The sequence below is a fragment of the Eutrigla gurnardus genome (genome assembly GCF_963514095.1).
Source record: "Eutrigla gurnardus genome assembly, chromosome: 24".
Classification (NCBI taxonomy): Eukaryota; Metazoa; Chordata; class Actinopteri; order Perciformes; family Triglidae; genus Eutrigla; species Eutrigla gurnardus.
In genome coordinates this window covers 7344056-7488234 of record NC_139935.1, presented here as the reverse complement: position 1 = coordinate 7488234, position 144179 = coordinate 7344056, and the positions used below count along the sequence as shown (strand labels likewise).

Genomic DNA, 144179 nt, shown 5'->3' with positions numbered 1-144179 from the left:
TTTGTCTGTAAGCTCCTGGCTGAATATTGTTTATGATGCTCGTCCATCATTTGCGATGAGATTGATTCCCGAGCCGTTATTGCCGCATCGACGGCAACAAATTTGCAGACATGAATACGTTATGTGTCGTTACAGCAACAGTGGTGGATTTCTGTCAACCAGCAGCTGTGGCGACGATGCCAGCTCGGCATAAATAAGCCCTGTGCGGCGTGACTATCGTCCTGGCAACTCTCTTTACAGCCATCCTCTCCGTCTGCAGTCTCTAGCTGGGGTGATGTTGCCCACTTACGCCACACAACACACCAGCAGATCCACCGGTTAAATGATGCAACCAGCTGTTTTGATGAGTCATGCAACGCCGTTTCTTCTGCACATCAACAGCTGTGATTCCCCCGTTGTCGAGGTCTGGTTACCACGTGGATAACAATGCTTTCATTGCGATCCCCCGATTTGTCGCATATTTTGAATATCCTCGATCATGATCTGCGAGAGAATGGACGAGTGTTTTATGTAAAATGTAACTATAAAATATAGTAGTTGTTTTCCACCTTAATGGTGTTCATCAGGGCTTTTGACTGTACAACGTTGGGATGAGCCTTTCACCAGTTAGTTTGTTTCAGAGGAGCCGCGTAGTTGGCGGACGTTGGACGCTTGGCCAGTGGGCGTTTGAGGTGCGGGACTTAGCAAAGGGTCTATTGGAGAATTGGGTTGATTATTCTCCCTTGAGAGTTTGTCACTACTAGCAACTAAGCCTTTGCTGCTATTAGCTCTAATTAGTTGTAGCGAGAAACCCTGAAGGTGTGTTTCCTCATTTGAGTTTGACTTTCCTCATGACTTTGCAATCAGAAATCAGAAAGAAACTTTGCTCATCAACAATTGCCCCCTCAATCGAGGGAGTCACCCTCAACAACCGCGGTCAAGAGACACACAGGCGTGCGAAGCCTGAAAAGTGATGATTGTGAGCTTTAAAAGCATACATGCTCTGCTCACTTCCCGGGGAGGGTGCTGTGTGAGGTGCGAGCTCTCCCAGGTGTTGCTTGCTGACACCAATAAGGCAGACCGTTGCTCCGTAATGAGCTGAGAAACCGCATCCCACTCTCCGGTCCTCTGGCGGCTGGCAGGCCTGGTGCTATTTGCGACGACACCCCCAACATGTCGGTTGTGTTCGGGCAGGAGGGAGCGGGACGGTGTTGTCTTCCCTATGAACATTGTATTTATTTCCACGTCGATGTTCCAGGCAGAACACATCCAGTCGCCCGCTGTTTCCCGTCTTGTACGTTGAATCACTCATTATTGTTTTGCCGCGTTAAGCAATTATCTTCAAGTGGACTTGACAGCTCGCCTTAATCCTTATAATATCTAAATATACATGCGATAGCACGAAGAGGGGTTATTCATCTAACAGCTGCATGTCCATGTAAAACTCACACCCTGGTAACCCGGTACGTTTCCGTCTTTTCCCCTCCACATCCGCTCATCTCCACGTCGCCACTCGCGATGCTTTCAGGGCAAAGCAGGAGTTGTAGCGCCGCCTTTCGATGAGCGATGAGTGCAATCTGCCTTCTCAGTCTCGCCGGCTGGCTACAGATCAGCAGCTCGTGGCAGCTAGTGGGATCTGGTGGGCGAACGCAACGCAACAGCTGATGTTTTTCATGATGCAATCCCGCCATAAAGTGGGTAAGCACATCATCAGCAGCAGCTCGACAGTCTCTTTTATTTAGTTATTTACTCAGCAGTTTCAGCCCGTGGGCACGACTCCACAGCAGAGACGGGGAGTGCTGCAGAAACACGTTGTGCACATATTTGGTATATTTCAAGTTAATATACGGATTGTCCTTTGTCTGTTTACTTGTATTTGGTGGCGTCAGTCGCTGTGAATTTCCTTCAGTGCAAAACAAATCACTTATATGGAGGATTCTGGGCGACGGCCAGACTTTTTAACACCCTCTTAATGCTTTATTGGCCTGGGTGCAGACAACTGTTGGCCAATATTGTTTTCTGTATCAGAAGGTACAAAAAGGCCCTCAATGGTGCAGTTCCCCTCAGCTTTATGGAGGGTTTAGTGTTTTTCAGCTCTTTGTTTTGCTTTTTCAGCCTGCAACCTTTTTGTTTTGGATAATGGTCTGATAAATTCACTGTATACTACCTGCCCAGCAAACACAGACATAGTTAGCTGGTGAGCATTGTGCAGCACCCTTGAGAGATGGATTGCTCGGTGTCGAACAAAACCGAGCAAAAAGAAGGTCATCGTGTACAACGACGTCCGTCTCGAGTATGTTTTTCCCTCGAAACGGATGAGCACATGTTTTCCGGCCCTTAGAGTGGAGCGGCGTCCTTGTTCTAATATTCCAGGGCCGTCCTGCAAAAATACCAAAACAAGCTTCAGCAACATTTCACCGGAAACTCGAATAATTGGCATTTGCTTTTCCCCAAGCACCAAAGCAGCGTGTGACAGAAACATGGAGCGCACCCAGTCATCGCAGCGCATTCCAAAGGTTTCCAAATGACATTTTGATATGCGATGTTTGCCTCCTGCCAATACGAGCGAGCAATTAAAGCATGTCGCACTCGAGGAAGGCGTCGCCAAAAAAAACACACACTGTGGCTGAAAAAAAATGAGCAATTAACACCTGCTCTCCTCCCCTCGCTCACCCCTCCAGGCTCCCAATAATTATGTTCAGAAATGTCACTATGCCATTAAAATCCAAAATTACAAGCACGTATATGTGCATGTATGACTGTCTCTTTGACTCGCTTGTTTAGTTTGTTTTGGCGGTAGAAGTTGGGCAAAGAAGTTGACAGATGTTTTTGTCGGAGTGCATGTATTGTAATGAAGTTTGCTCTTTGGAATGCACTATTTATACTGTTAACAACCAAGTGAGTGAACTCATTAGCTCAGAGTGGTATCGTTGTTGTTGTCAAAGAGAAAGCAAGAATTCCTTTTACGTTCCCCTGGTTCTCACATTCTTGCAGCCTCAGCAGATTCACACCAGTGTTCTGTGGTTTACCGCGCCGCATCATCCTTTAACACAGTACACTTAAGTGTCGGGTCCGGAAGTTTGAAGAGGAACACGAAAACTGTCCTCTTTGGCCTCGACTATTCTTATATAATATCCTATAGTTGCCTGTGACTTCAGTAAACTGCCCAATTTGCTTTGTCTGTGGTGTTTTGTGCAGCTTGTTTGCTGGTGCTCGATAGAAAGATTCCCTGGAATAAGAGGACAGGGGAAAGCAAGGGGAGGGTTAACGGTTTGGCATTTAACAGCAATGATGATTTGATGTGGGTACAGAGAGGATAAGAGAGTCCTTTCTGTCCAGTTGGAGCTTGGGTGATAGAGGCGAGCCTTTCAGAGGGGGCATCATTTATTTAAAGCAGTTTACATTAGGGAGCAACATCACGCAGTTCACCACTCTTGTAATTCCACCCTTAAAAAAAAAAGCGGGGATTCCTCCTACAGAAACCTAGCTCTAAATATAGACATACAAGCCCTACTTTTTTGTATTTGTGCTGCTGCTGCTGCTGCTGCTGCCGGGGCATCATTCTGCTCCCCAGAATATTAGTTCTGTTTCAGTTCTCATGCACGATTGAATAAAACGTGCCTACCAGGGAGAAGACAGTCAAAACAAACAGGGAGGAATACGTGCAGAAAAACAGAAATGTATCTGATAGTTGTGAAAGCAAGTTAAGTCTGGAGGTGACTGAGAATGTAGAAATATCCTGTGTTTTTCCTTGCAAATGGGAAAAAAACATGCTCAGTAGCAGATGCCAGCCTTGGACTTGGCAAACGTACATCCATCTGCTGGTGAAGTTTACTTCTTGGCATTCAGATTGCACTCCAGTGTCCATTTTTGTAGATATAAGAAGAAAAACAAGTGTGGCACAGTTGACTTGTGCTTGTTGTGTCTTCTGTGGCCGTGAATGAGCTTTCTGAGAAATAACCCAGAGGAAGTGCAGGAAACTTTGGACCCTAGAGGTGGAAAGATGAGGCTGCTTATTATTATGATTGGTAGGTTCCTAGTGTTGCTCATATGTCACCAACTTGGACCCTTAGTTTGCATTATTGGGACTAGTTCCACATCATGGCGGTAAGAAATGAATGAAATAAAGCAACCGCAATGTAGAAAAGGCTGAGTTTTTGATATTAAGTGATGTTTTAAATGTTCTTCAATCAGTGTGCCGCATCAACATTTACTGTAATTATGACAAGACGTGAAAAATGTAACCTCAAACAGTATCATAATCAGCATCAATATCATAAACACAGTTGCGAATCATGCTAAAATGTCGATAATTATGCGTTAAATGTGGCACTTAAACACCCCTTTACATTTGTGGAGAAATATTGTGTTAAATTAATTTAGTCCAAACTATTGGCCGTTGTTGTATGGCCTTGTTCTCCTGCTCCACGTCGGGGTCCAGGTGATTCCCACAGCTAAAAACACCCGCAGTGAAACTGTCAGCTTTGCCTGTCAGTCCTCACAAGTGCCAATCTCTCTGCTGTCAGCTTCAATTGACCAGAATGCACTGCACTGAGCTGCACAGCCACAAGAAGTGGTGGTTTCCATGGAGTCTCCACGACAGAAGCTGTCCGGACAATTCTTTTTCATGTCAGAAACACTTGCAAAGAATAATAATAATAAGAAGAATAAAAAGAGTCTTTCCCTGTAATGATGCTCTTTTTGTGTATCAGTGCCACTTACCAGCTCACCCTGATTGCACCTCTGCATGATAAACGCTCCTCTTAACTCTATCCTCTATGAACTGGCTCCCAACAAAGAGTAATTTCTCCTCAAATGGCACATTCAGGTTGCTCAAAAACCAAAGATTAAGGCTTTTGAACAGGATCCTCCAGAACCTTTTATGTTACTCATAATATCTGATTTTAAGAAAAGAACCATAGAGCGTTGCTGGTTAGCAGTCGATCAATCAGCCTTTCACCAGGAAACAGTAGAAAGTCTCAGCTCCAGACACAGCAACGGTCCACCTCGTCATGTCCCGCAGGCAATGAGTGAAATTGAATTTAAAAAAGCAATTATAAAACATCTAGAGGGAAAGCACCTCTTTACCTTCGGAGCCACCCGGCCGTCCGCGGTTATTTATTCCCTATTGTTGTTCCTGGAACTTTACCGCTAACTTTTGCACCTCAGCCAAGCATGAAATTCATTTATGGTCACCAATAGGCAAATTTGGGGGATGTTTATGTCTATACGTGGAAGTGAGGTATATGGGGTCGAGCACTAGGACCCAGCCAGAGGACCAGAGTCCATAAAAGGGCGTGGAAAACTCACCTGGGCCTTTAAATTAGCACCGATTCACCTGCGAGTGAGTGCAGCTGAGATCACCCTTTGTTTGCTCGATTTGGTACGTTCCTTTTGAAATATATGTCTAAAAGCACGATTGTAATTATAAAAATGTACCACAATGAAGTAGTATTCAAATTAATAATTAAAAGTATTGGTTTGTTTTGATTCTGCATGTTTTTGAGGGATTGTAATTGCTTGAAGCAAGGTTCTTTCGTTCTTTTACCCAATAATAATATGACTTTTCTATAGATTCCACTCACCTGCAACAAGCAAGGACTTTTAGAGGAGCCAACCACTGTTTGTCCCATTAGGTTTAAATGTTCCTCCTAATTGTAGTATTTACTGGGCCTTTTGGTGATGGTCTTTGTGGGGTTATCTGCCATGTCAAGGAGGGGGAAGCAAAGTAGAGTAGATGTCTGGTATGTGTGTTGTTGTAGTGTGGTTTGAGCTTGCTGGGAATAGGTACATGTGAGTGTTGGAGAACCAGTTTGATGTGGTTTTATTTTGTACTTTTGTAGGCTATGTTTGGTGACAACTTCCTGTGTGAAGCATGACTCAAAACTCACTTCCCTTGGTGTGCTGTTTCACCCCCATTGGGTGATTTTCTTGATTAGTTGTCATTTTAGCAGTTACTCAACCCATCCTTGGATGGTGGCCTACGGCATCTTCAACAGGGGGTCCCCAAAACGATTTCATCCCAAACTGTTTGTCCTCCAAAAGTTAGAATATGTCCAGAAATCCACCTTAACATGAATACAACCTATCACAAGCAAATAAACATCCTCCTGGGTGTTTAATATGTAGTGAAATAGTGATGTAGAAATGGCAAAATGGAATTAAAATATGAAGCTGTCAACAATTATTCTTATAATGGCTTAGCATTGTATACAAACATTCCAAAGTCCTTTTATACACACCTCTATAGGCTGTGCTTCACATTGTTATTGGCCCTGTTTAAGAAGCAACCCGTTTTGATCACTGTGGCCTGGAAACGTTGAAGACAGGTGGTCTTTTCACTGGAGGCGTATTCACGTCCAAATTCCCAAGGAGCGTGGTGAAACCTGTGACAGAAACCTTCTGGAGGCTGTAGGTAATGTGGATATAATGTGTCTGCGTGTTTGATAAAGCAGCTGACAGGGAATAACATTATTATATCGTCTGGTATCGTGTGGCTCTGAGAAGGCATTAGTTGTTTGCTGTGGAATCTGTTGCCCATTGTGTTTTTTGGGGTGAAAGAATTCCCCCAAGCAGGGGGAGCTGCTGTGTTTAGACATGTTCCCCAAGCAATCCACATCAGCAGGCTGCCCCTGTGTACTGGCAGGCCTTATCAGTCTTTGCCCCCCCATCTCTGTCCCTTATCTCCCACTAAGACTCCTCTCGCTGCCATCAACCTCGCTACTCCCTTCTGCTCAATTTGGATTCTTCCTCTCGTCTAGATCCCTCCTGTTTACCCCTTCTCACTTCCCCACTCTCTCTCTCTGTCTGTCTGTCTGTCTATCTCTCTCTCTCCATTGTGTCATCTGCCAGTCATTTGTCTCACAGCAGGATATGTTTGATCTTTGCTATTCGAGCCCAAACTGAATCTGACAATCAACTTGGACGTAACGATCGGTTAGGAATCCTCCAGTTCTCCATAAAGAGCCAAATGATTTGTGGGCAAATGAGTCTGTACTCTAAGTAGACTGACACATCATGCTGTTTCTGTCAATCAAGGGGAAAATGAGTGTAATTGTGTTTTAGGAGTTTGAATTTCAAGGGCAGGAATCTCTCATTCGGAGGTTTGTAGCTGAAAGGTGTATTGATGAAAAACAAACAGAGGGTAAATAATAGCTTAGTCATCGGGCTGCCTGTCAAAACTGGGTTTCATGTGAAATGAATGCATTTCTTTATGAAGACATGGTGACCTTGTGATATTTGAAACAACTCATTTCACGACACAGGCCTGCAGGGAGCAGTGGTGTTTGAACTTGTAGGATACGGGATCTCTGTTCCAAATATCTAGAGAGCTGCTTGTCTGCCCTAAATCAGACTAAATAACACGTAATCTTGTTTATTGTGTTGTTTAAACAAAGATTCAACAAGTGAACAGAAGCAAATTGGCTTCTTCCAAAATGTGGAGTGATTCCTTGACACAAAAGAAGAAAAAGGGGTAATTGTCGGGAATGTTAATGTTGTTATCCATCCTTGTTGTGTAGAATGGAATCCATGGAGCTCTTTGTTGGCGGTAGAGCCTCATTACATCACCCGATATTAGCATATGGCCAGTGTATGTGGCGATAGATACCATGAATTAGTAAAGAATGTTGGCCAGCAGAGAGAAAATAATAGCACGGTGACTGATGAAATACTTGAACTTAGGGCTTTAAATAATAAGAAATATTCAAATAGCATGTGTGTGTGTGTGTATCTAGCTATCTAGCTATAAGGAAAAATATCCACATTATTGTTTATCATTTTTGTAATTCCTCGAATTCACCCTAATGTGTTGTGAGTTTGAATGTAGTGTTTGGTCCCGAGCAGTCCCACTTTCAAGCCGGGTGAAACACTGGCCACAGTTTGTTGTCGAGCAGCTCGATTGCTTTGTTGCGGGCGTTTCTTTGCCGAAGGACAGAAGAATGCTTCTCCTTCATCTTCCATTCTCTATTTTCTGGGCCCTTCCAGGCACAAGGCTGCTTCTGTAAGCTGGAGGCTACTACTGGCCCGTTTTCGAGCGGTGGTTGACAAGGCAACGAGGACTGGCTCCGCTGGAGATGAATAGATCCAAACTGCATTGTGGCAAACCATATGATTCAATAACGGGTTGTAATAGTGGGGCTTTCATTGGATTAACTCTTTCACCTCCACCTTGAGATGGTTGTTAACAACAAAAAGGGCATTAGAAATAAAAGAATAGCCATTTGTCTCGTAAATATGTCAGATAGAAGCAACATTTGTTCACGTTGTAATTGTTATTGTTGTTAAGAATGGATAGCAGTACGTAGTAAAACATCTCCAGCGGTCGCTCCGTGTGCAATTGTTTGTGAAAGATGAGCGAATCAACCAAGATGTGTTCAAAGTAAAAACACATCCTCACCTGTGTCATCAGGCCGTCCGTTATCCTGTCATATTCATTATTGAAAGGATGTGAATGTCATTGGACGTCCTCTGGTGGGAAATGTAATTATGAAATCTGTCAGACCCCCGAACCTGACATTACAAAGTCCCCCAGACGAGTCCACGTACTGTACCAGTATTCAGAGTCCAACCAGGCAGACAGCAGATGATCTGAATTATGGATTCAGGTGGAAACAAGGGAGCATGTTGTTTGTTTGGCAAAGGTCAGGAGGCGACCTCACAGTAGGAGTCCTGGCGACACCGCAGAAGAGGATGGCTCTTGAATGGGCTTTACATTGTGTAGGGTGCCTTTTCTCTGGACTTGCCACCAGGGGGCGACTCCACCGGTTGAAGTCTGATTGTATGGAAGTCTATGAGGTCTCTGGGTTAGTAGTTTCTGAAACTTCAAAGGAGAATTTTGCAGTCAATTGGGGTGAAACTATCGCAGGGTAACCTTGATAATTGACTGAGATGAGCTCAAGTTGGCAGAAAGTCTGGACTTTTGCCGTACGTCATCTTTGTCCCATTTTGTTGTTTGCGGTCTGAAATGCAACAGAAATGGTCCTCTTAACTCTGTGTGTGTCGGCAGACGACAACGGGGTTTCCACGTCCTGCGTCGTCGCCGCAGGGGCCATCCGCATTATGCCAAACTCCCAAATCAGCGCTTGATTGATGTGCGGTGTGGCCGGGAACGGAACAAAAGCGCCTGATTGATGTCGCCTGACAAATAGGAAATAGCGGGGTGTTGATGAGGTGTGTCTACAACACTGGATTCTGTTGTCATAAAATAGAAAGGGTAGCTCTGTACCTCAGGAGTGAGACGCCATCTTTTGGGCCCTCAACTCTGAAGCACGCCTCCTTTTTGAAAGAACACGCCGTCTCCACATCCCTGTAATTATTTACATGTAATGACGGGGCCATTAGCGGCCAGTGACGACAGCGGTCAATCTGGAAGCTGGCAAAGGCCACCGAGCTCCCTTCCCTCTTTTTTTTCCACCTGCTACAAAAAGGTTGAGCGGGGACGCAGAACATGTGCAGAACATGTGCAGATGTTTGTTGCACACGTGACCAGCACCTGCTGATCAGAAGTGGTCGCGATGGGTTTTTGCTGTAGTAGTGCGGTAGTAGTACTATTTCCAGAAGCACTCGGGTGTCTTTTCACACATCCCTGGCATACATCCTCCCACTTCTATAGATGACAGAAAGCGAGACACGGCCGCATCACCAGCCAATTATCCCGAACACATAAGCACCAACCAGCAGCTCCAGGGACACGACTTGCGATTTCTGGCGAGGCTTCACCAAAGATCTGATTCCAACCGCGCCGATCAGACACACAAACTCCACTCGGCTCGACGTCACAAAATAAATAGCAACAAGGCAGCGTAGCTCACTTGGAAATGACATGCAACTAACAACCCCCCCCTTTCAAAGTCTGCCATCTGGAGGTGCCGATCTCGAGTCGACTGTGTGATTCTTGGCTGAAAGAGGTGCAGGAAGGCGTGTGTGTGTGTGTACATGTGTGTGTGCAAATAGCCTTTTCTAGCGCGTTCTTTCACGTGTTTGTAGGTAACCAAATGAGAAGTTCAATTTTGGTTTTGGGCAATAACGTCTTTGGATTGGATTTTCTTTAGAGGACTGCCACCTGCTCCCACACACAGGACAGGCTGGGGCTGGATGTGTGGATTTAGCGACGCCGGTACGGGAGCAAGGGCAGAAACAGTGGAGGGAGAGGAAGAAAAGGCTGAATACCCATCTGATTGGGTTCTAAATACTCTCAATGGGGTCTCTGCCTCTTAAAAAGAGTGCGCGTAGCACACCGAGCACAGAGGCAAAGGGTGTATGTTTGACAGCGGCGGGGAGAGAAAGCGCGCGCATTCAGGAACATTCCATCCGGAGTGTCTGGAGCTGGCAGGGACCAAGCGTGAATATTTGATTTGACTGGAGCAAGCGAACAGCAACTCACTCCAGCGTCTAAACAAGCTTGTGTGTCTAAAGGGTCTCCTCTTCACACGATTGCACCCTCCACACGTCTTATATACTGTATATATATATGGCTTTAGTGGAAGGCGTGGAATGAGGTCATCCGTGTGTCGATGATAGGCCGGGTCACTTCCAGGCATGACCTCCTGCCAATGTATTTGTGCAGAATTCTTTCAGTGAATATTGGAACAACAGTAAGTAGTTTTCTGATGCATCTCTCCATGTTTTGTACTATAGAGCGATGCAGGGATGAGTCCCATATTCCTGGTTAGCTGCTTGTAGATCTGACGGTGCCGTACCCGTCCGTGTGTGAAATGGAACATTTTCCTGCATTTGAATTCAGTCAAATCCAAACCTTTTTAAGGCAAGATTAAGTAACGCGTGCAGAAAATGTCAGAAAAGCATGTTGATATGCAGTGAAAAGGGGGAGAATGTGGGTGCTGGTGGAAACTCTGGAAGTTAGCAGCTGCTAGAAGAGAAAGATTGTCTGTGTGTTGTTAATTGTAGCTCTGTGAAGGGAATAGCTTAACGTTTAACGTGTTATTATCCAACAAGTTCCTGCTCAACTTGCTGCTGGTGTCGATGGAGTGGACTGGAACAAATATCTAAATGGGGCCAGCAATGTGATGCCATCAGATAGTGATGGGGGGAGCCTTTAATGCAGTGGGGGGGGGGGGGGGGACATTGTGATATGAAAGCTGAGTCCCTCTCTGTCTTCCGCTGCGTTGGCATCATTTCAACGTCTAGTCGAGCCAACAAACAGATTTCCCTGGAGTTTGCCTTAATGAAAGCCCTCAGATGCGTCTGAGATATGTGTGCACACGATTTGTTTTCCTTTTGGAGGCTCTTCTGAATATCAGACGGCTTTATTCACACGTGCGGTTCGATCCCACGATCCTCGTCCGGGACCTGCAGCTGGAGGTTAACAGCCTCGTCTTTCCACTTTGACTCTCGCGTTGACCCTCTACGAAGCGCTCGATAGTCTGTGAAGTGACAATTATGCCCGCAGCCTTCAGGCTGTGATTGTTGTGTTTTGTTGGAGCACCAGGCAGCGTAGACGATTGTCAATAAGTAGGCCGGGTACTCGGTTTAATAACTGACGGCATTCCCGTCGCCTGACACGTTTGAACCCTACTCAGCCGTGTTGTGCTTCAAGTGTTTGAAAAGAGCGAAATTAATTTCAGAAAAGCTATTTGACAAATGTCGGGGCCTCGTAGAGTATCCGAATTGCCGTGAAGTGTCCATTAATGCTGGCAGACACAACAGCGACAAGCATTCATGCAGCAAACAAGTTTGAATTTGTGGCAGCAGCGATATAGAGAAGGATATGGAAGAGCAGACGTCTTTCCTCATTTGTGATGGAGTGATTTATTTAGGAAGTGAAAGATCTTAGCATTTAGCTAGGATGTGTGAAATACTGAGTGTTTATGCTATGCTAGACTATGAGTGTCCTGGGTATTTAAGTAGGCTTTTAACAGTATTCATACCCCTTGAACAGTTTGACATTGTGTCACGTTGCAAGCACAAATGTCAAGCTCTTAAAATGGGATGTCATGTGATAGACCAACACAAAGTGGTGCATAATAGTGAAGTGGAAATAAAAGAACATTTGTGGTTGTAATGTGACAAAAGGTGGAAGTATGTGGTCTGAATACTTGAGTGAGTCACTGTATAACCATATCTGATAAGGTCCCTAGTGAGCTAATGGCTAAGGGTGTCTAAAAACACAATAAGAGTTGATTAGAAGTGGGATATTACCGGTCCACAATACAGATCACACATTCTGTGTCACGTTTTGTTCTCCTGCAGTGGGAATCCCACTGAGCAGTTGTTATTGCAGGCAAATGTGTTGTTAAAATCACAGGATCCCGTTAGCAATTAGCACTCGATGACGAATCAGCGTTGCACGACTGTAACAATGTCGTCCTTGTGACCCAGCAGGTCGCTCACAGAGATTTGATATGCACTCCCTTTTGATCAGAAACGATGTGGATCTGGGAAGGGATGTGGGGGATTTACGGTAATGGAAATGAGACTCATGGCAACGTCCCAAAATCCCTAGTTAGTATTCTCTCTGTTACTTTAGGGAAGGTACAAGCAGACGGTTAAGCATCGCATCACCTCGTTAGGAATTCCAAGGGAGATTTGTCACCATGTCGCCCTCAGATTCCAATTTGTGTTATGTCCTTATGAGAATGATTGTTATTATGGTAAAAGACTGAAAAGTCACTCTTTCTTTTGTGCATGACAAGCGACGATGACATGGCTCCAAATTCAGTTCCGTTCCAGAAAAGGTTTGGATGTACAAAGAGTTACCCTGAAGACACTTGCATGGAGGAAATGTATTGTCATTAGCCCTGTATGTTTACATGTAATTGATTGTCATAATAGTGGTAGTAGAACAAAGTCCAGTTGTGTAAACCTTTGACTGTGTTGCGTTTCCATCATTTGTGTGCGTTCCTGTCTTGTCTTTGACTAGTTCCTGCATCTTTGTATGGGACTATTAACTGCAAGATGTAGATGAAGTTGTTTGGTTGAACCCCAAAAGAAGGAAGAGTTGCTCTCCCTTCCCTTTCACCAACCAGATATTCCATCAGGAGGTCTTTGACTTTGAACACACAAAATCGTCCTGACAATCTGTAATCTATTGGGGAACGTGATCAGCTCCTCCCAACTCTGAGGAACACCTCTGCGGTTATACCGGCAACGGAGCGCTCTGTATCCGAGCTGCAGGGTTCCTGCTGTAAACACTTGTGCTCTCCGTTGTCGGTAAACAAAATAAAGTTGAGTCTATTTGTACTGACAGATGAAAAAGAAAAAAGATGCATCAAAGACAAGACAGTCTTGGCCTTTTTGGGATGAATGTAGGTTGATTGTTGTCAACAGGAATGGCAGTTTTTGTGGAGATCACACTTGTGGTAGATTTCACACACAGACACACTTTGACTCCTTGTTTGTGTGTCGCTCTCGCTAGCACTCTGTTGACGTCGCTGGCTTGGAAGTAGGTCAATGAATCGGGGGAAGGATCGGCGGCTGGATGTTTGCCGCGTCATTGTTAGGAGGTGGGTGGAGGCCGACGACGGGTGTAAGTCATTCTGTTAAATAAGGAGATGCTTCATTTGTCAACATGAGAACATGGAATGAAAGATGGTTGTGGGGCTGAACGAAATGTATGACGGTGTATTAGGCTTACTGTAGGGAGAAAACCAACAATGGCCAAATAACCCTGGAACGAGTGATTGTATCAAATTGCAAATGTGTGATATCTGAAGTAGCGAATTAGCAGCGTTATATATTTCTCAGAGAACTGATCCCCCTCAAGTGCCGAAGCAAGTCTACCATCTGTATAACTTAATGTGAGCAGTAGTTTTGACTTGTTGTCATAGCAATGGCAAACATGATGTCCCAAGAGAACCAAGCAACTTTTGTGTCAGGGCTATATGTCCGTGTGTGACATTAGAGATCCTTTAGTCGTTGGCCGACATGAAAAGAAAACAAGTGTTATTGCATCTGCCTGTATGTCAAGGTATATGGCAAAGAAAACCGAGGTGGGAGAGGGGGGGCAATAGTCTGAGAAAAGAAAAAACGTGCTACTTGTGTCTGAGAGGAAATAGGGTGCCGTGGTCCACGTGGACCCTTGTGGGTCAGTGTCACCGGTCAGTAATTGTGGTCCACTTGCATAGCACAACGAAACGGGTGTCATTTGATGTCAAACAGGTCAAGTAGGAGGCAACGCGGTGGCACGGAGGGTGAGTAAATCAATGATATTTCCCAAAATGATGAAGTGTTGGAATGAATAATGGCTGAACTGTTAGTGTTGGAGCTATTTATTGATTGTGAGTATTTCGTGCTGTTTAGTTTTCTGTTTAGTGTAGTGGAGAGAAATCTGAAGAAATGTCTCTGATTTCATTCTGATTGGATTTCTATTAGTATTGTATTTGCTGTTGTGTGTATTGTAGGTGTTTCTTGTTTACTATTTGTGTTTTGTTTCATGTGGGCATGTTGGGGGGGCATCAGAAATTATAGGCTGTCGGTAAGGGACCAGCATGCACCTGGGTGTGCAAATGATTTGGAGTGGGAGAGGCACAGGAATGTTCTGTGTTTGCTTGCTTTTTGGTGAAATAAACCATGTTTTTGGCTCCTACAGTTAGGAAGGAATATGTATCTCAAAGCATAAAGCAAAGACTTGTAAACGCGTTAATCTGTGGTTTAACACCTGTTGAAAAGTCTGCCTTGCTTTCCATAGAGTCGCTGTCAGTCCTCGGGGTGAGAAGGCGGCACGAGCACCACGTCTGTTTTGAAGGGCCATCATCTCCGACGCCACGTGAAGCGAAAAGGTTGCATCCCTTATGTTTAAGCTCTCTGTGGACGATCCAGGACTGAATAAAGACATATCTCTGAAGGGAGTATGGAGGAGGACTGTGAATAGGAGACACGTGTGTGAGGTTCAGAAGTGTTTGAGACATTTTGAGACCCAGAGGTGAGCGTTGGACCCGTTTACATCCTCACTGGTTTGGAGGTGTTATTTTTTGGAGCTGGTTCTGCGAACTTTGATCTGGGAAGCGTCGCTTCATCGTTGTAAATAGTGTCATGTGTTTTGTGTGCATGTTCTGCCCCTACAGTCATGGTGAGGTGAGCAATGATGTTAATGGATGAAAGAAATATGCATTGAAATTAACATGTGTATGGTCTGCTAAAATAATCTGTTAATGTAGCAATGAAAATGACGTGAAGCCTGTTGTCACTTTGAATGTAACATTTGACATTAGCATGTTTAGCGTTAGTCGAAATAGTGAATTTTGAATATTGATTAGTTTACAAAAACAACATGTGTTTGTTTCCAAGCAAATTTAATGTAGCTGCATTTAATGTGCATCATGTGTTTCCACAAAGGTTCTTACTGTGATTTGCATTGCAAAAGAGTTCCTGTTTGAAAAGAAATAAGTTCCCCAAAATGCATCCAGACCGAACCAGCAGGTGCATCATCCGAACTTGACCTGCTCTGAACAATATGTGAATCAACATGGAGAAACCAAAGGCATTGTATGTCATTGTTTAGTACGCATCTTTTGTGTGAGTGTGTTTGGAGTGTACATGTCTGACTTTGTGGAAATGTAGTTGGAACTGTTGATTGGCTCCATGAGGAGGTGTTGTTTTCTCCCAGCTGGTCAGGTTGAAGAAAAGAGGCGGAGACAAGTCAAATGACGGTGTGCACACCTGGCAGACAATTAAGCCATCAGGGCGCGCACAGCTGGAGTCCACTTGTGTGCAGTTGGCTTCTGTTGAGCTGCAGGTCTGAGGTGTTGGACGTCAGCATAGAGTTTGTCTTTGTTTCGTCCCCAATAGCACGAGATGAGAAGACTCCAAACGTGAGACGCTTTGACTAAACGCGCATGTTAAACAGGTTCGTGTGTTTGATTTCATCGTGCTGGTAATGTGAGGTGATATTGACCAAAATGTTTGTTTCAGGTGCCTCTGGTGTGCGCACCGGCTTGACTCCGGATCCATGCGGGTGAAATGTTTGGCGGTAAGGTGAACCTTTTGTGTTGGCAGCGTTTCATAGTCATGTTAGCATTAGCCCTTTAGCATCTGCTGAGCAACTGTGTTTGATTGAGGACGAGCTCGAGTTTCTGAACGTGTGTTATGTTAGGACCATGCGGAAGCTTCCGGCCAATCAGGAGAGAGGGTGTAAAAGGCAGCAGGTGTGCGTGCGGCCTTGACTTCAGCTCAATGTGGGTGAAATGTTTGAGTGGTAAGATGAACGGTTTGGTTTGGTAGCATTGTTGGATATGAATGTTAACGTTTGAGAGGGTGTGTAGTATGAATCCAGGGTTAATCCAAGTTAATGTGGACCTCTGTATCTTTCAGCCTCCCCCCCATTGGTGAAATAGTTGGACTGATCCATTGCTGCGTCGAGATGGCGGAAGACGCTGCCGCATTCAAGTGTGAAGTGTTTGAAGGTCCTCATTTATTCGACAACCGACTAAAGTCTGGAAAGTAGTTGTACTTTGGTAGCATGTAGTTTTCTGTTGAGGTGGAAGGCTTTTGTTGAAGTGTGTTGCAATGTAACGTGTAATTATGTTGGCATTTCAATAAGAGCAAAAATGGGTTCCCATGTTGTCTGTGTGGCTTTGTGCAACCAAGCGATTGATCGGTGTAGGTTAGTGGTGTAAAAGTGTCAAAGCATGGTGAGGGAAACGGAGCTGAATGTCTGTCACTAGAGGGCGCAGTGAACAGTTTCCACGGATGCGACGGGCGCCATATTTGGAAATTCCACCAATGGCAGAATAGTTTGTTTACGATGTTTAACATTGGACAGGAAGAACCAAAATGTGGAGATGTAGTCTTTTAGCGATGTGTACTCTGAGGCTGTGAGTGTTTGAAATGTGGATCAGTGAGTCCGACAATGTGCACCTGGTCACATGTTATGTTTTATGAGTGATAAAGTGCAATAAGGTCAAAGGGGAAATGTAGCTCAAGGTAGCCTAACTTGTCCCATGCAGATGTTTGTCACCCTCGCGTTTTTGCTGTACGATGGCTAATTTCTAAGTGAGGTGTTGTGGGTGAAATGGTTTAGTGGTTGTAGCTGTTAAATTTGATGGCTGGATTTGTTCCGGTCCCTTATTGTGGCATTCTGACGGGATGTGACGTAACCACGCTCCTGAAGCGCCAGTTCTACCTCTCCAGGCGGGAGCAAATGTAAAAAGGAGAATAAATCTGCCAGCAGGCTAAAGACGTTACGGCGACTACCTCTTGTTTTTTTGACAGCATCTCTGAGTGACGTGGACTGGTTTAAACGGGGCTCGGACCAGAGGGGTCCAACAAGAGCCACGGCGAGGAAGGGTCCGATGAAAGATGGACGGAACCTGCAGGAGCACTTGAAGTGAGACTCCTCCGAGTGTAGTATGAGGATGGAAAAGGAGGGGGCGACGTCTCCACCGGGAGGGAGCAGCCGTGTCCGGCGGTGGAGGCCTCAATCTCCCAGACATGAGCAACAGGTGTGAACGGAGTGCTGACGGAAGGAGCAGGATCTGTGAGGTGGGTGAAAACAGGGCTTGTATGTGAAGTATTTGTAGTCGGGGAAGGAAATGGGAATTGTTTCGGAAAATTTGAAACGGTCACGATCTGGAAATCCAAACAGGAGACGGATGGAATAAGTGAAAGCTGTAAATTGTGATTGTTCTTCCTGTATGTGTTGTCATAGGAATGGAACGCATCCACAGCAGGTGTTGGACACTGGAGCACGTCTGGATTGGTGGGAATCTGCAGAGTGAGTGTTGTTTCTTCATGATGTGTTTGTCGATGTAGGATGTGGAAATCGCACTGGATGAGCACAGTAGAAATGTTAGGGTTTCAGTCCGAGTACACATGGAAGTCACGAATGGGTGTGAATTTGGGAGTGGAATTAGCAAGGGATGGGAACGGTGCAGTCAAAGTGTTGGATTTGTGTGGAGGACATGTTTGCCCTACGTTTGGAGTCAAAGTATATTCGAAGCCAGAATGAGCAATGTTTAGTAAATGAATGTTTTGGAGGTCGCTTTGTGGGTTGTGACTGCTTTGGAACAACAGACAACTCTGGACCTGCAATCTGGACTCTTTGGCATCGGACACCGGAGGAGCCGTGTGAAAAGAGTGTATGACAGAAACTGCAATAAAAGCTTGTGATGGGAATGCATAGTGTTTGATGGTGGCGCTTCGTCCAAAGGGCAAGAGGGTTTCTGTTGTTGTTTGCGCATGCCATCCAAAAAACAAACAACAAATGTCCAGGGGATCAAGCAGGCCGACACGGCCAAGTGTCACCTCCACGTGTTTGGGGATGCTGTCCAATGAAATGACGAGTGTGGGGACTGGGAAGAATGGGACGAAGTAGAATGGAAATGCTGGTGTACTTTTGTGAATCTCCATTGACATCTCTACTTTATGGACTCAATTGGGTCCTTATCGTTGGGTGTAAGGCATGTTGTTTCTCCCCCCTGGGATGCCCCAATGGTGCCTTTGTTCCTCACCCTACATCAACACCAGTGGCGAGGGAGGCCGAAAACACTTTATATATATATATATATATATATAAATGGGGGGGGGGCAGGGAGGAGAAGGAGTTCTGAGTTCAACTAACCCCCTAAGTGTTTTGCACAGCCACACAAGAAAACGAGGGAAGCACAGGTTCAGGTTTCAACATCTGTTTATTCACCAACACAGCAAATCACAGGCAAAACACAACCCCCACACTTTGACTTTTGGGACTTTAGAGATTTGGACATCGATGTTTTCTCCCCACACTGACTTTTTTGGCCTTGCCCAGCACAACAAGCAAGGCCAAAAAAGTCAGTGTGGGGAGAAAACATCGATGTCCAAATCTCAGAGTTATTTGACTTGAAGTGCTAAAGTCAATCACTTTATTGACTTTGTTTTGTTTGGACTTTGACTACGACTTTAGCACTGTCAAAAATCCAACAAAGTCGACATTTAACTAAGTTACACTAAAGTCAACATCAAAGAAAGTCCTATTGGAACTAAAGTAAACTTCCAATTAAGTCAGAGCTAAACTCAAGTCACACTCAAACACAATCAAATCAAGTCAACATCAAACTAAAGTCAGAATAAAGTCTCAAAGACAGTCATAGTTCTACGAAAATCTAACTGAAGTCCAAATCAAACAGTCTTAATCAAACTAAATTCAACGTCAAATACAGTCAAACCAAAGTCGACGTCTAAACAAGTCAAAGTCAAACTCAAGTTCAACTTCAGTCACACTGCAGTCAAAGTCTAAACAAGTCAGAGTCCTAAAGTCTAACTAAAGTCCACGTCACAACAAATCAAAGGAAAGTCTAACTCAAGTCACAACCTCAACTAGTCAGAGTCCAACTAAAGTCAAACTACAGTCAAAGTCAAAATCACTCACCGTCCAAAAGTCACTCGAGTCACCATCGCAGAAGTCAAAGTCCAACAAAGTCACAGTCCAAAGTCCAAGTCGATCTAATGCAAGTCCAACAGGTCCAACACAACCACATAAACAACATCCACAAAGTCCAACTCAATCAAGTCTTAAGTCCTACATCGTCAAAAGTCAGAGTCAGTCACATCAAAGTCTCCAAAATCAGAGTCGACTAAGTCACGGTCAAAGTCGACACAATGTCAAAGTCCAAAACAGTAAAGTCACATCAGTCTGCATCCACACCTGTCAAAGTCACCCAAATACAAGGCTAAGTGAAAACATCAAAGTCCAAACTCCAAGTCCACACCTGTCAAAGTCGAAAAGTCAACACTCAAAGTCAAACACCACAACGTCTACATCCAAACTACTCTGGACTGTGTTGAGGTTGGAGTGTTTTGGACAAAGTCACTAAAGACTACCATCCATTTTCTACCGCTTATCCTTAAACTCTAACATCTAGGTTGAAGATGTCCAAGTCCAAACTGCTAACATCAAAATGTCACCAGTCAAACACAAGTCTACATCAAACAAGTCCAAAACAAACAGTCCAAAGTCACATGGCACAAATAGCCCCCATCTAAAAGTCTGAGTCCACAATCAAGACCAGGCAAAGTCCAAGTAACTCAAAGTCTAACTCCAAAGTCTGAGTCACAAAGTACAAAGTCTATAAAGTCCACATCTAAAGTCCTAACAAGTCAAAGTCAACCTCACCTGGAGTCCAAGTCAAAGGATTTTAACCTCTACATCTACCCAGTCAAAAAGGTCACCCGTCTCAACAACCAAGTCCCAGGCCAAGTCCGACCAGTCCGAGGTCACTAAAAGTCAAAGGTCGACCTGTTCTAACCAGGCCAGTTGGTAACTTGGCCTGATCAAACAGGAATCAATAAAAGTCAGAGGGCAGGAGATTCAAGTCTATTCAGCTTTATTGACACTTTACACATTGAGCACCCATGACTCTTCACAGTCAAGACATTTACAAAGATCACCAGCCACCCGAACCCCCAACTGCTTCTCATCTGTGAAGACACAAACAAAGAAAAAACACAGTTGTGCATTAGTTTACATTTCACTCCCTTGAAATCAGCTTGCAAATAAGAAGCTTTCCATCAACTCCGTTCCATGCAATTCACTACATCCAATCATAATCTGCACTCTCATCACACCACACTGGACCGGTCAAAGCACACACCCAGGATAGCTTTCATGTAGAGAACATGACAACCTCCAGTCAACCAGAGGGGAGGGGGTGAGGGAGGGAGATGTGAGGAGGTGAGGTGAGGGAGGGGTGAGCATGCAGGAGGGGAGAGGGAGTAGGGATTCTGGTTTTGGAGGCGTCACTGTTCAACACAAAGGGCTACCGCAACAGGGATAGTGTTTTCAACCGGAACCAATATAGTACAACTCAAATGCAGCTTCAGTGGATCAGAATGAAGTTTATTACATGAAACTGAGGACATGGAGAGACTGCAGCATGTTTGGCATCCATAGCAATTGGAGGACTTATCTTTGTCATTGATCCCGTTAGAGATCCAACAGCCTCCTGAACACCAGCCACTTAACATCTGGGAACACAAACAAACACAAGTTCTGCATTAGTTTACTATTCACTCCCTTGGAACAATCTTGCTAATATTAGCCTTCCCATGGACTCCTTTCCATGTAAGTCACCACATTCTTACATCCAAACAAAGTCTGCACCATCATCACACTACACTGGACCGGTCAAAGCACACACCCAGGATAGCCTTCATGTTTACTGAACAGATGACAACCTCCAGTCAACCAGGGGGGAGGGGGTGAGGGAGGGAGATGTGAGGAGGTGCAGTGAGTGAGGGAGGGAGGGGGTGAGCATGCAGGAGAGGGTCAAGGATTCTGGTTTAGGAGGAGCCATTGGTCCAACACAAAGGTCTACCATAACAGGTATGCTTTTTAACCAGAACCAATGGAGCCCGAATCAAATGCAGCTTCAGTGGATCAGAATGTACTTTATTACGTGGAACTGAGGACATGGACAAACTGCAGCACATTTGGAATCCACACAAATTGGAGGACTTATCTCATCAGGATGAGGGACTCCAGATCCACCAGACTCCTGGACCTCTGCAGTTGCTCATCTGGGAATTGAAAACACAGGTTGCACATGAGTTCACAGTTCACTCCCTTGGAATCTTCTCACACATGTTCAACCTACTTGATGACTTGCAGGGACCAGTCACTGTGGCTGCTGTTTCCATGGAATCCACTGCAAACGGATCAAAAACCATGCGTTTTAGTAACACTGCACTGGAACAGTTACATAGTTAAACACATGGCTTCATGTTTGGTCACCAGGTGGTCACCTCCAATAAACCAGAGGGTGAGGGGTGAGGGTGGGGAGAGGGGTGAACATGCAGATGAGGGAGGGAGGGAGGGAGGGAGGAACATACATGCACAATTATAGTATTGGAGGACTTATCTCTCTCTCTGGAGAACATGTCTTCAGTTAGAGACTCCAGCCGACAGCCTCGGGTCTCTCATCTGGGGATTAAAAACAAACACAAGGTGTTCATTAGTTCACGTTTCACTCCGTCAGAATCAACTTGCACTAGCCTTCAGTAAACCAGAGGACCGGGTGAGCATGCAGGTGAAGGGGGAACATGCAAGTGGAGGAGGTTGGGAGAGCATGCAGCTACATCATTGAAGGACTTATCTCTCTGTCTGGAGAACATGTCAGCATCCATCCTACAGCCTCCGGCGCAGCACATCTGGGAATTACAAACAACAAACACAGGTTGTGCATTAGTTGACAGGTCACTTAACTTTGAGGAATCTTTCAATAGCCTCCAGTCAATCTGAGGACAGGGGTGAGCATGCAGGTGAAGGACACGTGAGCATGCAGGTGGAGGGGAGGAGGGGGGGAAAGCATGCAGGTAAGTCCAACTACATTATTGGAGAACTTATCTCTCTCTGTTGATGTTGCTTCAGTTACAGAATCCAGCCAACAGACTCAGGCCTTTCTCATCTGGAAATTCAACACAAACAAACACAGGTGGTGCATTAGTTGACTTTTCACTCTCTTGGAAGCATCTTGCAGATATGAAGCCTCCCATAGACTCCATTCCATGCAACTCACTACATTCTTACATCCAAACAGAGCCTGCAGCGTCATCACACTACACTGGACCAGTCTAATCACACACCCAGGATAGCCTTCATGTAGAGAACAGATGACAACCTCCAGTCAACCAGGGGGGAGGGGGGGAGGGAGGGAGATGTGAGGAGGTGCAGTGAGGAAGGGAGGGAGGGGGTGAGCATGCAGGAGAGGGTCAAGAAAGGGGGAGGGATCTGGTTTTGGAGGAGTCACTGTTCAACACAAAGGGCTACCACAACAGGTATGCTTTTCTACCAGAACCAATGGAGCACGAATCTAATGCAGCTTCAGTGGATCAGAATGGAGTTTATTACATGGAACCGAGGACATGGAGAGACTGCAGCACGTTTGGAATCCACAGGAAGTGGAGGACTTATCTCTCATCAGGAGGAGGGACTCCTCTCTCTGGAGGAGCATCAAGGTGGACAAGATAGAAATCCACCAGCCTCAGTCACGATCTTGCACATGTGAAGCCTGGAGGAACTGCTTCATTTCTTGCCGAATAGACTGCGCCACGCTGAAGGCGTCCGTCCCGTTGCCTCGTTCGCGGCCTCTTTGCTTCTTCCTTACTTGCCGTTTTGCAATTTCCATCGTTTTTTCCATGATTTTTCTTCCGCCTCGGAGTTCAATCTTCTTCTTTCGCTGCCTCTTGTTGGAAGTTACCGATTTCCTACGACACGCAAACGCAGCATACGGTTCCGCTACTTCGCCGCGGGAATGTCGTCACAGACGCGGACATCCCATTTCTGAGGAAAACAACAAATACACTTTCATTAGTGGGTCACGCCATTCTTTACCTGACTCTTACATATGTACTAACTTAAAATACGATTCAATACATGCAAACACACTACACGTCATCACGACAGGTGCCGCGACACTGCCGTACTTTCCGGCAGCGGCCTTGCTCGCTGTTGCTAACGTCGGGCTAACTGCTACGAGCCACAGTAAATACTACAGCGGGGAGCCAGACACTTACCGTGAACAGGTGGCGCGCAGCAATCCGAAGCAGTGGCGGGCAGACGGGACCCAAACACGGGGTCGAAGAGCCTGGTGACTCACTGAACGAGAGACTGCCGCTTAAATACTCTATTAGGACCTCGGGAGGTGGGCGTGGCTACCTGAGCAGAGCACACCTGGGCGACTCCACATGATTGGCTGCCAGGTGTGAGTGATTGAGTGATTAAGTGAGTGAGTGAGTGAGTGAGTACACTACAACAGTACATTAAAAACGCAGGGCACAAGGTGTGCTTATCACTTTGGATTTGACCACATTTTTCACACTCAAGCTGTTTATTGACTTTATCCCCATGTTCTTAAACAATTGCGTCATACACACATGCATATCCAGACAGACACACATGTATTGCTATTTCTCTATATGTCTCCATACATATACATACATATATGTCTCTTGTCAATAAACCCCTTTGCCACATCCTGCTGTGTTTATTCATGTTGAATACAAGTGATGACATAAACACTCTACAAAGACTTCACCATCCCTTCCACTGTTTGGACTCATATTACAGTTATTCATTATTGCCATTTCACTATAAACCCCTTTCTATTGCCACCAGGTCAAGGTTCACCTTTCGTTTCCCAGTGCACAGTTTTTATTCATTACATTCATAATAATCCTATTGATAACAATACTTTACATTCAACATGCACGTACACACACATATTACATACATTTAGACATATTTAGACACACAAAGATAGACATACATACATACATACATCCAAGTCATGATGGCCTTGGTGTTTCAGCCATCTGCAGTCCAATTCTTCACTCTGGAATGTGGTTTCCCACTTCTTTTAAATGAGGCCAGCATCGTCCATGCTGATCTTCTGATTGGCTTTGGCCATGTTGCAAAGCTCACACCCATTACCTTCATGTACTCATCCCACTTTTCACTGCCAGTCAGAGTCCAGGACCCCAATGACAGCAAAGAGTCTCAGGCTGCTGTAGACACACATACATGCCGGAATTTGTGTCATATTAGCCATTTGTTCACAAATATGCTGCTCTTGATTTCCTTTTGGAAATTATGACAACCCCATGCCCCTGAATGTTTGCCCCAATCATATACACACACGTTGACACACACACATTTCACGCAGCTTTGTATCGGATTGAATCTATTCTTCCACAGCGCACACCTCCCCCTACCTTCGATATCGCCCTTTCAATACCTCGCCTTCAAAGCCCTCTCCTCTGACTTCACTGAACTCCATTCTTTGGCCTCATCTCCGTCCCCGCGTCTGCTGCAACTGAGTCACTTCAATATCCACATTCATTCCCCACCTGCAGGTTCTCATCCCTGTTCAACACTTTCCTGGACACTCCCCCAACACGTCGCCTTCCCCACCCGTGATAAAGGACGCGTCCTCTACCCCCTCCGCCCCAGCAACCTACCGGTGCTCAAACTCCATCCAGGCCTCTTCCACCTTTCTGATCACAAATTCGTACCGTTCACCATCCCTTCTCCCGCACCAGCAGCCACCCAGAAACCCCTAAAAATACTTTCCGCCACTGTCCCCTTGACTCGACCCTCGCCTAACCCCCATGATCTCTCGTGACTACATCCCCAGTGGGCCCTTGGAGCACATTCTCGCCTCCGTCTTCAACCTTTCCCTCCTGCGGCCCTCCGTTATTCCCTCTCGTCGTCTGTCTCTGCCTTTCCGTCAGCTGGTACTTTGACTTCTTCCTCTCGTTCTCCAGCCAAGCCTCGTGTGCATTTACATGTATAATCAGGAAACAAGTCGCTTCAAAACAATGATGTGGGACACCTTCACAATGAGCTGCTACACTTTGGACAGACCCCTATGGAATTCATAAACGTGCATCATATTTGGACTTCTTTTCCAGGGAATTCAATCACAAACAAAATGACACCTCCATACCTTTCCGTCCGTTTGTGGTGTGGTCCTCGTCCTCTCCCCAATCCGGAGAGAAAACTCTGGAAGGTAGCAGCTGCCGCAAGATTGTCTTTGTTTTTTTTTCAGTTTCTCATTTCAAATGCTAATTAAAACCTCACCGAGTCGATAGAAGTTCTAAAAGAGCTGCATTTTCTACTTTGCCTCACATTACCTGTGTGCAGTTTCTTCAAGGTCTGTGACACGTGCACTTAAAACCCTTTCATTGGACTCTAAACGCAGGTTGTTTGTTGCCTCGGCTGATTTTTAATCCACTTCTTAAAGCAAGTTGGGGTGTTTCTATCTTTGGGAACCTAATAGCTTTTAAGGTTGCGTTATGATTCAACAAGATGGCTGCAGTCCGGCCGATCCAGGCACCGACCAAAGGTGTTCGCGCTTTGAAAGTGAAAAGTGCGGGATCCAAAAACGGCCAAATGAGCCGTCTCAGATGTATCGCACAACAACTGTAATGAAAGTCGGCCAATTTCCACTGAGCCTCCCTTTTTGGCCTACAGCCATGGAAATGGCACGTTCAAAATCCTTATTTGATTACAAGTGAATACAGGAAATGTATCGTAACTCGTTGTACAGATCAATCATCTTGGAAAGTTAAGTGGCCATTTCCCCAACACTCTTTTTTCCCAACAAAATAGTACAAACACACAGACGGGGGGGGGGGGGGGGCATGAGGGAATAATGGAAGAATTACATTCCTGCAGAAAAACACTTCACAACAGCACTTGACCAAAACGTTCTTTATTAATATAAGCAATGTACCACGCACTACTAAAAAGATACCTCTTCTCACTTTACAGCCTGTTTTCAGAAAATATCTCCACAAATAGTGCTCGTCCGAAGAACTCACTGTCTAATCAAAACAACATTTGTTCTCGGGGTAAATCGGGAGGAAGAAGCCACGTGGCGACGCCTCGGGGCCGGCGCGCCGCTTATCGGAGACGCTCTGATTGGGGTGACGAGGTCTCCGGAAGTGGTTCGGGACAGTTTGTCGCGCTCGGCTTTTAGAAATGCAGGTCTGTGGTCAGCCCAAACGCATTAACACGTAGAAAATAGTGATTTTGTTTTATTGAAGTATCTCAACGGACAAAGACACTTATAAAGTGCAGTAGAAATATCAGAGGTGAGGAGAGTTGACTGCGGTGGCCGAGCGCCGTTCCGTTCCTAGACAGATGGATCCAAAACACGACGTTGCACTGCGTGACCTAACACGTTGTTTCAGCAGAGCAAGGCTAACGGCCCCTCCGCTGTTTCTCCGCCGTTGCTCGAGGCCGTTCGGATCCAAACCGACTTCCGGACGGTCTTGTGAATATGTGCGACCCCTACATGTAAACCGCCGATTCGACTGACTGACCTGGAACCGTATTGACCCCGGCCTCGCTACTGGCCTACCTTACGTTCCCGATATAACTTTATGAAAATAGAAACATTAATCAGATACATCTTACGTAAAAGCTTTTCTCTGAACATAGAAATACTGGGGGGAAAGTGTGTGTGTGTGTGTGTGTGTGTGTGTGTTTGTGTGTGTGCACATTCGGGGAGGAGAAGGGGGTCGATTGTTCTACAAAGCCAAACGACTGCAAAATACACCATAGAACAGTAAACACAAGTCCAACGTTTCAGATGCCGCCGGTGCCGTCGATGCCTGTGTTGTTTGGGCGTCCGTGCGCCTCAAAGAATGACAGAGGACGTCGACAACCCGTGCACCGCCGCGAGAAGGTGCTCCTCGAGCTCCCGGCTGCGGTGACAAAAAAAAGTCATTGAGGCCATTTTTGGACCGTGACGTGGATGAGATTCGCATTCGGCGTGTGATTGTTACGTCTCTAACTATGTATCCCACCATTTATTTCTATATCGCCAAAATCTGACGTCTACTCGTAGTCGACAATCCGCAGCTGACGGGTGAGCGAGTCGACTCGCTGTGAAAAAATCACCTCGTTAAAAGAACGACAACTGTAAGAAAAGGTTGCATCTATTATAATTGACAACTAATTCGAGGGTACGACTAAAACCTATGCTCTACGGCGTTTGCTTCGTCAAAGAACAGACGGCCTGGCGTGCGGCAGCGTGGCGGATGACGTCGTACGGGTAACGGCGGGAAGTGTGTCTCTCGGTGCCGCGCCCTTTCTAAAGAAGGCACTGTGGGTGCTTCGCCGTCTCGATGGCCGAGATTCGGCAACGCGACCCCGTCCCTCTCTGGAGTCGAGTCCGTGTGTCCTTTGGTTTCAGAGAGTCGTAAACGGGACCTTTTCCGTTCTGGTCGAGGGCGGCGGTTTGGCGTTCTACCGCCTTAGCGTTTCCTTCTCCTTCGCCGTTCGCGGAGCTCAGCCACGTCGTTTCCTCCTCCGCGCTCGGTTTGGACTTGAAATCGTGAGCCGCGGTGCAAAGTGGGGCTTGGGGGACTGTCTGAGTCGGGCCCGTGGATCGCAGACTAGAGGTAGAGGTAGCTGACCCAGTAGACGATGTTGAAGAGCAAGAAGGAGGTGGGGAAGAACACCCGCGAGTAGGCGTCCAGCTCTCGGATGTTGACGTGGATGCGTCCTCTCCTCCAGCCGCCCTCTTTGCACTCCTCGTAGCAGCAAAAGAAGCTCTTGCAGTCTTTCCCGTCCAGGCACTCGTACAGGCAGTTGTCGTCGTAGTCCTGCCAGAACAGGGCGTTGCCCGTGGGCGTCGCGGACCGAGGGGCGCGGCCCATGTTGAACGACGAGTAAGCCTGTAGGGGGCGATAGGGAGACAGTTACGCTGGGAGAAAGAACCACCGGCTACTTACCGTACCGTACCAAACCTCGACACCGCATTTATGTCTAGATGACCTTTGATGGAGCGGCCACAGTGTTAGCGTAGCCTAGCCTAGCTTAGCGTAGCCTAGCTTGGATGGATCCAAACTCCTTCACAGCAAGCATTTTTAAAGATTTCATTGTCGTCATGCCAATACACCTAACAGACCGTGACTTTGGACTTTTTACAAACTTGTCTTCGTTACGTCGTCACTTCGGCGTCCTTTTCATCCGTTTATTGCAACCGCATTGCATACTGTGGGAGTCGTACGGCTGCAGGCAACTGGCAACGACGCCAGGATTTGCTTCACGTTTGGTGCGAACGCTGCCGAAAACAATGTCAACAACAAGAGAAGTTCGTGGAAATGGGGTCGTCGATGTGGTCGAGCGGCTTTCTCGCCGGGTTGCGTCCTGAAGCTGCATTTGCAAAAAATGTGCCACTTCGAGTCTATTCTTTTCTGCGATTGTGTGCCAAATGGGATCAAAGACACAAAGTCCTGACGCATACTTATTGGAGCGCAATGATTAGTCCTTAATTCTTTCCTTTTTAGAGTCGGTCGCCGTTTTTAGACTGAATACCTCCTGAGAAACTTCGCCCCTGATGTTTAGGAAATCGTGAGGGACGACCTGACTTCAAACATTTCTCCAGCCCTCTCCTCCGCTCTTAAAGGAGGAGTGGGAGAGAGATGGTGAGGAGGGAAACACGAGGCTTCCCCCAAGACAGACTCAGCAGAACTCTGGATGGAAATAATGTAGAGGGAGGGGGAACGACAGCGGCGGGGGCGACTCGATCTGACTGTAGCTGTGTTAAAGTTAAAGAAATGCTTTCCGCTTAGATCGTAATTCTACGACCATTGTGGTTCCATAGTAGCAGTTGTTGCCATTTTTCTTTACTCTAAAAAATGCTGAGAAATACATCGATTGCCATTTCTGTTGCCATTTCTACAACATTTGTTGTTTTGATCCTTCTGTGGACGTTGGAGTCTTTGGCCGATACAAGCGACCTTAGCGGGGTGTACGGGAAAAGGCAAATACAGTCCAGTTCGTCACACGTTCACCACTACTTACCATTCTCTGCGTCTTGGCGGGAGGTCTGCGTATACTGGAGGAGCAGTAGTTCAGCATGGCGTACTCGATCATGGCGGCGAACACAAACAGGAAGCAGACGGTGACAAACAGGTCCATGGCCGTCACGTAGGACACTCGGGGCAGCGAGTTCCTGGCCACCGTGCTCAGGGTGGTCATGGTCAGCACCGTCGTGATACCTGGGAAGGGAAAGCACGGGTGAGCTTCGCGTCGATACGTGCCCGCCGCGCTGCTAAACGCCTCTTCTAATTGGAGGCCGCTTTTGTGTGGTCGTTGGAGAGAGCGCTCCCCGTGGAGTCTTGAAGAAGACTGTTGTGTTCGCTTGGTGAACTGAAATCGATTGGCTCAAAGAGAGATGGACCCGGTGACGTTAACGCCCGCCGGGGGCGTCGATATCTGCCGTGAGCTCGCCGTCTTTCCCTGTCGTCCTTTCCTACTTCTCCCCTCTGTCCCTCTCCTCTCGCTGTCTCTTTCATCCTCGTCTCCCGCGTGTCTTTCCTGCCAGAGTGTGCCACTGTTTTCAGCTGTGGTTCCCATGGAGACGAGTTGCTCCTATCTATTTCCAGCCATCTCCTCTGGCCCTGTGCTCGTCTAGACTCTCTTTTTCGCCCGCTCGTTAGATTTAACCGACTAGGTAAATGAAAATCTCGGTGCTGCTTGTACCCCAAATGTGACGCTACTGTGCTGTATTCAGACTCATTCCAAGCAAACAGCTTTTTTTTCCTTGTTTTTTTGTTGACTTCGCTGTATAGGCTGTTATTTCAAATCCAGGCCACACGTCTTCCTGCACCTTAATTCAGTCTGTGGTGATTGTTGCTACGTGATGCCTAGCAACTGCCTGCTGTTCTTTAAGCGACTGTTCAGATCAACCATATCCACATTTTATTGACTTAAATGTTTGAAACTTCATTTTACTTACTTCTTGATTTAATTTGTACTACTGTTAAACTTGTTGTTGCTTACGTTTGATTAATGTATTAATAAAAGGTGTACTTGAGTGTCCTGAAACGCACCAAGTAATAAAATGTATTATTATTATTATTTTGGGTTTGCACCACAACATTAAGTTGGGGTGTAGCTACTGTTTGGATCGGTAATAATTCCTTTGAATGGCAAGAAGAAGGATTAACCATTGCGGTGGAACCAAACCACAGTGAATTTATATGTTCTGATAAAGCAGGCTAACATGAAGTTGGAATTAGGCAATAAAAACAGTTTGAATGGAGTAAAAGTGTGACTTACACACATTATTTTGGGGGAAGTAGTATCTCGACCCTAGAATCTTACGGTGAGTTCGTCTTTGTGGAGAAGGGAGCGTCCCGTTTAGATTCTGCATCTCTTCGTGGCGCTTTAAGACACTGATGTCTCCGTACTACCGCTATCTTTAACTCTCTGCCTCCTTGATCGAGTTCCCGTGAGGAACCTTGTCAGCTCCTCCACCCGGGCTGACGAATCGCCGTTGACAGGCGTTCGGCTGAATGACGGCTCCCGCGGGGAAACCGTGTGTTGTTAAAGGTCCCCCCCCCTCCGCGCACATATCGTGAGAAAGAAGCTTCTTTTGTTGCCAGTATGCGCTGCTAGCCGGGGACCGATCACTGAGAAGCATTAATAGTAAGTAAACAGGCTACCGATGCCATATCTGTCCTTTACAACAGTTGAAGTGTCAAAAACACTGAATAACAGCCACTCAAAGATAACAACACAAATACAATCACTCCAACAATCACATTCCCCAATGCCTTTTACATTATTGTCAGAAATAACGACACAAAGACAATGAAATCGACCACAGCGCAACTCTTCTTATCACCTGCCAACTACATTACCCACAATGCAACGGCATGTAGCCGATTCTAAATCACCCTCTCTGTCCAGATCCATATCAGCTACAGATATCGGGGGGGTCGAATCAACTGGCTCTCTATTACTTCCCAGGAGTGGCGGCTGAGCGACGGCTCTTTGGAAATACCACCTGGAACGTGTTAGAGGCTTGTCACGCCACACTGCCTTGAGTGAGTGGTGGTAGGTGGGGGGGCAGTACCATTACCTTCCTTAATCTTGGACTTCTCCACTATCCCACCCATCCCACAGCCCCTCTCTGACATTTCCACCTGCCGCTACATGCCTCCATTCACGCTCTCCTATTGTTCCCCTCCTTTCTTCCCGCTATCTGTCCTCTCCCCCTCTCGCCTTTGGGATCGGGTCTCGGGCCGAGCTGAAACCCGGGGCCGGAGAAGAAAGGCTAAATTGCTTTCTGTTGTCGAGCTGAATGTGGATGTTTATCGGGCCCGGGACAGCTTGCTACCTGTTGTTTGAGATCACAAGCCTTTGGCTGCCTTTGGTCATGTATCTCACCGCCACCCGCGACCCGTAAGCCTCGACTGAGCTTTCAGCCAGGCAGACAGACAGGTTGACGGGGACGTGGAGAGGCACAGACAGGTTGTGAGCAGAGTGATAAATAACAGCCGCGGTGCCAAGCTGTTAACAGCTTCCGCTGTCAAGCAATGACTTCATTTATCCGATGCTTCCTGGGCAAATTATTAAGGAGAAAAAACGACTCAAATCTATCTTCTACACGTCATGAGACGCTTGCCGGATAAAAAAATACCATCTCATTCATCAGCTGTGGTATTTAAGGACATATCTGCAGACACAGTGTGTTCTCGTCTTTCTCTTCGCACTGACTTGATGCTCAACCGTCACAATGTCAACTTTCATCGCCCGGGAAAAGGAAGCTGAGTGAAACTTTTATTCTGATCGCCGATCGCCACAAAAAGGCCTCCTGAGTTCTTCGCTCAGGTGAGTTAATAAGTTACAGTCTAACCATCTTCAACAAGCATTACCAAAGAGCCAGAAAGCAAGGCACTGGTCAGATGAGGACTGAGCCATGCAACACTGTGGTGGCAGTTATCACAACGTAAAATTAAGAATGTGATGGAGGTCAGACTGAAATGCATTGACTAGGATTGGATGAATTGCCATAAAACTTAGAGAAAGTTAGTTATTTACATCTAGTTTGATTATCAGGTCAAATTGTCATTTAATCATCCAGGGTATGTTATTTAGTTCTATACTAACAATATCTCTTACATTATCCTCATTATTACTACAATGTATTGGATTTGTTATTCTATTAAATATGGTATTGTTGTACATTATTACTTTCATTAATCAGATTACACTATGTAATGTTACTCTTATGTTCCATATTGCTGTCCTTGTGCTGCTCAAACGATGATATTTCCATGCTGGGGATCAATAAAGGTTTCTCTTCACTTGTTGACGCTCATGAAATCATTCAACAATTTCCAAAAGAAAATTTGCATTTCAGCACATTTTCAGCAGAATTATCTGCGATTCTGATTCATCATTCTGGTCTTATTTTTGGGATGGAATTTTGCAATCTCAACTAAATGTAAAATAAAGTTCAAATTATGAATACGCTGCCTAAGGCAATATTTTAATTCCCTACTAGGACATATTCATGCTCTACACTATATAATGATGACCTCGGCAGACTCTTACCTTGAATTCCACCTTAACCGTCGCCACATCGTCATCCACAGGAAAGCGAATGAGCTGATGACGGGCATGCGGGGGACAAAACACACAACTGGCATGCAAAGAAAGAAAACAAAAACACTTCACAACAAAAGATGACACATGCATATTCAGGTGTGAATACACAGTCTAACAGACACACACAGAAGAGTTTTTTCACCTGATTTGCCCTCTCGCTCCACAACGCTGTCGAGTGATGGTGCGAGTGTCCCGGTAATGTGATTGCTTTCCCCGGTAATAACGACTGCCACAAAGGCTCATTTATAATATTGAAGTTACCAATCAAAAAGAGAGATTATTGCTTTTGCTATCAAGCTGTCTAAATCTCAGATTGAAATAGAATTATCAAAAAAGCTTTCAATCCCGACTTCCGATTCGTTTGCCCCACATTGGACTCGGCTACGGCTCGGATGGAATTTATGTTATCTGGAGAAAGTAGTTCCATCGCTTCCATTAGAGCTAATGGATGAGACAATATTGGACATTTTTCCCTCCCACGCAACACAGAGAAGTGATCTGATCATTTGGGAGGGTGGAACAGAAAATGTAGTCCAACAAAAGGGGGATTAAGTACAGCGGGTGGTGCGTTTAAGTACCTAAGGCCGTCCTCGCGGGCGTGGCGTCGCTCTTGATCCAGAAGGAGACCCAGGAGAGGACCACGGTCAGGATGCAGGGGATGTAGGTCTGGATGGTGAAGTAGCCCATCCTTCTGCTGAGGTCAAAGTACACACTCATCACCACGTAGTCCCCTGTTGACGGAGAGGAAATGGAAACAGACAAAGTACATTTGCTTAATAAGCTGCAAATATTGCAAATATTTGTCCCACACCAAACTACATTTGCTGGAGGGACTGCAGTGAAACATGGCACTCCCCACGTGATGAATCGGTATATAATCTGTTATACTGTGTCACTATATTTCACCTTATATTAAATCATACTTTATATCCCATACTTGACTAGAGACGCTGCGATAGTCTGCAGATTAGTCAGCAGATTTTGGATGAAGACATATCTGTGCATTGTCTTTGGGACTAAGAGGATGTAGGTGCACCGCTAACAAAAGAGCCAGGGGCCGACAGATGACCCCTGGGGAACGCCGCTCAGAAAACAAGCACTTTTGTGGCAGCAGAGTTTAAGTGAAACCGTTTCAGAGAGACAGTTTTTCTAATCAGATTGTTAGAAGTGTCCAGATCTTCACTATCTTTAATTAACACCGTTTCTTCAGTTCACTGACTTGTGCCGAGGTTGCTTTTTGCTCGTACCGCAAATCGGAAAAGTGTTTGATTTCTCTGCTAGTTTGAAATTCATTCTATAATTGCTTTAATTTAAGTCATCTGGATCAAACAGGAGAGCAGACAGGCAGAGGAGAAACACATGCATGGAAGGAAAAAGCTGAAAAAAAAATACACAGTGAATGCGATTTACAATTCAACAATACCGGCGAACGAGGAAAGTGACACACTTATTCTACCGCCTCTTTACCGGTCCGGCTAACGGAACAATGATTGCTTAATTGACAGCGGCGGGGAGGCGTTGAGCCAACGTTAACGCTTGGCGAACAAAAGCCATTATTCTGTAACCTTGACAAAGTATCAGAAGAGCATTTTCTTCATTGCTCAAGAAAACCATTTTGATAATGTGCTGCCACTCAGGTGCCTCCACGAAAAGGATGTCGGATTGCATAAAACATATTTAAGTAGGAGACCTTTTGTCCTCGGCTGGCAGCTGAATCTCACCTCGTACTTTAACGACATCATCGTACTGTTTATCTTTTGCAAATGGGAGCATTTCATTCATTTCTGACGTCCGACGCAGCCTGTCATTGTTGAATAAGCTCCCGCTATGCCCAACGCTCGATGCTGAAAGGTGCAGGTAGTTGGGCACTCTAATGACAGCTGACATCCGTCGTCACGTTGTCAGTCCAAACGGCTTATTTGACCCCACGGTTCAGTCCACTATTCGTTAAACACGAGATGTTGTGGGTCATAATGAGATACGCGTCCAAACTTCTCCAAGCTGACCTGCAGCATCGACACTGGGACTTCTTGACTCGTGCTGTCGCGCTAATAACACACACATATGCTATGACATGGCGTCTCTATTCAGCCGTGCTCTATATATATGTATATTAGGGATATCTCTGATAGAAGATGTATTTTCCAGCTCAGTGATTTTCTTCATGGATCAAGCTGACAGACTAGAGACTCCGACTCTTTTGAGCTCCGTATAACATGTAGTCAGAGTTCTGTGCCTCAAATGCTGTCTGGTTGTGGGTCATAAATATAGATATGGCCTACAGGTATCTGCTTAGTGATGGAGAATCTCCACTGAGTGACTTTGTAGTCTTGTAAGGTTGGAAAACAGTTCGACTTAATGTTTGTGACCTGAAAACACACTAAATACTATCAAGACAGAGATAAAGATCCAACAATTACCTCTAAACACAATCAATCATTACTAGAAGGTGGTATCTGTATCTACAGAGAGGACCCTCTGTAAAACACTGCACCGTTAATGAACATCTGATGTGGTGTGCACATTCAAACACAGGATCCAGGTTGATGTTCACTGCTTTATTTGACGGATGATTTATTCTAAGCAGAGGATGTGAAAATACAAACATTACTGATCTGGCATAACAAACGTCATCATGGTAAATAGATATTTCAAACTTACTTCATTTATTATCTCTACACAGTAACTCAGGAATCTATTAAATGAAATAAACAATTAAAGAACTTCGAACAGTCGTACGCGCTCATTATTCAAAGAAAAAGGTCCAATAACTCACATCCATGTGCTTCCTTTGTTCTTGCTTGGTATGGAGACGAGGAAGTCACATGGGTGAAAGGCCAACCTATCTAGCCTTGGGGGGCGTGGCCAACTCATTGAGTGACAGGTGATGCAGGAAGCTTGGTTTGGGAACGGTAACTGACTTGTAATTTAACACTCTGCCTGTATTTTCTCATTTCTTCACATTTTGCTGTGTTTGGGACTCAGCAAAGAGCATCTGGACCCCATGTGGGGTGAAACCAGCCAATGACCAGCCAGCATATTTTCCCTGTGTCACCCCTCCCTGAGGCGAGCCTCGTCAATGGTTTAGCGGAGGTGTTTATTTGAGCTTTACAATGTACCCGCTGTGAAACATTCACCAAATAATGCTTTATTGTCCTGATTGGCTGCTTTGTTCTCACTAATGATGCTCTTCCATTCACACTGGAGCTCACTCAACCGCCTCTCTCTCTCTAGCATGATGCTCATTTCATTAATTATGGTCCATTTAGAGACAACTAGACCAAAAGTTCCACAATTCTGAGCTCAATGATTCAAAACCGTAGTCCACGAACCAATGTGTGTTGTCGCCGTGACAACGGCCACTTCTTATGTTTGGAACGCTTCCAACTAGCAACAACGCTGCTGCGTAGTATACCTTTAAAGTTGAAAGTTTAAACTGACAATTTATGAATTCATGTGGAGTTTTAATGCAGGCTAACTGTGTGCATAATATCAAGAAAACAACAACCGCATTTCTTATGTTCTAATTGAATGCGTGTTGGCGATTATCACAAACTCGCCACTACAATTAACATTTTTATCACACTTATGTGTGTAGCTCTTAACGTTGTAGGAATGTTGTTCCAGCAAAGTAGAAGTGGAAAATAAAGTGCGTTTTAATCAACTTTTAATCATAGAGTAATTTCAGCAAATCCCGCCGTTGTCAACACAAAAAAAATACAATTAAGAAAAGACCAAAAAGAGAATTTTACAGCCCATTACAGAATGACGCATGGAAATCTCGCTCGAAAAGAATTAATTAACTGCATCGTAATGACGACTGCAAATTACCTGCTTAAACACAACACAGTAGGCAAACAACACAATCATATAAGACAACTCGCCGTGATAAAACTGTCCACTTCTACGTTATGTATCCAATTATGTCCCAGATAGAGTGTTCTTTTACAGCAATTCAGAGCAGGTTCTCATTGGAACATATGGGTAAAATGAGAAAAAACCCAAAAAATGTAAGATAACTGCTGCGGTGAATAAAGGAGCATCCTCCACTTCTTCCCTGGACGTGCTTCTGACGGTTTAATGCACAGAAAATAAGGTGATTCTTTCAAATTGTGCAGATAATACGCTTCATTATTAGCGGTAACACAGACCTCGTAAACCAAAGCATGCTATCTCAGGTAACGTCGGCTGTAACTGGAGTGCAAACTTCCCCAAATCCAATAAACAGCAGGACAGAGCTGCTTACATGAACTGCTACTACAGCCCTGTGTAGACAGCTCCACGGGCCCGCTGTGCCTAGTTACAGTTGCTAAGCTGTGATTGGGGCGGTTGACACGTTTCAGTTTTTTTCATGCCTGCATGCCTGGACGTGCGTCTGGGATTTCAAAGAGGTCATCTGCAGGTTAGCGAGTACGATCGATGGGATGCATGAGTCAGGATTGTGGCGCGATCGGAGAAACGAGCCGAGGGATCGCCGGCAACTAGATACGAAAAAAAGGCATCTGAAGAATTTCCAGACAAAAAGGAAGAACGCCAGCGTTTCTGCAGCCGCCGCATAAAAACGGGAGCTTTTGAGGAATGTGCGAGGGGGTAGGAGAACAAAGCGGTGGGATGTTTGAGAGTCGGCGTCGGGGCCTTTTGAAGAGGATTCTGGATTGATAACGACGGAGGATCCCCCGGTGGCGTTGTGGCCGGGGGATCTGTCCACTGTGTCCTCATTAAAACGGCTGGAGCGTTTGGGGGAGCGGTTCGTCGTGATGTAAATTAATGACAGGTATTTTTAGCCGGGGATCTCGTCGTCGTGTGTGTGGAGACGGATTAAATACAAAAAATAACCTTGGTTATAAATGAGAAAACCACCAGTATCTAACAGCGTGTCAGAAACACGACGCCACCTCCTCTCGGTTGATATCAGTTAAATAGGATAAATGTCATTAAGCATATTTGAGTACCGGGACAAACGCTGAAACATTTGGCCAAATGAAGCCGTACAATTAATTTCCTCGAGCGCCTAAATCATTTGATGCCACTCCTTGTTATCTCCTAATCACGCCGAGCACTCCTCGATTATTCATGAGGACGGAGGCTCGCCTCTTAGAAACCTGAATGAGGTGACATTATGCAGACCCGAGCGCCGGAGACAAAAGGCCGACCGCAAAGGGAGACGTGCGACTCGTAAACAAGGTCAAGGGGGGGTCAACGGCCGCCACGTCATGCTCTTTCTCCGTCTCATTCGTAACGCTTCGCTTATTAAAAACGCAAAAGTCTGGAAAATTCATTAGGAACGTGTCCACCTCGGGTATAATTGCAGGCACCTGTTGCCTCCCAATCAAAGAACCGCACCGCGAGAGGAAGAGGGAAGGAAAAGGAGGGAATCATCTCACTTCCTTTTTAATCTTTGATCTTGTTGATTAACGTCAGCGGAGAAACCGATTCGCCCTTCCACTCGAGGGGAAAGCTTATGAGATTTTGAAGCCTGCCGAGCCGCTGACACCTGCCCTTTGACCTCTAGGACACGTAGGTAGGAGCTTCCTACCTGCTGTCGTCGTGAGCACGTCCGTCATGTTCCTCAGCCCCATGAAGTCAAACTGGTAAAGCCTCCAGTACTTCTGGTCCGACGTCTCCACCGAGTTGCGGCTCCACTTGTACACGATCTCGTCTCGTGGGTAGCCGTCTGGAAAACACAAGGTAACTTATTACAACAATGATTGATACACATTCATACAGTTAACGTCTTTATTGGCAATTTAGCCGACTGAGCAATTACTTGTTTGCTGGGAATCTGCTCAAGTGCCCCGCGGTGAACCAATATCCCGTCTCCCATGTATTTCACAATATTGCCTTATTTCAAATCTTCATTTCAGTGGAGTAATTTCATCTATTTCCCCTCAATCGTTCCCCAGGACGCTCTTGAATGAATGTATCTTTTAATGGTAAAAACTCAGCGGCCTTTATTGCGAGAAACGGTCATCGTGGGTGTGAAAAAGCCGAGGCTACTTTAAGGGGAAAATAAAATGAAATGGCTTTTTCATCTACAAAAAAAAAAAAGATTATAGGCTATGCTTCTCTCAGATGCTGCTTTGAGAAGCCTATTGTTACACTTCAGTGACGTGTGAAAGTACTTCTCCGTGGAGGAGCCCAAGAGAGGATCGCTCGTACAATAACCCGCTGGAAACGCTTTAAAGCCGCTGATCCTGGACCTGAGACGGCAGGATTCCACACGCTGGGTGAAGCGCTTAAACACCGGCACAAAACAAGCATGGGAGGAAGTCGACGCTACGCTAACAACAAGACTTTGGACGATTGATACAGCAGATATCGGATTTCTATTGGTGTGTAAACAGAATTGCAAAGAAAACTGCTGACTGAGCACAAAGCAGCAACTCTTTTCAGCGGCACAGAAGGTCAACAACAGGTCATTTCCAGCGTCCGCCACTTTGGGAAATAGGTTTAAAAGCGTAAGCTTTGGGGATTATTTCACTTGTTCTTTACACAGACGAGGCCATTTTTTTTTTTCAGATGAGCTTCACGCCATGAACAACCTTGTGAAGAAAGAACTCATCAGACGGACGAATTCTTCTGATCGACCGTTCGAGTGCTCGGGTTTCAGATAAAGGAAGAGGACTTCAAATACGTGACTCACTCACCCCTGGTGCCATTTCGTTGTGTAATTTCTCTTTTGATTTGAAGGCTACACAACCTTTTCATGACAGTCATTTCGGCATGTCATAGCAGGGTTTAAATGGTCGAATTAAGTCCCATTCAATATCTTGCTATTCCAAGGCCCACCTAAATACATATATATACTACATTTATTGGTCGTCTTTCGGCTTTTTAGAATGAATCATCAGATTTTCCTGTGAGGCTCCTGGTTCCTAAAGAATACAACCAGGCATCAACTCATCTGGTGAACAACATACATACATACAACAGTGACGGGAAATGTACTGGTCTCGCCCACAGCCAGCCTTTTGTCACAGATACACTCAACTATAAGGGCATGTGCCGTAAAAATCCTCCTAATCGAGCACCACAGAGTGTTCTGTAGGACGTGGTGCAGCTGTGAAAAACCACATGGGTCCTTGTAATCATCGTTAAGGCTTTACACGGCGTCGGAAAAGCTTTTCATTACACGAGGAATAAACCTTAAATTCTCAACATGTTTGCAAAGTGTCAGGAATACACGGTGAGTTTGATTCAACGGAGGAGATTCAAGGTGATCAGGGCATTCATCGGGCTTCTATTATAGATCTGATGAAAAGACGGAGCCCGTTTTCCTTCCTCCCGTGTCATAATACATCAACAGGCAGGCATTGAGTTGGAGGAGAGGTGGAAGGTAATGGATGCGTGGAAGAAAGGTTTGCGTGATGGAGATGGTGGAGAAAAGCCTCATTATCAGGTGTCACCCTGACACACGGAGCCCTTTGTCGTAGAAAAGCATTCATTTAGACGATGCGTGAATATCGAGGCTAACAAAGTTCTGAAGCCTCATCCATATGTTTTGAAATTTGAGGATTTATCATCATCCTATTTGAGATCATTTGATTCTTTTTCACTTAAATGGATGCTCACTGTAGAAAGACATGTCTTATCGATGTATATTTGTCTCATAACGAAACGTAAAGCGATTCCAGTGAAGAAGAAGATATCAGGATGATGATTATTTAAATCATAATAGGGTAATCCTCAAATGACCTTTCATACGCCACGTCATCTTCCACCACCGGGTCTCTTCTCGCGGGATTTCAGACCGAGACTTCTCCTCGAGTGAGACTTGGAGAACAAACGGAGCGGATCAAAGAAAGCCTTTTATTTCTCTGTTGGATTACATAATGCCCGACGCTGCCTGTCGTTCCGCTCGATACTGGCCCAATTTCAAAGATTGTTATCCTTTAAAGACACTTTGACAAAACAGCGAGGACAAACAGGGTGCAGGTTGCCCTTTAACCTCCAGCACACGTGTATTTAGTCCCCTTCTCTATCAACCTTCAGCTTCAGCAAATGCAAAACTTCCAAGGCATAAATTATGTGCTTCTCAATCTCATCCACTCCAGCTACAGACGGAGACAATGCCTTTGGAAGAAAAGGGTTATTACCGCCGATCCCTTCATTGAGACACATAATGGGAGCCCATCTGCAGTCTATAGCTCTTTCCCTAGCAACGCCGCGATTTTCTGACCTCGACGACCTTTGATAAATACTACCATCTGTACTAATTCATTCATATCTGGTCCACCTGTCATACACAATCGTGTGATTTTGGTTGCTTCTGAGGCGATGGACACCTTGATTAACGCGACGCTTTAAAGACTATAATTTCACATCAGCATCAAGCTAACGCTACTACATGTTTCTGCCTCTCGACCACTTAGATGTGCAAGAACATAGAGAGTCAATGCATCTTGTTGACCCATTTACGCTTTAATCATCAACTTTTAAATGTTTTATTGCATTTCTGTTTGGGTCTGATGATTTGTTGCCATTTTCAAAGAAATGTTGATTTGTTAGAATATAAATGTTTTATATAACAAGTCCTTGGTTCCTTCCCTTCACCTTTCATCATTATGATCATTATGATTATTCGTGCTGTCTTCACAAGAAGAAAAAAATGCTATGGGTGAGATTTGGATCATGGCCTCAACAAGGTTCTGGTCCCTTTGCCCCGGCTCCCTGTTAAATTCAGAATCCTTCAACGTCTTTTGACTAATGTCTGATCTATTACTCACTTCCCTGCCTGAACAACATCATGTCTGCTTCCTACTTCGCTATAAATAGCCAATTTAGCTCTACTGATGCTGAGGTCCTCGATGCATTAACTTCATCCTTTCCATTCTCCTCATCGGGATCCCGTGAGCGTTTGGGAGGCAGGAGAGGAAATGTATACAAAACAGCCGTCTAACTACAGATTGCTACAGATTGAGAGAGAAAACTCATGCTTCATTGGGAGCCGAAGACAAAAGACAGGCGCCTCGATTCCCTCACTTTTAATGTCTCGTAGCCGGCGGCCGTATCGCCGAGACTGAGGGAAACGGTCGCAATTACAAAGCTGTCTGCTGCTTCAGCACCACGGACAGCGCCGACGTTTTACTCATGGTGAGATCGGCCGTTCCGCACTGAACCACACGTTTCCCCCGAAGGCTGCCGGTGTGTCGGTAATGTGATGAGCAGGTGGAACCTTGTTGACATTCAGTGGAGAGTCCATTTCAGAGTCACGGTCAGAGACTCGTGCATAAACCTCAGTCAGATGGATCAATGATTACTAACATATTCAGCTAAACGACCCCTCTGGCCCTGAGCTCTCCCTGCTAGTAGAGGGGGTTAACGAGGGAGATGCTGGTCAATTTGCTAATAACCTCAAACCAGCAGCTCCAGTCCAACGCAACAAGACGGAAGAATGCAGTAATCCTTTGCAATTATTATTGGCTTTTCTTAGGATTAACTTTTTATTTATTTATTTTACAGAAATGATGAAAAACTCTCCCACCTTCAAACACATTTCCCTTTTGTTGAACTATTTCCTCATCTTAGCGAGATGAAAACAGGTGAACAGCTAGTCTGTTCTTCCACTAATATTTTAACACATCAGGTCTCATATGGCGGGATGAAATTGCAGTTTATCTACATAATGGGAGTATAAATCTTCATCCCTCACCATTTCCACATTGCTATTTCTGCGATGTAGCCCTCCATCTGCTTTAAATGCCTTACTTCTGCAGGTGTAAGCATGAATATGTGCATATATCTGAGAGTGTTATCAATACTCACAGCTGGAGAAGACGAGGGGACAGGAGTGCTCGTCCATTGGGAAATTATGGAGCTGCAGCTGGCATTCTGCGTTGATGGTCATCCTGAAGGAAGAAGAGAGAAATCCTGAAGCGCGTGGAGCCCACGCCACTTTTCATCACCGCTTACATCACACGATGCCCTTTTTTTTTCTTTGACACTACATTACATGGAGCGCTGGCTTCCAACCAGATGGTGCGGGGGTCACACTCGGTTTGCTCGGTGGATGTGTGAAATCCCTCAAAATGACAGACCTGTTTAATCATCGGCGTCAGGCGGGTTTTTCCGGGCGAAGGCGGCATCGACTTATAGGTCAGAGCCCGGAGGCATGTAAGCTTCGGGAAAAAACAGGAGCACTTAGCTAAGATCACTGGACAAGTCAATACAGCAGATGGAGCTGATAAATCCAACCACATTTAGACCGAAACGGCAGGAAAAATGAGGTTTTGCCTCGCTCGTCGGGTTTGTATGTGAAACATAATCGAATATAAAACAATCATTTTCACATTTTTCAGCGTGACGGATCAAACCCATCTTCCAGACATTCATTGTTCCAACCTGTGTGTTGAAATAAGCCAAATAATCAAGAAATCCCATTGTTTTTGGGGTCATAAAAACAATGATGATAGAACGGCATTAGCATTTAATTGGAGTCGTGCTACTCTCACCCAACTTCTTGGAAAAAATGGATCTTCTGTCAGGCTGAATGGAACGGCTCACAGCTTCATTCATAGCATTGACATTCAAATTTGAAATCAATATCCTGCCGAGCGGCTTTTATTCAGCATTTCTGTGTTTCTGCACGTTGACCATATCCTTTGTTCACAGCTTTTTCTTTTTAGAATGTTTTGATATGACCAATAACTAAATAATTATATTAATTACATTCATATTGGGGTTAGGGCTTCCTTCATTTTGCCCAAATTTGGACGTGAGTGACTTCCAATAAGACAAGAAGCTACGAATGCTTCATTGTTTTCATTTCAACCACTTTCATGTTGATTTCAGAATCAGTCACACTCGAAGGTTGGCAGTTAATAATAGTGAAACGAACGTTTCCCTTTCATTGATTCACCGCTTCCTTTGTTGCCTTTCCTCTCCTATCACACTGGAATCCGTGTTCTCACGGCCGTTACCTCAGCGTGTAGAGGACTTTGCCATTGTTCCAGATGCGGAGCAGCTGATTGGGCGTCGTTATCCAGTGGGAGTCGGCATTCTTGGAATTTCTAAAGATGGTGTCAGGCAGCCAGATCAGGCCGACCATATTGCTGGTTGAAGAGAAAAAGAGGTGGTGAGAAACGCTTGTATTCCTTCACATTTCTCTGAAACGCTTCCCAATAACAGGATAATAATAAAATACCCAGGCGAGACGGAGAAAACAAAGCACATCAATCAATTTGTTCCATTAATTACAGGCGTCTTCCCGAGAGGCAGAAGAATACTGTTCTCAAATGAGATATTCGCTGTATGAAAATGTTCAAACGCAACAGTGGAAAGAAAGAGTCACAGCGGTGTCTTGGAAAAAGAAACGCAATAAAAACAACACAGTGCTTCTCAACAGAAAGCACATCCAGCATACCTGTTGAGGGTGAGCCGCATGCTGCTGCTGCTGTTATAGCGCAGACGGGTGTCCACCCACGTCTGGGCGAAGATGATATCAATCTGGTACTCCTGGGGAGAGAAAAGGAGTCTCAGTGTGAGGATCCCACAAACCGCTCTGGAGATAGCGGTCTCGGTCTCGGTCCTTCTGGAGGAGCCGATAACACATGAGGCTTTTGATATGGAAATCACATTACAACATGTCACAGATGTGTTGACTTCAGCACATTACATTTGTTTTCCCCACCTCAGCGATGACCTCACTTCTAATTGTGGGACTTATTCACTGTACGGTGTCCTTGAGGGCTCAAATACAATGTATTATTATTATTATTATGAAATAAGTTAAAGGATCCATCTACCTGAGACAGGTTGCTAAGGCAGGTTGCTAAGGCTGTTCACCAAAGTTCATTGTGATCTAAAAATGTCTTATTCAGCATTCCAGTGCATTAAGCTCCGCCCCCTTGTGTCATTTCTGCTTGCCAAAAAACCAAGATGGCCAAATAGATAGAAACAAGTCTATAGTGCATCCAAAATAAGGGCTAAATATAACCTGGCACGGTACGGACAAAGCATGAGATTCAATTATCTCAACCATCTTTATTTTAGATTTGGAAGGATGTGTGTTCTGCTGACAGCTGGCCACACAGCTGTTGCTGTATTAGTAAAGTGATATTCTCAGCATAACATCCAAGTAAATATAGACTTCAGTCGTGTACAAATATGACGACTTCACTCTTAGATTCAATCCTGCAGTTTATAAATTCCACCAAGATTATAATCTCATTTTAAAGAACATAAAGAAGATAATATCTGACAATAAAGACACTATTTGTAGGGTGACTCCAGCATGATTAATCTGACAAAGGTGAGGAATTAAACACTTTTTAATAGCCTTAAGTCAGTTGAGCGATATGACAAGCACAGCTTCCCAGGACCACCGCCGTGGACGGCAGAAGGTCAGTACATCAGCTGGACGTCCTCTTCAGAGCGACTGATGATTCAATGATAAAAAGGTCAAACAGTGAAGCCGTCCACCATCCTCAGATAGGAAATGTAGGAAAAGAACAGATTGCCTATTATAAAAGCTGATCTATGTTCAAGGGGGGAAATGTGCAATTATAGTCCCCGCGTTGCTGCAGGGGACAGTTTCACTTTCAAACTTGTCAAATTCCTCTTCGGCAAAGTCAAGTCACCCAGCAAAAGTGTGTTTAAAGTCCGCAAACATCACCATTTCAAGCACGGTGTCGCCCCGCTCGGTGACCTTTCTTGACCTTTTCCCAAACGCAGACAGACGGGACCTGACCTTCCTAATACATCTATCGCCACCGTCCCCTTCGTTACTGTCGCTTGACCTTTGGAGGATAATGAGGGGGAGAGGCACGCAAATGTAATGCAGACAGCACAAACTCTCACCGTGGGACTTTCTGCTTCCGCCGGGACTACTTTTTTGGGGACTCCACCTACAAGCAAAGCACTGAAGCAGGTCCATTATTCAGGGACCTGCTTCCGCCGGGACTACTTTTTTGGGGACTCCACCTACAAGCAAAGCACTGAAGCAGGTCCATTATTCAGGGACATTCAAGCAGTCTTGGGAGATGCTATCCGACTGGAATTAACGACGGAGGCTGGCATTACTCCCCTGGGGATCCGACTCAAAGTCAGAAAACCAAGGTGTTAAGGGAGTCCATTACTCAGCACTATTGACAAATAACAAACCCGAAGGCGAGATAATCAAGGGCGACTTGTGTCGTACGGTCTCTGCTCCGAAACTCCGACGTACACAGTCAGAGAAGTTCATTATTTAGGGTATAAATATTTTACTGGAGGTGGTAAAAGATTCAGAATGAGATTTCCCTCCCATCCCCCGACTACGTTTGACGCAGCGACAGCAAGGAAAACCCTGACACCGTCGGGAAAATCATTATTTAGACCGATGAGGAGATTTCCTGCATGTGATGGAAAACTTTGGCAGAATATTATCAAGTCGAATGAGAGCAACCATTCAAGAGGTTTAACCCTGCTCTCACTGGGAATGCAAATACAACTCATAATGTGATGATAGGAAATCCATTATTAAAGCCCAAGGATGTTGACAGCAACGCACTTCGGACCGAAATTAATTAGCTCCACTTGAACAGGGTCAGAACAAATAGCCTCCTCCTTATCCAGCCTCATCGGTTCCAGACGTCGTCTCCCGACGGAGCGGACGAACCCGACGTATCTTAATCATTTTTGGTGTTGAGCGGGAGCCTGATTGAAATTTTCACACTCTCTGAGCCAGAAATGTTTGGGATCGCAAACAGGCTGGGTAATGAAAGGCTGTCAGGGTATCAGCGTTTTCAGATCAATAATTAAACCGAGTCGTCCATTGTCTGCCGCCGAATCCTCCATTCATGACACGACGTGTGAACACATTCAAATTAAAGACGAGCAGAAAACTCATCAATATTTAACATACGAAACGTACGATGATGATCCTCAAGATCCTCATAAATATGAGCCCTCATATGTTTATGCCCCTTCATTCAACATTCAATCCATCATGATATAACAACTTGAGTTTACAACTCCACCTGAATGCACCATCCTGTCGGCACCCACATACTTTACAGCACAAAGTAGCTGCGGCGTCTAAATCTGTAAACAAGCAATCTGTCTGCAAACATTCCCATCAATGCGGCCGCCATCTTGGATTCTCTGCCTCTCTTTCCCACTAAAATCAGTGCCATTAAGGTGGTTTGCTATTGGTCAACGGAGTTTAAAGGTCCCATGTGAGCGAAACCATTAATCAGCAATTCCATCACATCACATGATTCTGAAATGTTATTTTAAACGACGTGTCCGTGAATCACTTCCTGCTCAGAAATTTCACATTAAAAGCCTTCCAGCAGCTCACAATGATCCCGAAATGAACTTTTACTTTAACAAGATTTTGACACTAAAGTTAAAGATGTGACTTCTTCCTCCACTCTTTTCTCCTTGCTGGTTTTCTTAATTAACTTCACACAAAAAAAAAAAAGTCAGTTCAGCCCGCCATAAATATTTCACCATTACAACTCCCTCATAAAAGGGACTCTACTCTGCCTCATTGCTGATCAAGTAGAATCCACCGCGCTCTAAAACACTGCCTTGCACTTTATTATATTATGCTTTGCAGCGAGGGGGAATCTCAAACTTGAGCACAGATCACTGACTAATGTATTTCTTCAGGCAAAACGGATGCCGCATAGTTGGTATAAATATTTATAAGCGAAATATTTATATCTCCCAGACCTTGGAAAATTGGTGGCTGGACTACATTTCCAATCCCTCAAGAAGAAGACGAAGATAAACAAGAGTGTTCAAACTCTGTGAGCCACATGTCCACATCTGCGATATTTAAATACGCAGTATCATTCTCAGTCCCAAACACATTCACCCAGAATGCACGGCGGCAGAACCAACGGTAAACACGACCGCTCAACCGCCGCTTAGGGGCGGTGATGAACTTCTGTCATGTGGAATAAAGAAAGCTGTGCTACCTGCGGATAGCAGTGGCATTTTAAAGATTGCTTTTGTGTGTTTGCGGAGCTAATTTCATAAACATGCCTTTGTCTTGTTCATCCCGAAGAATCAAACAGAAAGACCTTTGAAAGAAACGGAAAAGGAACTGATTTGCATACCCGGCTTTGTACTTGAGGTTTGTTTGTGAGGAGGGAAGGAACGCAAAATGAGAAACTGTCTGCTGTGCTCGACTGAACATCTGGCCAGATGTACGATCAACACCTGGCATTCATTGTCCGACCGGAGACAAATGATTTGCTTTTGACTGTTCTGGGAACAAAGATAGCAGGAATAGAGGGAGTAGTCTTCATTTATCCGCCAGAGCTGCGGCTAATGATTAGCGATGGGGCGATACGAGATTTTATCGCTGGACAGGATAAAAACATGCTCACAATAAGTCTGTTTTTTAAGTGATTTTGGATGATTTAATGTATTTTTGTCAGGATTATTGTGACAAAAGCATAGGCATGATCATTCTGATTGCAGGGTGACAACTGGGGGATACTGCCTTGATGATCTGGCAACCCTTTGTTCAACGCTTCTGCAAATCCATGCAAAACTAATGGCAATCCCATCAGCCTCTGCTGCACGGTGCATTTAGGTAATTGGCTGAATCCAGCATCTAATCTAGCAAGTAAGACGGAAAACTTTGGTGTCATTTTGAAAATCCCGTTGAAAGTTTGAACATCATTTAGTTCAGAAAATAAACTTCAGCAGCGGGATTTTAAAGCACCTTTTCTTGTTTATCTTCTTCACCATATTTTGATACCCAGTGTCTTTGAACAGGTGATCTTTTTTTTTTTTCCGGGGCCTTCAAACATCAAACACAAAGTGCTCATAACTAATTTATATGCTGGGTTTCACTTCAAAACACTACATTTCTGTGTACATTGATTCTGAGGGGGAATGCAAAAGAAGGGAGAGTAAACAGCTGAAGGTAATAACATCTTATGAGGACAAATATAGTGATGAGGGACAATAATGACAACTGAAAGATGTCATAAAAACAGATGCTGGAGAGATAATCGATATCAGCTGACTCTCGGATTCAAACGCGTCGGAGACAATGAGGCAGCCTCGCTTACGTAACGCTGCAGCTGCTTCATTTACTCCCTTCCCTACATGGAAGTGGCATCTCTTGCCTTGTTGCATTTTGTGTGTCTTTATCTGTTCCGTTCGGCCCAGGAGGCTTTTATTGCTTTCACAGCTCGCTGCTGCTGCTCCCGATTCTCCAGAGTGTACGCCGACTCCTCCACCGCTTTGCACGCGAGACCGTCGGACTGGTTGTGCCGGATCAAATGAACCCGCGAGCTGGAAAAGGGAAAGGCGGGCCCAGTTGATTGGACGGTTTTGGCATCGAGCGTTCACGTTCTGTTCTCCGGTGTCGCAAAGAGCTCGCCAAGAAGCGTAATTAGAGATTGCAAGTGAGTAGATTTCTGAATAATAGTCGGGGTTTAACACGCCGAGGGAACACATAAACACAACACACTGCTGTTTTAAGTCCTTCTCCCTGCCTGACTGACATCACCATGGTTACCGAATGCTTCATATACTGCTCAACCAGCAGATTTGAATACATGAAGCCAGCGATGTTACGTTTTCCACGTGTGCAAAAGCATGCCTATCATTGTGTGTTTCCACTATGAGATCAACACTATGTTTATACAAAAACTATGAAACAAGCATATAGATTAGATTTCAAATCATACTGGTATGTTTGTTCAGACAGGAAACTCAGTGAACAGCTAAGTGCCCTCGAGTTTCAACAGCTGTGACCCTTTTAAACCCATGTGACATTTATGATAAACTATTTGAAAAGGTATAACTAACGTTGCCAGGAGACACAGGTTTCTTTTCAACGTCAAAGCACGCCACTGAACGCAGTGAAGTCCGTTTAAACTTATGTCTGAGTGCTATCTTGCTGCAAGAGGTAAGGAAGAGGCCTTCTGCGCCGCAAATAGATAACCTTTTCTTATGAATTGAATCTTACATCATTGAAGGTCAAGTCTGGGAAACAAAAAAGGTTCAAATAACACACACCGGGCTTCACACACACATATTAAAAGACACTTTAAGTAAAGTGCAAATTCCCTGCAAGAGTACTTAGCTTCTGTTGAATCCAGGGAAAACTGAATGGCAGCCCGTCATCTTTGCTGATGACACCGTTTTGTAAATCGCCAATTTTTTAGTTGAAGTCTTCTATTTAAATCATTCTTTATTTCCCTATTACATCCTAAAACACTGCAGAGCAAATGTCATAGAATCAGCAAGTGAGCTCCAAGTTGGGCCTATTGAATATTAGCCCATATTATCACCACTAAATGTCAAATCAAACAGTGAGTTTAATGCCCGAGTATTATCATATCTCCTTTTATGAAGGACTAACAGTTTCAAGTGACATTAAAAAGAAACTACCTCCTAATAAACTCTATATTTCACAGGCTAAAGGAAGAAGAAGTGATCCCAGAACAGCCGCATCGTTTCCTTTACAGCTTATAAAACACGTTGACGTGTGCAGTCATCAGCTGTATCACTCAATCAAGACGTGTGGCGGTTCCTTTCCCTTCACTTCCAACAAAAAAGGCATATTTTCTGCATAAATTAAGGTTGAATCGAATAAACAAAATAATCTGCAGCCCCGATTAAAACGGACTCTTCAACACTAAGATCTTGCCAAGTAATCTATAATAGATAAACAAACATAATCGACAGTGCATGAAGGGGAAATGAGCGGCATATAGTGAACACAAATGAAAGGCGGAGGGAGGGAAACACAATGTTCCTTTTTAACTCCAAGAGTCTCTTTTGAAGAGGGCCTTTGATGTGTGTGTGTGTGTTCATCATAGATAGATAGCTAGATAGAGTCAAGTGTGTGTGTGTGTGTGGAGTCTGGCTTGTGTACTTTGAGTGTTGCGTCCCCTCCACAGAAATAGCTTCGTCTGTCTTTTCAGAGTGGAAGTTCAAAAATGTCCTTCAATCTCGATGGACTCAATTATTCAGCGAGTCCGTCCCCTGTCGCTGTTGTTGGCGTTCTTTCAGTCTGATGTTTGTTTAAGTGCATGAGCAGGTAGAGTCTATTTGACGGGGATGAATAAAGCCAGATGAACATGAGTTCCTGCGTCTTCCCGGACAGGAGGCGCGTTTCCGAGATAGTCCGTGAAATGCACTCGAAAGCAAGCTTTTTATGCAAAAACACACCTGTTTTATCAACCGTGATGACTTAAGTGGAGCTGCAGGATACAGAGCGTCCCATCACCGCTGATTGAAACGCCAGCGATGCAACCTGTCGGCCCAAATTAGATTGGGAAAAGGTCTCCGTTTAGCGGAGGTGAAGAGTTGAAGCTGAAGAGAGGGGAACGTAGGGAAATAAATTAACACGCCGCTGCTTTGTTCTCCGACCGGGAGAGGAAGATTCAAATAATGTGTTTTTTTATAATTAATTTGTACTGTGAAGCATTTCGGCTTCAATGGGCAGTTACATTTTTTTTTTTAATTTCACGTCCAAACCATAACAAAGAAACAACCTGTGTCACTTCAAACACTGCACGGCTGTGTTGTTCAATAGCTGACCTCAGACTCACATATTTCAATAATGAGCCAAAATCAAAATACGTCGCACCTAATGAACGTCAGAACCACATTTCATGACAATTAATTTGCTTGTTTTCATTCAGGATTATTTCTTTCCAGTGTTTTCTGTAAAGGTGCGACACAAATGAAATTCCAAATGTCAACCTCATGGTGGCCTTTCATTTTGGAGCCTTATTACAGAAAAGTGAGAGCTAAAAAAGGAGGTAAAAATAAACCGCAGCCACGACAACCACGACAGCCACAATAGGGATAATTACAGAGCTGATTGCTTGTTCACAGGATGCTGTGAAATGCAAAAAAATACATTTAAAATAAGCCCTGTGAATTGACAGCAATCCATCAGCAATTAGAAGCTGTGCTGTGTCGCCGTGACCCGCTCCGTGTTTGGGGTCAGCGACGACATCTTTGATAGGCGGCGGCTCGCAGACGGAGGAAAACAGTCATCTGTCCTCTCCATCTACGACTTGCCGTCCCTCTCTTTGTCTCCCGCAATTATGAAACGATGTGTCCCCTCGTTTGGGGAGCTTGTCTTCGACCAAACGCTGATCAGACTTCAGAAACAGCACCAAATACATTATAAATACAGGAATGAAAGGATCTCAGTGAGGCTGCATGAACAGACTGCTTCTATGTCTGGGACTTAATGTACGCTAAGACAAACACACACACACACTTTGACTTTGAAATATTGCATCTGTCAAACGGGGACGTCGTCTCTTCAAAGATTCTTCATGTAAACACATTTATCTGGACTAATGTAGACGGCTGTCTGCTTGTGATGCATCGCTCCCTCGCCACCAATCAGAGACGAGTTCAGACCGACGTGTTCGGAGGACGACGAAACACAAACAGTGTGGATGATATCATTTTCCTAACTTAAAACGTGGTGTTATATGTTTGTGGAAAGGCTGTCTACCTGCATCACCGAGGTCTACAGGTCGACATCTGCCTGTCTCCCTGCATCCAGATGAGCTGGTTGTCATGTGACCCAGCATACATGTACTTCAACCGCCTTTTCATCTCTGACAAGAGGGTCAGGACACATCTCCACACCAATACACTCGGCTGCTTGAGTGAAGATCTGTGTCACGATCAAGCCTTTGTAGGAAAACACATCTTTAGGAATATATTAGTGAGGAACACTTCCACATACTGGAGGTGATCTGATGTGAGCTGGGGGACAGAAATCATCGATCGCCTCATCAAATAATCGGTTTCACCATCGGCTGAGGCTGGAGGACGAGACGTGGAGGATTTAGGGGAAGACAACGGCGGAGCTGGGATTATGACGCAATGAAAATGTCACGCGTCCTGAAGATGGACTCCAAACAATCGCACATAAACAGCTGCTTCGGTGACACCCCCTGCTGTGTTTCTTATTAATTCATTAAACTTGTCAATATAGAGTTCCTATCTGCAGTTATGTGAAGTCAACCAGTTGTTTGTCGCTGTTTTTATTATGAACCACAGGACTATCTTGCTTCCAGCGTCCCCGCCTCGGGACAGATAAAGGAATCAAGTCTCCGACTCTGGAGCCGCTGCATCCCTGAGAGGGAATCATGGCTCCCGCTTGGTTTCCCTCAATCCGTTCCAAGGTGCTCCTTATTATTCCTGCCTGATTGATACGCACCGGCGGGGCTCGACGGCAGAGCGGTAAATTCAAGATGCCGCCCCCTCGCTCGGAGACGAGACGTCAAAGAGCGTCCATCTTTGCCTGATCCTTCACAGACTGTTATCTGTCTCCCCCAGCAGCACTCCCTCCCCACTTCAATGCCTCTGATGCAGTTTAATCACTGGGCCATTCATCACAGTATGTCCTCAATGACTATCAGCTCCATTTAGCATTGCATCGTCCCGATGGAGTAAACCAGGAAGGATAACGCGTTTTGTTCAGGAGCTTCCTGGAGTTTGGTCGACTACGAGTGTGATCAATATGGATCACGGAGCTAATGCGCCCTTAGGATTTGACCTGGTTTTTCCCATAGGGAAGTCACACACACACACACACACACACACACACACACACACACACACGATACACACTCGTGAAGTTCAGAGGAAGCTGGATCGAGGTCGCGTGACGGATCAGACCAAGCCACACTTAAGAAATCGGTTGTTTTCTCTTGTTTCTAGACCAAAACGAGGGGGAAAGAAGAAGACGGACAGAAAGAATTGGGACTCCGCGGAGTCAAACCCCCCGAGGGCATCCGGGACTCGCATCCCGCTGACCGGCGTCCACCGAACCCTGACAGGGTGAAGCCAATCAACGCTAACACACAGGAAAACCACTGGGATGTCACAGCGGAGCCGAGGCAGGCCACGGCAGGACGTTTCCCCCCCGATTGTGTAGCTCTGTAGCATGGAGTGATTAACAAAGCTCCAGATTTGCAGGACAACATATTAAATGGGGTTGCAATTATAAATCGGAACAAGGACGTCCTGAAAACAACACTTTAGAAATGGGGACTTCTTTGAAATCAAGGATGCATCTAATACACTCCTATTTTTCTGAGGAATTTGAACATGTTTTGTCAACGAGGCATCCTCAACACCAACTTGGCCGAGGACCTGGGTTTCTCAGGTCCACCCCTGATCTGGTTCCGGTCTTAAAGTCTTTACAACAGTGCAGTGTTTCCCCCGCAAAGCCTTCTACCACACACCAAATCCCACACTTTAAAGTTTATTTAAAGTTTCTTGAAATATTCATCAGTTCGCCTTTCAAATATTTATCAGTTGCTTTTTCCCAAATATTTCAGTTCCTTTTTTCCGGTTTGAGCCACTGCACTTATTATGAAGGAACAGAGCGGCTAGTTGTTCGTCTGGGTGTACGAACAACGAAGGGGGCGGGGCCTAAATGGGATCACGGGAAAAACACTCCTCTAAGAAATAATCCTCTATATACAGATGATCATTTCTAATTTAAATAATGAGATTTTCCTCTGTGGTCCTTTAAATTATTTGTTTGCAAAGCAATTAAAGTATGTTTTAGTGCCATTTTAACATGATATTATGAATCGCGATCATTACGGACAGGATTATTATGACGTGAATTCTTTATATCGTCCCACGCCTGGCGGAACAATCGCTGGTGTTCCTTTCATAAAGAGAACAGAGCGTCTTGCGTTATCCTCCGGGGGTGGGAGGGATGTGAGTGGGAGAGTTCATGTCTAATGAAGGGGTTTCTTGTTTTGCTGCTATCCAACAATTAACAACGCATTTTGAAGGAATCTGTTTATTTAGTCTACATCTTCCCACTGCTGTGGGCGGGGAGGAAATGGAGCGCTCCAGATGCTCGACGGAGCCTCTGTCCTCATCTCAGTTCTCAATTGTGCTGCCATAACGCTAAATAAAGTTAATTATCGCCTGTTAATACCAACCAGCACTTGTGTTCTATTCCTCCATCCTGATTGGCTGGGGAAAGGTAATCCGAGGACTTCTCAGACGTCTCTTTCATCACATCCAGCCCTAGGCTTCCGCTAAATTGCGTTGATTTCCCTTCATATCAGCTCACTTCTACTGAAAAAAAAAAGAAAGTAATTTACTGTTGCTTTTCAACGCGAGCTTCAGTTTGAGACAAAAGCGTCGGTTTCATCTGTTGAGTCAATAGGTTGGTGTGTTTTGTAAGCAGCGGTGTAATAAGCAGGATCCTGAGGGAAGGAAGTCAGCGTGGTAAATAAACCCCCTTCAGTGTTATGAAGCTCTGTTTACTCGCTGAATCATCTTCAGTCGCAGCAGTGACCAGTTTGCCGTGCTTTTATTGTGAAAATCCAAACAAACAGGGGTTTAAATCAACACCTAGACCAATAGAACGCAATTCAATATCATGAATCAGGATGATTGTGTGTTTTCCAGAGTGACTGTGCATCTCCTGTTGGCTCCTCTGAGTCCAAGACTACAAAAACAACCTTAATGAACTACAACTTCAACTCCATCTCAAATTGGATTTACCCCAAATGCACTTCTGCTGAATGACTGCATGCTAATTTCACTGTGTCAAACACACAAAAAAGATAAAAAAAAGGTGTTTCTTACTTGATGTCTTGCATCATTTTTATAGATGAATACTGATAATAATAAGACAAGTGCAGGAATGACATTGAGTCAAGCCTTTCTTTGTCATAGAATCCTTCATGAGCAGATGTAGTCTTAAATAATAAAAGGCAAGGCTGACAGTCAAAAAAAAAGAGCCTAAATTGCTTTTATATCTGGGAATATTTAACGTTGCTAGGCAACAGTCAAAACTCAACATCTGGTGATCGGGTGAGTTCGGAGATAAAACACTTTCATTATCATGTGCGGCTCTGTTAATATTTTCAAAGAAGCCCGGTCGTGATCGTCGGAGAGAGGATCGTCGAGCAGGAGAATATAATATGTGAGTTTATTGCCGGAGATTGGATCGGCCCGTTGTATCACACATGATGAAAAGCTGCCTCCGCTTAGCCCACCGCTCTTCTTCTCTCAAGGCCAAACATTCTGCTTGGACTTCAAGTCGTCCTCCTCGCTATTTTCTCATTACAGCACGTCAGGCTCCCGTTTGCAGCGGATCATGTTTTATGGCATCTGATCAGTTCTCCGAGAATTCAATATGCATCCGAGTCCAGAGGCCTCATTTATAAAACACTGCATATGATTCATGTTCAACGTGAACATTGGCTCTAAAGCCCCAAAATGTCATGCAGTTAATTAAATGTAGAATCAGATTCATAAAACCGTCTAGTCCACCTGTCAATGTGCCGACGTGGATCAGACTCGGATCCCAGACTTTTATCCTAGACTCGTGTCCTAGACTTGTATCCTAGACGTGTATCCTAGACTTGTATCCCAGACTTGTATCCTAGACTTGTAGCCCAGACTTGTATCCTAGACTTGTATCCCACACTCGTAGCCCAGACTTGTATCCTAGACTTGTATCCTACACTCATATCTTAGACTTGTGTCCTAGACTTGTATGCTACACTTGTAGCCCAGACTTGTATCCTAGACTTGTATCCTACACTCATATCTTAGACTTGTATCCTAGACTCGTATACCAGACTTGTATCCCAGACTTGTATCCCAGACTCGTATACCAGACTCGTAGCCCAGACTTGTATCCTAGACTTGTATCCTAGACTTGTATCCCAGACTTGTATCCTAGACTCGTAGCCCAGACTTGTATCCTAGACTTGTATCCCAGACTTGTATCCTAGACTCGTAGCCCAGACTTGTATCCTAGACTTGTATCCTACACTCGTAGCCCAGACTTGTATCCTAGACTCCTATCATAGACTTGTATCCTACACTTGTAGCCCAGACTTGTATCCTACACCCGTAGCCCAGACTTGTATCCTAGACTTGTATCCTACACGTGTATCCTAGACTTGTATCCTACACTCGTAGCCCAGACTTGTATCCTAGACTCGTATCATAGACTTGTATCCTACACTTGTAGCCCAGACTTGTATCCTACACCTGTAGCCCAGACTTGTATCCTAGACTTGTATCCTACACTTGTATCCTAGACTTGTATCCTACACTCGTATCCCAGACTTGTATCCTAAACTTGTATCCTGCACTCGTATCCCAGACTTGTATCCTAGACTTGTATCCCAGACTTGTATCCTAGACTCGTAGCCCAGACTTTTATCCTAGACTTGTATCCCAGACACGTAGCCCAGACTTGTATCCTACACTCGTAGCCCAGACTTGTATCCTACACCTGTAGCCCAGACTTGTATCCTACACTTGTAGCCCAGACTTGTATCCTACACCTGTAGCCCAGACTTGTATCCTAGACTTGTATCCTACACTCGTAGCCCAGACTTGTATCCTAGACTTGTATCTCAGACTTGTATCCTAGACTTGTATCCTACACTCGTAGCCTAGACTTGTATCCCAGACTCGTAGCCCAGACTTGTATCCTAGACTTGTATCTCAGACTTGTATCCTAGACTTGTATCCTACACTCGTAGCCCAGACTTGTATCCTAGACTTGTAGCCCAGACTTGTATCCTAGACTTGTATCTCAGACTTGTATCCTAGACTTGTATCCTACACTCATAGTCTAGACTTGTATCCTAGACTTGTAGCCCAGACTTGTATCCTAGACTTGTAGCCCAGACTTGTATCCTAGACTTGTAGCCTAGACTTGTATCCTACACTTGTATCCTACACTCGTAGCCCAGACTTGTATCCTAGACTTGTATCCTACACTCGTAGCCCAGACTTGTATCCTAGACTTGTATCTCAGACTTGTATCCTAGACTTGTATCCTACACTCGTAGCCTAGACTTGTATCCCAGACTCGTAGCCCAGACTTGTATCCTAGACTTGTATCTCAGACTTGTATCCTAGACTTGTATCCTACACTCGTAGCCCAGACTTGTATCCTAGACTTGTAGCCCAGACTTGTATCCTAGACTTGTATCTCAGACTTGTATCCTAGACTTGTATCCTACACTCATAGTCTAGACTTGTATCCTAGACTTGTAGCCCAGACTTGTATCCTAGACTTGTAGCCCAGACTTGTATCCTAGACTTGTAGCCTAGACTTGTAGCCTACATTTGTATCCCAGACTCGTAGCCCAGACTTGTATCCTAGACTTGTATCCTAGACTCATATCCCTGTGTGTGTCTGTGTGTGTGCGTGTGTGTGTGCGTGTGTGTGTGTGTGTGTGTCTGTGGGAGAGTAAACCGTTTTTGGCCACAGTGAAAATGTTGTCTTTGAACGTCAAAATGCCAACAGATATGGATCGAAAGCAGAATATTTTGCGAGGTAGAACATTACAATACTGGCCGATCGATACGTTGTGACTTTTGGAACAAAAGGACAGACAATTACAGAGACGAGACTAACTTTCTGCAATCAGAGCAATACTACCCTGAATGTCAAGATTATAAGTCTGATGATAATTTCATCAGCAGGTTCCCATGGAGTCTGGCTGTCTCCGGATTGCTCTTTTTAAATGGAATACAAACAGCACTGCTGGTGTGAAGGTCTATGATAACTTGGATCTACAATAAACCTTCCTCCAAAACGACTTTTCCCTTGTAGTCAAACACTGACATGCTGGTACAATAGATGGACGTACTAAATTTAGAGAAAAAGCTGATTAACTGGAGGGAAACAACGGCGTTACGCCTGAGCTGAGCCGGAGAGAATCTCCTCGCCACGGCGACGCCAACCGCTGTCTGTCTCGATCGCCGAGAGCTTTCATTTGCTTAATCCGAGCTGATCCACGGGCCGCCAACAAAGCGTCCGCACCTGGACCTCCTTATGACACAATGTGTGTGTGACATGACAGAGACAGAAGGCAATCAACTCACCATATCGATGGACGACACGGGGCCGATGCTGTTGACGTAGATGCCCACATCGATGACTGTAGGTTTTACTGCAAGAGCCAGAAGGGAGAAGAGTGAGTGACGGCGGCTGCACATATTGGAGACGTAAACATGCAATCATTCCATTTTATTTGTCATATACAGCCCGTGTTTTCATGCTGCCGGCGTGTCCGAGGACAAAACTCACATCGCTAATCAGGTTAAAACAGAGGTTATCATCAGTCAATGCCTCGACAGATCCTCCCCTCCCAATCCACCCCGAGAAGGAAGATTTACTTCTGGAATCAGAAAAGCTGGTGCATCCTGGAGCAGTTACCATGCGTTTCCATGGCGATTAATAGCATTACCAGGGAGTCTGTAGTATCTCAGGCTAATTCAGCTTGGCAACGACGTTTGCTTCTCGGAAAAGTAAATTGGAGCGACAGAAACGGTGGATTTGTAACAAACTTAAATGCAAAAAAAAAAGGGGGTTTTGTTTGAAAAACACAGGTTTCCGTGCAGCGCTCTGGCTTTTTGGTGACCTATTTGTTGTTTTTATAAAACCTCCCGCGTCCTTGTGTGATAATGTCACACAGCATGTTTTCTCAGAACACGCCTCATGTAAATGAACCGTTTGTCCATCACCTGCTGTTTACTGGGCTAATTGTTTTCATCCAACCAGCAAGATGGAGGATCTTTACTCCCTGCCTCTTCTCAATCTCTAACCAACACACATATACACAAACACACATATACACTCCCATTAAGAGTAAGCAGCCTCAAAGTCAATTCGTCCCACAAAGTAAACACCGAACGAGGAGAAATCTGTTCCCAGATATCACACGTTCACAAAAACACGCTTGAATATACTGTATTTTGCCCGTCTCCCTCTCTCCCACTCTTCACACCACAGGACGCTGGAGCCCTAACTGCACTTCTATGACGGCACATCGACCGGACCCGCCGACAGCCTTCTCCCTTAAGAGCGCTATTAAACACATCGACTGCAGAGCCTCCTCCAGACAACAGTGTAAATGGACATTGAGCACTTATGGTTACAATGCACAGAATGAGGTCAAGCGTGGCGCTGAGTGAAAGCGCTTGTACATCGACTGTGAGATAGTGTTTTATCCATATATATATATATATATATATATATATATGCAAAAATAACCCTATATATATAGGGTTATTTTTGCAGAACAGCGATCAAGCGGTCTGGCTGGTAAATGGGGGGAAGCGAGGAGGGCGAGGCTCCGTTCACGGTCATGCTGCGTGCAGGAAAGGTTAGACGTTTTCGCTGTGAAGTGAGTCAGAAAGGTCTCTGTGGGAAGTCCTTAAAGTGGGGAGTCTTGTTGGAAGGGGGAGCCTAAAATAAGTTAACTCAAGGGTGCTGTGTTTTATGCACACATGAGATATTTCATAGCTTGCATTTTTAAAGTAGTCCTCCTCTGCTTCTTTTATCTAAATGTTTGGTTTCTGTACTTATGCTGTGTTCACACCAAACGTGAAGCAAATATTTGGGTCACTCAAGCTTGAGGGGAGGCGGGGCTTGTATAGAAAGCCACACATCGGCTGGTTTACTACAGTGGTAAGAACCCCAAATAAACAATTTGGCTGTGATTTAATTGCATAAAAAGGATGAAAACTGCCCACAGACTTCTTTTTCCCTGCAGAGAAGGTTGTCTTCCAGCAGTGTTTTTGACCCTTGACCTCCATCTGCAACGCTGCTCCTCTATCCAATAAGAGGAGTTCTGCAGAGCAGCTTCCAGGTGTGAATATGAGAGAAGTGGACGCTGAGAGAGAACAAATATCTTCACAGCGGGTCGGCAGAGAGTAAGCCATAAAATGAACAATGACTTTAATTGGGATCCATTTAGCCAATTAGGAGCCCTGAACGACGTTCATGTGATCTAATGATGCTGTCACATGTTGAGAAACGTGGCGTTTAATGGATCCATGACCCACGTTGCGTTAGTTTTAATGGCTCTTCACGGTTCGTCGACATGGAAGACGCTACATTGTTAGATTATGAACGCCATCATCGCCGTGCACGCCGCCGCGTTCACGTGTGCACATCTGCGCGTCGCGTCCCCGGGGACCCGCCGTGCCGAGCCACTGATGCAAGGAGTTTTCAGTGAGCGAAAGGCCTGCTGGGAGGCGTCGAGTCGATTCCAACAGCATGTTCTGCTCCATCAGCTGGACAATGAGGGACAACAATGCAGACGCTGAAATGCTTATAATGTCTTACTTAAAGGAGTTGTTGTGTATATTCATGTCCAATCTGTTTGTTTATCAGTGATATCATTGCATTGAATGTTATTGCATAATATTGCACATTTTCCTGACATTGTGCAGGCCCACATTCATCCAGATTCTGTTCATTCCTGCTTTTAATTAATACACATGACCAGGGTTTTCTCTTGGCGTCCCTCAGGGTTGGCATCCCTCTGCTTTCGGATACTCTCTGGCACTATTACCGCATGGGCATCGAGCCCAAGTTCCAGCTCAGACGTCTTCATTGTCCGTCGGGAGTCGAGTCTGGCGTCGAAGGCTCGTCGGACAATACGCAATTAGGACGATGCATTCATTGCTCATTCAGGCTCGTCCCAGCATGCAGCGGGAAACCCCATGACACACTGCCAGAGACGCACAACACTCACACATTTGGTCATTAGAGACTCGTCCAGCACATCTGCAAGCCCTTGGATCGTGAGGCGGAAAAACACCTGGAGGGAACCGAGGTGATAGCGTCCCTCCGTTGGGAGCCTTTTACAGTAAAAAAGACCACCGGAGTGGAAGCATGGGGCGGAATGCTGATTCGTTGCAGCATTTGGAAACTGGGACAAGCTGAAATTCACACCCCAGCAGATAATCAAGGTGGAGGATGACTCTCGGAATCTGCATAAGACGTGTTCCGACAGACAATCAGCATTACGGAGTCACAGTAATCACCACTTCTTCACTTTTTGGATCCGCGGCGTTTCTTCCAGCAAACACAAAAGCAGAGCCGACCTGACATATGTCCAAATAACGCGCGGCAGATTCGTGCCGGATGGTGACTCGACTGCAAAACAGAACATTCCAGATAGATTTGCCTTTTAGTTTATTTCTTTTTTTATCCTTCTGTCTGAGAGCCTGTTTTGCTCCCTTTCATCTCTAAAGGAGAAAAAAATAAGTTTTAAAGAACGTCTAATCAATACGGGATGAAACTAAAACATCCACCTATCAAGCCAATTTCCCACTTCTAATGGAGACAACGAGAGCCCTTCCTCCTCCTCTTCATCTTCCTCCTCCTCATCTGGCTTTTTAGAAAAGCACGACAGGCCCCATCTGTATTAAGACATTACCCTGTGGGCCTCGATGAGGAGGAGAGAGCTTTTATGCCTGTGTGGCCTGGCTGGCAAGACAAATGCATTACGCATTGTCAGCCCCTGCACACACACACACACACACACACACACACACACACAGACACACACACACACACACACACACACATCCCAGCTGACCGTTCAGCTCCCATATGTTCGGTGTCCGAGGAGCACTGTCCTGGGAGGCCTCGCTGGGCTGCCAGATGCTGACCAAGCCTCTCGTCTTGAGTCTCCCTTTCAAAATAAAAGCACTGGAAATTAATTCATCACGTCCTGTAAACCAAAAGTCATCGACAGTACTTGAATGCCTCTCGCTGTTTGCCTCAGGTGGCTGCGACAAAGAAACATTGTTTGACAAAAGGCTCTCCTACGAAGATAACGTCGCTTTTTGGCATCAGTTTCAACTCGGGTAATCAACCGATTATTCCATCGATTAATCAGTAAAAAATGTGGATTGTATATACACTGTTCATTTCTTAACACATTCGGTCAGTGACTAATAAACAGGAATAAAGATAAGAAAAAAATAAAGAAAACGCTACACATAAACAGACCAGCTGGATGTGACCAAGGAACATATTTAGCTGCATTTCACTGATTCAGCTCCTGTTTCAACATGCAGCATCATAGGAATGCTCCATACATGTCATTTTCCTTTAATCAATAACCCGATGATACTTCATATAGAAATATGGGACTCCCAGATAATAGGTTATTATGTTATATTAAGAGCAGTGGTTTTGTTGCTCATCATTGTGTCTGTCACCTCAAAATACTACAAACTCTATGTGCCTCGGCTGCTGTTGCTATGGAGATGGAGCCAGCCCGAAGCATGAATCGGAGCGAAAATCAAAAACACTCCTCCGTCGAAATTTGCGAACACAACATGGCACAATAATGGCTGAATTAATTACAAAGGAAATAAAATAATGCACCCCGCTATTTAACAGCAAATTGATTCCAGAAGGCACGTGGTGCATGCAGGTAATATGGATCGTTAATACACGGGAACAAACAGTCTCTCTGCTCAGCTATCCTTTTAAGCCACAGCTACGGGTCGCTCAGTTCAAGTCGCTGATGGATTCACGAGAGTGCTGTAATCCATCACTCCGTACTCCATCCACAGCCATCGTACATCGCGTCATGCGTGACCCCTCTGCTCCTGCGTTGCTGTGTGGAAAAAGCCTCGCAGCCCACGTTGCCTTTAGCGTACAGTCTCTGCTGCTCCATATCGCTGATGGAAGTCGGGACGGCTGCTGTGTTCATTTACAGCCATAGTCGTGTAAATACGAGTTGACAACAGGATTATTTGTGTCAGCCCTCTGGTGTCCCCCCCCCCCCCCCCACCCCGAAGTTGTAATCACAAGTAGGTCGTGCAGGCCTTCTTTTTTCCTCCCAAAAAGTCGCCTTCGGCGTGACAGAATGATTAAAACATGTCAACACACGCTGATGAGGCCTGTTTCTCCTCAAAGCCTTTAAACGCTGGAAACAAAACTGGTTTCCAAAAAGCAACAACAGTCTAAATTATGGATTTGATTATGCGTTATAATACTTTTCTTCAATAGAATTCCTTCCATGTAGTGACAGACAACCCGGCAGCTCCTCACTCAAACTGGATCATCTGACCACCTTAAGTCGAGAGCAGCTAATTACACTTCTACGTCTGCAGAGAGGCACTTCAGCCTTGGCTTCACTTTTCAGAAGCAAGGATAGGCTGCATTTTGTCTCCTCAAATGACTCTCGGACAAACAAATATTTAATTTGAGCACACATTGACCCTTTATTAGAGCTCGCCGGGCGTGTTTTAGCAACTGGCTCATTTCATTGGACGGAGATAAAAGATCAGGCGTGCTGAGGAGACGGTAAAAAAAACTCATATATTCTCCTCGCGAACGCACAGAAAAGTAATGCAAGTCGGAATGAAAAGGCTTTCCCATCAGTCTGATATTGACCGGCTGTGTGGGTGTGTTTGTGTGGAGGGGGGGGGGGGGGGGCTGAGAGCACATGCTGTACTGTACCAGCTTGTATTCAGCTGCCTGAATCAAATCTAATAGATCTGGAGAAGGGGAAGGATTTCTCCTCCCTCGGAGGTTTAATGAGAAGCAGGCAGAGGGAAAGGTCTCAGTGCTTATGAATGGCCACCAGGCAATCGAACAGCTAACAGCAAGCAATAACCCTGCCAAATAGGATCGGAGAGGGGGGGGGGACTCGTTTCACACAAACACACATTTATGCACGCGCTAAATGATAGATTTGCGCTACTCACTTTCCGTTAATGAAGTAATCCGCTCCGATACCTGCTTTCTCTCGTTTATTGTGTTAATTACTTTGTCAACTGACTGGATTGAAAGTGTGAGCCTAAAGCCACGACTCGGACGTTAAAAAGACATTTTAAATTATGTTACAAAAAAGTGGCTTTTTGGATCGGCTCTTTGGTTTTCCAGGATATTGATGGAATATATTAATAACAACAATGCAATAAGCTTTGGGCGTCTGCCGTTAGAGTTTGATGCTTTAATCTCTTCGATGGGGAAATAAACAGAATATTAGGTGCTTGATTCACACGCAGCCATATTGCTGGACTGTCACTGCAACTTCTTCCACAAGCAACTTCTTCACTTTATCATACAAAAAAACTGAGAAGACACGTTGGAGATTTAATTACTGTGTGTCCATCAGGTAAACAATGAATTATGCATTATGTTGCTCCCCTGGTGCGACCACAATAGAAACTGTCCAATAGCAAATAAGCTAATCATGTGGAGGATGAGATTTTTTTTTTTCCCAGCTGAGCTTTCAGCAAGATGACACTCATAAAAAAGGACATATATAAAAAAAATCTAACAAAGAAATAGAAATGGTTATATAAGGATTACCTTTTGATGTATTCATTTATTTGGTCATAATAAAAATTTTGAGAAGGCACTGTCCAATCACAGCTTCGGGGCATGGCCGTGGGCGGGTCTTGATCCACTAAGTGGACTCAGATGCAGGATTTCACGATAGCAGCTATGTGATTTAAGCATCATTTTAACATCGTCCTCAAAAGCAGCATGAAACCCAAAAACGCAGCTTCAACACAAAAGCTCATCTGATTGGCTCTCCATCGCGGCGGCACTAAATGACTCAGCTTAGCCGGGAAGACCGACCACACAGGTGCAGGCTGACCTTTCCCTTTGTAAATTCAACGTCTACCCAGCCCTCCCAAATCCCCGGCTCAGCGCCGCTGCTCGGCCCGGACTGAAGAGGACATGGGAGACGCAGATGGAAATCGATTAAATGGTTAGAGCTCACAGGGATGAGAAACGTGTCAGCCATGATCCGGACCCAGCTTGGTCTTATTACCACCTAATGCACTTCACTTTGGTATCTGCCCTCCCCCAACTTTAAAAGGCTGCTGGGCCATTCCTTTGTGGATTCTCATTAACTCGGCAATGCCGGAGGAATGAAAGGCGCTCCGCAATCTCTTTGACGATGAGTTAAACATTTTAGGGGAAGTTCCTGGTCAAGGCTTGCCGTTTGTTTCTTTTTTTTTTGAAGCGGCACAGGAAACTGCATTCATTTACAAATATTACACTCACTTGCAAGGTATAAAAGTTTTTTGGGGAAATAAATTTGTAATTTATTTGCTAATTAATGCAGCAAGGTTTTCCACAAATATGAATGAGATCTTCTCACCTGTTATTAAAAACACAACACGCAGAAGACGAGACATCACATTGCATAAAGCTGACTTGATTGATCCTAAATTTTCCTAATTTTTAACGTGAAAAAAAGTCCTGATTCCCTCCAACACAAACCTACAGCTGAAGAGACATTTGCATCATAGAGCTCATAAAAGGTTACTCTGTGTGTGTGTTTGAGCTCTATGATGCGTGTGTGTGTGTGTGTGTGTGTGTGTGTGTGTGTGTGTGTGTGTGTGTGCCAGAAGCTCCAGCACCTTCCTCCCTGAGGTGATTGTCAGCTCCGCTATCCCGGCTACCTGAGACGCGAGGAGGCCCGTTTGCCAGGATCTGAGCTCCTCTTCATCTAATGAAATGTCACTGGGATTGAAATATCGAGGAGGCTCCACTAGAGGATTGTCCTTTCAGCCGGTGAGGTGTCACCGCTGTGCCAAATGTCAGCTCCGTGACGATCAAGGGGAAGGGGGCCTGCCAGGACCGAGCCGGCCTCAAAGCCACCCCAGATCTGAGCCGGGTTCCTCCGGCGGAAACGCTCCAGATTTGAGCTCTACCATGATAACGAGTTAGAGAGCTTTTATTTATTTTATTTATGATCATCTCAATAACGGACATCCATTTTAATCCTATATGGTCCTATCCTTACTGAGATCATTCACAGAATGTGAATCTGTGAATAAATAAAAGCTATTTGAACACAACAACAAATGATGATTCATTACTGATACATTACAGACGAAACAATGAGTCCATTACTTGAGAAATTAATCAGATTAATCGATGATGAAAGTAATTAGTTGCAGCCCTTGTTAATTAATCACCCTCAACCAAGCAACAACAACATATATCACAAGGAAATATGATGATTTCTCATGAAGCTATCCACCTGGAACAGACATTTAAATATGCTGATTTGAATGCAGGAATATTAATAGTTTTACCGGATAAAATGTTTGGAGTTGGCCTACTTCTTCTCCCACTGTTAGAGACGGGGAGAACAGCTGGGTCCTAACAGCTGTAGATTTAGTACGATGTTTAGATATGAAATTATGTTGTCCGAAGTCATATTTTTCATGACTTTTACCGTGTGGTATTAATAGTTTCACTTCAATGTGGAGAATTTATCTAAATAACATCTGGATGAACATTTTTAGTGTGACTGGGAAACTTCACTGAAAGATACGATCTTCCCACTTATGAACTCTTTTATTGATATTGGGTGATATTAACTTAGCAGCCGAGACGGATGAGTGATTGATTATGATGATTATTTTTAATAAAAAGAGAGCTTTACAGTTTTAACACTCAAGTGGGTTCGGATATTACATCCGAAAACATCATTTTATGGGGAAGTAGGGTCATTTTCTCATAGAGTTTTAAGGCACTTCAGCATTGGCTTCACTTTTCAGAACCGCCTGGTTTAAAGTACACAGAAAATAATAAAAACCAAGTCTTTCTGAGGAAAGGATAAGCTCTGCTCTTCTGCCGCTTTAATGCTTTAATAAAACAAAGCATAATTGTAAATATTTGATCAAACAAGGGGGGAAATGTAGTGCTGCTGACATATAATGTACAAGGATATGAGTATGATTCACCGAGACCTAAATCCCATCCCCCTCGTCGCGTGCTTTGCCCTGGAGTGATTGAATCTGACATGACTTGTGAATCAGATCTATGAGGTTTTAATATAGGATGCAAAAGTGGGTCAAAACTCTCAACTTTGGTTCCAAAAAGCCTCGAATCTGGACCGCAAAACACGGACATGAATAATGCGGCAGCGTACAGTAATTGGTGGTAAGTAGGGGGAGGTTTCAAGAGGGAGGGGAGAGACAAAAGAGAAGGGTGATTGAGTGGGAAACAGCTGCGAACCAATGATGTCTGAGCAGCTTTGGGTTCTATTTCTGACACACACCTGGCTTTTATGTGAATCAAAGACGCGTCTTTGCACATCGGCTGTGTGGAAGAAAACCAGTGAACTTATAAAATCACTCTCGCCCACATTTAATTGTAAGTGCCAGACATATTCAGGCAGGCAATAATGGCGGAATATGATTTCATAAACTTGGTCAGACAGCGCCGATCAGCAGCTTGTTAGTTTTGGACAATTAGAGCCTTCAGTCACAGCCGGCGGCCACCATCGCACTGGATTAGCTACCTGGCTGTATTGAAGAGCTGTCAGGCTGATTGAATCTGCACGCCGGCTGACACCGAAGCAACGCGGGGAAACCGGCGTCTTGTTGAGGATTAACGCTTCTGAAGGGAAATCGGGATTTAACTCTGATCGGGGCCAGTAGTTTCACCCGGAAACGTCGAGGGATTTCAAATGAGCAAAGTGCTAATAAGCTTAATCACATGTTTTTGTCATCAAATTCAGAGCAGCCAAGCTGTCATTTCTCTTGCAATCAGTGCTGTGACATCATCGTCCTTGGATGTTTCCATCGCTTCTCTGCCTATATCTATTTGCCAGTTCTTTTATGTTTATTACAAACCAGCTGCTGCTGTTAAATGCATCATTTGCTGGGTTACAACAGCTTCTTTCCCCTCCTGCTGAGAAACACTAGAATGTAACAATATATGTAAAAAGGATTCATCTAGCTGATGGCCGACAGATAAAAGTATCGGATGTCCACATATAGAAATCATAGAAATCATAGAGAAAAAAAGGCTTCTAGTGAGGATTTACAGGAGAAGGAGGGAGTATTAAAGTGTTCTGATGTACTTTTTACACCTTGCCTGCTGTACAGTAAACGTGCGAGGCTGCAGATCCCCTCCACCCCGCTGTGTCCTCAAATCCCTTGTCGAGCACGCACGCCAAACGCCGCGCGCACGAGAGGATCGCACACATCGCACGCGGTGATCACGCCGGGAACCCGAAAGGAAAGTGACACAATAGGGACACAAAAGCATCTCATCTTCATCCGGGGCGGACTGCTTCTCATCGGCCGAGGTGAAGCTCAACACTTCTTGTTCGGCTCGGGGGAAATGCGGGGACGCTTTCTCACAAGTGGACCAGTCACCCACTTTACATGAAGATTAGGCTCGCTGCTGACTGCACAAGGCCGGAAGAGACAGGGGAAAACAAACAGGGGAATAAGATAATAACCCTGTTATGTTGGAGCTTTCTCCTCTTATTTCCTGGAGGTTTCGCTTCACTGCTGTGGAACTACAATGTACTTCTTATCGTTCTTCTCTAGCGCCAACTATTCCCAGAGTGAACGGATCAGTAAGAAGAAATGTGGCTTTTTAAGCAAAGCTGTAAATATATTAATCATCATGTGTGCAATTAAAACCAGCACGTTTTAAAGGGCACATAACATTGTGAGCTAATGGATGACATTTTGCAAAATATGCAATGTTTAAAAAAGGTATTTTGGACAACAACGATTGATTATCACAGAATGTGCATTGCAAATTATTTATCACTTAAAAGTTAACTTGGGAGGGAATTGAGTAGATATAAATAACCCTGCATTCATTTGTGGCAGATGTGCCAGTTTGGGAAATGAGCTTGTTTGTATTCATGGCAAGAAATTTGATATCAGTCTCATGTTTATATGTTAAATGAGGCTGAGTAGCTTAGCTTAGCACACAGGCAGTGGCTCTGAAACATCCCAGCTGTCCATGAATTTATGGCCAATTCAATAGAGAAATCTCAAATATTCTAGCTGCATATTCATAAGAAGACTCATTTTTTGAAAAAGAGGCAAAAGAAAAGGCTTTGTTTGATACCGTATGTGTGTGTGTGACTTTGATTTTGACTAAATCCAGGTGTATCTGGGAAATAAGCCTCACTCTCCCCACTTCAGTAGCGGCTGTCTGCATGCGTGTTTCACAGAGTTTCATCGCAGCGCTTCTTTTCCCCCCACAATGACTTAAATGTCCCAGATCTGTCTCTGACTCGGCAGCCTCCTCTCGTGTGTGTATATCCCGACGTTTGTGCGTGTTTCCTCTGCCTCACATTATCCCGCGAACACATTAACATTTCATGGACGACACTGGAGGTTTGTCAACTGGATCTCATCAAAATTTCATCCTTAATTATAGAAGACGAGCTGGAGGGAGATTCCCCCACCGCAACCCCGACTGAACCGAGAAAATAAATAAATAAGATCCTTCAAGCAGCCTTGTGAAAGCTTGACTTGGTCATTTCAAACAAGCTAAGACGACAAATAAACACTCTAAATGATCTGGAGTTAAGAGTTCCCACCAGTCTTTCCACAAAGTCTTCTAAAAAACTTCATCTCCAGCGTATAACCCTACTAAAAACCCCCAACTGAAGCCACTGCAAATGAAAGTCTTTCAGGCTTGAAGATGGGAGAGCGTCGCCTCAGACTAAGTCTCGATAAAACGACTTCAAAGCCACGAGTCCTGCAGCCGAGGTTGCCAAAGTCGAAAGGTTTCAAAAGCACGCCGACGTGGGTTTGGGAATGAAACGTTTCAGGCCCAAAGAGTTGAAAGAATCCAATGTTACACCCGTGAATCACCCAACTAACTATAAAGAAGTTAAACTGGCTCAGGCCGGAGCAGCTACAGCAAAGTGCTACTTCATTTACAGGAAGTCGTAGAAATAGTTGCAAAAAACACCAGATGTATCGATCTATGTTGTAAATATTGGTGGAAATGTGTATATTCTATTCTGTCTGCACAATATGATTGCTTGTATTTATTTGTTGTTATTATTATTATGAATCAGCTGTTCCCATCATGCCCTGCGCCCCCACCTGATCTCGTGAGGTTATGGCTGGTCGCGTATGCATGACGTCAGAGCACGTCGGATACAAATCTAACCTATGTCAATAAAAACGAAAGAAACTATCAAATGACAAAACAAACGCAAACAACATAATTGGCAGCTGTCAAAACAACGAAGCGTGTACCTTTCTCACGTGATCAGGTCCGGGGGAAAAAGCATCCGGGTACTTCCTCAACAGCAAGTGGCACGGATGTTTGTTTCTTGTCTTTAATCCAAAACATGAACGACGGTTTGTTTCCGGAATCACAGGCGACAACAAAAACAACAACAGCAACAACCCGCTCGACAACACGCCACACAGTCACGGTGCAAAAACACGTGTTGTTGTTTTTTAACGCTAATTGTTCGCTCACTTCGTACCAAAGCCGCTGCAGCCGCGCCACACTGCCAACACGTCTGACGCGCATGCGCCGAGCGACCAATCACAACACCTGTGTTGCCGCAATTGACTACAAAAAACGTAAAAACTAATTCTGGGAGCGCTACCGAGGGAAGGTCGAGCGCCCCCTTGTGGCTCCTTGTCGCACTACCCAGCGATTCAGGTAAAAAAAGAGAACAAAACTGTTGGAAACCAAACTACAGCATCTCAAAAGTTAAGAGACACATTGTGTTTATTCCAAAAAATGTAGAGTAGAGCAATACCCAAATGGTTTCCATGCGTCACAACTGTTCCTCTGCAGCACATTGCTGATTGTAAATGCACAATCCCAAACGCAGGGGAGGAATACAACAAAGCAGAAGCACTGTGATATAAGAAAAATAAAAACAAAACAGCTCCCATAGGGACACAACAAGATCCTAACCACATGACACAATTAAAGCCACTTTACTTTTACTTTTAACACCAGAGACTTTCCAGTTCAGCCCGAGAATCTAACCAGCAACCATTTGATTAGCGTCTGGCCCCCCTGCCGCTCTGAAGAGGACCGATCCCCTCCAAGAAGTTGATTGCACCAGAGGCATGGGAATGAAATGGTAGCAATCAGAGATGGATTTGGACTCCACCTCCCACACACAGAGACCTCCTTATACAGCACGCCATTTAGTGGTATTTAGGGAACGATACCCAATCATATACGTCTCTGTTTCATCGGATCTTTCTCCACCAGGAATCCTGAAAAAAGCCCACGATGTCATGAGATATGGAAAACAGCCCCCACGACCATCCATCTCTCAGAATAATCTCAGGGGTTCATTTAGTTTAATTAGAAATCATCTAATATAGAGATACGTGATTTATCTTGGACAGTAATGGTGGCATGTTTCCAGGAAAGGAAATTATGTCATCGGGAGGCTTCCACACAAACCCACTATCTTGTGGTCAATCAACACTATAAATCAATAGCATGAACAAAACTAACTCTCACACGTGCTTATAACTCCTCTTCATGTCCAAATTTTTTAGTCTTCATATTTTTCACACTGTAAAAATACTCTATTACAATTAAAGTTCCGCATTAAAAACACAAGTAGTTAGTTTAACTTATTTTTTTTAATCACCTGTTCAAATGAGCTTGCACTTGAGGCGATGTTTTCATCATGTAAACTATAAAAATCTGTAATTACTCCGCGGGGCAGCATGTAAGAAACCTGCACCCAGATGTCTCCTGCAGTTAAATCACAGAAACATCACAAATCTCTCATTCAGTCCTGTTATTCCCATTTAAGAAAAAATGCCAAATTGCTATTAACAGCTTGAGCAAAACATCCAATTTAGCATCTTAACATATTACATGAATTTGCATTTAAGCATACAATTAGTTCAACATTCTGCTGCTTAATCCTGGATTGACTTTTCAGGCACTACTCCACCGTGTATCAATGAGATGCTGATCCCTTACAGGTCCACTCGGTCACTCAAAGTTCAGGACCGAGGTTTTCCTGATTGTGGGTCTGCAAACTCTGGTGTTCCATCTCATCTCAAAACGTCATTTGCAAAGGAAACTAACTGCATTCATCATCTTATTTAAACCATGTAACCCTGGTTTGGAAAAGTGCTATGTAAATATATAATAATAAAAAATCAATAAAAAGCCAGACACTCTCCGATATCTGATGCTTAAATGTGAAGAATTTGCTGCTCCCCTGATAGCAAAAAGCCATTTATCTTTGGGTTCGGGAATGTTTCCTGTTGGCAAGATGGCACCCAGAACATGATGTGAGAATGTTTTTCTGACATTTCATTGATTAATGGAGGAAATGACCAATCAGTTGCAGCTGAAGACACATTCAAATACCTTGTATAAACAAATATTATTCATTACAAAACTCCTGCTGTCCAGCCAAACGTTGCCCAAACATACAGTTAAAAAAGAAATCTAGTTGACATCTCAAAGTGTCCAAATATGGCAGCCATATTTACATATATTACAATATCTCACCTCCTGGAGATAGACCTACAAGTCAGAAGACGCTCTAAAAAGCCAGTCACTGCGTTCAGCACCACGGACAGCTCCAGTCCCAACCAATAACAATCAGCACCTCGGACAGCGCCACTAACTCCTTCACTTCATTCAAGCTGTGAACTCCTCAGACCCCGACCTTACCTCCAATGTCCGGCCGCAGCGTCTTGTCGTATTCCTTGAGCAAATTGTTGAGTATACGCGTGGCGTCCTCCTGGTGCGACCTGGGGACCAGCATTTGATTGACGGTGGTGTCGTTGGGATCCTCGTCGTCGGTGCCATATTCCAGTGGATCACAACTGGAAGGAGGGGGGGGGGGTGCAGGAAAACAGAAGGTGGGGGCCGTTAGTCATGTTGATGTGCTCTCCCCATCAATACACATTGTTATAAATACAACTTTGTCAGAATGATTGTCAGATCGCAAAGACATCTATATTTGGGCACAGCAGTCTTTGTGTGTGCGTCTCTCTCTCTCTCTCTCTCTCTCCCTCTGTGTGTGTGTGTGTGTGTGTGTGTGTGTGTGTGTGTGTGGGAAAAGCCCTCAGACCCCCCCACACCATGCATTATCATCCCACCAAATGCGTAATTGCCATTTTAGCCCCACAACTTTTTACAGCTCCAAAGCAAACACACCTCAGCTGTTGATCATGCACACACACACACACACACACACACACACACACACACACACACACACACACACACACACACACACACACACACGGCGCACAAACCCCACTCACCGAGCACCTAGAACGAGAAGTATGAAGAGGACGACCGCAAACTTGCTTGTCATTTTCCCGATCGCAGAAACTGGCGGATGGGAGATCCCGGCGTCGCTGCTGCTGCCTGCCGCGGCTGCTGCGATAAAGTGCCCGTGCAGTAGGTGTGTGACCATCAATCCGCGCGCTCAACTTCCTCATCCGCCCACACACACTTTCTCCTGCGTGTCATCTGCGACCACACAGCGGTCCTCTTCTACCCCCCCCCACCTCCCCGGTCCTCGGAGCTCCGCGCAGGGGGTCCTCCGGGACGCACCTTGGCGATCAATCAGTGTGATCAGTCCAGCGGAGGGGAGACGAATGGACGGGATCCAGCTGCGCCCTCCTCCCACTCTAACGCTTGTGTGGGCAGCAGTGGCTGGGTGACGCTCTCTGCTGCTGCTGCTGCTGCTGCTGCTGCTGGTGATGGTAATGGTGAGCCTTAGGAGACGAGCATCTTGCGTGACTCATGCACGCGCATGCTAAATGCTGTACCTGGACTACATTGCATTATCCAGCTGAAGACCACTATTCCCCCCCTAGGTGTCGTCATGATGAAGAATGGATTTATTTCAGGGGTAATTAGTGAAATCCACTATTTCAAATTATTTACCCACATTTCTAAGTTTGCTGCAACTCATAAAAAACATAATAATAATAGGATATATTTCACTGAATTTTGTTCACCTGAATGATGATCGCCACTGGAATTCATATTCATGCTTTACACACTCAAAACAAGTCATTTCTAGGCCCATAAACGTGTGAGGCTTTTTTTGAGACACACAGCAAACACAGTGAGAGGCTTCGCTGCCCCCTGGTGGCAGAAAACACAAGAGGAACGAGGGCAGGAGTATAAAACACCGTCACTGCAGTGAAGCTCCCCATCCTTCATGAATAACCAACAATTTGGGATTATTAATGCTGACACAACAAATGTCAATCATACTCAGATGATTTACTGGAGTATAAAAATCAGCACCGCAGTGAACAAACATGCATTCAAAGTCTTAATTGAGTCAAAGTACAGAAGAGTTATCAGAAGTACTTAAAAAAATAAAACCTATTGTTCTGCAGGAAAATGTGTTAATACGATAGTCAGAAACAAATAAAGTTAGTTTAGTCCAGTGGTTCCCAACCTAAGGGTTGGGCCCCTCCGAAAGGTCACAAGGTAAATATGAGGGGTCATGAAATCATAAAAAGAAGAAAAATTATACACACATTCTTTTGTATTAGTTTTTTAAATTAAGCAACGTGAGGCATTTAGAAGAAACATTTCCAGGTTACTTATAGAAAGTACACGTTTGTACATAAGTGCAGTACTAACACCACTCCCCATTACCCACTAATAATAAAAAAAACTTAAAAGTGGGTATATTAATAATTGTCAAATAGAATCTAAGAACTGGAAGTCCTGTCATCTATAAAAAGCCGGTCACTCGTACATGGAGTACAGTGATGAAAATAGCTGGAGATAATGACAGGCGTTGGCAGAACTACAACTGGAGCTGTCGTTTCTGGAGAAACAAACAGACTGTGAGGAGAAGAAGTCGATCTTTTTTCCTCGATGTGTGACGAGTGGAACTGGAGCACCGAGGACAGGCTAATTTCATAAAGCAGTCAGATATCAGTAAGGAATCAGCAAAGATGGATACTATAATATGCAGTAGCTTTGTTTAATAATGAATGCCGTCTTTGTTCATCATTTTATTTGATAAGTTTAAGTATAATACATAAAACAAATACGGTACAAAGTATGAATAACACAAATACTATAAGTCCAGCTGTAGCTACAATGGCTTTGCTGCATTTTATGAAAATTTAAGCAAATAATATTCAAAAACAAATCTTTCTTAATACCGAAAAGCATGAGTGACTTCATGCACGTGTCATGGAGGCTCTTTAAGATGACCCCCGTATGTCCGCCCAGTCCAGAGACCCGAGTTCAAAACACTGCTTTGGGGGCAAGTACACATAATCAATCTGAAATTTGTCCCCAACACGCTCCAGCCACAGCTGTCCAGACACTACAGAGGGAAAAAAAAACAAGCATTTGTCACCGGCTGGGCCGGTCGGGGCTTAAATTGGAGTGAAGCGCTTTGCTGTAAGGGGCCCCCCCTGAATGGGTGAAAGTCACTTAAGCGGGACTAAATCCCTTTTCTAACAGATGTATGGCAGATGAGTCTGTCACAGTGGCTGTGGGAAGGAGGGAGGGGTGGGCGGCGTGTCTTGGCTGGCCGTAGCCACGTCAAGACACATAGTCTGTTTATGAAAATAATGTTTTTCTGTATATAATTTGCACTAGCATGTAGCTAATTAGCACTAAATTAGCACGTTATGGGGATCAGCTCCGTGTTCCCAGGCTTCAACATAACCAGCATAGAACCCCGGGAACAGAGATTTCCCCCGCTAAGGCTGATGGGAATGTTTTATCCATAGAGAAAAAAAGTGGAGGCTAAATACACAAGATTAGGGACCCAAGTCCTCATTACAGTTTCATTCCCTTTGGTAATATAACTCAAAATAAGGCTTAGTCAGCTGAAATCAAGCAGCAGTGGAGCGTTTCGGCTCCGACAAAACAAACAAAAAGAGAGTGTTTGTTGGATGATGAGCATAAGCAGCGAGATAAGAACGGATACAGACGTTGGAGGCTGTTACTAGGGAAAAGGATGTCTGGTGTCTTCATCTAGTCTTGCTGCCATGGCGACCCCACGCAGACATATAGATCGCCTTTGAAGTGCATTTCATTGGACTTTTTGTTTGACACCGCTGAAGCCCTGAAACGCTTGTTTGACAGACAGCAACAACCATAGATTCATATAAAATGCAGATTTAACACTGAAATCAAACCAGCACAAAAGCACTACAGGAAGTCAGGGCACGGACATTCAAAATAAAAGCGCTTTGGAAAGAATCTTAAGCTGATATCGTGGTATTTACCGTAGGTCCCAATTTCACAAAGCAGGTACAGTAGCAGCTGATGTCATCTTTATTTATGTTTTTTTTTTTTTTTTTTCAACCAAGCCGTTGTCAGTGCTCCCAACTGCACTGTTGAACATCCATGAGATTAAAGAAACAGTGACTCTGAGGCAACTCTTCTGCTGGGAGCAAAGGTCCTTTTGTCCCTGAGTATGTCTCGCCATAGTCCAACAAGTCCAACACATGCTACGGTGGGCTGAAGAGCCAAAAATGCCACAAACGTGTGCTGGTTGCTTCCACTTCGATGTAGGAATAGGCGAAGAAAAATAAAAAATCCAAGATCAAGGTTCGGTCCAATGTAAGCTCATCTACAAGCGACGGGAAGGAAAGAATCTTACACAAAAACATTGAGGAAAAAGATATCAAGGGCTTAAAACTCAAACGTGAGAGTCTCAACATTGTCTTTTTTTTGTATCAAAGCAAAGTGGAAAATTAAAGGTTTATTTACATGATTTCCCCCATGAGACTCAACTTTCCCCAAATCGTATTCCCTGCTGGCTACCCTGAGCTCCTCTCTCCACGACATTCCTCTGTGCCTGAATTCATCGAGTCAGTTACAGGAAGAGAATGCTGAAAAATTGGATGATGATGATACTTCTCTGGTTGCTGTTCTCGTTTCTTTCCACGTAGAAAGGTCAGGTCAGAATAACCGCAGTAAAATGTCCTCACTACTTCCAGAAGCCAAAAATATATTTTTTTTCGCTCTTCTTTTTTTTGTTTGACTCAAAAGACTTGATGAATTCAGACATCTATCTGAAGTGGGCCTGTTAGTCAGGAGCTGGTGCTGTTTGCCCTAAGTATCAGCAGGATGGATGCTTGCCTAAATAGGCGTTTGCACCCTGAATGACAGCCTCCAAACTCTCGCTCTGGTGATTTGTACGTGACACACTCGAGCACTGGTCTCTCAGCTGTGAATATTAGTTTCCTAGCCGAGTGGCCGGGGCTCAAAACTCAGTCAGAGCACTATATCCAATCCTAAACACACTCACAGCTGTCCACTCACCTATAAGTGGGCCAAAGAAGTTTTTTTTTTATTCCGGTTGGCAAGCTGCCCTCGATGACGACTTATTGATTCTTTTATGAATCTCCATTTAAAAAAACCCCTGCGATGACATTCTTTCAAATACACTTTCTTTTCACACCTTCAGGTAACTTTTTTTCCCATATTTTTCCACCCAGACTCTGCTTGCCAATGCTTTTGGGAAACCAGATCTGCAGGAGAAGACTTTGAATCTTCAATAAAGATGTACAAAGAGACACACAAGCACCTGCTCCAACGGGAGATAAAGGATAGAGTTAAAGGTCTTATCTTTTTTTGTGTGTGAAAGAGACTGAAACTGAATTATTAATGCACTTGCAGCATTTGTCTCAAGGGATGTTCCTTCCACATAGTATGGAAGTACTGTTTTTTTACAAATTCAAATGCATGTTATATTGCAGGTTTTTTTTTTTCTCAGTGCATTTCAAGCCTCCGTGTTAAGAATATGTTTAAACGGAGGCTCAGAAATGCCTCCGGTGATTGACATATACATGGTCGGGGTTCAAGACGAAGAGGAGAGCATCATGCATACTGCAGCAGGGCCGATGAGAAAGAAGCAAAGCACCCGCTCTCTCGTCAACATAGTCTCAGATGAAGTGATCAAGCAGTTTTTTAGGCCATGAAAAACAGGAAAGTGATTCTGTTGCAGCCTTGCATCCATTCAAATTGCTTGAGTAGTTGAGTATAGTTTTTTTTTTGTTGTTCTTCAAGCGCAGATGTTTGTTTTTGATCTTATTCATCTGGGGCAGAGATCTTACAACGACTCCTTTTTTCCCCCCTTTGAGTCCACGCACTCTCAAATTAGCCTCAAACGTAATCCCTTAAACAAACTCAGAAAAAAAACACCAGATAAAAGATTACGTGGAGGTGACCACTCCTTTCACCACCGGTTCTCTGTTCAGGTACGTGGCCCAGTAGACGAGGTTGAAGGTTCCGAACAGGACGGGGAACACTATCCGCGACATCTTGTCGATCTTGCTCACGCTGTTGTAGGTCTTCTTGGGGTCCACCATCTTGGTCTCGGAGGCCCGGAGCTGCACGGACGTCGTGTTGGAGATTGTGGAGATGGACACGTCCTTGGTGAGGTTGGGAGTGTAGTTGACGCCGGCCGAGCAAACGTTGTTGGGCTTTTTCGAGAGCACCATGGGGTCTCGCTTCTACGGCGGGACAGAGTGAATTAGTTCGGAGCCCTGCTCTGCTATTACTGCTACTTTTTGGATAACCGTTCTGTCTGGAATGATTCATCTAAAATGTATGTGTGTGTGTTATTCATGATGATTGCAATATGCAGGTATGTGTCAAACAGATGCACGACTGCTCCCCCGGGCGTTTCTGGTAATATTAAAGCAAGCAACTTGTGTCGTAACGATAATATCTGGCCTTTTCCACCTAAATAATGTAATGCAGTGGCGGAGGTACCTTCGGGTGCTGTGCCTCCAGAGCCTTCTTGCCGTCCCAGGCCCAGCTCCTCTTGGTGAAGTAGTTCACCGTGGCGAACTCGATGAGGGCGGAGAAGACGAAGGCGTAGCAGACGGCGATGAACCAATCCATGGCTGTGGCGTAGGCCACTTTGGGGAGCGAGTTCCTGGCGCTGATGCTGAGCGTGGTCATGGTCAGCACGGTCGTCACCCCTGGGTGCAAACACAAGGCAGGTGACGAGTTTGGTTTTTACAAAAGGTGGGCCCTTTAATAACTTCTGCTCGGTGGACGATGGTTATTACTTCCCCTTGTGTGGATGTACATGACGCCAATATTATCACCCGCTCAGATATAAATACAGACGAGGGCTTCACTCACCAAAGACAGTCCGTGCAGGAACTGATTCTCTGTTAAGCCAAAATGACACCTGGGACAGGATTACAGTCATGAAACAGGGCATATACGTCTGGATGACAAAATATCCAATCTTCCTCTTCAGGTAGAAGTGGGCCATCATCACCGTATACTGCCCTGAGGGGAGGGAGAGAAATCAAAAGGACAATAAACAAGGCGATTTCGGCCGGGACATGTCGGCTTTGAGATGAAGCACAGCGGGATATTGTACGGAATCGGTTGACCTCATTGCAGCGCAACAGGTGTTGGGTTACAACAAACATAATCATTGATGGCACAATTACTTTTTTATCATCATGTCTCCTCCTTCCAGCTATTTCATTATGAAATAATTAGAGGTGGCCCACTGCAAAATTTTAGATGTGATAAATTGAGTTATTTCATATTCAGCTAAATTAACTTCAAAACCCATTATTAAACTGAAAAATGAGCCGTTTTAATTATTCGCCAGGACATGACAATAGATTACCACTGCTGTTTGTGTCTGGGGTTCGACAGTTGGGGGTAAATCCAGAGAGAAGTGTAGCCGGAGAGAGGGGACAAAATAATATTCAGTTAAACAACTGAAGATTGCATTTGAGGCTTTAAAAAATCCTCTTGCCAGCAGCAGTTTGTGACCGCAGGCGCTGGTAAACTATGAAAAACCCAATGACTATATTCCACACTAGGTCTCATGTACACAGGCTATCTCTCCCTCACACACACACACACACACACACACACACACACACACACACACACACACACACGCACACACGCAGAGTAATACATGAGGCTTTCTCCAGGCAAAATCGGATTTTTGAACCTCCCTAATCCCCGGTTACAATCTGCATCCTGCCATCAGTGAGAGAAAGAGAGGGAATGTGGAGGAGGGCGGGGGTGCGGGGGTGTGAGGCTTCCTGTCCTGGGATCCTCACAGAGCCTTAAGCCCCGCCCACTCCGCCCTGCCAATCCAGGCACTAACACACACACACACACACACACTCTGAAACACACATGAGCCTCGGAGAGCGCCGCTCGCTGTCTGCTAATCACTGGTGGGATGGAGGGGGGCTAACCGTGTGGACATGTTTTTTTTTGGTGTTATTTTTGTGGAATAACGATCAAACGCCCTTGCCATGCGAGGAGGAAGAAGAAGCAATTCAGGAAATGCACCGTGGGCATCCCAGCATCAACTGACAGCGGCCTGAAAGTGAGGATTTGCTGGTTCGGCGCTGAGCTCCGTACACTCGTCAACATCCCCCGCCACGGCCATGCCTCCATCAGGGGATCCCCGACACCGCTAGTTCTTACTGCGACCCCATCGCCTGGGCCCTCTGACGCCCTCATGACTCCAGGCCGTCTGGCTCACAGCTACCCCGTCGACTTCTACTGCTGTCGGAAACGTCCAGACACATCCAGGCGCTGCCGACCTGGGACACCCCAGGGTCACCTTTGCCCTTGATGCATGGATCCCGACAGGACTGGGGGCAGAGGAATGAGGAGGAACATGTTCCTCTGGTGGATCTTACTGCTTTTCTCCCAAGGATTTTTACTTCGCAAGGTCCAAGGGGAACTTCCATTTATCTCGGGGAACAATGCTGCCATGTTGGTCAACTGGTGAGTCTTAAACTTAGAACAGGGAGATCCAAATTAGTGATAATCCCCTGGGGATGAGCATATTATTCTACAAGTCTCTACAAACAGCCGTGCCGTACATGTCATCTACTTTTAGAGACAGCGAGTTATTTAAGGAAAGATATTGCTGTCTGAGATGGAAGAAGTCTTATCCTTAAAGATGTCTTTAAAGGGAAACCTGTGGGCTAATCTCCTCCTTCGTGTCCTCAAATTGGAGTGTTGTCTAAGATTAGACGTGCTAATTCAAGGCTCACAACATCACATCCAATAGGTTTGAGCTGTGGACCTCTATCCAGGTTTTAAAACCGCAAAAAGAAGCTCCTCATGAGGCCAGAGCGACAACCCAAGGATCTCAGGTTTAAAAGCTTCATTACTCTGTCTGGAACCAACAAAACAGCAGGTGGCTGTCAGACTTGTTTTAATCAAGGGAACAATCGTTAACAGCAGGCGACTTGTATCAGAGCAGAGAGAAATCTACTGGCATCCACAGCAAACACACTCTGGGGACATTAATTGCCCCTTAATAAACAATTCTGATCACTTTTGATGACGTGCTGCCATGTTGGACCAAGGCCTGACTTCTAGAGAATATCCTCTAATTGTCAGATTTACAAACTGTGTGACTTGTGCGTGCTGAAATATAAATAATCCTGTAGCAGGCAATTTAAAAATAACAGTGACAAGCTGTTGCAAAAGTTGCAAAAATGAACGGATTGTCAATTACATCCTGGCTGTTTTCCCACTTACACCTCCAGCGACACTTGTCAGCTGCATTCAAGGCAGCGATACTCTGTTAAAAGCATGTCAGCATGGCTGAGAAGTGTCATATTTGGTGTGTGGAAGCTACAAACTCATACAGAAAGTAAATTAACCTACTGGACTGAATGTGACCCCCCCCCCCTCCGCCCCCATGCCCCATCCCCCATCCCAAGCCCAAAACTCATCAGCACTGATTTGGACAGTTTCCAGAGAGAAGCTTTGAGCTGCATGAATGATGATTTAGTGCCTTTAGTCCTTCGGCTAAATGGAGTTCACAGATAATGTTTAGCATTTTCTTGTAATAATCAGAACACCAGATGGCGGCTTGATGATTTGATGAGGTTGGGCCGAACAAATAATGTCAAGTAAACAGACAAACACACACGAAACGACTTTGATTATTGATTCAATATCGAAGGGAATGCTATTCTGTTGCCTGGCATTGATCACAGATATGAGAAGAAATGAGTAGAACTGGTTGAATGATGCTTAAAATGTGGCTTCATTTGAATTTAATTTTATAATTCTGTTTTCTAAAAGAGGCTGCAGTAAATCCTGATGCCCCGTTTTTATTGCGTTCATCTTTAACTAGATATTAAGGTTATTTATAGTTCCCAGAAGACATTTGCCAGGCTTCACAACCTTTTATTGGCTGCTCATCTAACAGGTCAACATGCCAACCGATCAACCATCCAGTGATCCAGCCCTCCCAAATACAGTCCCTCAACCAATGAACGCGTTAACCCTTGCTTAAAAGCAAAAGGTTTCAGTTGTGGCACTCAAAAAAAAGGGGAAATCCACACTTTTAATAATGATTCTACGAGAAACTGGAGGGAAGTGTATTACAGTTCCGTTTTTACATAAGAGTATTAAGCAGATGCCTTTCAACGCACATCCCCCCCCCCCCCCCCCCCATGCGTCAGAATGAGGCTGTCCAATCCCAACATACAAACAGACACACACAGATTCCTTTTTCCACCTTTGTGAGGACCTAGCTTCCATTTTAAGTCAAACTTTCAGAATGAAAAGCCTCATTTAATGACCTTAATACAGCTCTGATACAGTAGAATCAACCAGGTAGCGTCTAAACGTCCTGCCTCTATAGGCTTTTTTACCATCCCTGTGAGGACATTTGGAGCTCACGAGGATAAATGTACAAGAGCACAAACGCACAGATACACTCAGCGACAGCCAACCAATCCCTCACTGATCTGTGATGTCATCTTCTTATGCAAAGGCTGATGGGTGGTTGGATGGAGGGATTAACCCGAGGTCTCAGGTCTCTCTCTAACTCTATGGGTGTGTGTGTGTGTGTGTGTGTGTGTGTGTGTGTGTGAGTGCGCGCGCATGGGCTCATGCGGGGATAAGTGTTGTTTGACAGGCCTGTCCGGGTCTGTAGACAGCTGGTTGTGTGAGGGATAGGCTACTCTCCTCCACTCGCCTCCACTCATTGACTCTGATCTCCCGATAATGTTTCCCACATTTACTCTCTGCCTCGCACGCCCCGTCTCTCCTCGCAGCGGTTATCTTCCTCTAATCTAGAATTAGTTACATCACTTTATTTGGTATTACACTTATCGTGCACCGCATACAGTATGAACGCGTTCTGTGCACTCAGGAGGGGGAGAGTGAAGTGTTGTATTTTTTCGTTGTATGTCACGGCGACGGTGACCATACGCGGTCCACGGGTTGTTTTTGAATGGACGGAACTACCGGCGTTACCTAGCAACAGGCAATACTCTCCTGCTGCCTGCTTCTAATGAACGGATGCAGACAGGATGTCTTTCCATTCACACTATTCAGGATCCAAACTGTAATACATGCTTTTACATGAAAAGTACTTGATAGCGCTCCCATTTTTACTTTATATAAGTATCTGTTATGTATCCATAGACACCCACCTCTGCTTGTGTGTATGTTCTCGGTGCCGGCCGTCTGCCCGATCAGATGGTACTGGTTGAGCCTGGAGCCGTCCTCTGCCACCACCACAGACTTAGCAGCTCCCTTAGTCCACGTGTAGACCACCTCGGACACCGGATAGGCATCTGAGCGAGGGAAAGGGATATGTTGTGAATTCATTTTTTTAATATGCAAAACACCTCAAATGCAAGGGGAACTACTTTGTAACGCATCGCAGTCGGTTTCAACCCGGTCACCGCTCATGCAGAGTCTTTCCAGCACTTTTTGATTAGACCGCAGGCTGAAAGCCAAAAACAGAGTATCCATGTGTGTGTGTGTGTGTGTGTGTGTGTAGATATTTGAGTGCATTTCTGTTTAAACCACACTTCTGGGTCAGAGGTGAGCTCCCCTGTCAGCAGGAACCAGACCGAGTCAGATTAACCATAAAGTGTTGCATCACACTTGTGATGAAAATCAGAGCTCAAACTGCGGAGCCTCTCCTGCTAGTTCATTTATTCATGTTGAATCCTGTACAAACACTGGACATCGATCTATCATCGCCCCCCCCAGAGGGCTGGAATATGGAGAGAAGGCTGGAAAGTGAAAGAGGAATGGAGAGAGGTGTTTATCTCTGATTTTTTATTCCTGAAAGAGCACGTTTGGTGTGTTTATCTGTCATATTTCAGCTTGATGTTCACTCCAAGTGCACTTGATATTCGAAAAGAAAATTGATGTAATGATTTGTTCCTTTTTTTATTGTGATTATCGTCACCTCTTTCCAAATCTGCTATTCATATCAAGGCTTTGACAGTATTTTCGGCACACACAAAATAAAACACTCAAGGATGAAAACATCATACGTTTGTAAGAAAAATATTGACGATCTGAAAACATATTCCAAAAACAGACGGGCTGAGGGGAAAATTGGGAGAATAAATTATCTGCTCAGAGGGAAAATAATGAGCGAGAAGGGCTGTCAGCTCGCTTCTAGTCGAATTCATTCAATATTTCTTTTTTATTTTGATGATCCCTGGCTTCAATTTAATACTGGAGGTAGAAAATTGCAATGATTTCTTGCTGCCGTGACAAGCACTGCTTTTAGTGTGCACTGTTCACCGTCAGACATGCAATCAATGATGTCGTCGCATGAAAACTTTTCAAATGTTTCCAACTTATCTTTTGCCGATTATCGCAAACCTTCAGTTGTGTATCGGGGGTTGTTTATATCTGTGGATAACATCTCATCTCCAGCGTTTCCATCCTTGGAGCCCACAATATATGTGGTGTTTAAATTCGGGCACCGTCGGGGCAAAGGCCAGGACCTTAAATGTAGGGGAGTTAGATTGCAATAAGGGATTATTGGAGAATTTCATTACGTAGGGGAAGAGCTAAAGACTTTGGCAGGCAAGGCGGTGCACCTGAGCCAACTTTTCGACAGGTCACGCTTAATGCTTTGCTGCTCCCGCCTTGCGAGCGAGGCAAGGGGAGCTCCAACTCAGCCAAACTCATCACTGACAATACAGTAGCTCCGCGCACTCTGAGTGAAGCTGCCCGAAAAATATTTATGGAAATAAATCCTGAGGATTTCACGGCTCCAAATTGTGTTTTTTTTTTCAGAAAGTTGCCGGCGAATTAACACTCAGCGCGTCGCGCGTTTTAAATAAAAGCCCATTACAACCGCGGGGTCACTTCCTAATCAGATTTCAACACTACGCCTTGAGATCGGGGACAATCACATGCGATGCAGACGGGAGACAAACGCAGTTTTGTCGTATCCAACACAAATTTGGGCCACGGTTTGGCTTGAGAACAGCTTGACCCGCTAAGTCCTAAACTGATGTTCGACTTTCAGCAAAGAGGAAATCCTCATCCTGAAAATCCACTGTTCAGATGTGGCGGCTGGAATCTTCATGAAAGCATCCAGACATTCATATCTTAGAATCAATGAAGTAAATACTGGTATAGAATAAAGGCTCCGAGAAGAAGAGCAATCACAAAATGATTCACTACTACTGTTGAGCGGGATCACTGTGGGCTGAGGGGCATGGAACGCTGAGAGATGACTCATTAATTAAAGCAGATTTGATTGTTTTCCCTCCGCTCACAGGTTTTGAGCATCTTTATGACTTATTCAAGCCCTGCCAAGTTCCACACTACGCATTCACCGCCTGCTGCAGAAACTTCTCTAATGTTTCTAACTCCCAAAGACACACAGAAGACACAAAATAAGAAAGTGCAGCACTTTTAGCTTTTGGTTTGCATCAAGAAAATGATTGCATCTTGAATTAAATGCTACACACCACTGGGCTCGCCATTAACTGGATTCCCACAGGGAAGCAGTATGTGAGAGCGGTATGGCTGAAAGCCATGGCAGCAGCCGCATTAGGATACAGGTACTGTGAGACAGAATAAGGGATGAGTTGCCCTTTAGAGCAGACTCTTGTGCTTTTTATTGCACAATAAATCACTATTCTGTCACCAATGAGTGGAAGGAGCTATGGAAGATGGCGGTACTAATGTGAACTTCACAGCTATTATGGCCTTTATGGGCTGGAACTTTAACTAAAATGATTAACTAAATCCCAGTTTGGCAATCAGAAGGTTACATTTGCTGCACTTTGGGACAGACAAACTGGAGACAAGTGAAAGCCAGCTGGTGAAACGCTTTTGTTTCCCCCATGGCGGTTATCTGCAACTGAGAACTATTCATTGTATTTGTAATCTACAAAATCATGACGATCTGGAGGCAACCGACATTAGCCGAGAAATTGAAGATTAAATGTATTATATTCATTTCGATATGAATGTTAACAGTAGATCTGCAGAAAGCCGCATTTAATCATCTGTTTAAAGTTGTGAAATTGGACAAGAATTGGACATTTTGTAGCAGATAAGGCACACAGTATTGACGACGTTGATTTGAAATGAGTCCGTGGTAAACGACTTAGAAAGAAGACATGATAACCAGCCTAAACACATAACCTCCTTGGCGGAGGTAATAAAAGGGGGAGGGGGTGGAGAGCTTTGGTGGCTTGAGGGATTAATTTTGCCCATTTTTCATTATACTGGATGTTGTCTCCGTTCATCCCCCACTGATGTACAATAGTAAACAGCGAATACAGTCAAAATACTGCTGTGTTGTCACAGATTACTAGATTAAAACAACGTGTGTGCTGGGCACTTTTGTTTATTGAAACAACTGGGATTGCAGTTGTATTTCTTCCCGCAGGTTTGATTATCAGGTCTTCGCAACGCCGCGGCGTGATGTGGAGGTTTAGTATATAGGCCGGGATGTCACCTGAGGACACCGGCTAAACCGGGAGGGGGGGGCAGGTCACACAGAACGGACGCCACCAGGAGTCTGGTTGCTACGACGACCAAAGGAAAGACACCCACCCTTCTGGGACACTTCATCTTCTGCGGTGTCACCATCAACACATTATTCCTATTACACACTTACACCTTTCACCTGCGGCGCTTCGCACCGGGGCGATTAAGCTTGCCATGGGAAGGCCCCGACAGCTCCTTACGCTGTAATCGGATTGGAGGCAAATGTGCTTCTCTTCCATAGTGAGTGTGGGTGGACCGGCGTCGCACAGAAATCTGGGGATAAGAGCCTCATCCTTTTAGCCCAAGAAGCTCCCGAGGTGTGGCATTTGACCAGATCTGTCTTTAAATACCCCCAGGGGCCACTCAAGTTTCTATACAAGTCCTCACAGGTAGGACACACAACGAGCCATCCGTTAAGACGGCATCGGGGGGGAAACCCTGCCCATCACTGCACTAATCTCCTCTAAAAGTGACATTTTCTAATAGCAGCTATTTAAAAACAAAACTCAAATCAGATGTCCACACTTGAAGTTCAGCGTGTGCCGGTTGACCTAAATTGACTGTGACTGTAAAACCCACAAGTGATTTGAACCAGGTCTGTTCGTAATCCCCTCTGCTGGGTCTACCCTGTGGAGAATCCTGCGGCCGCCTCCTCTGCTTACTAATGTATGTCGCTCGCACGCCTCCTTAATCTCACACTTTCCTGAGCTTTAACCATAAAGCCAGTGTTTAGTGGGGTTTTTTTTTGTGTGTGTTGCATCACATGACACTTACAGTTATGGTTTTGATGACTTGAACACTTACACAGTGCAATGATGACACAAAAACACACCGTCGGGAGGTTTTGCTGGTGTGTTGCGACCATCAGCTTATGGTGTCTAATGTTAGCAGCCTTACTGGTGTTTCTACAACAGCGTCGCATTTTCATGTGAGGAAAGCAAACTCAGCAATCTCCAGTAGATAACGACATCGTCGACTGAATGCAGCAGCATTCTGTCAACTAGACAGAATTATTCCGTATTGTTCTCCGAGTTTAGATAAAGATTTTGTATAATTGACTGCATGGGCCTCACAATAGCAAGTAGTGACGTGCAAGATACGTAGAAAAGAAAGAGGCATGATTTGACTCACAGCTGCCAAACTTGAGGGGACAGGCGTGTGCATCCATGGGGAAGTCCTCCAGCTGCATGGGGCATTCTGCCGAGATGGTCAGTCTGAGGCAAAACACATGAAACAAACCCGTTAACCACGTAGCACAGCCTCACGTTGGGACGTTTTTAACTGGGCGTGTAGATTTGTTACACAGAGCGCTGTGTAATTACATCTGAAATTACAGGGTACCAAAAACAATTACAAGGAAAGCAGCAGCTTTATTATCTTTGCAAGAATAAAAGGACAAAAGCTATGGAGGGAGGTAAAATACAGTCTCTCTCACCAATACAGTGGCAATACTACCACCTGGTGGCCACAGAGTTTCTGTGTTCTTTGCCTCTCTGAGTCATTTTTTTTTACACATATGGATATGACACATAATCGTAGCTCCATCTCTGAACAGACACGGTTTGAATTGCTCAGGACTTGAGGTGAAGTCTATTTCCTGCTTCATTTACACACATTTACACCCGCCAACAGCTTTTCAAATCGGATTTTCTGCCAGTCTTTCAACACATGTTCTCATTTTAGCTTTTCTTCCTCATTGTGCTGAAAGAATCTGGAGATCACATCGTATTTTTTATAAATTTTTTTTAGCTATATGCCCAATATTAGGGGTTCTTCTTTGTTGCATGATGATAAACAGCAGATATGATGAGGTGTTGTTTCTGCTGTTACTGTTCAGGCGTATGAGCAACCTCAACATCAGCTACAGTATTTTCCCTTCACTGATCTGTATTATAATCTTAATGACAACTTTGTCACCAAGATGTGGCGAAATCCTCTCGGGTCGTGTTTCTATTTCTGCTTCAAAAAACCTCCTGCATGTATGTATGTACCGCAGGAACGTTCCCCAATTATATCATTAAAGTGAGCGAAGCGTAGCGGCGTGGGGTAAGCGGCCACCTCTGCTCCCTACAGGGTTGATGTTTTGGGGCTCAGCTTGCTTTCCACATCAGCGCAGATTTATCCAATTGCATTATTGTGTCTCAAAACAGCTGAAGGATTGTGTATGGAGGAGAGGGGAGAGTGTCTTTGGGATGAATAAATGAGAACATGGCTGTTGGCTATCATACCATGTTCTAATTATTCATGTGGCCTTGCCCCGTTAGCAGATAGCTGCTTTTATTAGGGCTGTGATCGGTGCCGGGGACTCGTTCCTTTTGAAAAGAGGAATCTACGCGTCCCCTTGCAGTTATAATTTAAATATCAGGGGTGAAATAGCAGCTTAGAATAAGCCCCATGATTCGTTTCAGCCGGTATGGACCGAGCAGAAAGCAGTAAATCACAGCGGTAACACAGAAACAGCATCTTCACACCTGTGGGAAATCTAAAAGTTTCTAACCCGCCTGACGTCGCAGAAAAGTCAAACTATGACGGGACAACACAGGAGAGCGCTGGGTTTTGAGTCCCGGAGCTTTTTTCACATTAACAACCTCTAAAATCACATACATGGGAGCTTAGCTTATATAATAAGCCCAAGGTGTGAAGAAAAAACACAAGAAACCGACTGTGAGAAGCGTTGGGTATGGCGTGAGGATATAATGTTGGTAATTACTATCGTGAATCGGACACGTATGAGTATGAGAGTGTGGTGAATCCTAAGGGGAGGATTAGTCCATATAAAGTACGCTATATGCTATGAAAATACGTGTTTTCTGTGTGTGGATTGTATATATAGATTATATTATATTAAACAAAAAAATCCTCGAAATAATCACCTTTTTTCCTCGTGGAAAAACAAGCCGAAAGCACTCAATAACACACGACGCCAACAAGCAAACACAAGCTGTTGTCATGTGAGCTGTAACCTGCGAGTACCCAGATGGTGTGTTAGTGTGTATTTATGCAGGAAATAAAACCAGCGCTGCCCGTGGGTAAGCTCCGCCGTAATGACGAGCGCAGCATTGTAACAATTAGACGATTAAAAGCAAACCTACTGCTGCTTCATTTCAACTGTGGCGGGGAATCGGACGCCACTTTTAGATTATGGAAGCACATGCTCTATCGCTATCAGTTTTCCCCACAAAATGACGCTTATGGAATCGACGCAATCCCTCGCTTGTTAAGCCGCGAGGTCAAAGGTGAGCGCCGCTGCGACTGATTAGACGTGCTCGACGCCCGCCGTGTGTGTCGTGGTAAATATGACAAAGAGGTGACAACGAGCACACACTTCTTTAGACATGTATGTATGGCGGGGTGGTTGCATATGGATAATCTGTCCGTCCGTCCAGCATTATTCTCCCCGTGGGTGACGCTGGTATCAGATAGAGTGCTCTCATCCGTGATACAGTCACTCCTAAGTCCTGCGGCTACAGTAACTCCTGAGGATAAGCACAGAATTATTCTAATTCTCTGGTGCAAAGGTCACAGGGAGCCCTGGTGGTTACGCTGCTGTTCTACTCAACAAAAAAAGAGTTGTTCAAGACGTGCCCGTTTAACAGATGGTGTCTCAATTCACAATCGTTCGTCCCTCATTTCTGTATTTACAGCTTTTTAAGTTAATATTGCTGGTTTATTTTAGAGCGATCACCATCTGGTTGTTGGCCTGTTTCTTTCTCTCCCCCCCCCCTAATCTACCACCACATTACTGCCAAAAACTATAGCGCTACAGCACTGCCAAAAACTATAGTTCACACTGAGGCTGCTTTTCATAATGGATGACCCCCCCCCCCCCCCCCTCCCTGCAGATTCTTCTCAAAACCATACATTTAAAGAGACACGACACTCTGCTATCCATATTTATTAATGTCTTCATGAATGTCTTAATGTGAGTTGGGAAAAAAACTCCAAAAAGATACGTTCAGTATTTGCTTTTTACTTTGCTCTGACAAATCAAATGCCTGTGACTGGCCACTGGGTGACACTGTTCTCCTGTAGTCTGAGTACTCTGAGTTCAGAGCTGTGTTATGTATTATGTTGGCCTTGGTAACTATTTTTTTTCATGTCTATGTACTTTTGAAAACCGTCCCCTTCGCTAACCTCTAATAAAAGCTGTCGGGGCACATAAATAGGAGCGGCCCTCGATTCATACAAGAATATTGAGACTCAACAAAAACATAGAAGGACCTTGACTGGACTTTGCTTTGAAAATTGAAATGAATTAAATATATAAAAGCAACAAGTGCCGCCAACCTTGACCATATAACCACATGAGAGTCAGAAAACCTACCTCATGGTGTAAAGCAAGGTGCCGTCATCCTTCAGCCTCAGCAGCTTGTTGGGAGTGGTCATGTTGTGAGCAATGGACTTCTTGCCGTTGAGGAAGAAGGTGTCGGGGGTCCAGATCTTGCTGGCCAGCAGGTTGTTTAACGGCAGCATCTCCATCGGACCCTTGAAGCACAGGCGCTCGTCCTTCCAGCTCTGGCGGAAGAAGACGTCTATGGTGTATTCCTGAGGCGACAGCGAGAAAGAAAGCTTTCAGAGAGCAGTGAAAACAGTGGTGTGATGTCATGTTTAGCTCATTTTATCCCAAAACATGCAGGGATGTCAAAGGAAAAAGTGTCATTTCTTCTGGTGTGCATACAGATCCCCGAATGAAGCCATTTTATTGTCATATTTCATATGAATAAGCACATTACAACAGAAAAACCTGCTTCTTCATCAATTGTGAATCAGCATAAAATGGACAGTAGCTCCTCCTTTATGTCTTCATCCATTCGGATTTTTGGTGGCGATCAAACGCCGCGCTGTAGAAATCCATCATAAATTGTTTGTGAAATATCGACCCGCTTCAAGCTTGAAAAAAGAACAAAGGAATAAGCGAGGAATACATACTCCTTCCCACGGAATAATGACGCTGACGCAGGAAGATTTTACGGACTGCAGAACCATTCAAGTCCCTTGCCACATTTCATTAATCAATCATACGCCCTTGTCAATACCTTTTTTTCAAGTCAATTATAGCAATGTGGCAACTGCTGTGTCAAAGTGTGCCAGGGATATCGCGGGGTGTAATAGAGGATTTAATGAAAGAGGAGGTTTAATGCATTTTGCTATCCGAGTGGAACCTTATAGTTCATCAGAGAACGCATTAATAAAGGGAACATTGGGAACGAGTTGGAGTGGACCCGCCACATTGCATTAAATTTAAAAATGCTTCAGTCGTCCGCAGGTAGCAGTCTCAAAAAATGTAATTAGGTGTTGCTAAAAATATGTGTGGCAGCCTGGTTTGGGTGTGTGTGTGTGTGTGTGTGTGTTTGCTGCAGATGAACTCACCATCTCCGTGTCGGACACTGGCCCGAAGCTGGTCACGAAAATATTCGTCGTGATCTCTGTGACGTTCTCTGTTGAGAGAGCACATGTGAGAGTGTTGGTGGCGTGACGAGGTCATGAAAAGCAGAAGATAGTGCCGATACCACATCCTCCGCCTTATTACAGTTAGTTTCATCATGTATTAACCGGCGGTTATTTTGTAAATACAAGAAAGAACAAGGGAGAACTGGCTGCGTCGAACCTAGGGGGGGTTCAAACGGTCAAATGTAAAGATAATAATTAAATATTGAGCAATAAAGCCAATACTGGCATTTAAAAACCTGCAGCCACCCAGTCTCAGTGTTTAATTGAATGTGCACATTTCCCTGAGCTTCTCTCACAATGCATTTTTCCGGACGCTGATGTGAAAAAGGTTGCACATTATTCCTGTCATTTCCTCCAGCAAAGCCAACAAAATCTCCACTATGCATATAAATGTGTTCCCGGGCGAGCCGGGATTGGCCTCGCTGCGGAGAGCAGCTTGTTGAATGCTGAATGAAGGTCTGAATGTTTTTCAGGTATGTATTTATAGGCCCTCTTGTCAAGGGGTAGCAACCGTTACCAGGATGTGAGCGCGGGCTTCTGTCATGACACACCAGGCATGCGGTATGAAAAAGTGCCTTTGAATGGCGGTTTTGTCGGCTCTCAAGGTTATGTCCTGTTGCCGGGGAGAAGAACACCACATAAAACGCCACAGTGCACAGGACTGAAGATGGCCTGATTGATTTACTCTCCCGTGGGGTCGAAGAAAAGACCACATACGTTCGTGAACCTCGCCACGTTCACCTGAGCTGACACGGGAGCTAAATCCCACATCTGCTCGCACAGTTTCCACCCTTTCATCCCAAAAAACTGGCGCTTGAAATCGCAGCTGGAAATGAAGCCTCGTGGAGAAGAACGATGGTAAAATGAGAAATAAGATACCCAGCCAACCTCCGAGCCCCGGCCGGAGCCTGTTGTCGTAACCGTCCAGGAGTCCGTCCAGGATCCGGGTGAAAACGGTGCTGTTGTCGTTGGCGGCCGCCTCCTTCTGCGCCTCCGAGGACAGGCAGAGACTGTAGAGTGGAGGAGACAAGGGAGCAAGTGTTAGAGACTCTGAGGAGACACAACATCCCTGGTGATACGTCAAACATGACATGGTTATTGTGATTAAACAGCTCGCCGCATTAAGGATAGGCTTGTTGGGATTAATTATTGAACACAAGTAGCGCTTACAACTACCAGTTGAGATAATTAAGGCTTTGACATGTGATCCAAACACAAACAAATGAGTTCCCTCGTTAAATATGGCGACAAGGAGTCATTATGTCCCGAGGATTAGCTAGAAAATAAGGCAAATTACACAATTTAGTTTTCTTTTTGTGCATAGAACATTGTGTCCATCCGGACATCAGCAGGAGGAAACACAGAAGCTGGATTTGAACATCTGGAAAAGGTGTTGATGTATTAGAGGAGGACGATAATCGATCCAGAGATCTGTTTGGCTTCTCTTGAGTGCAGGACAACCACTTAAGCAGTGATGCAGAGTGCAGATCAGATATGAGGATATAGGAGGGCCGGAGAGTTGGCAGGAAATAGACTTTTTCAGCAGCTGTTCAGCTCCTAACATACCTATCTTGGCATCCACACAGGAGCAGGAGGGTAAGGACGAGTCTCGCCATGACTGAGATCCTCTTCACTTTGTTGCTTGGAGCTGTAACACATCCACATACACAGGGAGACAAACACAACAGGATTGCATCAGAGAAGCAGCACCATCCTCCAAATGTGATCAACTAAAAAGGTGGAGCGTTCTTAAGGTCCCCCCCCCCTCAACTCGCACAAAGAAACTCCGCCGCACACACAGATCGTTACAGGGATCACTAAATCAAGCGGCTCTCTGCTCAATGAGGCTCATCTACCTCACGATCCTATGCCGGACGGATACAGCGGTGGGATTTTCTGCAGTGTGATCCCCATTGTGTAAGCTCACACTGCGTTTGAATCCATTACAATTCATCCGGGCCACCCCCCCCTCCTTTATCCCCCATTCCACCATCACCCTCTCCCTCACCAAAAACATCCCTATTCCCATTTGCCATGCTGTCTAATTATATTGAAAAAAGAGGGTTACCTGAATGCAGATCCATCACCACCATATTTTTTTGGGCTCCCCCCTTTAAAAAAAAAACAGCGACTGGAAGCTGGGGGTCTCAATCACCTAATCCCCGCTGCTTGTCGGTTGTCTCCTCTCTCTTCCACCTTGGGTTGTTGTAGTAGTCTGTCTGGTCTTCTCCTATAGGCTACACCGCCTTCCTCCTTCAGCTGCACCGCGGCTCCTGCATCGCCTCCAGAGGTGTTGCAGCGGCAGCAGCAGCAGCAGCATCAGCATCACACGCCTCGTATCCGCCAGCCTCGGAGCAGAGCGGAGTCCACGTTGATTCCCCGTCTCTTTCGCTGCACCGCCCCTTGCCGGTGCGAGAGAATCAAGTGCTGCAATAGAGGCTAATAATTTGTATAATAGGTGCTGCCCATTGGTGGGTGGGCTGGGAGGGGGAGGCGCACTCGCTGTGGAACTGGAGGGGGGTGAAAAAAAAAAGCAGGTGCAGAAGAAATGAGGATTTTTCCATCAGTAAGGGAATTAAAGTCAAATGTCAAATTTACTGAAAATAGCACCCCATATATTCATGATTTTATATTGGCTGTTATCTAATTAATTGCATAAATATGTGTTGCATTACGCAATTTAACTTTCGGGTCGGTTTCGTAGCATTAAGCTGGACATTTGAACTACCCTCGAGTTTAAGTAAAAGTATATTTCAAGAGTTAATATGTTATACTAATACTGTATTACTTTTAGCAACTATTTGTCCGACATGTATTCGACTGTTTATCCATGCTTTGCCTAATTTATTGAACAATTAAACTATTAGCCTACTTATACCAATTTTAACAACGTATTATTTTAGCTTTGCTAGTCATTTCCGCCCATTTACCCGTGAATGCTGGTTTAGCCTTCTCCGCTAGCTTCCTAGCTTCTAGTTTCTAGCACATTCTCACAAATATACAACAACAAAACGGGATATAAAGCAGAAAAAAAGAACACAAACCAACAGGAAACTCACACGTCGCCCTCCTCCATAAAGTCTGACGGTTGCCATGAGATGGTAGCCGAGCTCCACGTTTCATTGGTGGCGTTAAAAACCTCCCTCCGCTCCTCCTGTTAATCAGCGCGGAGGTGCGCGCGTGGACGCCAGCTGCGGCTGGGGGTACGCGAGCGCGAGGCGCGTTTCAGCACCGCGGAGAGCTCGCGCGGGGCGATGACCGGTGATGCCTTCAGGGCCTCTCCGAGGCAGAAAACACACACCTGCTCGGGTTGAGTAGGGTTCGAATAAACGCCCTGAAGGCAAACTTCTCCCATGTTCCGAGTTTGTGAGGGAAGAGACAGGTGTGTGTGTGTGTGTGCGTGCGTGCGCGCGCGCGCGCGCGCGTGTGTGTGTGTGTGTGCAGATGGGAAGGAGGGGGCTCTCCCAGAGGAAATCGACTGCTTTTCAATATTTACCCTGCAGGCGTCCCACGGGTTGAGAGTCCCGCCGCAGGCTAGAAACCTGAGAACGATATGGACCCCGCAGATCAATTAACCCACACGACCTATCAGGGAGGCTTAAACAAACAAACACAATCAACACATGTTAATACACTTCTGTGCAGCTGAATGTAAAAGTAATGAAGACACAACCTAAAAAAGGGCATCTTATAGGGAAACTACATATCATAGATGTTCCATTGCTGTGATTGAAGTGACTAATCATCCGCCTTGTCATGTTTTCATTGGCTAAAAGCTATTCCATCGTTAATGATGTCATCGCCCTTTTCTTCCAGGAACGCTGTTGACGGAAACAAGAAGTTGTTCGCCATCTATGACACGAGGTAGGAAATGTCACAGCAATACACACACATTATTCATTAACGTGCTTCTCCAACTGTGTGCCGCGCGCGCGCACAGCACGCGGTCCTATTATCAACAGAATGTCTGTCGACTTCAATATAATATAAGTAATAGTAGCGCCCTGTAGATAAGGAGTAGATGCCATGATAGACTATTCGATCACAAGCATCGATTAATAGGTTGATGAACGCAACCTGTCCCTCCTCGATATTGTTCGGGTCCCGCCATTTTTATAGGAAACACAGGGGAAGGGGATTGGCGCAGATGGTGTGAGGAGCACTGTAAAAAATGTCCATCTCAACGAGGCATATGTCTTTGTGAAAAAACAAAAATATTACATTTATTTTCTCCCTGTTTCGGTCATTTTCTATCTTTAATAACAATAAAGCCAAGTAGAAGAGGTAAAATGACTGAATTAATAATAATACAATTAAAAAGTAACAAATATGAGAAACTTTCCCACATAAATATTTAAAGGGGCGCTGAATATGAACACGTGGCTATAATGGGATTTTTTAATGAGTCTCAGACGATGAACCTGATGACGTCATCAGGGTCATCTTGAATAAGTCTTTCAACATATGTGCTACAAATTTGAGTTTGAAGGACATTTACAGTTCAGGGAGAGATGAATGTAACTGTTCCACTGTGTTGCATTGTGGGAATTGTAGGATCGGACGTATTAAAAACTGAAAGTCAGGATATCTCTGCCTCTGTTGCTTTGATTTGGATCCTTTTTTTTGTGAGTGCCTCAATTTAATGAAATAGCATTTCTAATTAGCAGGAGTGGCCCTTTAAACACATTTACGACACTTAGAACAGACTTCTGGGTAGTTTAATGAATGTAATTTAAGAACAGCTCATGGGGAAATAACACACCACGCTGCGGCCACTGGTGGGTACTTTTTACAGTGTAGGTGTTGGGCTTCGTCTCTCACTTGAACAAGCCGAGTGCCTTCACCGCCACCAGCAGCAGCAGCAGCAGCAGCACCATCCCCGCGCGCCCTCCTCGTCCGCACGCGCTCCCTCCTCATCCGCACGCGCTCCAAAGCTCCTCAGCAAAAGAGCGCAGTCAGAAGACGGAGCGACGGAGCCACAGCCGCGGAGGCGATGTCTGCCCGCGTTTCATCCGCGACTCCATCCACGGCGGGCTGCTGACTTTTACCCCCCACCCCCCAACCCCGCCGCCCCCCCTTCCCCATCCTTCTCCCCCCCACCCCCCTTGTCGACTTTTCTCCTCTCGGGCAACCAATGGATTTACTCTGATTTGAAGAGCTCCCGGAACCGTCTCGACTGTTGCTGTTGTTGTGGTTGTAAACAACGGGGGGGTGGGTTTGGAAAAAAAGAAGAAAATAAATAAACAAATAAACAGGAAAGGGGGGGCAATGTTCGCATTGCACGGGGCTCGCCAATTCCGCGTCTTGTCCGCGCTGGTTGTCGGTTCGATTGTGTGTTGCGCCAAAAGGTGAGTGGCTTTTTTTTTTTCCTTCTCCATTCTGTGGAGTCAAGGTTATTGCCCGGGCTGATTGACACGGGAGTCAAGGTGATGTTTCCCCCCCTCCTCTTGTCGTTCCAGCGTCAATGAACCGGGCAACATGTCTTTCGTGAAGGAGACGGTGGATAAACTCCTGAAGGGATACGACATCCGACTGAGGCCGGACTTTGGAGGTATTGTCACCCCTCCGCGTCAATTAGGGCAGCTGTATTGTTGTGTTGTGGTCACCCCCCCATGTGTACATATGGTGCTGTTTCACCTCTTCCAGGGGCCCCGGTTGCAGTCGGGATGAGCATAGACGTGGCCAGCATAGACATGGTGTCAGAAGTCAACATGGTGAGTGGATCTCTATCTCTCTTTGCGTTTACTCAACCTGCCTCTGCACACTGGCACTCAGGCAGCGTGGTTTACAGTAGCAGGGAAGTGCCCCCCCCTCCTCTCTCTCAGGCCATTATGATGCCGAAATGGATGGGCTGGGTTTCCTGTAAGCAATAAAACATCTTTGTCTCACACAGTGTTACCTTACATACGATGAGGCAGCTCGGTGTTAAAAAAAATGCGAGACAGGAGAGTGAGGAAAACATGCACGGGTAATATTAGACAGTTTAAATGTGTTTAAATGAGCTATCAGAGGTGTGATTGGATCGTGTTGACCCCCAAATCCAAAGGCTTCAAATATCAGCCGTCTCACCCCGTCGATCCATTCTTTTTGCTTGTGACTGTGGATTCAAGGCCCTGACAAACAGCTGATTCCAGATCTCTGTCACGGGCCATCGCTTTGTGTGCCATGATGGCTTTTTATGGCTGCTCTTTACAACCATACAGTCAACTAATGCACGGGTCGGTTGAAGGATGCGAGTGTTTACACCTCGAGCTCCATCGCAGCGTCGTTTCACATGATGTCATCGCCTCGTTTGACCACATCCAGAGGAAAATGAACGAATAAGAAAGTGAGCACGATTCATCTGGTGGGAGGTGTGTGTGTGTGTGTTGATCAATAGTAATGATAATCAATAGTGTCTTCATCGGATGACTCCTGGCATTGACTTGCCTCTTTCTAGTGCCTAGTCATTATATTTAAACACCTCCCCCAAAAGCATCTCGTTTATATAATTTTTTTTGGTATCTATGTTTTGTGGGGAACATAATCGCTACTCCATTATGAGGATTTGCAGTTTTTGTTGCTCTTATATGATATTTTGAAGCAAATTGAAGGCATTTTCACTCGTTTCTGAATCGTATCCGTATAGTCATATCAGTCTTTTTATGATTTGTGACCCTTGATCTTCATCTCATTCATTATAGGTTTGTGCTTTATAATACATGCACTATATATATCATCATTATGAGACGTTAAATGTTATAAAATCCCATCATCTCCGTCTGAAATTCACATAAAACCAATGAAATAAGACATGAGGATAATATATATTTACAGTAAACTACATTTTACAGTTTGGCTGCTCCCAACAGCTAACGAGGCGAGTGTGCTTTCCTCCAGAGCACCCAAAGGCCAGAGAATCAGACAGCTGAGTCTTAAACTGACAATTAATTAGGTCTATTTCTCTTTGCCACCTATACATCGGCTCTTCCTTGACGAACACTCCCTGGCTGCGATCCGCCGCCGAAGCCAAAACAAGCCCGGTCAAGCTGTTTGTTGTTTTTCGCACCAGTTTGACATTTTGGTGGATGCTTTTCATGCGACGTCCGCGGCTCCAGCGCCAGCCGACTTCTCCCGCGGGGGAACGGATGAGTGGCTTTTGTGCCGACAGTGACAGTGGTTTATCCATTGAGCAACACCAAACAGCACAGCCCTGATAAATGCTGCTCTTTTCTTCTAAATCCACGTCACCAGGCGTAATCGGGACACGAGTTTTGAGGCCTGAATAGGAACACAGAAGACGACAAACAGATTGTTTAGGGTCATTTTAAGTTGTGGAAGTGATGCATGCTGATAAGAATATGAGCAAATCTGCAGTGCAAAGGGCTGAGGTGGAAAATGATCCCAGATGGTTCCCACAGGTATTAATTATGAGGTAATATATGTGTGCATTAATGCCGATGTGTATCAGAGAGAAACGTGATTGATCGTTGGAGTGGGTTTGAACCGAATGTATCATAAACAGATGCTTAGTTTATGCAGGTCAAAGGTGAGGGGGGGTTGTTATGTATTGATCGATATGTGAGTTTTGAGAAGCAGACTGTCGTCCCCTTCTTCACTTTAGTGCACATCGTAACAGAAAGTGTCGTATTAAGTGTTAAATTGTACATTTGTATCCAGACGTTTATGTGTAAAATCAGTGGAATCCCCCTTTACGACACTGCACATGATTTGACTGTACATTTACATTCATAGGAAGCTCTTCTATCATATTGTAAGTCAATCAGTGTGAAATATACAGTTATTTCTATGGTAAACCTACGTTCTCCTGACCCCTCCACTCTGGTTTTGTTTAATGCACAGTGGGATTTCATTCCATCGAGTCCAAGATGGTTCTCCGCAGTGCTATTAGTCCTGCAAACTTTACTGGACCTGAGCTATAAGCAGATCGACAGACATAAAGGGGAGAGGAGCTACAGATTTATCGAGTGACTGAGCGAAACAGAAATGAGAGCAGAAAGCGAGGGCTTGAAGATGTGAGAAATCCAGAGGGGGGGGAGGAGGGGGGAGCTGATGGAAATACGCTGCAAGCGTGGCATCTGTCTGGTCCAGGAATCCACCTGGCGGGGCAGGTCGACTAAGCCGGCTACTCCCGATAAACAGCGGAGAACGACGGGCTAATTAGCTCTGAGGTTTGTTTGTAGCGTGCCAGGGGCCCCGGCTGATGAGAGAACACATACTAGGGCAAGATCAGAGCGAGGCAAAATAGACTGTGATGCAGAGCTGTGGAGACGAGTTGAACGTTTAAAAAATGGATCACTCGTTTCGTGCAGTGAGGAGAGTTTAGATATGGGATATGTGAAATGTTTGCTCCAGTTAAGATAGTTTAAATGCATCACGACGGCCTGATGTGTCGCAGTAAGAGCTATCAGCCGTTATCGGCGCCTCGCGAAAGTCATCCCGTTCTGGGGGGTATCGGATAGGAAAGGTAAAGCGCTCCTCGTCCGAGCCGTGGTCGCGGCAACAGCCTGAACGAGCCAGTCATCCGTACGCCCACGGCTGTGTGTGGGTGTCGAAAAGAAAGAGAGAGAGAGGAGAAATCTGTCATTACAGAGAGGTGAAAAGATCTCTCTCTCTCTCTCTCCTCCAGCTCCAAATGTTCCTGCTGCCTGGTTTGTTCTTTTCGAGGGAAAACAACAAGCATTGAGTTGTTATCCATCAGGTTATGTAAATGCATAAAGGTAGATATCTAGGACCTGGTCTGACCCCTCTGTCATGGAGGTATCCACGCGCCACGTTGAGTAAACCTTAGTTAGACGCTGCCTGTGCACGAACGACGTGGCTCTCATTATCGTATATGGGTCTTCCAGCTATGCAAAAGAGCATTTCATCTCCGCGTGCTCCGCGTGAGGCTTAATATACCCCCGTGTCTTTTATCCTGGCATCCGGCATCCTGCCTGATGGAACGTAATTGGCCTCGGGAGGGAACGCGCTGTAGGGCAAAGTCATGATCGCAGGGATTTAAGAGGAAGGAGAGCGGGCACTTCCTGGTTCCAACCGAGAGGACGCTTGGTTTGTGATACGAACCCTCCCTCCGAGCCACGTGGACCTTTAAGAGACGTACAAAGGGTTATTGAAAGTCTGGGGCTGCCCGTCAAAACCGTATATACCCAGAACCTTCAAGGGCTGCAGGAGATTAAATATACTGTCTCGTGTTTTATTAGCACATTTACTAATGTTTGCCCCGTCTAATGTCTGTCTCACCGCGTTATGAGACAATAGATCATCAAATATTAGACAGTGAGGGAATTATCCTGTATATTGAAGGCCAACACTGTCGTTTAGAGGGAAAAGACCAACTCAATCACCTCCCTGTTTGCCAATAAAGGACGGTGCTATTTTTACCATTCTATAGCAGAAGCAGGAGGAGGAGGGGGGACGCTGAGGGATTCCCCCCACACTGTGGTGATATAACGCCTCAGGGCCGTCCCGAGGGAGGGCTCCCGAATCACACTGAGGGGACTCAAATTGCTTTCGGTTCATATGGAGTACGCTGCGATTCTATATCACCTCGTTTTTCTTTTTTTTTTCCTGCAACCAAGAAGTTTAGTCGTGGAAAAACTTGCAGAGCCGTTTATGTTGTCATGGGGAGGGTCTGTAACGCTGATTTCCTTTTTCCAGCTTCCTGTTCTCTCCCTACGACGACGAGCTAGCTGCAGCATATGCCGGGGACAGAGAGCATATGCCATGTGACAAACAATGTTAGCAGGGCATTTCCTCGATACGGGCGCTATCGCAACGTAGCAGAGAGGGGGAGAGATTAAATTGAATATGGGTCAGTCCGCAGCCAAAAAAGTCTGCTTATCGGAAATTCTCACACACCCCCGAATTAAAGTGATTATCCAGTCGATTGAATTGAATAATTGAGGCTTTTGCTGGAAATCATTTCCACGGGTCCACTCCCATTATCTCCGCTGAAAACATATGCTAAATAACCAAACAGCAGTGGTAAAGCTGTGTGCATTGGGAATCGGTGCGTTGTGGGAAACGGGAGGGTCGTCAATAATTCATAATCCATCGTCGGGAGTTCATAGAAAACCGGAGCCCACCTCCCTCAAGTCCCGCACTACGTCCTCCTCGGAAATCCGATGTCTCCATGCGATATTGATGAGGACTCCTTGTTTGTACAGGCTCATTTGAATCATTCATGCCCAAGCCTGCCCACCTGATGACACTCACGCGGGTGATTGAAACGCATACCTCGAGCGCGACGCCGCCTGAGGGGAGAGGGAGTGAGAAGTGATGTGATCAGGGTCAAATCTAGGCAGCGTGACATTAGTCATTTGGGTGGGGGGGGGGGGGGGGGGGGGGGGGGGGGGGGGGGGGTTACCACGATGATGGAGGAGAGGGGGGAGGCGAAGTCACTCACAGCAGATTTCATTTCCCCGACACGCTGCGATCAATCCACGTTGACCACTTTAATAAGACGATGACTGATAACACTGATCGGCCTTTATATCATACGATCCTGGAAACTGACGGGGAAGTTATTTGCATCACTTAAAGGAACAGTTTGTGTTTTTATCACATTCACATACAATAGTATTCATACGCCAGAGCTGTGAATCAGAGAGAAAGTAGTCCTCCGTGGCCACAAAAACAGCTGTTTTTTTTTTAACCTACAGAACCGAAACAGTACTGTACGGTAATTAGCGCAAGATAATTACCCATAATGCAACTCAGCTGAGATCATCATCGCCACTCTTCAAAAGCGCCAGAGCCACAGCGAATATTAAACAGCTGTTTGCCATTTAGTATCCCACTTCCAATAAGTTCATATCTATATATATATATATATATATATATTTTCACTGTAAACCAATGGTTTTCAGCTCTCAGAGCCCCTTGTTGTAAAGCAGGCAGTGTTCAATCCAGCAGTTACTGTACTCTATAATATTTTATTTTTTTAGATGTTTTTGTTTTTTTTACAGTGTAATCAAAACACAATTTAATCTGATGGGTCATTAATATCAAGTCAAGCGACCGCTGGGGTTTGGAGGAAATACATCGTCCGTCGTACCTCCAGGGCTTCAACTAATGATTTTTTCATTACTGATGGAATCCATTGATTATTTTAATCATCTATTGATTAAACATTACGATTTGAAAAAACAAGTGGACAGTGAAAAATGGCCATCGCACGTTGCCATAGCCCACGGCGATGGCTTAAGATTGCTTGTTTAGTCCAACCAATGGTTCACAATCTAAACGTACAATAAAAGACAGAAAACATAGATAATTTGGGTGTTTTTGTGTGAAAAAAAGCTCATAAGTGTTGCAGATTTGTGCTTGGAGGTGAATCACAAAAGGTTATTTCCGATACCAAACTGGCCATGGTTTCACCGCTCCTTATTTATGGCCGGGGGCCAATGAGCCTTCCTCCCCATGCTGGGGGACCAATCTGTATCCTGTGCTGACTAAGATCCTCCATGTCTGTGTGCGAACCAATCCTGGATGTTCACCGAGTATGAAGAATTAAAAAAAAGAAATAAATAAAGGAAGGAAGGAATAATTAACACGCGGTCACGCTGTGATTTTATTCCATTCAACTGGAGTTATCAAGTGTTCTCTCGGCTTCAGTAACGATGAGACAAATAACTATCACGGTTACGTAACCTTTTTTTTTTTTTAGGGGGGGTTCATTGCAGGCGTTTTAATCTTTTTATTTCCGTTCGGTGCAAACCTGGAATCGGAAAAACGCCACCAAACAGACGACGTGTGCCGTTGCCAGTGCCAGCTTGGTGCAGGCAGGTTTCATTTCAACACCACAGCGGGCAGAGGGGGGATCATGGCACGGCCCCGAGAGGGAAGGGAGGGAGGGAGGGAGGGGAGGGAGGGGGGTGCAGACAGATTGAGAGAGAAAAACAGAAATAGAGAAGAGAGACTGTTAGCTTGGGTAAGTGGATTATGTGATGTGGAAGGGAGGAGGGAGGTCTCCGAGCTGCTGCTGCTTCTGCTCCGGTCAAATACTTGAATCAACATTTATTTATCTTATTTTTTAGAATAAAAAACTAATAAATAATATCCCCATTGATGGATTCAAGTGCGTCTTGCCAATGCTTATGAGGCTCCGGTGCCAGACGGCGAGGGTTCCAAATCTATTTGTTTTGCAAACACTTACTGTGATTTCATATTAAAACAACTAACTAAAAATTAGTTGTAGCAATTAGATATGACTTCAGATGATATTTCAGTGAAATCAAAGGCAACATATGTTGAAAAAAGGCTCCATTCCAACACTTGCTGGCTTTGTGAATCAGTGCACTACTGCTGATATTATTAGGTGAACCCTTCCTGTCATTTTCCCACTAAGGCTGCAGCTCCGTGAGTCAGTCAGTTACTGTATTCCAGCTCATGCCATAGAAATATGAAGAGTGCTTGTTATAGAACAGAATGATGATTCGACCCCCTGTCTCTTGCTGGTTTCCGCAGGACTACACGTTGACCATGTACTTCCAACAGTACTGGAGGGACAAGCGTCTGGCCTACATCGGGATCCCCCTCAACTTGACCCTGGACAACAGGGTCGCCGACCAGCTCTGGGTCCCCGACACCTACTTCCTCAACGACAAGAAGTCCTTCGTGCACGGGGTCACCGTCAAAAACCGCATGATCCGCCTGCACCCGGACGGGACCGTCCTCTACGGCCTCAGGTAGGCTCCGCCCCAAATGTCTTAGAAAAAAGGCCTCGTTATGAATTTCTATTGCTGTTTTCCGACGGGTTGAGAGGAGCTAGCGTGACTATGAATATGGATGAATGATTCGAGTGTGCGTTTGTATCCGTCGACTGTTTGTACTCTACAGCCATGCTTGATTATGCAAGAGTTCACAGCACTTAGGCTGGTGGGCTACTTATAGACCTCTCGGTGCTTTCAAGAGATCAAAGCAGGGAGGGGGGGGGGGGATGTGGGACGTGGTGCTGCCGAGGCTGAGATCCATATCGTGGTGGGAGTCAAAGTCACGTATTAGAAGTCAGGAAAAAAAGGCGCCGTCACAGCGCGTCTCCGTCTCGCAGACACCATGTTATAATGCCGTAATTTGAGCTGTGTAATAACATCACCTAATGGGTTTCCACAGTCTCATCTGAGCCCCCGCTGCATGGAGACATCCAGTGGCTAACTGCCAAGCAGCCGGCTTTTAATCAGGGCAGACTTAGCCCAAATCACAATTTGCATTTCCACTTTGACGCTTTATTATTTTTTTTGTGTCCAAAAAAAAAAGAAAAAAGGGACACCTCCTCGTCTTGTCTGATTAACGGCGTCATTATGTCGAAAGTCACGCAGTCAGCGTTTTCCCCTCGGAGGCGGCGCCATAATCTGGTTTTCAGATGACAATGCCAATACTCTCGCCGGCCGTGGAACTCAGCGGGAAGACAAATGGACGTTTAGTTTCCTTTAAAGATGATGAGGCAAAGTGGAACCTTAATGTCTCGTCTTCCTTTCAGTGAAATATGTGTGAATCACATCCATGTTGCGAACACATTCCCTCCTCTCTTCCCTCCCAGAATAACCACGACGGCGGCGTGCATGATGGATCTCAGGAGGTATCCCCTGGACGAACAGAACTGCACCCTGGAGATAGAGAGCTGTGAGTACCCGAGGCCTTCAGGACACAAGAGAACTCTTCTTATTATGTGTTTCAGCAAAACATCAATATAAAATGTGTATGTTTAGTTGTTTTTGAATCTATCCCAGGTAGTGATGGAACGATGAAGAGGAAAAATAGGTTTCATAATTTAAAAAAAATACAGGATACAAATAATCCTTTATTCTTATGTCGTTTTAGATGATTTGATTTAAGTTTAAATGCCATTTTATGAGATTTAAGCATAATTTTAATGATGATTGGGATCATTTTTAGTACAAGGAGTACATGGTTTAACTAATAAGGCTCAGTTTAAACAGATGTGTTATTATATATCTCTCAAAAAGCCTTTTGAGAGACAGTTTTGAAGAGCGATCGATCAAAATTAAAGCATCGCAGCCCAGATTATTCCCATCTAAAGTCTTTAATGTTAAGCTCCAGTAACGCTGGATGCTTTTGTGACATCACATTTTTTTCAGACATTATACAATACGAGGATTAGGATTATCAAAGGATCCCGTTACGTTAAATTAAACTGAAGCCAGTTTCTCAAATACACTCTAAGATTTAATTAAAACAATACAAAAATACCCTATTTTTGACATTTTTCTGAACTCAAGTGAACCTGAACTTTCAAAAGCAACGTCTGGTTCTTGAAAAACCACTTCAAACGCTTCCCAACTGACAGCAGCGCTGCATATCTTGGTCTCCGGCGCCTCAGACAGATGGTTACACCTTGGATGTGTGTGCGTGTTCCTTCTCCTTGCAGATGGCTACACCACCGACGACATCGAGTTCTACTGGAAGGGAGGCGACACGGCCGTGACGGGGGTGACGCGGATCGAGTTGCCCCAGTTCTCCATCGTCGACTACAAGCTGGTGTCCAGGAACGTCGTCTTTTCCACAGGTAAACCTGAGCCTACGCCAACGTGACATTTAGCCTATTTTTCAAGCTGATTATTTCATCAAAATCCGTGCCAAAGCCCGATCTGTTGATCTTAAACCCTCGGAGTCCAAGTTGTGTTTGTTGGCGCTTCTAATTGGGTTGAAGTGAGGAAACCGCCTTTGAAGTATCCCTCAAGTGACAGCAGCTGATTCAAGGATGCTGGAGGGGGACTGATATGATATCAAAAGTGGGGGGTTTACAGAGCAAAGGTGGCCTTTGACCCCCGAGAGGTGACGCCACAATTCATGGTTCGGTGCTGGGAATCAATGCAATACAATCAATGTAGCAGTAGCTGGTCATTTCACACCTTCAAAGGAAAGGATTATGTACATTCCTGGCAAAATAGTCATAAACAGCTTCAGAAACCAACCAAGAAAGTAGTGCATTAACAAATAATCCTTCATAAACTCCCTAATGAATATTAACGGATCAAAAATGAAAAACAAGACATTCAAAGCACCAAAGAGAGAGCGTATAAATCATCATTATCTAGTGTTGTGAAACACATCAATCAAAGTGTTATTAATAGCTTCATAACTGGCGTTTACAAAAAAAAAATAAAGGAGAGATTTTCATCTCCCGGAGCGATTCATCAGAAGCCGTTTGTCAAGTCGCCGAACGCCAGAAGTCGTTATTCCGTGCGATCCATTTAACTTAGAGAATCGGAGAGTAATCCGGCGGTCCTCATTGCTCACAGGGGTGAACTTTGGGGTTTTACTTGTCGTACGCTGAGGCCCTAAATTCATTATTATGTGTCCAGTTAGCGCTAGATACCTGCCATTTTATCGGCTCAGTGGAGACTCATTCAAAAGCCGTGTGACATTTCGGAAGAACAGAATTGATGGGGTATTTCTTTTAACAATTTCTTCTGTTGGGCTGCCTCACTTTGAGTCGCGGCGTCTCCACCAGAGTGCACTTGTTTATGAGAAGTGGCACGTCCCCTGCGGGTGGCGACAATTAAAGTTTAGTGTCCAGCGCCCGTGTTCTTGGCAGGATGTGTGAAGCTCATCAAAAGGCTCCCAGCAAGCCTGGCTAACGACCAGTTTCCCTCCACTCCATTACCTCCCCCCTCGTTCAGTCCCTCACTTCTTTACTATACTGCTCTCTCTCTCTCTCTCTCTCTCTCTCTCTCTCTCTCTCTCTCTATATATATATATATATATATATGGAGGTATGTTTGGATGCCAATTAACCTGCTCTCGGACAGAAATGCAGATTCAGGGCATTACACATCCTCGTTAATAGCCACAATAACAGCTTTAAATATTCAATAACATCCATGACTCATGAATATTCCCTCACATTTCAAGGTTTTTTTTAGACAACAGGAAATGCTTTATTGAGCTTTTTGAAGATCGCCCTCTACCGAATTCATTCGTCGGCCTCCTGGAATGTATGTTGTTTATATACCACTTCAAATTCATGGTTGGCGTTGCTTTTACTACATGCATAAACAATATGGTCGCTGCTGTCGTGACCTTTTAACCCCACAAAGCTTGTGGAAGTAAGGCTGGGTTATGTAACCTTAGCAGCTTACATTGGAGCAAACAAAGACGCTGTTTAAACGCTTGACTGCAACACCCCTGCTGTGAGGGGGAGAAAAAAAAAAAACAGACCTCCTACTGTCTACTCAGCCGCCCTCCCAGACTCCATTGTTGCACTGTCATCATCCACTCAACTTTTATGTTCATCCCCTGCATCCCCGATCTCCTCTGCGTTCTCGCTCTCCTCCTCCGCCTCGCACATGGCGTTCCTCCCACGCGCTGATGTTGTTTTGTGTAGCAGTTACAGCCGGTACACTTCGACACCCACTCGCTAGTGAACCTCAACCCCCCCCTCCTCGCTTTTTTTTTTCTTCTTTCCTGAAACCACTTCTGCATCTGCCGCCGCGGAGATACGCCGCGTGGAAAGGAGTGAATGGGATATTTAAAGATATTTAAAGACCCGCGACCGTCTGTTCGCGGCTGCCAGACTGTTAGCCACGAGCCAAAAACACGACGATCATACGACGTGATAAATAAGGCGTAGTTTGGGGCGTTTGCATATGCAAAAAATGTCTTAACGACATGTGATCCGTTTGGTTTTGGACTGTGGGTTTGAAGACATTTGGACAACATAGACTCAACAATTCATTAGATATCAGATACATGAGTGGGTTCTAATATATGAAGGGTTTTTTATTGTTTTTATGAATTGGTAAGTTAATATAGATAACATTCTAGTCACCGCTCAACTTAATGATTCTATTAAATATGGCATAAAAGGGTAAAATAACTATCGTGTTACTTTTTAAATCACTTAAACCACACAGATGATTCTCCGATCTGAATCTCGGATCTTTAAGTGTTTTTTTCTTGAACTTCTTCTGAAGGCCAGGCCTGAGTCATTCATTTGTTCGTTTTACCTTGATTTTTATTCTTACGCTGCTCGTGTGAGAATACCCAAACACATATTTATCCAAAAAGAACGTTTTGGTTCAAGGTCAGGCTGAGTGCACTGTTAGCAGCTAACCTTACGTACTGTGCAAAACAATCAAAAAGGTGATCCAGCTAAGCTAACACCCACTGGTGTATGCACACGATTGGTTGCCGACTGCCTTTGAATGTCGGTTAAAGATAACCGCATTTGATGTTCCGGCCCGTCGCTGCGAAATAACACGGTTGGATTTTTTTTTTTTATTGCAATCTAACTTACAGTTGGGCACGGAATGGTAATGAGATTATTTCAGAGTGACTCTCCATCCAACTCTGCACACGAGGGTGCAGTTGATTGGACCCACGCTCGCCACAAGTAGCTTTGGCTAAAACCCACGGATTGGAAATTACAATGTAATGGCCCCCAGTTCTCCAATATGAGGAGAAAATGAGACGGGAAAAAAGCTAAGAACGGTGGGAGTAACGAGCCATAGATTCAATCCATAAAGAGACATATGCTGGAATGAGGAATCATGCAGGCCCACAGATGTACTGGTGATATCCCAGGTCATGGAAAAGTATATAATATAATAAATATAATATCCTTGAAGCATCAGAGACACGGATGAAAACTGATGAATCAAAATGCAGCGAAATGTTAACATTTATATATAAATATATCACGTCACATAAGAAAATAGGGTTACTGTGTCTTTGTGAGAGAGTTGGTGTGTGTTTGCACCAGTGATGGGGATGCTTGTTACCATGGCAATAAATCCAGCACATGCTGTTGAGGTTGTCATGGAAACTGAAATAAAAACACAAGGTGTCCCTGCGTGCGCCTATGAATAATACAAGTTAGTGTTGTTTTTACTGTACATTTTGAAATCAGTGGAAGCAAATGTACCTTTTTTTTGGAATTAAATTGTACGACCTCAATTCATGTTTTTATTCGACATAAATGTAAAAATGTGGTGTTCCCTTTCCTCAGGTGCCTACCCTCGACTGTCTCTGAGCTTCAAGCTGAAGAGGAACATCGGCTACTTCATCCTGCAGACGTACATGCCATCCATCCTGATTACCATCCTCTCCTGGGTCTCCTTCTGGATAAACTACGACGCGTCGGCAGCCAGAGTGGCTTTAGGTGAGGAGCAGTGGCCGTTAAGGGGCAGGTATTTGGAGTTCTTGGATGAGATCGGGGACCAGGAAGAGCCACGGCCTCCCTAGCTTAACTGCTCATACCGTGGTGGTATTAGCAGGGGCTTTAGGGAGCGGCTGGGAAATCTGTGTGCTAATTGGAAAATTGGAAATTGGTTGTCCCCGTCTTCTATAGACGAATCAGTTTTACTTTTAGGTACGTAAACATTGCAGGAATGCTGTAAAAGCAAATGTTTTGTCCGTTGCCTTTCCGGAGGGCAAAAATCTGGACTAGGCGACCTTGACTCCAAAAATGGGTCGTGCCTTGTGTCTGTTGGTACTGTGGTCACCTCCAGGAGCTATAAATACAGCACGTCCCTAAAGAGCATCATTCCACTTCTTATTGAAGAGTGCTTGTGTGGGTGCGGAGGCCCACGCACCGTGGGGCTCCTGTGAGCAGTAAACAAGGCAGAGATGGAAGCAGCAGGTCGCCGGTTTGTAATCACCGTGATTCCTCGCGGGAGGGCCGCAGAACACCTTCTCTCTTTGTTGAACGTCAAAGTGGGCCGGTCGAAATTACAAGAGAGGAGTGGAGATATGTGATGTGAAGGGCGATCGGTTAAGATGCAATTTAAACAGGAGGCTTCCCACAGCAGTCATAATTAGCAGCAGGGTAGATGGGTAATTTCAGTTTACTAAATGCCTCGCCTGAACAGCGATGGGCCGATCATATCTTAGCAACGGCAACTGGGATTTCACCACCTACTGATGTCTTTTATTAGCCTTCACAAAACTACAAACAACAAAAGTCTCAAGAAGGGATTAAAGAGTGTGTTTAAGCTTGACTGTATATACGACCTGGATGTAGTCCCCCATTTTGGTTTGTGGACTACACTTTTGAATTTGACCAAAATGGAACAATTTACTTTCACAAACTGCGAAACTATAACAAATACAACAACTCCTAGTCTGTGGTAGCGACCTGTCAATCACAATGTAGCCCCGCCCCCTAAAGCATCCCCTGCTTTCTGGTCTGTTGGACTCTAAATGGACCATAATTTCCTAAACGAACATCATGCTGGATTGAAGAAGACTTGAAACTGAAGATTCAGACCATAAACTAATGTTTACAATGTTTACTGAGATAATCAATCAAGAATCAAGAAGTAGGACCATTTTCTCATAGACTTCCATGCAAATAGAGTCGCCCCCTGCTGGCTATTAAAAAGAATGAATGTTTAAAGCGCTTCCACTTTGGCTTCACTTTTCAAACCCGGCGGTAACCATCATTATCTCCCAGGTCACATTGTTCGGGTGTTCAGCTAGCATTCAGCTGAATTAGCTAGCTACAGCTGATCAAATCTGCCAGCGACAGTTGTCATTTCAGCCGGCAGACTTGACAGCCACCAGGTAGATATGAGAAGCCTGCGTTTGTCATTTTTGAATCGCCCCGATAGCGGAAAGGTTACAGCAAATACCACACAATGGCAACGTCCCCGTGGAGCCAGGCAACCTTTTGTTGCATGTCATACCCCTGTCCCCTCGTTTCTCTCCTGCTGGTCTCTTCCCTGTCAATTACCCAATAAACCACAAATGCCAAAAATGATCTCAAGATGAAGACATTAAGGGATGAAGCTGCCCGTAAATAAGTCAATCCACCCCTGACACCTCTGACACACCTCAAACCAGGCAAATTAACCAACTGCCCAAGGGGACTCAAAAAGAATCAGCTGCCATGTCTGCACATGATTCAGACTGGGGGGGGGGGGGGGGGGTTAATAGGGGCCCAGCTGCAAATCTTTGCCCAGGGCCTCCCAGCAGTTTAATGCAGCCATGCTAATTAATTGCTTTGGCCCTTAAATCTTCTTTATATGAATGATAATGGAACCTTAACACACCGTAATGCTTTTTGGAAAGCATGCTTTGATTTATTACCCGTTATCAGCGACCGCATTCGAGAGCATCGCCGTGTGTTGGAACGCGTTAGCTTCGTGAAGGCACGCATGCAATATCCGGTCAGTAACTTGAGTGTGTGTGTGTGTGTGTGTGTGTGTGTCGGGGGATGTGCACATGAGTCCAGCTAGCTGCAATATCCGGTGTGCGTCTCCTCAGCTGAGAGGCAACCGGAGGTCCACTCACTTGTGCTGATGGATCATTACAAGCTTTCAGCAGGTGCCTGGATGGTGGAAGTGGGTGCGTGGGCACGCATGTGTGTGTGTGTGTTTCTTTTCTGTGTGTAAACCTGCCAGTAAGAGCAGTGCAACGATCGGAGGGGGGGAATCAATTCAAGGAGGCTGAAGGCAAACAATTGAATTGTTTGAAGGAGAATCTCATTTTCCTGAGCAATTTGGACGGGTTGCAAAGTTACAAACGACCCGCTCGCACCCTAATCCGGTTGCAACCCACCTCCCGGAGTCGCGGCCTTCACTCATAATCGGATTATATGAACGGCCAAGGTGTGGGCATTAGCCATAATGGTGCACTTTAAATGTAACGGTAGAACACAAGTTTGAGTTAACCGAGTTTGGTTCCAACCCTCAAACTCCCAAAATGACAAGCGTTGACGAATAGTAACGAGGGTTGCTGGCAATTTTGTGAGTTAACGCGTTCAATTAACGCAGTTTTTATTCACCCGAGCCTCTGTCCTCGCAGTAAACACCCAAAGCCGTTTTTACAGCCTTTTTCTAACGTTGCGTTGCGTTGCTAATGGCCTATCGGCTTGTGATTGGAGGAGATTTGATTGCGGCGAGCGTTTGCTCCAGCTGTTAAAATGGAACAGTGGAGCTGGGAAGCTAGGGGTGGAAAGAGGGAGGACCACCACTAAATGATGGTGAGATCAGGAGGAAAAAGGACATATAGGGTACATGAAGATGGAGAGGGGGGTGGGGGGGGTGGGGGTAGCCATGGACAATAGGACGAGACAGGCAGAAAAACGAAGACTGGGAGCGAGAGAGACCCTATAAAACCATATTTCTCCCCGGAGAGCGCAGCGGCGTGATGAAAAAGGAGGGGAGGCCCATGGGCGCATGGCCCCTTGATTAAATTGTCCGTACAGGGAGTGAGGGAGGAAAAGAGAGATGGGAGAAGGAGAGAGGGATGAATGGAGGAAGGACAGAGAGTGATGGCAACACCTATAAAGAGCAAGAAAAGAAAACTAGAGATTGTATCATCCAATAAGGGCAGAGACACGAAGCATGTGCACGTACGTATGTAACACACACACACACACACATGACTGGTGTTAGCCTTGTAACGTGCCAATAAATCACGCTAAGGGCTAGATTGACCTTATCCTGCTCCCTCCCCCCCATCACTGTTCCTTCTCTCTCCACTGTACTTTATGACCCACGCGACACACAAACACTCCAAAAAGGCTACTGATAGGCTCCATTTGCGTCAAACATCGGTCGGGGGAGGGGCTTGCGTGATTTTTGGTTTTATATCGCGTGTTTCTGTATTTGCTAGCTTCATAGTATCTCGTTGTGTTGAGCATTGTGCTCTCGGCGAATTCAGTCCGTGTGTTTTCTATGAATCTCATTTCCTGTCGTGCTGAAACCGTGCTGAAGGTGCCTTTACTGGGTGACATCAAACAACCACCCCACTGTATCCCTGGTGGTTAAGGTTACCCGGAGCTTGGGGGGGGGAGGCAGATACATGCACCGCTATTCTAATGAGTTATTTCTGCTTGATGACCAAAGGGCCAGTTGGAGTTTTTCGAGGCAGTCTTTTGAATTACAATGAGGCAGAGCTTCACAGCTTGTGTGTGTTATAAAAATAAGATCAAATACCCTTGTTTCTATAGTAACGCAAAGGCATCAATTGGCAGTTGTTCTTCGACGTGACCTTGAGGTTACCGAGGAGAGTGAAGCATCTGCTCAGAATGACAGGAGAATTATCAAAATGTCTTCCTCCTCCATCTCAGGGATCACCACGGTGCTGACCATGACCACCATCAACACCCACTTGAGGGAGACGCTGCCCAAGATCCCGTACGTCAAGGCCATCGACATGTACCTGATGGGCTGCTTCGTCATGGTCTTCCTGGCCCTGCTGGAGTACGCCTTCGTCAACTACATCTTCTTCGGGAGGGGGCCTCAGATGCAGAAGAAGCTGGCGGAGAAGGCGGAGAAGGCCAACAACGAGAGGGCGGCCAAATATGACGCCGCAAGGGTGAGCTCAAATTATGAGTGGATTGAAGAAGAACTAAATCAATAAATGAATGGATATTTGGTTATTTCCACAGAAAGTGCCTCAAGAATGTAGATAGGAGTCTCAAAAATTCCTCTTCTTCCTCCCAACAGCCTTGACACTCCAAATAACTGTTTTGTCAGATTTGATAGCAGAAGCAGCAAAAAGGGACAACTGTTCTGCATAATTTAACTGTGTCACATTTTCCAAATTATTCATAGGCATCCATCCACGACGGAGGCTTCAGTGGGCAAAAATATGTTGGGTTAAAAAGAGAAATTACAAATTTCCAGGTATTTGTTCCCCGAATGTGGCTGAATATTCTCCTCTCCTCAGGAGGCAGGTAGTAGGACCGCGTCCCTAAAGCGGTCCAATCAGGTTAAAGGTCTTCGCCACTCACGCTCGGTGAGTTGTTTATTCAGTGAGACTCTTCAATAAGTCAAACTCCGCCATCGCCATCAACCGACATGGATGTTTTTTAATTGTCTTTTTGCTGCGATGCAAAAAAAAATAGTTCCCCCCGTCATCCATGGAATGAGTCAAGCGACAGCAGACATTTTCATGACATTGCCATATTCTCGGGAGCATCCGTCTTGACTTTGACTTCTTCAAAGCGGTGTTTTCAGATTTCTCCTTTCAGAGGTCATCCTGAACGCATGCTGTTTGTATCTCCTTTTGTTTTTCTCTCCATTGAACTCATCATTAAAAAGGTTTCTCACACACTGAAGAGGTCCCACATGTTTGCTACATAAATGCAAGGGTGTCTTTTATGATCTGGAAATTGCCCTCAAGTGTTCTGAAAACAGAAATTGAATAGCAAATGATATATCGTTGTATAACAGTAGCGGAGTTATACATCGCTGCTTTCAAAGGTGAAGCTAATATTAGACCCGAGACAAGAACCCCTTTGACCTATGCAACAAATATGGGACTTCTACAGTTTGCTACATTTGCATGTGATTGCTCTTATTGTTGGGTTGTTTCTGCATGTGGCATGTTTGTGGGCTTCTATCGCTTCAGACTGGTCATCACATGCTTCAGAAGGGACGTCCACAGGACAATGTTGCCTTTTCCACCCAAAAAAGGATTTCGCGTGACCCCCCACAATCACAATTTACTCTTCAATAGGTGTCATACGACTATCGATTGAGTCAGGAACAAAGACAGAGCGTTGCTATGGAGACATGGTTGGATTATGAGACAATGGGCCCCTGGTACAGGCGGGTAAAAGGCCCAGACTACATGCATGCTTGTTTCATGTCTCTTGGTCATAATTTAGCATCCGTTTGTAGTCATTTTGCATCTCTCTGTAGATTTTGTGTCTATTTGTAACTGGTTGCCAGTATTTGTGGTCCTTTGGAGTCTCCGGGTTCAGTACCCCCGTAGTCCTTCCACGATGACATCCACATTTCATGGTCTTGAATGCACAATGCGCTGAGAGGAAGTGCCTTACCACTTCAAGTGTTCCATTCATTTGCCAATCATGTTGTTCATTAGCGTTCTCATTCCTTCCCTCCGTCCAGGCGGAAACGCACGGCCACGGCAACATCCTGCTCACCACCCTGGAGATCCACAACGAGGTGGGGGGCGGCGAGATCACCACCAGCTTGGCGGACATTAGGAACTCTCAGTCCATGGTGCAGCTGGACAGCACGGCCTCGTCGCACATCCAGTACCGCAAGCAGAGCGGCGGGATCGGCCCGCGCTCCGCCAGCAAGGCCTCCCTGGACCGGGCCGCCCAGCTGAAACGCAGCCGCCTGCGGAGGCGGTCCTCGCAGCTGAAAATCAAAATCCCCGACCTGACGGATGTGAACGCCATCGACCGCTGGTCACGGATCATCTTCCCTTCCGTTTTCTCACTGTTCAACCTCGTCTACTGGCTCTACTATGTCTGATTGGACTGTTTTGTTGAGATGTTCCTTGTCGTTTTGTTTGATTTTTTTTTTTGTTTCGTTTTTCTTCCTTTTTTTTCTGTTGCTTTTATACATGATGGAATCTGTCGAGTTAAAGACTGCAACACTTAAAGACAAAAAAAAAAAAGACTACTGAGTTTTGGACCAAGTTCTTGAAGAAATTGTTTTTATATTTGCAGTCTTTGAATCCTTAGTACCATGGTCTTTTTATTTTCTAACGTATGTACTGTAATTGGGACTTGTGACAGTCATTTCCCAACATTTGCCCTCTCAGTAATGTGTAAATAGAGAGATACAAAGCCAGCAACTGAACAAATAATACAGTATTTGCAAAAAAAAAAGCAACAAAATAATAGTTAATGCATTTTTCTAATCAAAAAAAAAATTACAATTATGAAAACTTTATACTACACAGGTGGTCAGATAAATGCAGGCAATTTCTAAAAAATCCATGAAACAAACTAATGTATGTTTGACTGGTACCCTATGCACTATTAATGCATGTAATGATCAACCATAGTGGGAAACTAATGACTCCTTTTTTGCCTTGGATTATGTCATAACTTTACAGAAGTTGATGTGTATTTGTTTATAGCACAAATATTATACAGTATACTTGTTATTAACCGCGTCATGCGTTGATCTGGTTAAACCTTTTTACCCAAACATCGTTTCAAGTTGAGGATTTTGTCCTCCGTTCAGGATGATTGCGACTCAGGTTGTGAATCTTTTGCTATTTGACGAGTGTCACTGAATTATCCTTTTTTTTGGGTAACGGAACGAAAAGCACAAATATGAACAAAACTGCCATTGTGACAACGCGACAGAATTGCACACAGATTGATCAAACGTCCTCTAAAAAAACTGTCTTACTTTAATTTAAAAACAACTGCCAAGGGCCTTTTTCGGGCGACACGGTTACTTCAACCCACGAAATATGATGATATTTTTGTACTCTGTGTCTTCAGGTATTCATTTGAGTTTCCTAACGTGTTTTTTTTTTTTGCTCAACAACGTTGTGATGATAGAGTGACGGAATGAAACCCATTTCTTTGTACATAAGTACATAGGTGTGTATATACATAAATGTATATATATATACTCGTGTGTACGACCCAAAATGAAAATGATCAGAGCATTTTGTGATTGTCATACTGGCTATTAATTGTCAGATTATTTAGTGCAAAAAAAACAACAAAAAAACCCCAACAGGTCAGTTTCAAGCAATTGTGGGCAGTTCTGGAAACATCCGACCACGTTGAAATCCACTCTAGACTCGTATGTTCGGTCGACTAATAAGCACATACTAGCGCTGAATGTATCAGGTCCATTCTTCAGGGAGAGGATAATGAGCCATGGTCATCATTTCTCCATCGGAATGTAACACGCCCGGTCGTATCGAGAAGGCAAACGCATGTGTGCGTGCTCGAGATGGGGAATCGGATACGAAGAGACCATTTATTTTCTGTGCTGCTTGCTCGAGTATGGACAAATGTCAACGTGTAATAGTTTTGTGGATAAAAATAGCTCCCCCGTCCCGCTCTTTTTTGATAAACTGTGCCATTCCATCGAAGGTCGCAGGGCAATCAATTACTCACCGACTCACGGACGCCGATGTAAATGTGTCATCGATACGTGACGAACATACACTGTGCATGTGCGAGAATACGTGTGTGGGGGGAACTTGACAAAATCGATTTAAGTAAAGGAAATGTAAAGTTTGATGTGTACAGATGGATTGATATGACTAAGAATAACTGAATGTATTGTACTTGGATTGTTGCTGCACAAAAGAGGACCCCGATTTGTTGACCCTCCCCCGAGTTTCTTGCTGGTTTCCTGTCCTGTTTTCTACTGTGTAGACAGGACTATTATCTAATCCAATTATAAATGAGATAACATTGCGTTTAATCAACCAAAACATTTCCCGAAAGGAATTCGTTTTCACCTCGTGTACAAATTTGTGTTTATTCGCCCCGGCTAACGTCCCAACTTAAGCTAGCAGTAAGCTAGCTAGCTAACGGAAACACTGATATTCTTTCTGTTACTTCCCCTTTATGTACGTTCATAAAACAGATTCACGAAGCCGTGGGGATGCGCGCAATGTTTTTTGGGAAATATTTTCAGCTCATACAGATAACGTCCCAACTTAAGCTAACAGTAAGCTAGTTAGCTAACAGAAACACTGAAATTCTTTCTGTTACTTCCCCTTTATGTACGTTCATAAGACAGATTCACGAAGCCGTGGGGATGCGCGCAATGTTTTTCGGGAAACATGTTCAGCTCGTACGGATACGTTTTTTTCGTGTCAAAATCGTGTCTTTCCGTAGATTTTGTATGCAACTGCTCTGCCACTGAAAGTCGTTTCTATCTGAACACGCAGAAAAAAAAAGGATGTCTTGACTTAAGCACACTGCGACGATTTCATAAACTCAAGGTTGTTAAGGAACCAGTTAGTCCTGAGCTGGAAATTCTTACAAATCAAAAAATGTGTAAAGCTTTCTAGAACACTGAAACATGTATTTCCTGGCTGAATGGTTCACTTTTGGTTTCAAACGATTACTTTCGGGTCATGTTTCTGCAGCAGGTCATTGTATGAGTCATTATTTGAATAACCGAACCACACAGTGCGGTTGAAAAAGCGAAAGAGACGGTACTTCTCGATACTTGTTTATCATGCATGCAATTACGATTCGTAACTTGGTAAGATTTAAAAAAAACAAAACCATAAAAAAAAGATATTTTGCAAACTCACTCATGGGAGCTGCCAACTGCGCATTTTAGAGATGACAATATGCCATGTGAGCCTACAATAAAAGGAAAAAAAGTAACAAAAAAAAAAAAAAGTCATCTAAGACTTCAGGTGTTGTATGGCCTTGGTCCCATAATGGAATGTGAAATGTTCTGTGCTGCCACAAAATGTATTTAGGCTTAGATTTATACTGTATATCTCTGTATGTTTCTCTTCCTTTTTCAATAGATTATCATGTTAAACCATTGAATAAATTATATACATTGTACCTGTGTATTTGGTATTGCGAGCATGAGACTCTATTAAAAAGTCTGCATACACTGTACATGTAGAGCCCAGAGTGTAATGAGTATTTACAAAAAGGGCATCCTGTTTCACAGCTAATGATTATAATTAGGCCATTAGAAGGAACCCACACAGAACCATCTTTGATCGATGCAGGACAGCACATAAAAAAAAGAAGCTCTCTAACGTAATTGCGGCTGTTATTTGTTAGATCAGCTTACAGGATGCTCAGCAAGGTAAAATATCACATCTGCACACAAGGTAACTAATACATTGCATTTCATTAACTACAAGGACCGACGTCCTACACGTAATCCGATCAAAGGTATCCCTTAAGGATGAGATCGTCTGCATAATGTCGTTTCTTGTGGAAACATCGGTAAATACGACTGGGAGCAATCGTAGTGGGTTTTTACTCTAACCGTGGGTGACACCGGTAAAACATGTTTCCAAACAGATCCAGCAACGGCTGAAGAGGGAGTTCAGAGCGGAGGCGATGAATCAAACAAATTGAAACGGTGCTGCTGTCAGCAGAGTCCCACTGACAAGAAGCATGAGCTGACAGAAGGTCTAAAGATGTACAACCGGCTGGAAGCTAAATAATGACATTTATCAAGGGAAAGCAAAACATTTTTCTAATCTCCCAATGGGAACACCTCTCACAAATCCAATTTTCACACATTATCCCACTGCTTACCTTGTATAAATAGCCTGAATCAGCTTTTTTTGGTGTTATGTGTTTGTCGCAGATAGTTGAGCAAGTTCAATCGCACACAAATAAACAGTGCGTTGCTCCTTTTTTCATTTTGAATGGTCTCGATTAGTGTTAAAATTGGATTTGACGTAACTGGCGACAGACTTTTGCAGGGATGTTGCCAGCTGTTCTCTGGCTCTGTGGTTCTTTTAGCAAGTCTCATTGTGCTGTATTAAGAGGTAACCTTGAGAAGTGGAGAAACAAATGCATATTTGACACTTATGGGAAGTTAAAAAGGCCCAGATACACTATATATACCTCTATTTATGCATAATGACTTAAAAAAACGCTGAGCTTTGCTTTCCGTCTCCCCCCCAACCTTTCCACAATAGCCTATATGAGTCCCTCGGGGTAAATGATAGATTTTTAATCTCTTTCCTTTATCATGTATATAAGGGTTCTAACCCCAAGATATATTGCACAGTTTATCATTAAACTAATCATGAAATAATACTGTTGTTCAGCAGTTTGTTGTTGAGAACATACTTGGAGACTCTTTAGGCAGTTTGATAACGACGAAAGGTTCAGGGAAAAGGGGGTAAAGCAGATCCCGGTTGTTTATCCGGCTGTACCTGCCTAACTTCCTCTTGCCTCTGTACCGAATTCAAAGAACCCAAAGTACAGATGCGCATCTCCTTCTGCTGTCAAACGGTTTCTAGCACATCGGGTCCCCAGATCATCGCTGTGCTCAGTTTTGAGAGGAAAAAACAAGAAATAGAAACACACTCCTACACGTCAACTGTGTCAGCTGTGTTGGAAAAACAACCTCTACCGTGCCATATTTTAGGATGAATAAATGAAGGGTTTCAGTTTATTTAAGCGTACAGTCCTGGCTTTTTTCTCAAGAGAGTCGTTGGAGGATGTTGATCGACGACCTAAGGTGGACGAGATGCCAAGTCACCAATGAAACACGCTCGCGAGGGCCGTAAAGCTAAAGTCAACCAAAGGTTATCAGAGCAAAAAGACAACAGCGTACAAGCAGCATCCGCTCTCTCGATTTGATCTTATCGACGAGCCGAACGTGGAAAAGTACAGAAAAATAGGCGATAACAAGGGCACAGCTTCTGGGCTCGACGTCATTAACTTGCAAAGGATCTGGCTCCGTGTAATAAAATCAGAGTTATGGCGACGCTCGGATATTAAGGGTGATGATTCTTGTCAAAAGTGTGCACAAATCATCGTCGTTCATTTGCAGGAAATGAGGCTCCGAAGGCTGAACTGGCGAGAGGCATTGTTATGCACGACCTGCAGGAGCACTGGGGTAAATGACTTATTGCTTTCATAAAAGAGCAGCGAAAAAAAGAATATTAATTATTAATTAGCGTTATTTATTTTTTTGTTTCCCCCCCGTCAAGAATTAAGAGGGATTAGATTGCTTTACATTGCTCCAGTGGGAGGGGTGGGGGGGTGGGGTCGCACACAACATATTGCTCCAACAAGCAATATAAATAGTGTTAAAACGAGAGCCACCTGTGGGGCTGTGATGCTAACATCAGCATGCTCACAATGGAAGCGCTAACATGCTGATGACTCATTAAGATACATAATAATAACCATAAAATTCCTCCATATTCACTTCAAGACATAATCTCTCACAAATCATGATCATCTTATCTCAGATGATTTGATTGTAGTTCCATTTAAAGAGTTTTTTAATGATAATATTGTGAATTTGCAGTTATTTTGCCCATGAAAATTATCATATGACAATTTCATATCGTCCCATTGAAGTGAACCGTATGAACTACGACAAAATACTTCAGTAACTTTCTTTTCTAAATTTACTTTCCCAGCTTTGAAGCTGCCTTTTCACACACTCCGAAGCAAGTTTCCCATTTTTTTAAATATTAAATTAATTTGATCAGGTTAGTTTCGACTTCATATTGCAAATTATGCAAGGGCACTAAAGACCTCCATATCCTGTTGTCATCACGGGAGCATCCTATTCTTACTATACTATACTATACTATACTCCCTGTAGTCTCCCTATTCTGGCCACTGATTGGGTTTCCGATCTTCTTGTATCCTCAAAAAAAAAATGGAATATGGTATTTAAGGGCCACGTTAGATATTTACTCATGCTACTAATACTAGATTTTTTTTTTTATCTTTATTGAACATGGTAAAAAAAAAATAATACAAACGAAATTATGCAAATGAGCAGTAAAAAGGAAAGCAAAAAAAAAAAAGTAAAACAAGCAAATGGGATCCTCAGGATCCTAAGCGATAAATACATGACTCATGAAATAATAAAGGGATAGGAAGAAGTTAAAAACTTTTCTGGTCCCCCTCTTATTTTTTATAATCATTAAATCATTCTGTTGTATAACCCGAGATTGTTGTGGCAATCAGAGCATCAACCGCTGCGAGATAAGAACAAACTTACAGAGCCCCAAACAAGCCCTCAACGGTTGCATAGCAACAGCATCATCCACAGCCGGGGCCTTCCTCCATACAGTAGCTGTGTTTAGTGCTGCTTGTTTGAAAGCGAGGCACCCCGTGGTTACCGGGGACAACTTGTTCTGATGAGACATTGTTTCTGGACGGAAGGTGACCCAAATCAACTCACGAGGCGGCGAGGACGCCATACATGTGTTTCTTATCGGGAAGGGGAGGGGGGGGGGGGGGGGGGGGGGGATCACTGAATGAATTCTTTCTGATGTCTTCTGTCTTTCTTTCTCTCTCCCCTCCCCTCCCCGCCTGCCAGCTGACACACTTTCTTTTAATTCATCAGCAGCATGGCGAGCGATGGAGTGGGAGGGAGAACGGGAGGATGGAGAGAGAGAGAGAGAGAGGGAAAGAAAGAAAAAAAGTGCATCAAAAGGCGGTCTCGGAGACCGGGGGGAATACATTGACTCTTCCATGTGCTTTTTGATGATGCCTTTCTGTTTCATGAACTCAGTGATACACAACAGAGGCAGCAGCCTACTTGTCTTTTTTACTGTCTCGTTGGCTCCATCATCGACGCTCATTACCCTCCTGCATCTTTTATTTTGAAAGGCTTCCTGGCAAACAAGGCCGTACTGTACAGGGCTCACCCTTCCTACAATCAGTCCCCGGAGGATCAACTTTTCTTGGATTCTTTCCCTGAATCATTAAACATTTAAAGGACTATTCCCCCACGTGTCCCACACTACAGGGAATCACACGGCCTATCATGTTTGACCCAGAAACATATCTCATATCTTGAGTCACATCTGCTCACTGCAATAATGATTAGGAATAAAAAAAAAAAAGATCTTTGGAAATAGATTAAAGAGAATGTTGACCACAGTTTTGCTTTGTTTTTTTTCACTTCAGAGTAGAAGACAAATGAATGCTGTGTTTAATTGAACATCTGGAGTTGTTCTGTCTCCACGGTAACAGCCGTGTCAGGGTGTTTGATTTACTACAACGTCATCCGGCGAATATTAAACGTGTGAACTTGCACGCCATTATTATTATTATTATTATCCATGTATCCCACGTCTTAAAGTTCACTGTCACTATTATGAACAGCTGATATTTTTCTATTTTTTAAGACTTTATCAGAGGGATATATTGCCCTTTTGAGTTTTTTTTTAAGCTGCTATGCTCAATATTTTTTTTAAATATTAACAACAGATCATGACTGGTTAGCAATATGACTTTAATCACCTTTTGCTGCCAGCTCGACACCCACTTTTGCTGTTTTTTTTACTTCTTTTTTTTTTACTTTTTACTTACATTTCTATTATTTAATAAGCTGCTCTATTATTATAATCATTATATTATATCTACTGCTGCTGTTATCATTAGTAGTAGTCATATGTCATTATTGTTACTATAGCAATTACTACTCTGATGACTCACTCACTTATTTTGTTGTTTATTCTAGGCTTCTCCTCATTGCTTTGAGGCTGTATAAATATAATATAATTTTAAAAATTCATCAAAGTATCATTTGTTCCTCTAATGCATCCATTTCCTGGTCAAGAACGCTGAACAATACACGTAATGGGTGCACATTAGGCCCGTACAGACGTTGAACTTCTACCAAAAGGACTATTTCAAACTCCACATTCTCTCAGTTCATCAGTATCTCACATAATATCATGAATTATATTGAGTGGAGGACATTAACAGGCTCTTGTGGGGTTTTAGACAGAATACGAGATGATATCGCTGGCGACGCCGGGCGTTTTTTTGGAGTGCACGTTCCCATTTCCTGTGTTCAGACATTATCAGCCATTTGTTCTCTCTCCCCGCGACAGGAGCCCTTCTGCTCCCTCGGCTCATTGTGATCAGAGTGAGCGGCGGCTGCCAGAGAGGGAGAGGAGACAAAAGCATCTTTGTCTTTAAAGGTTAACACGTCGGTTTTTCCTTCTCCCTCTGAATATGGGAAAAAATATCATTTCTGACCAATTTAATGCCCATTTTTGACTCAAATCAACAAACATTAACCTGCATGAGCCTATTAAAGGATAACCTTGTGTTTCCCGCCCTCTGCTGGCTGCTGAGAGCGCCTGCAGTGACGCATGCACCCCCTAAACAGATCACACACCCACACACTCGGGCTGCAGACACCGGGAGGCGTGTACGCGTGATTAATGCTCACCGTTTTTCACGTTTCTGGCTAATTAGCAGCCGCTCGCATCTCATACCGACGGTTATTTCAGAGACATGTTATTTGGCCTGTGTCGATGGAGTCATAGACGACGTAATTACACGTTTAATTACTTCATGTTTGGGCTGTGCGAGGGGCCAATCTCAGGGATGGGGTTTCCGCTTACTTGCACTTTTCAATTACGGCTCCATCCTCGTAGAAAGCCAGTCATCGGAAAGAGACAAAACTATTGTTTCTTTCATCCCAGATAATGTAAATGATGATTTTACACATCAAGAAAGTCCAATTGTTAAAGTATAAGACCAAAAGTCGCATTTCTTTCTTCCTTTTTTTCTAAATTGACCCACATCATGTGTGTAATTCATGAATCCATAAAAAGGGACACCGGAAGGGGAGGGGCTTAGCCTCTCTATTAAGCAACACTTCCATATTGTCTTCAGTGCTGATATAGCTGATATTGCAAGACAACCAGATGTCTCACAAAACGCTCACCTCCAGTCAATAGCCAAGCCTTTCACGGCATAACAATGAGCGTTTCTTTATGTAACCCCTTTCCACGGCATCTATTTACCTTGAAATCAGGTTGCCAAGTAACAACATCCTGATTGCTTGGTGTGTGTGTGTTCTGGTAAGTGATGGATGTGCTAAAGTGCCATCATGGGCTCTAAAATTGGGGCAACTTCAGGTCCTCTGCATGACACACAGCGCTACATCTTAATCCTTAACGCTGTTAAAGGATAAAACACTTCATGATGCACCCGTCTTTTTGTTCTGCATCACCCCTTTCGCCCTCTACTTCCCTCTCCGTCTCAGCATGAGCTGCTTAACTGATCCATGTGCTACAGTAATCCCCCTTCTTAGCCAACGGGATTAATATTTAATTCAAGAAGAGCCTTTTAATCGATACCTCGCTGTGTTTTCATCGTTCGCCCCGTTTAGGGTGGGCTTTACCCCGGCTTTTTAGGCAAACGGAGGGACCGGGAAGTGGAACGGGATGGATCGGGCAGATGGGAGTGGAAGGATTCCCCTGTGGGAGTTCTTTCAAAAGCCATTTATCAGCATCTTGCGAGGAATACAGCAGGTCAACGGGGTCACTGGGGTTCAAAAATGAGGATTGTGAAAAGATGAGTAATACATCACAGCAGCGTTCGCCTTCAAACTGTCCTCTATGCACTTTATATTGTTGTATTATTACACAGGCCTTGTGAACCTGAACTGTCCATTTCTGAACCTCTTTGTGATTTATCCTTGAAACTTTCAGCCTATTGTGCTGAGCCACTGAAATGCTGATCCAGGATTAGACCAGAGGCAAGAACGCATAACAGTAAACTTCAGAACGTGACATCAATATATGTGTATATAAGATGTCAACATGTCTGTGCATCTAAAAGCTAAAGAATCATATGATCTTAATGATTTGAAACGTCACAACAACAGCAGCTTTGTGGCGGTTCAGTGGTGAAAGCGGGCTTTGGCGCCACCCAGTGGCCCATTTATCCACGGACTGTGTGTGCATGTGCGTCATCACGCCTGCTCCCTCCGTGGAAATCCGTGAACAAAGTTAGCCGGAGTCGGACAAAAATCGGATATACGGGGATTTGACCTTCAAAATAAAACATCTTAATCCGCCCAAAAATAGTTCTTAGCGCTTCAAAAATAATTATAAGTAACAGGTTATCATCTTAAAGCCAGCTACACCTTTTGATTAGAAGGAGAAATAAATAATTGTATAAATGATATCTATCTATATGTGTTCAAACTCACTTGGCCATTCATTCTGATTAAAAAGGCAAGTACATTTACTAATTTCAACAATAAGGTACTTTAGTATTTCCATTTAGACTTATGTACCGCATTTTACAATGACGTATTGTTATGAATGCTTGAGTGTGGTAGGAGATAAATAATACTCCATATTATAACACTGAATGTTACGACATGTAATTACCGACTAGATTTTACTTATCATAGTCCTGTAAAATATGACACAATATTATGAATTAAACTCAGCAAAAGTACATTGATTAGTTAAAAACGGCTGCCCATGCGGCGTATTAACAAATCAGTAATAATCTATTATTTTATAATTTAAAAAAACAACACTGTTAAAGAAGCCATTCTGCATAATGAGTGCTTTTTACATTTCAAACATAGTTAGCAGATAATACCGTTGTGCTATTGACTAAATTTTGAAGTCAGAGGTCCTTGTTATTACTAATTTATGAACTATAACTTTACACACTACATTTAATTTCTATACATTTTATTTTGAAATGCTTGAAAGGAAGTATCATATTACAGGAGCAGTTGGCCAACGTTTCAGCAACAACGCTGTTTTTCTAAGCGAGTGCGCTGGGGGTTGCAGCCATTTCTGTCATCGCCCCGTGTTGTTGGTCGAGAGACGTGTAAGCCGTACAACTAATTGAGGAGCGACGACAGCGTAGATCCCCCCCCTCTGCTTTCCTCGGCTGGCTCGCCCGCCGGCTGAACCTCATCGGGATGGACCCAGCAAGCCGATACCAAGTGGTGAGTGCGGACGGGTGCGATCAAAACACGAGCGATTACTCGGCCTGCCTGTTAGAGGAAACAAGGCCTCACTGGAATTAAAGCGCTGCTACTTCAAGCATAATAACAACAATAATTATGTTATTACTACAATATTAAGACAGGGAAGCAAACGTTGCTAGTTTTCTTCCGGAATGGTCCCCCCTGGTGTGTTTTGGCTTCATTTAAACCCTCGAATGGTTTTGTTATGACAGTTAGCCTCTGAAGCACTTCCGCGTCGGCTAGGCTAACGTTAGCTTGTCAGCCAAGATTAACCTCGTAGGCCTTGAAAGTTAACGTCCTTTATAAACTGTGTTTACACAGTAAATACACCTTCTGTTTTGTACAATTACTTGTTAACTAGGAACATTTGTGAAGGCAGACGACTGAAAACGTGAAAATAATAGCGACTTATTAGCTAGCTAGTATTTTTAGGTAACGTATACTTTGTTTTGAGGCACGTAACTTCGTGGTATTAGCAAACACCCTGGTTACGTATTCAAGTCCAAAGGGCTAATGGGAGTCATGTGAAGGTAATGACACTAATACACAATTATTATGTCTCTTATTACTACATTCAGTGATTTATTAATGGAAAAAATAGTTCCCAGTACTCGTCAAAAGCAACGTGGACCTGGCAACCTCACAGTGTGCATATTTGTGTTAATCAGCATTAAAGTGCGTGTAGATTAATAACAGTGGAGAGATTCTGATAAAGTCCTCTTTGTGCTCTGAAACCTGAGGTGGTTCTGTTTTGATAATCCCAAAGATAATCTGTAAAAATAATTAGTGTGTTATACAGGAGTAACACACAATCAACTCTTGATTATCACAGGTTGTTTGTAGGTAACATTACTGTAGAATAACGACACGAGAGCCAGGATTGTGGTTTTCTTTTCATCGTAATTTTCCGAAATAATGTGTAAATCTCTGCAATAAGGTGGAATGATGCTCTGAATGAGCAGCTTGCATGGGTTTGTGGCTATGTTGTTAAGATTTTATGTAATCCCCTGTTTGTGTGTGTGTGTGTGTGTGTGTTGTGTGTGTGGTATGCTTGTCCTTGATTCCTAGCCAGTCGTCAGCTGCTCATTTGTGTTTCACAAGAATCTGTTTGCGTTCAAGGAGGTTTATCTGCACGGGGATGAAGAGAATTCCTTTTAATTATCATTATCTTTTCATAAAATGCCAGAAGTGAAGCGAGTTCTCACATTATTAGTCACTTTCGGTCCAGATCAGTCTGTCTTAGATCGGCGTGTCAGCTGTTTTTCCACGGGGTGTTTCCCTATCTGCGGTGGTGGTTTACCACAACAAGAATTCCGCCATTGCTTCATGGAAAATGTTAGATGGCATAAATGATTTAGAGGAACTTGATTATTAAAACTCAAGACTTATGATGACTGCTATGTCAACGCAAGAAGATCAATGTTATTTCCTGGTAATCTGGACACTGTGTTCTAGAAATCTCCTCCAACAGCCGTCACTTATCCCCTTCACACACACACACACACACACACACACACACACACACACACACACACATGTTTTACGGCTGTGAACCAGCGGAACTTGCTCAACCACATTGACATACCGTTTGCTTATGAGCGCTATGTACTCTCAGTTTTATCCTCAAGGCTGCGATACAAGTGGATAGCCACAACATTATATGTGCTGCTGATATTATAGCATTAAAAACAAATAAAGTTCCTCAAGGGCACCTTGGGAGCTGAAGAGGAATCACACCCTGGATTCTGTAGCCGTCATGTTCCCATCGCCCCTCTGTAATTTCAGATGTGTGGCTGTTTGGTCTGGCAAAAATGGTGTCGCGGGGGCCGCTCGTTAACTGATTACATGCGTATCACTTTCCCCAGAGACCTCCCTCTATTGACACAGCGATGTCGTCTCATGTCTCTGTGCTCACGGTGTCCGACATTCTGCAGAGGGCAAAACGCAACCACAGACATATGTTCATGCTTCCAAATAGCAGTTAAAGTTTTAATCCTCTGTCGTTAAGTCGGCGGCGGCTTCACAATAAAAGCCACCCCGTACTTTTTTTTTTCTTCGAAGCGAAGCAGTAAATTAAATCCATCTGATACAGTGGAAGGAGTAAACAGTGAAGATGTCAGGGAGAGCTGATTTACAGCCTTTTGTAGGAAGCAATCTGAATGTAATATAGGAATAAACCCTGCCACGACCAGTACAAGCTACTATATAAAGAGGTAATTACAGAATATGAAATGGATCATATACTAAGATGAAGTGCACGTCGACCCACTCATTCAGCTTGAAAATATCAATAAAAAAGGGAAATGAATAAAGAAGGGGGGGACGCTGGCCAACCCTTTGCGCTGACAAACAAAAAGAGCCTGTGCAAAGCTCATTTAGTTACATAATAACAACTTGATGCTGGCGCTGCAAACAGAAAGCAGTGTCCGACTTGAGGCTCAAATAACAATGGCTGGATTTTATGGCAGCTTTAAAAAAAGCCAAACAACCTGGCAGGAAAGACGAGGTTGACGCCAGGTTGAGAAACTGAGTGTTTGAACACCCCCCGGGGCCGCTGATCAGCTGATCCGCTCTAACCGCCGTGTCATCCTCTCCTCCAGCTGCACAATGAGGACGACTCTTCGGAGGCCTCCGCCAGCGAGCAGCCGAGTACTTCCGCGGCGGCCCAGGTTAGCACGTCCAGCCAGGACCAGAACCAGAACCAGGCCGAAGCCGTCCTGGGGGCTTGCGCTGCGGCGGCGTCGGAATCTAGGTCTGAGGGGGAGGCGGAGGCACCTCCACCTCCTTACGCCTCCATCGAGCTGGGAGCAACTGCAGCACCCGGTATGTAGACGATTACTTTCCTTCCTAGTTCGCCACAACTCAAGATTCAAAATGTGGGTGCTTCCAAAAATAGCAACCGCCGCAGTTTTGTGGCAACTTCTGGATGGTCTTAACTCATGAGTCAGCGTCGGATTTCCATGACGGAAACACCACATAATTGGCAGCTGCTAAGCATCCGTTTCTTTCCTTTGCAACGTCTCATTTCTCCGTCTTTCTCCCACAGAGACCAGTTACCGAAGTGACTTCCCAGTCCCGCCGCCCTACAGCGTCGCCACCTCGCTGCCCACGTATGACGAAGCGGAGAAGGCCAAAGCGGCCGCCATGGCTACCTCCACTGTGGATGTGATGCCGCGGGTGAGGAAACAAGCTCCCCTCTCCATCCTATGGGATTGTGGTTCCTATTCTTTTACGTACATGTCCATTAAGGAACACAAAATTCCCAGTTCGACACGTACCTCGTAATTAAAAATTATTATTAAACACGGCTATTGTTGCATCCCTATTGTCTTAACCTCAAAGCTACTCCACCCAACAGAAATATGCTGTTCAGACCTGTTTGGTAACTCATCTGTTGACTTAATGCATTAGGTGTGTCCGTTTCGGAGTGTTTTTAAAACAATCGGATGTGTTTCCAGGACGATGAATTCCCTCCCAGAGACGATTTCAGCGACGCCGACCAGCTTCGAGTCGGGAACGATGGGATCTTCATGTTGGCCTTTTTCAGTATGTATTCCCACTCCTCCAAGAGTCTCAGATTCAACTCCGTTTGTTGTCGTAAAGCTAAATAACGAAGCGTCTTCCGTCTCCGTCCCCCTAGTGGCCTTTCTGTTTAACTGGATCGGGTTCTGCCTGTCCTTCTGTCTGACCAATACCATCGCGGGACGCTACGGAGCCATCTGCGGCTTCGGCCTCTCCCTCATCAAGTGGATTCTCATCGTCAGGGTATGTCCACAGATCACAGATGTTATTTCCTCTTGTATTGAATCGTGATTTAACAAATCGTTAACGTGGTGATCTCCGTCTCCAGTTCTCCGACTACTTCACCGGCTACTTCAACGGTCAATACTGGCTCTGGTGGATCTTCCTGTTGCTCGGTGAGTGTGTTGTTTTATTTAAAGTCGTATTATTATTATTATTTTTGCCGATTCTCAAGCGTGGATGTCTGCTTCCCCTCCTCAGGTCTCCTGCTGTTCTTCAGGGGCTTCGTCAACTACCTTAAAGTCCGCAACATGTCCGAGAACATGGCCACGTCTCATCGAACGCGCCTCTTCTTCCTCTACTAAAGTAAAATCTCTTCTGAAAACGAAATGAATGGAAAAAAGCACGCCGTCGCCGTATGCACTAATGGTGATTTTGATCCACAGTTCCCCGCCGCGTCGCCATTCCTTTCCGATGTAAAGTTCCACCCCTTCCCCTCGAATGACCTGAGCGACGAGCCTCGCAGCGAAGAGAGGAGACGGGGACGGAACCAAGGAGACGTAGGGAGGAAGTGTTCTCATTAAAAGCATCGCGGCTCTGAACTGCCGAAAAAGGGGGCCGAGGAGAAAGAAAAAAAAATACGGCTTTGATGATCAGATCTCTTTTTCCTGGCTTCGTTTTTTTTGTTTTTTCATTTCCCTTTGATTCAAAGCTCTTAACGCAGTTTGAAATCCCACGTATGTGTCGCGTCTCTCAAGAGATGCATAACCTGGAGTTAACGGGGGGGGGGAATTCAGCCGATTAAAATGCGACGTCTAATTGTCGTTAAATGAAAGCACAACGGAACTATTTGAGTCTTAAATGTCGGAGAACACTAAAGGTTAGTCTTGTTTGCGATGATGTCGCTTCCCCTGTGCAATCAGTGTTATCAGCTTCTGAATGAGGAAATTTAAAAACAGAACTTACTTCCGATATTCAAATCTCCCCTCCAGCTTTTGCGACAAAGGTCAAGTTAAGAGTGCGTCGTCCCGATCTACTGTATCTCGGAGTCTTAGCGTTCCACATTCCACAAGTTCAGGGTGTTTTTCCACGAGTCTTACTGGAACCGCGACGTAGCATTTTTGCACTTCAGCTGCCCATCCTTGGAACAACTCTCGGCCCCTTAAAACAACCCGGAAGATTTTCATCTGCGCGTATGAGGAAGCAGTTTACATATCAAAGACCCTGATGCGTTTAGTGTCTTCAAAACAAACACCTTCAGACAAGCAACAGCTATTAATAGAAGCTGATTCCTAATGTCCATTTTTATTCTTTTTACGCAACCAATCCATTACATTTAACCTAAACAGGAAAGTCTCGAACGAAAGGAAAAAAAAGAGGATAAAACGTGCGTATTTACGTAAAAAAAGATCTCCAAAATTGCTTTATTTTCCGAGCTTTGCCTTCGAATGATAAGCGGTCACGCCGACCTGACCTATGCAGTAAAGTATTCATCAATCATGACGTTTTTAGGGAGGATGAGGGCTCCATTTGATCTGTTTGAATCAAAGAAAAATGAAAAGCATCCGCCTAACTACCAAAATCACAACACACGTTTCCTTTGCGGGGTTCAGATGGTAAAACACGGAGGGTCCTCGAAGGCAGCTCCTGCTTCGGCGCCGTGCGAGTGGAACTGATGATGTTTTGTTTTGTTTTTGGCTTGAGTGAAGCTCTTTGGAATAAAAGATTATGCAACGTAGTTGTGGGTAACGAGCTCCAGTAGTTTGTCTCGTGATCGTGGTTGAGTAGTCGGATTCCAGATCAGGTTCTGTGGTTGGTGGTGGTTCAGGTGCTCATTGAACACACTGCAAAGTGTGTGTGTGTGTGTGTATGTGTGTGTGTGTGCCAACAAAATGATTTGAATTACCAGTAAATCAGAGGAACATGCAATAAAAGCTACTACAATGTGACCGGTTTTGCATGTTTTGCATGATTTGGAGAACCCTCTCTGTGATTTTGGATTATTGGATTCTAATTTCCTTCCGGTGATGTAACCGTTGCCATGCAACAGCGACGGTATCGGCGATGCTGTCCAGTGTGACGTGTGTGAAATGGAGCCTGACTGGACAAAAAAAAACCACCTGCTTTTCTCTTTTTGATTATTTTTGTCCTCCGTAAAATGAAATGTATATACCAGCTTATGCCAATTCATAATATTTGCACTTTGAAGAACTGTACAGTATGATTTGTGAATCGTGATGTGGTGGACGGAGAAAACAAACAAACGTGAGGAGAAAATAAACACCCTTATCTTAGCCATCCGAGAACTGGAATTCTTAATCATCCCAAATAAATAATCTGCCTTTTGCACTTTTTATTTTTCAGAAAAAATAAATATTATTGTGTGTATTTCATTGCGTTTCGCCTAAACTGTGACGACTTAAGTATTGCCCAATTTTTTTTAAAAGCTTTTATTCTTCTACTTTGCTCTTTTGCAACTTTCAGCAATATCAACAAATGAAAAGCTCTGCTGCATGAAATCCACCTGATCCAATGACATTTCTTTGTAAATAAATGAAGAAAGAAATGAGACTGCAGCCAAACAACTACTCTTTTTTTGTTGTTTTTGTTTGTTTGTTTGTCCAAGATGTGACGTCTTGTTATGCGTTTATTGTAACTGGAATTAAATTAACTGGTGATTTCTTGCATCGATGCCAATAAAGTTCAACAGCCTGCCGGTTAAGTTTCACATTGGATTTCTGGTGTTTTTTTTTTACTGTTTTGCACTAAAAAGGCACACTGTGTAGGATTTGGCGGCATCTAGTGGCGGGGTTGCACATTACAGGAAGGATTAATTTGGTTTAAATTCACACTAATGATACCTTAACTGTACTTTATGCTAATTAATATGCTAAAAATGGCAAACCTGCTCCACATTTAGCTCATTGCTGCTGTTTGTACCCATAATGGCCACTAGATGGAGCCATTCTGCTTGTAAGATCACACTGGTGAAGTTTCATTATGAGGAAGCTCATCCATTCAATTTATGACCACACTTCAGCACACTCACGGGTCATTTTTGGCCTCATTTCCAGCAAAATAAGATCATTTTTTAATATTAAAAAAAAGGGTGAATAATCTGAAAAGTCCTTCAGGGGCTCCTCGACGTTATGCATGAGGCATCATTCATATTGTTTAAGTGTGGATGTGCAGCACCAGAGTGGGATCATTTAAGTCGAATGGCTCCTACTCCTCGAGGACATCTTTATATTTTATCTGTAAAATATAAAAGTCTTCTCAAATATTGATTTAACACCTCTTTGAGTAGATCGCTCCGCTTTCATCGACGGTGTGACATTTTGTTTTTATGATCTAAAAAGTCAGCGGTGGTACGGTGGAGATTTGTGACCCCTTTTTACTCGATGTATTGAAGTTTAAACGGCGCTGTGACCTAACCGCTGATCCAAAATCAGCCGTCTCGCTTAGAGAGGCTTGATAGATATGAGCCAGGGGCTCTCTAGCTGCTTTTTTTTGCCCTCTCTGAGATCAATGCGTCCACACAGCCCAGTGCCTCGGGCCATTAACTAGGCCCTCCTTACACAGCTGCACACGTTAACGGCTAAAAGCGTGGTTTTATGGGAGAACACACCGCTGGTCAGACGCAGAGGAATCACCGGGACATTAAGTGGCTCTCTGTCTGCTTAAGGACTGTACCAAGTAGACAAGCAGCCCAACATAAACAGAAACATGAATCACTACTAGTATCTGGAACAATAGTAGGAAAAAAATCCATTAATTGCATTTAAAAAAAGATTTTATTAAGTATAATGTTGATCAACTTCATCTTATTTCTGCATGCAAACATTAGGACATTTAAATGGGAGGGGGTGTTGTCAGTGATCTCTGCAGTTTCACCACAAGGAGGCACTGTTCGCTCACGTTCCTCTCACCGATGAGAGCTGGTGAGTAAAACCACTTTGTGTTGAGGTTTGGAGATCTTAAAGGTGAAGTGCCTTCCATCGATCTCATCAATCTTTATTGAAAAAATCAAAAATAACAAAAAAAAAAGCATCAGGCTGTTCCCTCTGCACCTTATGAATGAACAACAGTGCCACCTTCTGTTTGGTTGAATTACGACCAAATCCATTTTGGCAAACAGGAAAACAGGAAAACAGGAAAACAATGGTCCTGGTGCATAAATCTGGAGCGATGACCTCACTCAGGACCGATGACCTCACTCAGGACCTCGACTCGATTCACTGTGAAACCCCTCGGAGCTACAAGCTGTCTCCTGCCGGGGCTCAGATGCTGCGTTTCCCTTCCTGTGTAAATTATACACCAGGTTTTGATAGGTGTCACATTAGACACAGGATGTTGCCCCCCCACCCGTCTCCTTTTCATGTTGCTGACAACGGTGAGCTGCCAGAACTGGCTCGACGACCGCAGCCACAAAAGCAATGTGTGTCCTGTGCATTTCACAGAAATGTTTAAAGTGCGTCATCTTGATCATAAGTCTGAAAAAAACCATAGTAACAAAAAGGCACACTGAAGAACAATCTGACAGGAGTTCTACTGACTCAATTAAAAGCCGATTTTCTTTTTCTGCGGGGAAAAAACTGCTTTAAGATATTTGGCCAAGTGTACTTCTATTGCTGATATTAGCCTTTAAGTAAAGACTGTAAAAAGAGGAAAAAAAGGTAAATGAAAGAGGAGCTTAGGTTGAACAGAGAAGCCTATTCACATAATGGGTTTATGTTCCCTACTTGCCTACCCGCCTGCCCCTGGCCCCAATCTGGCCTCCTCTCTTTCAGAGGGCCTTAATGACTGACCCATTTACATAACTCCCTTCCGGTTTGCAAACATTTCCCTTTATGAGGCCCCGGCTCATTCTCTCGCTCTATCTGGGAGTCTCTCGCCCACGTCCTGGCCAGGTGGAGCCTCGCCGGGGTCCCAGAGTAAACTCATGTCACGGGGGAGAGAAAGGCAACCTGATAATCTCTGTCAACGGAATATCTGAAGGCCTCGGCTGCCTGGCTACGGCCGAGTGTGTGTGTGTGTGTTAAAGCTGGTGAAGTGTGTGTCCACCGTGCTCTTCCGGTGTGTGGGTGTTTCTGCTGATAGCCAACAGCTTGCCTTCGCCAAGAAAGCATGTGTGCTCAGACCAGCGAGCAAGTCACATAAAAGAGAGTTGGACATTGAAGAAAATGTGCTTGTTTGATCTTGAGGGGTTGGATCTCATGTAAGAATATGTATGGTTTTGATGGGAGTTGCATGCTGGGACGACTGACCAGCGGTCCGGCTCAAAGACTTCCTGGAAAGAGAATGTTTGTGGTCTGATATCACACGGGATAACATCAGGATGGAAATGTACCAGATGGAAATATAGATATGAACAGATCAGATGCTTATGTAATAAAAAAGAATAATGTATCGCTGTCCTCGCCTAGATCTCAGCAAAAAAAGCCCTAAAAAAGCCGAACTATCCCTTTAAAGTTCCTGCAAATGATTTCTTTAATTAAAAGTGTATAAATATGATTTAAAAAACAAAATGAACCTATTCACACACGCCAGCCTCTTAACCCCTCTGGCACTGAGTGAGGAAATATGTAATCTCTTTGGCACAAGGCAGCGCACTGCTTTCAAGTGGGCAGCGAACGCAGCGTTTGTGGACGAACAGAATGGCTGTGTGTTCCGCTTTTTCTTTTTTCTTGGCATTCGCATTTACACACACGCCTCCTTCATTCAAGAGTCACTACAAACGGGCCCTCGGGGGCATCGATCGCACACACAGGAAGGCTTCCAGGACACATACCTGTCTGTGGAGCTTCCACAAGGCTGCACACACACCAACACACACCTTTTTTTTCCTGTGAGGCGAAACAAATCCCAAAAATAGGCTCAAAAACAATCTGATTTGTGAAAAAAAATGTTCAGTTACAATAACAACAAAACATGATTATTATTCAAAATGTACACGTGCAACAAATCCACCTAAAAGGACATTTTAGCGGCAGCAGCACGAATACCCGACACCCACCTCACCCCGCCTTGCTCAAAGGCAGCAGTTACACCCAGACTGAACAACAAACAGACATTTTTTTTTACGTTTTGTTTGACTTCTGCACCATTTATTCCTCCCTGGAACAACGCTTAATACTACACACACACACACACACACTGGTGCAAGCGCAACGTCAGCAAATATTGACCCTCTCCTCTGGATGCCACCTGGTCCGCCCGTTGAGGAATCATATCCCAGCCGCTCGTTAATCTGCGGGAGTCACGTGACGCATAAGTGGACGTCCAGGTTGTGTCCTGTTCCCGACCGCAGCCAGAGCATATGTTCAAGTCCCCAAACAACTGCTAGAACATGAGCCGAGATCAAAATGACTTCATGAAGAAGAAACAGAGCTATAAGAGCTCTTATAGTTATAGGAATAACTTCCTGGTCAAGAAGAATAATATAGCGGAAGTTAAAAACCAGTCAAAAAGCAGAACCTTGCTCAAGCATGTAACTAGTTCCCATTAGGGGTGAATATTGGCTAAAACCTCACGATACGATACGAATCATGATACTTTGGTCACGATACGATACGAATCATGATACTTTGGTCACGATACGATACGTATCATGATACTTTGGTCACGATACGATACAAATCATGATACTTTGGTCACGATACGATACATATCACGATACTTTGGTCACGATACGATGCATATCACAATACTTTGGTCACGATACGATATGTATCACAATACTTTGGTCACGATACGATACATATCACAATACTTTGGTCACGATACATATCACGATACTTTGGTCATGATGCGATACCTGTCACGATATCACGATATTGCGATATCAATAAATTTGAAAACACAAGTACCTGTATATGTACATCAGATGATATTGATCAGAGGACAAATTGAGTCAAAACTATTTCATTCAAAACAGCCTCTCCATTTTATTCATTCCCATGAAATTCACTGGAATAAATATTCAAATTAAATTGAAAACGGATAAAGTACTGCATTCACAACATGTCTAAACATGAATCTTTTTTTTTTTTAATCGATCTTTGGAGTTGAAAAATCAATATTCTATTGGGCGGCAAAGTATTGCGATATATTGCCGTATCGATATTTTTACCCCCCCCTAGTTTCCATGCTTCTAATATAATAGAGCGTGATATGAAATTGATTATAGAGTGCATTATGAGTGTGAGTTGTTACATTTACACAAAATCATCTTATGGCTTATAAAAGGCAAGAAAAGACAATGTATTATTTAATTGAACGTATTCTTTTATTTCCATTAGGCTTAAATTGGGGGCGTGGCCAACCCTCTGACACCCACTCTGAGCTCACACCCATGGGTGACAGTCCGATCGGGACCTTCAACCCTCCACAGAGCAGCTCACTTCATACCCGATGACATTTGGAGTTTGGAGTCTGAGCTCTCATTCCCTTTAACTCCTTCATGTGTGGAGAGCCTTGACACGTGGAGTCGTGGACCCCCCCCCTCGTGTTTTCACAGTAAACAGCCCCTCCACAAGCTCCCGCTCCCTCTCCCCCGCCTCCGAACACTGGCCTCCTTTCAGGGCCATCACTTAAGGGCCCTATTAATAATTTGACAAGTTTTCTCAAAGATTAATTACGGGCCGGTTTTGAGGCTGCAATTATGCGGGAGGTGGAGGAGAGACTCCGTAAACCTTCTCCGGCTCCATTTCCAGGCCCAATTTTCCACTTATCAAGATGTCAATGGGGAGGAGAGGCTTGCCTGACAGTCTCTCTGAGGCATAGATGCCCATTAGTTGGAAGGAATAAACAGCGCTTAGCAATTCACTTGCAGATGGCCCGAGATTAAACGCAGGCCTGGAGTCAATAGGAGTGATCTGTTAAGGTGGAAACTAAATAAATCACCACCTGGCTGCGTTAAGAGTTCGGGGAAGTTGATGCTAAGATCGGGGACTTGATGCAGGAATGTAAATCGTGTAGATGTTTCATTCTGGGACTCCAGATAAGCACATTTTTATGATAACAGGATAATATCGCAGGTATTTTATCCAGTGTGAAATTTCCATATCGTCCCATACCTACAGAAGGGCTGCCGTTGCCATAGCGATCCACTGATGTGCCCTTAGAAACCCCTAATCAACTAAAAAAACAATCAAAACTAATATAATATTAACGTTAAAGGTTCATTCCGCCCCACAAAAGGAACAGAAAGCAGATCAGCGTCGGGGTCTGACCCGCTATATGATGAAGTGGTGACTCGCCGGGCGAGGTGGCGAGCAGCAGCCCGACACCGTACATCACCACTGGAGAGTGGAAGGCTCCTGTCCTCGGCAGCAGATGGTTGGTACGGAGCCAGCCGCCCTGCGCTCGAGTGTGTGTGTGTGTGTGTGTGTGTGTGTGTGTGTGTGTGAATACAATGCAGTGAGTGTCCCGGCGCTGTGGTCTGCCAGAGATAAGAGCCACCTGCCCGTCCCGTTCAAACAGAGCTCCTCGCTGCGACTCAAACAAATACAGCATGAGTCATCAAGGCAAATTATTTATAAAATGTCATATTTTATATGATAAAAAAAATTATAATGAAAAGTTTTCTACCTTTTGTAGCTGTTTTTTAAGGAATGTAGTTTGCTTTTGTGATAAAATCCCCCCCTTTCTGATACGTTGAAACATTATCACGTATGTTATGCGCTCAGCGAGAAGAAGGGGGGGGGTGAACTCAACACAAAGCCTGGATTGTTCCTCCTCGCTGTCTGTCCGTGCTAACAATGAGCCATTCATTTGGCCCCGCGATGGGCCCTAATTAATTCCAACTTTACATTTTGACCTCCGCTCCCCCCCCCCGGCTCATCCCCCTGTTCTCTCCTGGTCCCATCGATTAATGACTCCTCTTTACTGCTGAACATCTCCTCTCATATACATCGCTCATGAAACACTTTACAGCTGCATTAATGATTTTCGCCATGTTGGCATATTAACGGTCGCCTTTTACACACATTCATATTCATCTGGAGTCAAATTTATGGCCTTTCGGCTCGGTGAGGTCTCGACCCGACGACTGAGGGAACTATCTGGCTCTCTGCCTCCTGGAATGATGATGTCATCATCATTTGGTGCTACTGGTGTTGGAAGCAGCATCACCTGGAAAGCAGATCGTCCCCTTGACACACACACACACACACACACACACACACACAGACGGTGCCTTTGCCGCAGTCTCCGGCGCTGCTCTCCCCCTGACAAACAGAGCTTGGCGCTGTTTCCTTTTTCCTGCCCTACATCCGAAACGCGAAGGGGCGAGAGAGGATCTGAATGAGGAGCACGGAGGGAGAGAGAGAGGATGGAGCATGGTGGAGGTGGGGAGGGGGGGTTGACATGGAGACGGAGAAGAGAGGCGAGAGAGGGATACAGGAGGGAGGAGGCATGAAATGTGTGAGAGGAGGAGGAGGGGGGGCGTCTGTGGTGATGGGTGGTGGTGGTGGGGGGGGCAAAATGAAGAACAGAGGCTGCTTTGTCGATAGCAACAGCAAACTTTTACGCCGATCGTTTGCCGCTCCCGCTCAGAGAGCAGCAGTGTGTTTGTGCTGGGGAGTGTGTGTGTGTGTGTGTGTGTGTGTGTGTGTGTGGATAAGTGGCGTGTGTGTCTGAGGCGTAACATGAAGGAGCTGTAGTCTGCCTCCTTCCAAGAAACGCATGGAAAACACACATAAACACACACACACACACACACACACACACACACACACACACACACACACACACACACACACACACACACACACACACACACACACACACACACACACACAGGATATTGGGTTGGTTAAAGAGGCAGTGACATGAAGCTTAGCTTTGGCACGGGTCGACCAGATCCTTGATAAGTAACTTCCTCTTCTGCACAGAGGGGATTCTGGGCCGGCCAATCAAAACACGAGTACAGAACCGGGTCATGTGACTATTCTTTGGCCAAACACGCATCGTGAACTGGAGATCACGCCAAAATATGTGCTTTTCACACAGGTTGTGTGCTTGATTACACATCTCAGATATTTGCTTGCTGTTCTTTCCGGAGCGTCTTATTGGTGGATTCAGCGACACATGCTTGACCAGGGCTTGACCCGCTGTCGGCGCCATTATTGCCTACTCGGTGCTAATCTGGCCTCACCCCTCGCTCACTCTGCTTGGCTCTTGAGCACATCGACAGCCCTCGTCGTCTGAATGCATCTTGTCTATAAGCATAGAAAAGTGGATTGAATACTGGTTGGTTATCGGGGTGGGCACTAAAAGGTTGTGTCTTATCTGTGACGTAGTAAAAATATTTTTTTATGAACAAAACGTTATGTTATTCCCGCCTTTTCACAAGTTCAAAGCATATTTTGATGATTATTTGTATAAGTTACCTGCCACCTTGCTACTTGCTACCATAGCAAGATAATTAACACGCAAAAAGTACTTGAAATAGTTACCTGAAAGAAAGTATGTATATGCTGTCTAAGTACCACATAAAAAAGTTTTAATAGTCATCTAAAAGTACTGCATAAATAGTTTATATAGTAAGCTAAAAGTACAGCATAAAAAGTTTAAATAGTGAGGTAAAAGTACTGCATAAAAAGTTTAAATAGTAAGGTAAAAGTACTGCGTAAAAAGTTTAAATAGTAAGTTATAAGTACTGCATAAAAAGTTTAAATAGTGAGGTAAAAGTACAGCATAAAAAGTTTAAATAGTAAGCTAAAAGTACTGCATAAAAAGTTTAAATAGTAAGCTAAAAGTACTGCGTAAAAAGTTTAAATAGTAAGTTATAAGTACTGCATAAAAAGTTTAAATAGTGAGGTAAAAGTACTGCATTAAAAAGTTTAAATAGTAAGCTAAAAGTACTGCATAAAAAGTTTAAATAGTAAGCTAAAAGTACTGCATAAAAAGTTTAAATAGTAAGGTAAAAGTACTGTGTAAAAAGTTTAAATAGTAAGTTATAAGTACTGCATAAAAAGTTTAAATAGTGAGGTAAAAGTACTGCATAAAAGTTTAAATAGTAATCTTAAAGTACTGTATAAACAGTTACATTTGTTAATGAAGCTACAAGTCCACACCGTTGAGTTACTGTACGCCTTAAGGTACTAAAAAAGATAAAAAGTAGAAATAGTTTGCTCAAAGTAATGGATAAACAGTTCAGCTTCTGCAAACTTGACCAAACTGAACTAAACATTTTAAACTGTACGGTAAAAAAACCTAAACAATATACATCTTAATATCGTTGAATACCATGAGACAAAAAGTCTTAATCTTATAAGGGCATATTATCTCCTCTAAGCATGTGAAACTGTCTTCTACAACTTCTGTGGCGTGTCTTGAACGCAGCCCTGACGCTGGACACCCAACAGCCCGACCAACACCGTCAAACAAGCAGAACCCCCGTCGGCATGGTGATTCCAGTGGCCGTCCAAAAGGGAAACTTCTGTAATCTGATTGGACGATCAGCGAGCCCTGGTTGTGATTTCATGCAGATTTCAGTCACTGTTCCGTTTCATGAATTACCTCCTTTTTTATTACTTTGAAGTGAAAATAAACGCTTGTTTGAAGATGCCAACGAGATTTAAAGGATTGCTGGGTTGAATCATTTTTCCCTTATTTTTATCTGAGGGCCCCATTCATCGTCCTCACCCTGTGTGTGTGTGTGTGTGTGTGTGTGTGTGTGTGTGTGTGTGTGTGTGTGTGTGTGTGTGTGAGACAGTGAGGTTTGGTTTGTAAGGGTCTCTTTCTTCAGGGTCATTGAGAGCAGGTGACCACAGGAAGTTGTTTTCCACGGCTTTTCCAGCGGTGTGTGTGTGCGTGTGTGTGTTCAGCTTAGGGCCGTCTCACCACAGGAACTTCCTCTTTGGGCAAACACACACACACACACACACACACACACACACACACACACACACACACACACACACACACACACACACACACACACTCACAACACACACACTCACCTGCGCACACAAAATTCCAAAAAGGACAAGCGCTCCCATGTGTGTTATTCATTCAGTGTCGGGGGGGAAAATCGATGTTAATGGCGGGGCGTTCATGGGACCACGGAGACTTGAGCATTGATTTTTGGCTTTGGTGTCAACGCCAAGGAGATCAACACTCTCACTGGCTGGTTTAAGAGATGATTTCCACTTCTTTCTTTTGTCCCAATCAAATTCAATCTGATGATAGTGTATTAAATATTAAATAACGCGCGGTAAAATGCAACACTTCTCCACCAAATGAGCTCAAGCAAGACTCTGTTTTCTATATTAATCAAGCTGGCATTCCAGGCTGAAGGACTGGTGTTGCTTTAGGCTCGGGGCCAGGCTCCGGCGCTACTTCTTAAGACGCCTCGCAGTGAAATGACATGTTAAGTGTGCGGCGTGTTTTCCCCGACGTCGGGGTCCCTCTGCAATGAGGCAATCTGTGTCTCGCCGCCCGACAGCGAATCAGAGATGGAAGGCCTGTAAACGGACTTACGATGACCTTATCGGGGGGAGAAAGGTCACAAATGATCATCGAGTACCTCCTGATTCTCCCTGGGAGTGGGATTCCAGGCGATATAATGTGCTCATTTTAATTCACTTAATTTTTCACCATCCCGAAGCTGCTGCCTCTAAATCCTCTCCATACATCACGCAGCTTCCAAAAAACAGAGGAGCCTTTCTCCGGTGAAATATTGCACCTGTGTCGGAGTGGAGAGCTTTGGCAGAAGGCCTCTCCCGCTCCGGCTTGTCATCCGGTTGCGTGGAATCAGAGAGGA

The 144179-nt window shown here is 44.5% G+C and overlaps 4 protein-coding genes across 6 annotated transcripts; 2 read left to right on the top strand and 2 right to left on the bottom strand.

The window, feature by feature from the left end:
* Positions 1-27693: 27693 nt before the first annotated feature.
* LOC311010152 (gamma-aminobutyric acid receptor subunit gamma-3-like) lies at positions 27694-73894 on the bottom strand. Its single transcript, XM_084004697.1, has 10 exons — positions 73598-73894; positions 72999-73153; positions 58649-58716; positions 44187-44278; positions 43744-43875; positions 42590-42672; positions 38361-38498; positions 33403-33555; positions 29228-29424; positions 27694-28095 (listed from the first exon to the last, which is right to left on the bottom strand). The coding sequence occupies exons 1-10, from the start codon at positions 73750-73752 to the stop codon at positions 27814-27816; spliced, it is 1455 nt and encodes a 484-aa protein (XP_083860823.1). The 5' UTR covers positions 73753-73894; the 3' UTR covers positions 27694-27813.
* Positions 73895-77107: 3213 nt separating this feature from the next.
* Positions 77108-94638, bottom strand: LOC311010153 (gamma-aminobutyric acid receptor subunit alpha-5-like). Its single transcript, XM_084004698.1, has 10 exons — positions 94591-94638; positions 94089-94170; positions 93411-93532; positions 92442-92509; positions 91396-91616; positions 88203-88285; positions 83744-83887; positions 79431-79583; positions 79053-79264; positions 77108-78790 (listed from the first exon to the last, which is right to left on the bottom strand). The coding sequence occupies exons 1-10, from the start codon at positions 94613-94615 to the stop codon at positions 78491-78493; spliced, it is 1410 nt and encodes a 469-aa protein (XP_083860824.1). The 5' UTR covers positions 94616-94638; the 3' UTR covers positions 77108-78490.
* On the top strand, positions 80623-118624 carry LOC311010151 (gamma-aminobutyric acid receptor subunit beta-3-like). Of its 3 annotated transcripts, XM_084004694.1 has the most exons (11): positions 80623-81065; positions 96339-96386; positions 97982-98073; positions 98169-98236; positions 104994-105214; positions 106066-106148; positions 106915-107052; positions 110497-110649; positions 114565-114812; positions 115167-115235; positions 116354-118624. In XM_084004694.1, exons 1-11 carry the CDS (start codon positions 80914-80916, stop codon positions 116723-116725), a joined length of 1644 nt encoding a protein of 547 aa, XP_083860820.1. In that variant the 5' UTR covers positions 80623-80913; the 3' UTR covers positions 116726-118624. The 3 variants fall into 3 exon arrangements, with proteins under 3 accessions (XP_083860820.1, XP_083860821.1, XP_083860822.1); XM_084004695.1 differs by lacking the exon at positions 115167-115235 and having other exon boundaries at positions 80624-81065; XM_084004696.1 differs by lacking the exons at positions 80623-81065; positions 96339-96386 and adding an exon at positions 97738-97870.
* An 8817-nt stretch (positions 118625-127441) lies between these two features.
* On the top strand, positions 127442-133688 carry ndfip2 (Nedd4 family interacting protein 2). The gene is made up of 8 exons (XM_084004456.1): positions 127442-127645; positions 130267-130489; positions 130713-130843; positions 131125-131212; positions 131307-131431; positions 131517-131583; positions 131669-131773; positions 131854-133688. The coding sequence occupies exons 1-7, from the start codon at positions 127619-127621 to the stop codon at positions 131770-131772; spliced, it is 765 nt and encodes a 254-aa protein (XP_083860582.1). The 5' UTR covers positions 127442-127618; the 3' UTR covers position 131773; positions 131854-133688.
* Positions 133689-144179: the final 10491 nt, after the last annotated feature.

Bases quoted from the DNA above. Each gene is read 5' to 3' on its own strand.
- ndfip2 (XM_084004456.1), top strand. From the start codon at position 127,619: ATGGACCCAGCAAGCCGATACCAAGTG. The intron at 131,213-131,306 runs GTATGTATTCCC...CCGTCCCCCTAG, and splicing joins CTTCATGTTGGCCTTTTTCA to TGGCCTTTCTGTTTAACTGG. The intron at 131,584-131,668 runs GTGAGTGTGTTG...TCCCCTCCTCAG, and splicing joins GTGGATCTTCCTGTTGCTCG to GTCTCCTGCTGTTCTTCAGG.
- LOC311010151 (XM_084004694.1), top strand. From the start codon at position 80,914: ATGGATCCCGACAGGACTGGGGGCAGAGGAATGAGGAGGAACATGTTC. The intron at 106,149-106,914 runs GTGAGTACCCGA...TTCTCCTTGCAG, and splicing joins CACCCTGGAGATAGAGAGCT to ATGGCTACACCACCGACGAC. The intron at 110,650-114,564 runs GTGAGGAGCAGT...CCTCCATCTCAG, and splicing joins GGCAGCCAGAGTGGCTTTAG to GGATCACCACGGTGCTGACC.
- LOC311010153 (XM_084004698.1), bottom strand. From the start codon at position 94,615: ATGGTGGTGATGGATCTGCATTCAG. The intron at 92,510-93,410 runs GTTGGCTGGGTA...CTCTCTCAACAG, and splicing joins GCTCCGGCCGGGGCTCGGAG to AGAACGTCACAGAGATCACG. The intron at 79,584-83,743 runs GTGGGTGTCTAT...CCCTCCCCTCAG, and splicing joins GAACATACACACAAGCAGAG to GGCAGTATACGGTGATGATG.
- LOC311010152 (XM_084004697.1), bottom strand. From the start codon at position 73,752: ATGGTCACACACCTACTGCACGGGCACTTTATCGCAGCAGCCGCGGCA. The intron at 73,154-73,597 runs GTGAGTGGGGTT...CCCTCCTTCCAG, and splicing joins CTTCTCGTTCTAGGTGCTCG to TTGTGATCCACTGGAATATG. The intron at 33,556-38,360 runs GTAGGAAGCTCC...CTCCGTCAACAG, and splicing joins CGTGCTCACGACGACAGCAG to GGGACTACGTGGTGATGAGT.